Source organism: Mastigoproctus giganteus, chromosome 3 (genome assembly GCF_048544385.1).
Source record: "Mastigoproctus giganteus isolate SK-2022 chromosome 3, ASM4854438v1, whole genome shotgun sequence".
Taxonomy (NCBI): Eukaryota; Metazoa; Arthropoda; class Arachnida; order Uropygi; family Thelyphonidae; genus Mastigoproctus; species Mastigoproctus giganteus.
Window position 1 is genome coordinate 217063833 of NC_143577.1, and position 124834 is coordinate 217188666.

Here is a 124834-nt window from a genome sequence, read left to right on the forward strand (position 1 = left end):
TTTTTTTTTTTTTTTTCATATTCTTAGTTGTACATGTGAAATTTAACAATTCGGTGTCGTTATCTTTTAGGTTATATTTGTAATAAATCACTGAAAAAATCTACAATTGTTTTAATAACCACTCTCTTTCTTTTAAGGTAATTGAACGTGTTGTCGGTGATGTTTCAAAAATCTGTATGATTATCGACATGGACGACTTTATGTTGAAATGTGGGACCACCTCAACGTCAACTGACCACAGACAGTTCCAGGAAATGGGTGAAAACCTTGTGACTCTAAATATGCCTCTTTGTCTAATGTTGCTTCATAGAGAGCACCCATTGTAATATTTTGGTGTGACTGTTGTGTGTAGGGCTTATAACATTTTGGACACCCGTGATAATAGCGTCCGTTAAATTCGTACACTGTTTGTTTATACAAACCATCCACAAAGTATGGGCCAATTTTAACCTCTCCACCTACTCTGCGTGCGTGCTGAATTGTAACATTGTGCTTTTTTTCTAAATAAGTGAGCCATATTAAAGCTTTACGACTCTGTGTGTTTTTTCCCTTGTAACCTGTAGGTGGTAAGATGGCCATTGTGTTACGAGGAAGAAATTTTTGAAGGAATACCCTATTGCAATAACACCTGCAATAGTAATGTCCTGGTAGAAAGGGTCAACACCTCTAGTTTCTAAAAAAAGAGAGCGGAACTTATCACAGGCACCTTTCAGGACCCTTAAGTCATCTTGACAGTAGCAAAGCAGTTCAGATTTCAGATTGTAGGTGTCGTGTGTCCGCTGTTCGTACCATGTTTCAAACTCAGCTAGGATCTCTTCCCCCATATATTCAGGTTGAAAATACTCTTCAGCAGGTAATGGGCCCTGGTAATCACCTGTCTGTTCGGTGTGAAATTTGTAGGGGAAGAAACCCTTTCTGACCTCTGGAAGTTCAAACATGGCAGGTAATTTGCGAAGTGGGAATGCCAAATAAGAAAAACTGTCGAGAAAGACGATATTCAACTGGTCGTGATAAATACCAAGGATTTTGGAACCGTCGTACACCACTCGGGGTTCATAAGCCTGGCCGTAAAGATACTCAAGGATGAAATAGCCATCGACCCCTTAAAGTTGTGGGCTAGAACCCTGACATTAGTATATTTTGGTCTGATGGTGCGAATATTCCTACCATCACGTGCACGCTTAACTGTTTCCTTGACAGCAAATAATTCGTTCATAAATTGTGTGACACAATCTTCTCCCCAGAAGACATGTTCCTTGTCCCCAAATGCAGCCACGTGCTGCCCTGCTTTAGAATAGTCTCTGTGTCAAAGTATATAACTGAGATTTTGTCTTTTGGTGGTTCTGGTTTCAGGACAAAACAGTGTTCGGGTTCGTGTTCAACCTTACAGCAGTGACAATAATCCTGTGATCTGCAAACGTTCTCTTTGTTTGATGAAAAGGAGAGCATACATTTGCTGCAGCGACGGAACCGAGAACATATATTGTTTGTCCTATGTGTTTCCAAACATTCGCGGCCACGAAAATATCTATTGCAGGACTCACATAAGAGAGAGCGCTCTCCACTATGATAGGCTTTCACCCTACAGCGAGTACAGACCTTAGGACATATGTGTGAGGTTAACTTCACAGCATTTTTAAAAGTTTTCAAACAGTCTGGACAATAGTATGCACCACCGAATAATGCTTTAGGGGATCGCACCAAATCATAGTGACTACTGTGAATTCCGGCAAATGCATTTCCACCTCCTGCTTGTACCATGTAATAATCATTTCAGTTCTCTCTCTAGCCATGGCGTCTTAAGTTTTGCTATTACAGTTTCTATCGCTCTGTGTCTTCAAAATGGCTTGTCCGGGTTGGATTTGTAAATTTTAAACCCTGTGTCCAGTTGGAGTCCGATTCTAATGTAATTGTTATTAAGTGTGAAGAATGGATGCTGCTTCAAAAGAAACTTCCGGAATTTACAAAATATTTGAACCAAAAAGAAGACACCGAATGCAGAATAAGTGAAAATCTGGCAACAGTGTGTGGGAATGGTTTTTTGACTATTCGTTGTATAGAGAACAACGATAGTCACGATGTTAAACTCGATGATTTCGAGGTGGAAACTTTATCAATTAAAACCATATCCATTCAAAAACGACTGCAGTTTTTACAGGAGGAAGTGGCTATCTTCAAACTTATGGGTGATATTATAGTTTCACGTTTATATCAATCTCGTGAGGTGTTCCTAAAAAGGAAACTCTTCCAAACCAATACTTTCTTGAACGGTGCTGAGGATGAAAATTTCATCAATATATATGAAATATACTGTATTTAAAGACTGTTTATCCTTATGATGTTCGTGAATTTGACGGGGAAAAGAAAGGTAAAGGACTCTTCTCACAATTCGATTCTTATCAAATATTCAATGCTGTAAATTCAATGTTATCTGAACTGAGATCCATGTTGTTAGACCAAGCACGTGCTCATTTTTATTATTAGTTTCCCTTGTGCGTATTGAAGAGAGAGCGGTGGGTAAAGATTTTATCAGAATAATGATTCCTTTGTAAATAATTTTGTTAACAGTGTTCAATAAAAGACAACGTTCATTATAATTCTGTGTCTTCCTTAAAAGTTATATTTAAAATCACTTTCAACTGACAAAATACCATTGGTTAAAAATATTGGTCATGAATACTTTAATTACGTTCAAATAATACCATTTATTTCTTCATGAATACTTTAAAAAATACCATTGGTTAAACTACTTTAATTATGTTCAAATAATACCATTGATTGTTCATGAATAGCACTAATTAATTTATTGCCTAAAAATAACATGTTTAAAATAGTCTTCTCATTTAAAATTCTTTTAAAAATATACCAACTAGCAGTAAAATTAAAAAAACACCTTCATATGCATGGGGGAACAAAAACCCTCTGTTTGAATTCCAAGAATTACTACAAAGGATTATGACGTCATAAGACATGTTACACCATGCATGTTTTAACATTGTGCGGCGGTGCCGCCGTCTAGCGGCGAGGTGAAGAGAGGGAGGGGTGGAATACAATCCCCGGTCAGTTTTGTTCAAAGTGTTTCGATGACAGCGCCACCTGGTCGCAAAGATGTGGAGGGATCTTCATGAATACTTTAATTATGTTCCAATAATACCATTGCTTTGTTCATGAATAGTACTAATTAATTTATTGCCTAAAAATAACATGTTATTTAAAATAGCCTCGCCATTTAAAATTCTTTTTAAAAATATACCAACCAGCAGCAAAATTTAAAAAACACCTTCAAATGCATGGGGGAACAAAACCCTCTCTTTGAATTACTACAAAGGGTTATGACGTCATAAGACATGTTACACCATACGTTTTAACACGGTACCATCGCCTAGTGGCGGGGGGTGTGGATGGGGGAGGGTGGAATACTTCCCTGGTCAATTCTGTTCAAAGGGTTTCGATGGCAGCGCCACCTGGCGGCGTATGTGGGGAGTGGGAGGGTGGAAACCACCCGCTGACAAAATCGGTTCAAAATGTTTCAGGGGGGTAGGGGAGGGGGAAAGGCAGACCGCTGCGCGGAGAGGGGAGGGGTGGGGAAAGTGAGAGTTGATAGACCGCCCCCTGGTCAGTTTGGTTCAAAGTGCCTCCCCTCCTACTAATGGACACTGCTCTTTGTGGACTAATGTTATTAGTGGAGTCCCACAGGGTTCGGTGTTGGGTCCACTGTTGTTTTGTATATTTATCAATGATATTGATGAAAGTATATCAAGCTTAGTGTCGAAGTTTGCAGATGATACAAAGGTTGGCAGGGTTGTTAATGACAGTAATGGCAATGTGCTACTGCAACAGGATCTAAAAAATTTGGGCAGATGTGCTGAGAAGTGGCAACTAAAGTTTAACATTGACAAATGCAAAGTACTGTATATGGGTAGAAATAACCCCAAACGTACCAACTCTGTGGTTCTACACTTACGGTGGTAGAAAATGAAAAACACCTGGGAGTAATTGTGCAGTCAGATATGAAGTTTTCCGAGCAATGCAGACAGGCTGCCAGGGCAGATCATGGGGTTTTGTCAATGATATATAGGAATTTTGCTAGCAAGGAAAATAAGGTGATTGTCCCTCTGTATAAGGCAATGGTCAGGCCACGCCTTGAGTACTGCGTACAGGTTTGGAGGCCTCATTTTAGGAAGGATGTAGATTTGCTTGCGCGTGTACAGAGAAGGGCAACAAGATTGGTGAGGGGAATGAACGGATGCTCTTACCAAGAGTGGCTTAAGTTCTGCAAATTGCAGCGGCTGGCGACTAGTCACCTGCGAGGTGATCTGATTGAGGTGTATAAGGCCTTGAATGTGTTGAGCACGCTAAATTCTGATGGGATTCTTCCACTTGTTCAGACTACGAACCTAAGAAGGCATAAATTCAAATTGAGGAAAGACAGATGTAGAATAGATGTGCGGAAATCTGCCTTTAGCCAGCGGGTGGTTAATTGCTGAAACAAATTTCCATCTGTCGTTGTGGAAGTTGATAGGTTAAATAAATTTAAGGAGGAACTGGACAAATATTTAGAGGGAATTGCTTTTTAATTATTATTTTTTTTGGCTGATTCTGCATAAGATCATACACTTGCTTTCTTGCATCACATGCCACTACTACTACATATAAAGTACGTACTCCACTTATTATTTTCAAGGAAACCCGGATTTTTCCTGCGTTAAGCAGCAAACTGACCTAAGTATTCATGCTATTAGGGGCTCACATCCGGTGAGTATGGGCTTGGCACACCCAGGGGTCCTGAGCTGGATATCGTCATTCTTTTCTTTCTTGGTGATTCCCTTCTACTTTTGTTTCTCTCTCTCTCTCTCTCTCTCTCTCTCTCTCTCTCTCTCTCTCTCTCTCTCTCTCTCTCTCTCTCTCTCTCTCTCTCTCTGTCTTTGCAGCATAAGCCTCAGGCTTCCTTGCACCATATAGCTAATAATAATAATAATAATATTACAGACACAATATACTGCTGCTGTTGTAGGGTTTTAGGCGCGTCAGCAACTTAGGTCATAATGCGCCGTATATAATATGTCTGCCCTCGTTAGGTCATATTGTGCCGTCCTCCCACACCTGGTGGAAAAAACGTGAGTTCGAATCCCGTTGATGATGGGAGGAATTTTTATGGGAATTTTTCACAACGTGGCTGAGTTAGTCGGCCTTAGACGAGTGTAGCATGGTTTTATCTCCCGGAAACTCAGGTTTTTCATCCAGTAAACAGAAAATCGACCTTTAGAACACACGTAATTTACAGACAATATACACGGAGCAACATGGCCCTAGTTTCCGATGCTCCTAAATTCCATAACACGACAACACAATATCTCTGTTAATTACATGTGTTCTGTGGTCAATTTGCTATTTGCTGGAAGAAAAAACCCGCGTTTACGGGCGTTTAAACCATGCTACCCTCGCCTGAGACTGACTAATTCAGCCATTGTGAAAAATTACCCATAAAAAATCCTTGCGTCATTGACGGGATTTGAACTCGGGTCTTTTCCACCCGGTGTGGTGAAGACTTAATATCCTTAGCTGTTTTGGCAATTTGGCAGTTTTCACATTACACCCGAAACTTTTATGGATAAGGGGATGGTTGAGTGGCAGAAGACAGAGAGTGGTAATCAATGGACACTGCTCAACGTGGACTAATGTTATTAGTGGAGTTCCTCAAGGTTCAGTGTTGGGTCCGTTGTTGTTTTCGGTGTTTATGAATGATATTGATGATGGGATATCAAGTTTAATGTCCAAGTTTGCAGATGATACAAAGGTTGGCAGGGTCATTAAGGACACTGCTGACGCTATGCTGCTGCAACAGGATCTGGAAAGGTTGAACAGATGGGCTGAGAGGTGGCAAATGAAGTTTAACATTGAAAAATGTAAAGTACTACATATGGGAAACAGTAACCCCAGAGCAACGTATCAACTCTGCGGTACTACACTGACAGTGATGGAGAATGAAAAGGACCTGGGGGTAATTGTGCAGGCAGATATGAAGTTCTCTGAGCAGTGCAGACGAGCTGCAAGAGTAGCTCATGGTGTCTTGTCAATGATATACAGGAATTTTTCTAGCAGGGATAAGGAGGTGATTATTCCCTTGTATAAGGCAATGGTTAGGCCACATCTTGAGTACTGTATACAGGTCTGGAGGCCTCATTTCAAGAAGGATGTAGAACTGCTGGAACGGGTACAGAGAAGGGCAACAAGATTAGTGAATGGAACAAAGGGTTGCTCTTACGAAGAAAGGCTTAAGTTTTGCAAATTACAGAGTCTGGAGACTAGGCACCGGCGAGGTGATCTGATAGAGGTGTATAAGGCTTTGAATGGTTTGAGCATGCTCAATGCCAATGGGATTCTTCATCTTGCTCAGAATAATCACCTCAGAGGGCATAAATTCAAATTGAGGAAGGACGGATGTCGGATAGATGTGCGGAAATTTGCCTTTGGCCAGCGGGTGGTTGGTTGGTGGAACCGACTTCCATCACTTGTTGTTGAAGTTGATAGCCTGAACAAATTTAAAGCTCAACTGGACAGGTATTTCGAACGAACAGAGGGGTGAAATGGGAGTGAGGTTTTTTTTTTTTTTTTTTTTTTTGGCTGATGCTGAATAAGCTTGCTTTCTTGCATCATATGCCTCTACTAATGCTAATGCTAATGCTAAACTTACCTAGCCTCTTTGTATTAACGAATATAATGGAAATGTGAAGCATGTGTTAGAAAACATCAAGCATGATTTGTGGCTCGTGGACAAAGCCACAAAACCCACAAATAAGGTGGGGGGGGGAATTGGGGGGAGAAGAATATTTTTTCATGGTAATACACTAGTTTTTTTACACTGTCCTTTTTTTTAATTATTGATACGTAATGAAGTTATGGCGTATGACCACATTACATAATTGCTGGAGCATTTAGGTTTTAAGTGCTCTTCTTCCCCCCCCCCCCCACACAAATGCTCTGGTATAAATATTTCTTTGAAGTAATGAAACAGCTACCAAGCGGAAAGAATTCTTTATGAAGTTCGCTTTCTGTCCTCATCTGCTTTATTCATGTCTCCTGAAACAAATCGACCTGTAATACTGTAACGGTATTCGCCCATGCCCTTTGTATTAATGTCCTTGAGGTTGAAATCCTAGAAAAGTTAAGCTTACCTTCAAAAAAAAAAAAAAACAACCGTAATTCAACTTAAAATTTCTTTAAAAATATTCTTTTGGCCACAGAAATTATTTATTAAAATAACGATAACATAAATCGAAGAAAATTTTAGTAAAATATGCAACACAAACCAAGTTTGCGAAGTACACTATAATAAAGAATTGTGGAGAAATAAGAATATGCATCTGACTGCAACGATTACTGAGTCCGATTCTCAAGAATATTTCGTGTTAGAACAACATAAAACGCCTGTGAAGCATACTGTATATAAATGTACAGTATTGATATGTGTATATATATATATATATATATTTTTTTTTTTTTTTAAGAAGAACTTTTTAATGACAGAAAATTTTTCAAGAGACTACTTCCGATAAACAATTATTATTATTATTTTATTTTATTTGCAGGTGCATTGGTAAATTGACCCGAAATGATAAGTTTCAATGTGTTAATGTTAGAGCTGCCACCGAACAAGAATTGAAATACCTGGATTCCCTTGCTTCTTTTAGCTTGAAGATTATTGCTGCCAAATTCCGTTTATCTAGGGAGCCCTAAATATATATATCCTTATTATGTTATATTTTTAATGTAACACTTTCTGTATATGTGAAATATATAGATCTCAAGATTTACATCAAACATTAGTATTTTTGTAAAGCTATTTATTTTTATTTTATGTTATTTGATTATTTTTTGTAATAATTTCATCAGAACATAAAGCGTATTTATTTCAAATGTACGTGAGATGCATTTATGTTTTTGCATGACCATTGTAGCTGCAGAAATTGGTATCGTTTAAACACGCCATATGTTAAATTCTGATCTTAAGGGAGGTAGCCAGATTAAATGGCTGTCTGGAGTATATCTAGGATCTAGGATTAATGTAAACTACGAAATATCAATGAACATCTCCACAGAAACGCTAAGTTGATATAATAGGCGCGTAGCGTGTGATGTAAAGTGCCTGTTGTTTTCACCATGTCCGTCATCCTTCCGTCCATCCTCATGTGATAGCTCGACTCCTAGTGGATGGATTTCAATAAAATTTTATATTTATCTCTTTAAGAAAGATTTGGCGAGCTATTCCATATTTCGTTCAAATTGGACAAATATAAATCTGCAGTTGTTTTATTTTATTTTTTCATACACGTATATCCATGTACCGTATATTGTAGTTGAAGCACTGGATACTGTTTATTGTCATGCGCTAATTGCAGAAATAAATAAGCAAATAAGGATGCTCAGAAACGAAATGTTCTCGGTTCGCGCATAAAAGTCTTTGCTGCTTCCCTTTTTTTTTTTTTTTTTCCATAAATCGTGAATTTTTACTATTTGCTAACGCAATGAAATGTAGCACCGCGTACATTAACTAACTTATTTTTAAAATAAATTAATTCACATTTTGCGTATGATGACAATGGGCCAGCGGCATAAATAGCTATTTGTGCATCTAGGAAAATGGAACCTGTGGTTGCACACATTATGTAAGGCTGCTTGTCGTGGTTTGGACTACAACCGTTGATTTTTACTGCCAAAAACCACTGGCTAGTCGTACACTGACATCTTGACAACTTCATGGTACTTACACTCCGCAAACCGTATGGAAATGAACTCTCCATGTTTCAACAAGGCGCCTCCGTAGCCAGGTGGGAAGGAGCAGCAGTGTGTACCACACGCTTCTTGATTAGACCGGGGTTCGAGCCCGTCACCACCAAATACGGAGGATGCGGAAAGGTCAGGGAATGACCACCGCATATCCTGGAGCAATATGACCATAGTTGCTAATGCTCCTAAAAACCAAATAACTAACAAACAAACAATGTTTCAACACGACAATGCCCTATCTCATATAGCGAGTAGTGCAAAAACCTGTCTTAAGTTAAACGTAGTTCGACAATTGGCCTGGCCGGCCCAGAGCTTAGAACTGAATCAAATGGAAAATCTTTGGAATTAACTGTTTTTTGGAATTAATGGTGACTGCGTTGAAGGAGGAATGGGCACGAATTCCTGATGCCTGCTACAAGGAACTATTCAAAAGTGTTCCTCGGGTTGATCGATACTATCATTGGGACCAAAAGTGGGCACCTTATTACTTTTTTCATTAAAACCGGGGTTTTTTTTATTTATTTTTTTTTTTCAAATGTGATGGTATTCGAGTACTTTTTGCAGGGTAGTGTATGGAACTATGACTCACACACCCACACCTACACAAACTGTAGTTGTATAGCGATGTTTCTTCATATCTATCAGAGTGAAACTATGCGAAACAGATGCAGCCTTTGAAATGATGTTTCCTCTTCCGAAATGTGCGTTACGCTACCCAAGCACCAATAGACAGCGTGTTACCCGCTTCTGTCTTGCCGCCGCTATTTTCGCTGTAAAAACGTTTTCATTTTTTTGAATTAAGTGAGTTGAAGCGACATGGATTATGGTTTTTGTTGTAGTTATACATAAATTTGGGAGATAGATTAATATGTGCCACTTAATACAGCTCTCTTATAACTGATGAGACTTACACAATAAATAACGCATATCCAAAAGGTAAGGTCTCGTGAAACGAAGTGTTTTTTGTTAATAATTTGTCTCAAAAGCAGGGGCCATCCCAGATAGGGGCTAAAGGTGCTGTTTCCCCTCACCTTGTAGTCAAAATAATGTGAATTTTGTTACTGGTACACGATGATTAAAACTTAATGATTCCCCAGAATAGTGCTTTAGCCTCTTTAGAAAATTCTAGGACTGCTCCTGTCAGAAAGCATCAGTGAAAGGTTCTATACCTTGTATACAAGGTACGGAGGATATTAGGCAAGTATAACCCCAGGGGCTCACATCTGATGAGTATGGGGTTGGCACACCCAGGGTCCTGAGTTGGATATCGTCATTCTTCTCTTTCTTGGTGATTCCTTTCTACTTCTCTCTCTCTCTCTCTCTCTCTCTCTCTCTCTCTCTCTCTCTCTCTCTCTCTCTCTCTCTCTCTCTCTCTCTCAGGGTAACTCAGAATTTTTTTTTTTTTCGTTGGTGCAGCAAAAGCCTCAGGCTTCCTTGCACCATATGGCTAATTATAATAATAATATACCACGAGCTGCACAAGCCTGTGGGAAACAGTGGTTTCAACGCCTACTATCTATATGTTTGAAAAAAGTATGAAGTCTGTTGCAGTCAGCGCACTGTTAATTGAGTGGTAGCAAACGTCTGCTAACCATTTATATAACTACGCATTTTTAAAATTCCTATTAACTTATTAAAATTCCTTTTCGCTATATTTAATTACAAGTTTGAGTCTTTTTATATTTTTTTTCGTTTTATCATTTTGTGATGTTTTGTGGTGAGTTAGAAATAGGGCGAGAATAGGGCTTGGAAGCGAATTTTCCCGCCCTCAGGTTTTTGCAAACTGTATTTTATTTGGTTTTTGTTCAAGGATTTGCAAGGATTACTCTAAATATGAAGTGCACACAGGGGCGTTCCTAGGATATGTGGTGCCCGGGTGCCATCGCAATTTGACACTCAGGTGCCAATTAAAATTTGGCGCCCCTTTAAAATTTTCTTTATACGTGTATGTAAGTTTCAGGTTTTCAGGCGCCCCTTGAACGACGCCCGGGTGCAGTGCACCCCTTTCACCATCGGGACGTTCCGCCCCTGAGTGCACAACGTTAAACAAGTCTGTTCCAGCGAGCATTTAGCAATTTATTTTGTTTCTAATTTAGTATTAGTATTAATAGTGGCATATGATGCAAAAAAGCAAGCTTATAAAGCATCAGCCAAAAAAAAAAAAAAAATTCCCTTATCATCTGCTCATCCCCTCCAATTTGTCTAGTTCTTGAATTTTTTCAAACTACTGACTTCCACAACAACAGATCGAAGTTTTTTTTTTTTTCATTCAACCAGCCAGCGGATGGTTGAATGTTGGACCTCCACACATTTGTCCTGCAACCAACGTTCTTCAATTTGAATTTATAGCCCTTGGTGTGTAGTCTAAGAAATAAGATGAATACCATCAGCACTGGGATTGTTCAATCCAATTTGCGTCTAGATCAATTTTCATCTAGTAGTGTCACACGGAATCGGCCTGGCAGAACCGATAGTTAAAATTTTAGAAAAAGGCTGTTCCTTTTATATTGCACTGTCTGTAAAAGAATAGTCGAAGCGAATCGGCTGTTAAAAAGTACGATGACACCCCATTGTTTTTATTCATTAAAGAAACAGTTCAATCATTTCAGAAATGAGAATAAGCTTCGTTTCACCAACCAAGTGCAGATAGCAAGCACCTGGTAGCTTGATAAAAACATCAAATTTACACGTAAAATTTCCAGTTGTTAAGGTTCCTGAAACGTCACATTGACCTGTCGGAATTTAGTTATTAACTGAATAAACTATCAGAATACACAAACCGAACTATTATATTAGGGTCACCCGGTAATTTCTTACATATACCCATGTATATTTTGTCTGTAAATTGCGTGTGTTCTCTGGTTGATTTGTCTGTTTTGTTGGACGAAAAAATCCCAGTTTCTGGGGGAAAAACCCTGCTATATACGCCTGAGACGGACTAACTCAGCCACGAAGTGAAAAAAAAACCCATTAAAGTTCCTCGCGTCATCGACAGGATTCGAACCAAGGCCTTTTCCACCCGGTTTGGGGAGGACGGTGACGATACCACCGTGCTAGCCGCGGAGACTGTCAGAATACACATCATCATCATATGTTAATGTTTATATGGTGGCACCCGGGCAAGCGCCCATCTCTACCCAATATCATGCTAAAAAAGAACCACCACTAATAGGCCAATAGTGCAATGTGTGTGGTATTGTGTGTAAAATAATGTTAAAAAAAAGGGCCTCATCCCCATAATTACACACAAGTGTGACTGCCCCTGGTGCCCGTCCCTTGGCACCTGTAGCCAAACCTGGATCTGCTCTATCGGTATAAATACCTTCTCCTCGCCCATTGGATGTAGTGAAATTCCAATGGGCATCATCTTCCCCCACCTCCTAGGGACCTTACCCAGGAGGTCCTAAAAAAAAAAAAAAATCAACAGCAATATTAACAATATTAAAAGTAGAACAACAATCAACATGTAGGCTCCATGTAGGCAACACACATAAACATAAACTTGATAATAAATAAAAAAAAACTTAAACCGTCACACCACATGATGTGGCAACAATCATCAACCAGTATACAGAATTCCTAAAAAAACATCCACCAACACTTGTTGGTGGATGTTTTTCTCTTCCGAAATACTAACAAAAGTTACTAAATTTATTAAAATTAGACTTAGACTATATAATGAGGCTCAAACCCTCCTACAATGAACAGTCGTACAATACATGGTCCCAACTTTCCTTATTATGACACAATTACAATTTGGCTGGGTTTCCAGACCAAGATCATTATAACACTCCTTTAGGACCCATGTCCAGTTAATATATAAGACGTCAACATAATAGCAAAAATCCAATTATTCTGCTTATTCTGGTATGTAAAATGAACTCTTGGAATAATTAATCTGGTAGATAAACAATTCTGTGTCAGAAACACAAACCAAACTATTATATTTAGGCCACCCGAATAATTAAATTCATCTGCCGTGCCGTGTCTTATGTCTGTTAACTGCGTGTGTGCTTTGGTTTATTTGTCTGTTTGCTGGACGAAAAACCCCAGTTTCTGGGAAAAAAAACCTTGCTATCTACGCCTGAGACCGACTAACTCAGCCACGGAGTGAAGTCAGAATGCAGAGTAGGGATCAAGACATTCGGTAAGCAGGGGGGGGATGACAACAGCTAATATATGGTCTGGTGATGGGTACTAGCAAGGTTCTCGAACTGCCACCTTAATGTATAGGATGTTACTGTGTATATCGTATGTAAATTGCGTGTGTTCTGAAGACGATTTTCTGTTTGTTGGACGAAAAACTCGAATTTCAGGTAAAAAAAAATCATGCTACCGTCGCCTGAGACCTGCTAACTCAGCCACTTTGTGAAAAAAGGCTGGTAAAAATTCCTCAAATCATCGACGAGACTCGAGCTCGAGTCTTTTGCACCCGGTGTTGGGAGGAGGGCGATCCTAACAACTGTGCTACCCACGTGGTCGTTCGCTGCTGAGTTTCGGCTAGTACAATGTGCAATCACCAAGAATCGACCCTTTCCTCTCGTTCCATCAACACGCTACGGCCATAATTCTTGCTTTTCGGACTGAAACGGATCCATAATATGATCACAGTGAAGCTTGCACCATGAAATTACTTTTGGTTAAATTCTCTTCCCTATATACAATATTAACCCCAAGGACTCTGGTGAGTATGGGCTTGGCACACTCAGGGTCCAGAGCTGAATATCATCATTCTTTTTCTTGGCAATTCCCCCCCCCCCCTCTCTCTCTCTCTGTCTCTCTCTCTCTCTTATGGTAACTTGGGAATTTTTTTTGGCTGGTGCAGCATAAGCCTTAGGCTTCCTTGCACCATATAGCTAATAATAATAATAATAATTTCGAAAATTTTGTATGGCTTGGATCCGATCCCGCAATGTACACCAAGAAAACTCTCTAGAATACTTAACACAATTTTAAATTCATTTCTTTAAATTTTACTGTTCGTTTGTTTCTTCATTACTATGTGATTCCTTGGTTAAATATCCCATAATAATCACAAATATGCTTTTAGAGAATCTAAAAGAACATCTGTAAATTCCCTCTCCATTGTGTGAAGTTAGGATAAATATGTCCAAGTTCGACTGTCGATGATGTTATTATGAAACAATATACTATCACCGTGCAGCAATGTACACAAATAACATGGAAGCGCCCTCGTGGGTAGCACAGTTGGGCTAACCACCGCACGTCACACACCAGGTGGAGAAGACCTGATTTCGAATCCCGTCAATGACGACGAATTTTTATGGGCCTTTTTCGCAACGTGGCCATGTCTTGGCGCATAATAGCTGTTATTGCTAATGCGCCAGAAAAATCTTATATCAAACTATACCAATCACAACGTGGCTGAGTTAATCGGTCTGAACGGAGTAGCATGATTTTTCTCCTGGAAACTTGGAATTTTCTTCCATCAAACAGCAAATCGACTACAGAACACACGCAACTTAATGACAATGTATACGGAGCAATATGGCCTCAGTTGCTGAAGCTCCTAAAATACTACAAAAACAATCAGGGAAGCTCACTCTGTATGAAAATTCCGTCAGACGTTGATTCAAAATATCAATGAGGATTTTAAGCGGTTAGGGGATAAAAAAAAAAAAAAATCAAATTATTATTTTTATGCCACCCGAATAAATAAATTCATCTGCCGTGCATTGTGTATTATGTCCGTAAATTGCCTGTTTCACTTGACGATAAACCCGAGTTGCCGGGGGAAAATGCCTTACTACGCCTGAGACCGACTAACGCAGCCACGGAGAGAAAAATGCCCATTAAAGTTCCTTGCGTCATTGACGGGATTCGAACCCGGCCTTTTCCACCCGGTGTGGGGAGGACGGTGATGATACCACTGTGCTACCCGCGCAGAGAAGGGTTAGGGGCTGAGATTTCTACGATCACACTACATACGGTGTCCCTTGCCTTCAATGGAAAAGGCGAGTGTAAGCCAAACATTATCAACCGCAATCAAATTATTATTATATTAGGGTTGCCCGTAATTGATTACATAAACCCGTATTTATGTCTAAATAGCGTATGTTCTCTGGTCGATTAGCCTGTTTTGCTGAACAACCCCCGCCATCAGTTTCTTGGGGGTAAAAAACCTTGCTATCTACGTCCTGAGACTGACTAACTCAGCCATGGAGTGAAAAGCAACCGCAATCTGTCTTATCGCCTTTCACTGTGCAAATGAAAATCGGGGTTTTATAGGGTGGCAAATCTCGCTGCACCCAATTCGATCATCGAGCAGGGGCAGCAGTGGATGCCTGAAGGACGTTTGCTACCAGAATGCATTGTGCCAACAATGAAGTTCGGAGGAAGTGGGGCCTATCTTAACATTTTGGACCATTTCATGTTCTCTATGACATGTTTGTTTCAACGGTTTAATGCTTCATGATATACCGTTCGTACTGTCCGAGAATAGTTCATGTACAAAATTGAAATTCATGTACAAAATAGCCGACGCGAATTCCGATATATTTCCGTTTAGATGAAAGAAAGCTTCATCAGACTTCCATAGATGTCAATAAAATCAGATCCGTTTGAACTAACATTTCTCGAATAAAATTTTTGCGGGTAACGAGATGGAGAAATTTTAATTCTTGCTTACCTGTACCTTGTAAGATATGCAAAGATGTATAGTACTGTATCTTATGAACAGCGGTTCTGGAATGTTAGTTCAACTCCACCTTGGTGCACTGTGATGATACAGAATTCTGTGTGGCCAGAAATGTTTATATTATGTTTTTGCAGTGTATGTGTGTTGTATTGTTTTTGGCTGCTTTGCCACCCGGAAAGCGTGCCCAGTGACCATTACACAACTATGAGGCGGATCATAGCTAAGTCCTGAGGCATGAGTCGTGGTGTACCTCAGGCAGCACAATCATTGCCTGTAATAAAAGGGAGAAATTCCCTACTTATCGTATGCAGTGCTATACCAGTAGTGGCGTAGCCAGGATTTTTTGTCAGCAGGTACACTCACAAAAAAAAAAAAAAAAAAAAAAACGGCTCCAATTGCCTAATGCTAAAAAGCGCCACAATACCAGATTTCGCCGTCAGCGGTTCAATATACCCGCTGACCCTACCCTGGTTACGCCGCTGTATATCAGTGGATACTAGCAAAAATCCCGTATCCACATCTGCTCAGACTAAGGATGGGCAGACATGGGTATGGGATTTGGATTTCGCATAAGAGCAGCCATGACAGTTGCGATGTTTTCTGATGTATGGGCGCTACTTATTCAACCCGATCGCTTCTTTTTGACAGCAGAACCAATTTCTTCAAAATTATGTATTCATGTTTTTAATGCATGAGCAGACGGTACAAGATCCTGACTCTTAAGCTTAAAGTGAACACGAAATAAACGTTGAATGGCCTTGTAACATTCTTGTTTTTGTAAAATGCCTTGATGGTGAAGGCACTTTGTGTACTACTCCAGTGTTTCATGATTACTAAATCGCATAATGTGAAAAAAAGAATGTCGAGTGACGCAATCCTTCCCACCACATCGATAACTAGAAAACCGGTTTTTAAAATCGCTATTTTCCTGTTCCACCCTGTACTTGCGGAGCTAGTCCTTAAGAGTGTGCAGCAGGTGCAATGCATCACGTCCCCCGAGTTAAAAGGGCCCTTACTCAAATCATATTGGGTACCTTACTCGTAGCAGGAAGATCGAGTAGCCTTAACATTAATTCTTGTATCTGAGCTCCCAACTTTAACATCAGCCCTGAGTACTTGTCACAGTGCATGATTTCAAACGCCTTCAACTCGTCAAGTATTGATAATTAATAAAAAAAAAAAAAAAAATCTTCGAAATCGTTCACTGAAATCCTCTTGCCGCCACTACTTTGAAGGAACCGTAAAACTAAAAAAATAGACTGCTGGAAGTTTTCCAACACAAAATAAAAGAGTGCGAAATAGAAATGAAAGTTTAGTTCATTAAAAGACAACACGTGTTACTTCATAAGCAACCAGAATGGAAGGAATATAATTTAGAAGTCATGCAAGTTGATGTATCAATAATCCGCAAATCAGATAATCTGCACAAAGATAATTACGAATTTATTGCATTTTCGTACTCAGTGTCAGGAAAATTTCACTTTTGATTAAATTTTTAAGAAGAGCCGAAAAAGAGTAATGAAATAAACAACGGTTTCTGCTTGGTTTTGGGGTCTGACTTATTTTCCTTTTCTATTTCACTCTGACAAAAAATATCCGGTGTTTTATTTTTATTTATTTATTTTTTTTTGGTTCAGTATTTTCGGTTGGGTTCCGGTTCAATGCCCTGATTAGAAACGATTACTGTTGAACTTTCTGTAATATGGTAAAAGAGAAAATTAAATAGAAAAAATAGAAATTGATTTGTTGGTGTCGGAATTTTGAAGTTCCTATTAATACAAAATCCAGTGACGACACTATCATACTATCAAGTTCGGCACGCCAAAGAGACAGAAAGCTGGCTGTTGGTTTGGCATGGTTTCCAAACCAACAGCCAGTAATTCGTTGGAGTATCTCGAAATTTGTAATTTTCAGATCAGAATTTGTACTTTTGCCTCGACAAAGTCAATTTTATTTCCAATTTTAGCGCCTTAGTTTGATATCATTTCCTCGTTCTTGTATTTAGCTCCCTAGATGTTATGTTATGTGAAATATGGCAAGTAAAAACTCATCCACACATGTACTTTGCCTATTTATTTTTTATTATTTGCAATTGTATTAATATTGGCAAATGATGCTAGGAAGCAAGTTTATAAAGTATCAGCTAATAAATAAATTAATTAAATAAAATTAAAAAACAAAATGAACAAAAAACACTTTCCACATCATCTGTCCATCCTCCCTAATAATTTGTCTAATTTCTCAGTAAATTTATTCAAAAAACACCCTTCCACAACCAGATGGGAGTTTATTCCAATGTTGTTGTTGTTGTTGTTATTGGATTCTAGGAGCATAGGCGACTAAGGCCATGTTGCTCCGTGTGTATATTGTCTGTAAATTGTGTGTGTTCTGAGGTCAATTTTCTGTTTTGCTGGACAAAAAATCCGAGTTTCCGAGAGAAAAAACCTTATTATCCTCGCCCTACTAACTCAGCCACAGTTTATTCCAACAATCACTCTTTGGCTGAAAGCAAAAATCTATTTTCTATATTGCAATCCTTCCTCAATTTAAATTTATCCGCTCCTTATGTGCATTGTCTGAGCAAGAGTAAGAATGCCATCAATATTTAGTTGACTCACGAAACCCCAGTTGATATTATTATGCAGGGTACAGTATATTGCTGGGTCACAGTATATTATATTTATTTCGTGAGCTGGCTTTACATATTGATTGTAGAAACAGGTGTTTTATCTTTGTTTTTTAATGCTAATTTTTACATTTTATTTTATTTTGTTAATATATCTAATTATTTCTCTTAATCAGTGGTATATATATTCTCAGAGGCTCATATCTGGTGAGTATGGGCTTGGCACACCCAGGGTTCTGAGCTCTGGATATCATCATTCTTCTTTTTCTTGGTGATTCCTTTCTACTTCTGACTTTTGTTTTCTCTCTCTCTCTCTCTCTCAGGGTAAATCAGAATTTTTTTTTGCACCATATGGCTAATAATAACAATAATTCTATGATGCAGTAATACATTCGAACAAGTGCCCTGGGACGGGGGGGATAAGGTGACAAAAGGAACGAGAAAAATGAAAAAGCGTCATTTAAAAAAATAACGTTATATCAGCGTCTAGCTCATGATGATGCGCCACTGCTTAGTATATTTTTGATCTCTCGTTTCATATTACCAAATTTTGGTAATTAAAAAAAAATACTAAAAAAAAAGGAAATGAAACGTGGGTAGTATTGTTTTCTTTAGGTAGTTTCATTTTTTTAAAATTTTTTTTGGCGTATGCAGTTAACAGTTCTTCAGTAGTACTTGTTGCAGCTTGGAACAATTCATACACGTGGACCAACAGCCTTTAATTTATCTAAATTATAATTTTAAAGAAATTAAATAAATAAAGCATTGCTGTTTTGTCAAGAACGTTGGCCATTTCAAACTAAAGAGGGGACTGAATAAATAAAATGTAATAAAACATGAAACTGTTATTAATGACTGTTAATGATATTTCCATTTAGAAAATGGCATATAAGAGAATTTATCCTAATTTCGTTTAAATATTTACAACATGCACCTGTGCGCAGCTTTTCATTTGTAATGCTTTATTGATTTTCTGATTGTTGTTGTAGTAGGGTTTTTGGAGCATCAGAGACTAAAGCCATATTGCTCGATGTATATTGTCTATAAATTGTGTGTTTCTGTGGTCTATTTGCTGGACGAAAAACCCTAGTTTCCGGGAGAAAATACCGCGCTACCTCACCGAGTCCGACTAACTCAGGCAACTTGTGAAAAATTAGCCATATGGTACAAGGAAGCCTGAGGTTTATGCTGCACCAGCCAAAAAAAAAATAATTTCCAATTACCCCGAGAGAGAGAGAGAAGTAGACGGGAATTACCAAGAAAAAGAAGAATGATGATATCCAGCTGAGGACCCTGGGTCCTCAGCTGAGGACTCTGGGTGTGCCAAGTCCATACTCACCAGATGTGAGCCCCTAAAAAGGGCCATAAAAATTTCTCACATTATCGACAGGACTCAAATTCAGATCTTTTCCACCCGTTGTGCTGAGGACGGCGATTCTACCAACAGTGCTACCCACGAGGGAGATTTTCTGGTAACCGAAAAAAGAAAAATTTAATAAATTAAAAAGCTGCAGAGAAAATACTGGAAAAAAGAAACTGAGGAATGTAACTTTTGGGGATAGGGGATATTTCTCCCATACGCTCTTGTTTAAAAATCGGAAAAAAGAACGAATTGTTACTGCAGAACATTTTTTTTCTCTTCATCTTTTTTTTTTTTTGCCGTGTTTCGATTTTTTTCATTATGTTGACTTTAGCTGAATTGTGTAATAACAGTCATGAACGGAATAATGAAAGGTGGCGCTAATATTTGAAACAACATAGTATTAGCGTCAAAGTTTTTCGAGGAAGTTTACAGTCCGAAAATGATAAATTTTATCACTTGGAAATCATATATTCGGTGTTTTAAGCAAATTGCTGTGTAGGATATACAGGTAAGAAACTTTTTAGGTGATTTCAAGTTGAAATTAAGCTATTTAACACGTTGACTACTTACAGGAAACAATTTCGAATGTGAAAGTTCTGCAGTTATGGTACGACACGATGGTGAATCTTGCCGAGTTAGAAAAAAATAAAATACACAACAAAAAAGTGTCACAGAGTTATAAAAAAAAAAGCCGGCAAAGTCTTGTGTGCTGCTTTGAATACTCGTGGCATATGTTCATTATGCTCTAGTTGGCTATATGTAAAACTAGTTTTATGATTATGTGTATGTTATATAATTTTTTTCTCCCTTCCGTTTAGCGCATTTTTATTCTACATGTCATAAAGTATTTTCATCATTTGGTTATCATCATAAAACGTTTATGATGTAGAATTTTTTGACACCAGGAATTTATCTATTATGAAAACAGATCAAGAAATAGCCCAGCCTCTCAACAGACTTATCATTCAATTTAAAATTTAAGTACAGTATATTTAGAATGATGAAATTGTACTGTTTCGTTATATCGGCTAGTTTACCAACAAAAAAATAATAATGACAGAAGTATTAACATGATGCTATGTTATTGTTCATTGAAAATAAAATTAAAGTTAGCTGAGACGCTACTAAAACTGTCAGTGTGAGTTAAGGTACTATCATAAAGAGGTTATAAAGATGATGTGACTGATACTGTTGACAAAAACTATAGTTTATTTTTGACATTTCTGGTCACACCATTTGCTGACTCTTTCAGACCCCATGGTGAGATTAAACATGAACATTGATACTATTGACTGATACTATTGACAAAAACTATAGTTTATTTTTGACATTTCTGGTCACACCATTTGCTGACTCTTTCAGACCCCATGGTGAGATTAAACATGAACCTTGAAACATTGCTACTTAGTTAAAATAGTGTATTGTGGTGATTTCAGACTTGCCTTTGTAATATTTTAAAGGTTATGACCTAACCCCCCTGGCTTTTTCTTAACTGCATAGCTTTATTAGTGTTTGTTAATAAATAGGAATTGGCCCATTGGAAGATAAGAAAAATGATGTTAGATGCACTGAGAAGGAATAATGGATATTGGGAGATGAAGACGAGGGATGTGATAGGGAGATATAGAGAAGTGGTTATTAGGTTGCATGCTTAACCTTGCCTTTGGCAGAACATTGATGATGATCATGTTCTGAAGCAGTTGTCAGGAGATAATTATTCAGTCTTCACTCCTATTTACTCATTGCAAAACTTTATGCAAAACCAGGCTAAATTAGAAAGGGGATAACCATATCAAAGAATACAATCGTAAAGAAAGGAGGAACAGAAATTTACATGGCTTGCTTTTAGCAAGCCATAACAGAAATGTGTGTGTTTGGGAATTTCCATAGGGTCAACACCCCTTGAAAATATGGTCACACAGGTTCCCCTAAACTTTTTTTTTAGATTTTTCTTCTTTAGCATTAGCAAAGGCACATGATGCAAGAAAGCAAGCTTATATAATATCATCAGCCAAAAAAAAAAAAAAACCTTATTTCACCCATCCACTCACTCCAAATGTTTGTCTAGTTCTGCCTTGAATCTATTTAAGCTATCAATTTCTACAACGATAGATGGAAGTTTGTTCCAGCAATCAACCACCTGCTGGCTAAAGGCAAACTTCCGCACATCTACCTCTTTCCTCAATTTGAATTTATGCCCTCACAGTTAATTATTCTGAGCAAGAGGAAGAATCCCATCAGCATTGATGATGATGATGGGATTCTTCCATCATCAGCATTGAGCATGCTCAAACAAGGCTTTATACACCTCGATCAGATCACCTCGCAGGTGCCTAGTCTCCAGACACTGTAATTTGCAAAACTTAAGCCTTTCTTCGTAAGAGCAACCCTTTGTTCCATTCACTAATCTTGTCGCCCTTCTCTGTACTCATTCCAACAGCTCTACATCCTTCTTAATATGAGGCCTCCAGACCTGTATATAGTACTCAAGGTGTGGCCTGACCATTGCCTTATACAAGGGGATAATCACCTCCTTATCCCTGCTGGAAAAATTCCTGTATATCATTGACAAGACACCATGAACTACTCTTGCAGACTGTCTGCACTGCTCAGAAAACTTCATATCTGCCTGCACCAGTGGGTGTTTGCATTTGCATGTTGGATTTCCTGGCTTGTTTCCATAGTGCCATATTAAGCAGAAGACTGACCATACTGCTGTGCTTCCCTTGGTGAATGTAGACTTCTGCTTATTTATTTATTTCTGAAATATTTTAATTTTTACTTGTATGCAGGTGGCAATGGATGCCTCATCAGTATTAGTGTTTACAGTTTGCAGCTGTCTCACCAATGTGGTGTAATAGTGTTTTTATTTCGTGTAAATATTATTTCATGTAATAAAATATTACTTTGAAAATTGGGGTACATGTGCTTAAATGTTTGTAAAGTAATATTTTATATTGAAATAATGAAATGTATGGCTGGTTTTCAAATACTCCTTGTACATTATTTCTCTGAAATAATTCTGACATGCATAATTCATGTATAATTAATAGGGTAACATGTATTAATTTTCAATACCAGATAGGTTATCAGTGATGCTTCTTTATTAAATAAAATAAAGAATTAATACATAAATATGCATATATATTTGTTCCATTTTTGTATGAAAGCTGTGGCTTATATTGTTTGTAGAGAATCCGGTTATCCAGAGAATCAAGTTATCCTACTGCAACAAGACTTACATAAAGCAAGACTTCTACAAGATATACACACAGTTGGGGTGGCCACCGAAATGCATACTTTACATTGTTAAATGAAAGTTGCTACATTTGGGTAGTAACAATCCTGGGTTAGTCTGTCTTGAAGTTCTCAGGCAGACTACAATACAGATAGTGCAGAGAGGCTATTAGGGCAGCTCATGGGATTCTCTTAATTCCTGAGGGGAATGCACCCTGGCCCCAGATCCTAACAAAGGAGCCTCCTCAATTCAAGTGAGGAGGACTCCTCCTTTCCATCTTTTAGCCCAACATTAATTTTTGTATTCTGGCCCCCCCGAACTCTAGGATCAACCCTGGCCAGCAATATACAGAAACTTTTCCACTAGGGATAAAGAGGTGATTATGCCATTGTGTTATTCTGATCTGGAATAACACATTCAAGTGTGGATACCTCATTTTAGGAAGAATATAGATATGTTGGAAAGAGTGCAGGGAAGAACAACAAGATTGGTTGGGGGACACAAAACAATATTCCTACCAAGAAATACTTAGTGCCATAAATAGTAGTGTCTGCAGTGCAAAGATTTAGTTGAATTTAAAAAAGGGTTTAGTGAACTAAATGCTGATACTAATTTTACATTTTCTCTAGTAGCATACTCAAGGGACCATAAATTTAAATTGAAAAAGGATGGTAGTGGAATGGATGTATGGAAATTTACCTTCAGCCAGAGAGGTTTATTGGAATAAATTTCAGAATGGTGTTATGGAAGCTAGATGAAATACATTTAAAGAGGAATTGGACAAATTCCTCTTTAAATGTATTTAATTAAAAAATTATTTGGTTAAGCAAATGAAGTGCATTTTTTTCCCTTTGTCAAGTGCTACATACAATGAGTGATCACTGAATTATGGCCACCTACCTAATACTTTGTAGGTCTTCCTTTTGCCCTCAGTACAGCAACTAACTGACGTGGCATTGATTCAACAAGTTGTCAGAAGCTTTTGGGAGGTATGGCCAACCAAACTGTGTTTAATGCAGTCAGAAATGCAGGTATGGAGGTGATTGGTGTATCCAGACACCTGATGTGCCTTTCCATAATGTCCACAAGTGCTCTATGAGATTGATATTGGGGAGTTCGGAGGCCATTCGATATGCTGGAAGTCAGAACTGTGTTCCTCAAACCATTCCTGCACAACAAGTGCCCGATGGCTCGATGAATTGTCATCTTGGAAGACACCATTGCCATTCGGAAAAAAAATGGAACATAGCAGGGTGTACACAGTCAGGAAGTAGTTGACGATAGCAGAGACCACTGGTACGTTGTTCCACATGCACCAGGGGTCCAAGTTCCTGCCAATGAAACATGCCCCACACCATACAACTGCCTCCACCTGCCTGCACTTTTAATACCATGCATGGTGGATCAAGATCATGGTGGATTTAATTAAAAAATTATTTGGTTAAGCAAATGAAGTGCATTTTTTTTACTTTGTCAAGTGCTACATACAATGAGTGATCACTGAATTATGGCCACCTACCTAATACTTTGTAGGTCTTCCTTTTGCCCTCAGTACAGCAACTATCTGACGTGGCATTGATTCAACAAGTTGTCAGAAGCTTTTGGGAGGTATGGCCAACCAAACTGTGTTTAATGCAGTCAGAAATGCAGGTATGGAGGTGATTGGTGTATCCAGACGCCTGATGTGCCTTTCCATAATGTCCACAAGTGCTCTATGAGATTGATATTGGGGAGTTCGGAGGCCATTCGATATGCTGGAAGTCAGAACTGTGTTCCTCAAACCATTCCTGCACATCAAGTGCCCGATGAATTGTCATCTTGGAAGACACCATTGCCATTCGGAAAAAAATGGATCAAGAGCCTCATGTTGTTGATGCCAAATCCATACACGACCATCCATGGTGTGGAGTAAATAACGTGACTCATCCGACCAGCACACCTTCTTCCAGTCTTCTAACATCCAACTTGCATGTTCTTTGCACCAGGCGAGTCTTTTACGCCAATGAACCTTGGTTAGGACAGGATGCCATAGGGGTCATTGTAGCCCATACGTGCGGGCATGCGACGCATGGTCATGCCAGATATTGTTCCGGGTTAGCCCATATTGTATTGGGTAGTCAACTCTGTGCTAAGCCTGTTCACCTGTAAAAGTCATCAGACCTGGTGCTCACCTCTAACATCAACCCTTTTGCTGACCTTTGCAGTTTTGCCATCAGGTCGTTTGACCCTTTTGGTGCCAGTCCTGGTACACTTTAACAACGGCAGCTCTCGAACACCCCACCAGTTCAGCCGGTTGGGAAATTGAGGCACCAGCTTGTTGACACCCACAATCTGTCCTTTATCAAAGTCTGATTAATCCTTCCTTTTACCCATCACACTCTGAATTTTACTACCTACTGAACCACTGACACCTTATCTATGCTACGTAGGTCGACTAACTCCGCACTCTCGTACCTCACATGGTTAACGGGTCACATTCAGTTTTCGTAGGGATGGTCATAATTCAGTGATTACATAGTGTATGTTTTCTTCCTTTCATCATTATACCAGTACTATTTGCAGCTGTATCTTCATCCTACTGCAACAAGATTCTATTTCGGTCTTCATCATTAGACCAAAATAGAATTTTAAATTGACCGTAAGAAGTTCTACGAATAAATTCATCATATCAAAGGAGCATTAGTATTACTTAAAATAATTAGATTTAATGTAGGATGATCATATGCTGATGGCCACAACTATTACAAAATGAGTTTCAAAATCTGAAATCTGTGACAATTTTTCTTAAAATAGGGAAAATGAAAACTTCACCATTTTTGGGTATTATAGGCTCTAAAAATAAAACAAAAATATTTATAAAAGAGAAAATGTGGTTTAATTATAAGTATATTTTAAAATAATTACATTAGTACTGGTTAATTAAGCAGTATTGCAATAAAATAAATTAGGAGCCTAAGGCTCTACTCAATGATATTTTGATTAATAAAAATCTTTACATATTACATCATAACATATTAGCATTAATAATTTTTACATCCAGTATGGTTTCATCCATCTGACCAATAAATGTTAACAGGAGGAAGTAGCATTCTAAACAGCTACCTCAGCTACTGTGATATGTTAAAACTATATTGAGAAAAATAAATTTTCCAAGAAAAAATATAATTTTTAGTGTAATTGATAGTTGATTATATATTTTAAAATCTTTTCAATGAATAATAGCTTCTCATATATAATTTTGGAACTCAATACCAGTGTGTTAATGCTGAGATGTGACCAGTTATAATAATTCTTAATAATGATTAATGAATTTCCATTATGTGCTAGATTAGCAAACAAAAGCCAGGATAACTTTTTTTAATTTCCAAGGTCTGCTATTGAATTAGAAACTTTGGAATAAACAGTGATCACTGACCATAATGAGATAATAATAATAATATTCTTTAATAAGTTAAATGGTATACAGTTGTGATTTCATGCACAGATAACCAGTGGAATCTTACAAAATTGTTAACTATACATGTGACCAAGCACAGAAATACAAAGTTCAGCTACAAAATGACCATTAGAAACAAAATATGAGATCTCTTAAGCAAGTACATTTCTTCCTTTCAACTCTTCTAAAATGAAATTTTTTAACAAAGAACTGAACTTTTTGTCAATTTGAAATTCCATGTCAGTAATATTTTACATATACTCAGTACTTCCTCCTAAACTTTCTAAAAGCATCCATTTCACAAATTTGAATATACTGAAGAATTCAGCCCATTTTTCTAGTTATGTCGTTTTAAACATATTGAATATTCCATCTTTAAGTGGTATCATTTCTTTGCCCTCAATTTGGGATCGAATTAAAATTTTGCAAGCACTAAAAGGAACAAACTTTCTTCTTTGCATAATTTATGCATTTCAGTTGTAAGATCCACATAAATCATGACCTCTATTATGTAGTTTTTGGAACATTCAATTTTAATAATTTCTTATTGAATATGCCAGGGGCTCACATCTGGTGAGTATGGGCTTGGTACACCCATGGTCCTGAGCTGGATATCATATCATTCATTGAATATTTCTTCTATATTTCATCTTTATTCATCTTTAAGTGGTATCATTTCTTTGCCCTGAATTTGGGATCAATTATAATTTTGCAAGCACTGAAGGGAACAAACTTTTTTCTTTGCATAATTTATGCATTTCAGTTGTAAGATCCATAAAAATCATGACCTCTATTATGTAGTTTTTGGAACATTCAATTTTAATAATTGCTTATTGAATATGCCAAGGGATCACATCTGGTGAGTATGGGCTTGGCACACCCATTGACCTGAGCTGAATATCATTCTTCTCTTTCTTGGTGATTCCCTTTTACTTCTGACTCTCTCTCTCGGAGTAATTCAGAAATTTTTTTTTTGGCTGGTGCAGCATAAACCTCAGGCTTCCTTGCCCCACATGGCTAATAATAATAATACCAAGTATACTGTGCATAACGTGGAAGTAAAGTTTATTTAATGATGATTGAAAAAATTAATTTCAGCAACATTTCTTCTACAAGAAAAAAATTGAATACCCAGTAAATCACCTGGTATAAACTTAACCAGCAAGTGTCTGAATGTGTCAATAATTTGTATGTTACATCTAAAGAGCACAATTCTCAAAATTACAAAGTTCAATGAACTAGTAGTTATTTGCATTCTTGAGCAAGATCAATGGAGATTATGAGGAAATTTGTCCCACCACACCACAAAGATTGTTTGCTCTAAGTCGATGTGGAATTCTATCCTTCAACCAACAGGAGGGTGCTCTGCAGGTTAGCACAGTGGCTACACTCAAAATCTGCATCACTAAGGCCACTTATAGATAGAAGAGAAGGAAGGAAATTACATGCCCAGCAGTCATCCTTATTTTTCTTAGAATCAGCTCTTGGTGAACTGACATGCATAAGTGGTTTTTCCAGCACTAGAAATGTGAATGACTTTTATAAAGTTTTATTTGGTAGATCTAGTTTGAGAGGGAAAATAAATTCCTACAAAGCTCACAAAGGAGATGAAAACTTCTGGGTAAACCATTACATTCATTCGAAATTTTGAAAAACCGACATTTATACATCCCAAAAGAAACAGGATAAATCCTGAAAAATACATATCAGGTCACCCTAATTATCATGTGGCATCAGGTCACCTTAATTATCATGTGGCTATTTTGAATATTTTGTTTCTTTTATAGTAAAGAAAAGATATAAAGAGTATAGCTTGCTCTAAAACGAAGATTTATGTAATGTGCTGGTAAGTGTATCGGGTTTTTAATTCAGAATAATTGCCCATGTAGCATGATGTTTTGAAGAATTGATCGTTTAAAAAGTCTCATTTTGTTTATGATTTATTATTATTTTAAAAATAAGACATGTGAGTATAACTGTAAACACTAAAAATGTTCACTTTATTTTAATTATTTTTTTTTTATAATGCAGGACAAATATCAAAATGAGAGAAACACCATGCAGAAAATTGTTAAAGGAGAAAGCTGCTGAGGATCGAAAAATATTTAGCTATCCCCGTGTAGGTATCTTATTTAAATTATGTGTTATTTAAAATGCCCTATATGGATTTAAAATCCATATATGTAATATGTATAAGGTGTGGTTTCTACTGGTTTTAACTTGTACACACAAAAAAAATTCTTTCGAGTCCAGTACTATATGAGGAACCACATGAAAATGAGACAGTCATTTAAAAATTTGAAAATTTTTAATTCCTGAATAACTGTGACCCCTTTAACCTTATACTAAGGAAACATGATTTTTTAAAAATAAAATATAGAAAATTGTCCCATCTGCTCAATCTGGTTTCCCTCGTTTATCACACAAGTTGAGGAATACAATTTTCTTCCGAAAAAGGGCTTTGCTAAGTGAATGCATACTGTAAATTTTTTTTTATACTCATAAGGTTGACAGCTTGTAAAAGTTTAAGGTAAGATATATTTCTGTACACAGTATTTTCAAGGTAAGAATCTGAAGATGGTATGTGCAAAATACATAGGCATTATAGCTTTCTAAAAGAAACTAAATTTTTTACTCTTTTGGTGGCCACTTAAATCAAATGCTAAACTTATAATACATTTCTTTTTACAATCATTTTGAAAGTCACTTAAACATTTTTCTTTTTAATCAAGTTCCAGAAAAATAGAGTTAATATCCTATTTAAATAGGTCTTTTATATGCCACAATAGTTCTGTTGCTATATTTGCAGTTTCTGTTCAATTAAAAAGTCAGTTTCTCTCCTACCTGCTCTTTCTTCAGTGAATCTTCATGAAATTTTATTATCTCCAATACTAATTTTCACCAATAATTACTTTTTGGATGTTTTCATATTTTGTTTTGATGGCATTAAAGAGACTTCAATTCACGTTTGAAAAGGACACCAATTCTTTTTCAGTTTGTCTTAACAATATGCAGGGCTTTTGTGTCAGTGTACCAAACGGTACGGCGTACTGCCGGCACGGGTGACACACCTGGCACACAGTGGGTGTCAGCCATGCCAGCTGCTTCCGTCTGTTAAGGAGATCACGTGACAATGGGCGGAGTCAGCACCCGTCAATCATGGCCGTATCGCTAGCAGTCTGGAAGGGGTACCCGTTTCTGAATCTCAACCAAAACTTCGTTATGAAATTATTTTTACTTATTTTTTTACTTGGTACTTACCGTATTTTTACATTTTACTTATTATTTTTTATTTATTAAATAAGACTCACCTTTGACTTATTTTTAATATAGCTGTATAATAAATTTATGCTTAATAAAATGTGTGTTAATAAAATTAATGGTCGAGATTCAGTATCAGATATAGTGTACCGACTGCTAGCGATACGGCCGTGATTGACGGGTGCTGACTCCGCCCAGTGTCACGTGATCCTTAACAGATGGAAGCAGCTATCATGGCTGACACCCACTGCGTGCCAGCCGTGTCACCCGTGCCGGCACGGAATTTTTCTTGATAGCAAAAAATGAGTACTGGCACCTATTTTTTTACAAAAAAAGCACTGACAATACGTATTCATCTTTCTTGGAATCTATCCATGTTAATATAGGAAATGTGTTGAACAAATCCTTATCTAATATACCGATTACTTCCTTTTTGTTGTTTTTTTTTCTCTGCTCCTTCACTCCTCTCTCATACCTTGTGATTCATATACAGGTAGGCCCTGCTTTACAACACTTAATTTTATGCCATTTCACATTAATGCCTTTTTAAAATAATAATGAACAAATAAAAAAAAAAAGCAAATATAAAAAGAAAATTTGAAATGCAAGTGTAAAGGCTGTACAGGAAGTGGGTACCTATCTCATAATTATAAAATAACCACAAATATTTAATATAAAAAACACTTATATTAATTCTTATGGTTCAGTTTTCGTAGTGAAGGAATCTATCTCATTTAAATAATTATAACTGTTCCTCTATTTGCACCACTTCAGGCTAATGACCCTGAGGGGTTGGAATGTAACCCTGATGTAAATCAGGGCCTACCTGTATATGTGTTACATATGCGAAAGCACGAAAGAAGTTGTTTGCGACAACAACAATGTTTAAGCATAAAATCCTAAAACATGTGAATGAGTTAAAATAAATAAAATAGTACCATAAAAGGATAACAGCAATGCATTTTAGTTATTAACAGTTTCAAATAAAGATTAACATTTTCTGAAAGCAGTGAATTTTTAGTTTTTCTGTTAGAGTCTGTGTATATATATATATACAAAATTGAAAGTTGAATAAATAAAATATCTCAAAAGTTCCAATATACATCAGGTTTCTTTAAGGTGATATTCTTTGAAACTAATTCTAATTCCTTTAAAGCAAATTAATTATGGATAATATTTCTTTGATAAATATTGGTTTTCCTCACATCATCACTAGCTGAAGTAACTGAATTTGTCCAGGTTATTGATTACAGGTAGGCCCGATTTACACCAGGGTTATCTTCCACCTCCTCACAGTCATTAGCTGAAGCGCCGTAAATTGAGGAAGAGTTATAATGTATTTAAATGAGATCGGTTCCTTCACTACGAAAATTGAACCATAAGAGTTAATATAAGTGTTTTTTATATTAAATAATTGTGATTATTTTATAAGTATGAGATATAAATAACATTTATGGATAAAATATAAATAATAAAATAAAAATTTAACTTAGTACTTTGTTCCTGTAGAGCCATCTTTGGAATATATAGTAATGCCACTGTTTGCCCCCCCCCCCCTTATTGATGTTCTTTGACAGTGGTGTAATGGGGCAGCATTAATGGGATGGGCCTGATGGAGTGCCGACCGGCTCTGCAGCTTCTTTGGCCTTAGAAAAGACCTGCAGCAATGATGTGTGGTGAGCCTTTCTCTTTCTCTCTTCTAACATATTATAGTAGGGCTTCAATATGTTAGTAACAGCTCTTTGGATGGAAGAGCTGCATTCCCAGTCTGGGTCATTATCACATAGAGTTTCACAGCCTGTTTGTATTTGCGCCAAAACTGATTGAAGTGTCTTTGTGGTGAGGGTCCTAATTGGCACAATCTCCTGCTCTTCCTCCTCAGAATCCTGTTTAGCCAGTTTTGCAACCCTCTCCTCTAAGCCCTCCTTTGAAAGAGGCTCACCATGGCTTTCCAACAACTCACTGACATCATCAATGTCAACCTTGTCAAGGCCAACATTGTCAGCCATTTGAGTGACATCTTCAGCCACTGCTTAAACTGGCTCAAACTCAAGAAAGCAAGACACACTTTCCTCCAAATGCCATTCATGCATGATTACGACACTTCTTTCCAGTCTGCAGCAATGTTACTTATGGCCTTATGAATGTTGTAGGACCTCCAGTAGTCCCTCACAGTCACTGAGTTAGATGCCTACACTACCTTGACAATCCCTTTGAAGGTTGTACGTAAATAGTACACCTTGAAGGTCACAATACTGCCCTGATCCATTGGCTGCAACAGTGAAGTGCCGTTGAGTGGCAAATAAATGACCTTCACATTTAGAATGTCATTAGGGATATCTTCAAGGTTGGCTGGATGTTCTGGAGCATTGTTAAGGACTAAAATGTTTTTGGCTAAGTTGTTTACTGCACAAAATTGGGCCACTTCTGGACAAAAATATGAAGTGTACCATTCAGGTTCTGAGTCTTCACAATGCCCTTCATAACATGTGCATTCTCTGAATGGTACACCAACATTGGCTTTAATTTAAAAGTGTCTAATGCATTACCACCCAAAAGTAATGTAAGCCCATCTTTTTCAGCCTAAAAAACCAGGGACAGACCTCTCTTCACAGGCTATGTATGTCCTGCCAGGCATTTTCTTTCCATACTGTCTTGTTTCAGGGGTGTAGCAGCCTTCATCCATTAATTTTTGGAATATGGGAGAATCCTCAGCACCTGCAGTGTCTGCGCTAGCCGCCTCACCAGTAATTTTTCATTGTGAATTCTGGTCCAGTTTTTGAACCAGGAAAACCACCCCCTGCTAGCCAAAAATGATTTAGTCCCTCCCAATTCCTCATTAATTTCATTGAACAAGTTCTTAGTCTTGTCCATAATCGCTGCCTGTGTTACGGGAATGTTAGTTTGGTTCATATTGTCTGTCCACATCATTGATAACTTCTCCACCTTCTCCGTTACCTCACTTGTTGAATAAGTTGTTCTAGAAACACTTACATTAACAATTCCTGTATGTGACTGCTTGATCTTCTCAGCATTATTCATAATGGTCGTAACAATAGAAGGTGCTAAGTTTAAGGTCTTGAACACCTCCGAACGCCATTCACCAGATTCCTTATATAGAATAATGTCCAGTTTCACTTCAATCATTAGAGGATTGCGGCTTTTTTTAGCATATGCAGGCAGAGATTCACCACTATGCTTAGAAGACATGGTTGCACAATTTATTTAAATAATAAGACACTAATGAACACAGGAAATTATTAAAATTTAAGGCACAGCTCACAACATGTGCACACTGGTGGACGAGGAGAAAGCAACTGACGTCAATGGTAGTGCCGCCTAGGTACTTACTTCCTGTGCTGCGTTTTCAAATTTTTTTTTATATATATATATTTTTTATTTTATTTTTTCATTATTATTTTAAAAGTGCGTTAATGTGAAACGGCATAAAATAAGCATTGTAAAGCTGGGCCTAACTGTATTGTTATTGAAGCATAATTTTGTAAAATATACTAAGAATTGATATGTTTGTCTTCAGCGACATTATTTTATTTAGTGGGGCGGGGGAAGTCATTTCAGAAGCTTCCTATATGTAATTCCATAAAATTACAGTATCCGTTTCTTAGTTTTTCTTAATTTTGTTCTGCTATATTTTCTTTTTTATAAAGATTACATGAACAATTCTAAACAATGGAACAAAATGAGCAGTTAAACTGTTAACTGCAGATACAAGCAATCAATGAAAACAATATCCTTTACCTAAAGTAATCATAACTTCTATTATCAAGGCAGACAGTTCACCACTGATGAGAAAAGTGATGATTACTTTTGTGCTGTGATCAGTCGTGATCAGATGGTATAATGATTCTCTGACAGCTGTGTTGATGGTACTTGTTTAATGAAACTGATGTCTCCAAAGTGTCTCCTTCACTTGAGCAAACAGAAAGAACTCACATAGTCTGGAGAATAAGAATGTTGTGCCAGCACCTCCTAGTTTGAAGTTTGCAACATTTGTTGAACATCCCATCCCAAGTTAGTTGCTGCATCATTTTGAGAGTAGATAATGTCACATTCCAAGAATTCAAGTTGCTTCTGGTGCAGTGCATATTGCAGCTGATCCTAACAACATCCTTGCATGATGTATATAATTGGTGGTAGCATGATAGAGTCAAAGTACCAGTTTTAAACGAATGTGTCATATATTATTTTTGGAGCATCTTCACTGAATCTTGTGATCTTCTTCCATGGTAAGATGGAAGATCAGTCAGTCAGTCAGTCACTCATGCATGCATTCTCACTCAGTTTTAAATTAATGTGTCATATATTAGTTTTGGATCATCTTCACTGAATCTTGTGATCTTCTTCCATGGTAAGATGGAAGATCAGTCAGTCAGTCACTCATGCATGCATTCTCACTCAGTCAGTTTTGGGGGTGCCAATGTATGAGACATCCCATCCAGAGTTAATGGTAACAACAGTTTTATTATATAAATGAGGCATAAATCCTGAAACTTTGCTTCAAAAAGTTATGTTTATGTATAGTTTTCCTAACAACACTTAGAACTTCAATCACATATTTATACTTCCATATGTAATGGCTGTATAATGGCAGTACTTGCCCCCTTATATATATATATATTTTTTTTTTTTTTTTTGAAAAGAAACTCTTAGTATCTTTTTCAGAACTGTCATACAGAATTTAAATGAAACAAGATCAGATTGTTGAACCATGATGTGTTTTTAACACATCATGGTTCAACAATCTGATCTATGTTTCTCTTTTTTGACATGTATTAATTGTTTGATTATATGTGAATAAAGTAATTTTTGTTAAATGTAGACATAAGTTAAGAGAAGTGATTTAAAATAGTTATCTTAACTTATTTTAGCATAAAAAGGTAATTTTTCATTGTCATAAATCCACTTGCAGCTTATAAAACATATTTTTACTATCATAATGTTAAATCAATGAAACTGCTGTTTTCGATTTTCACCGCTACTATCATTATTGTAGCTATACAAAGGAAGTGTGAGTTTTAGATAGCAACAACATGAGAGTTAGAGAAATGGAGGAGTAGATTTTATGGAGTGAAGTAACATTTAACAGTAAATGACAAGCATTTTCACTGTTGTGTTAATGCATTATTTGGTTCCAGTTTCTTCTACTGTTAACATGATTGATTTAATTAGACAAGAATTTAATTTTCTTTCCATCAAATTACAGTATCCGTTTCTTAGTTTTTCTTAATTTTGTTCTGCTATATTTTCTTTTTTATTAAGATTACATGAACAATTCTAAACAATGGAACAAAATGAGCAGTTAAACTGTTAACTGCAGCTGTCATTTTAATAAAGACATTTTCGTTTGTCTTTTTTTTTTTTTTTTTTTTTTTTTTTTTTTTTTGACTAAAACTATATTTGTTTAATAAAAATGAAAATATTATTGGATATGGCAATAAGTTTTTCTTTTGTGTTAACATTAAATGCTTATGTGATTTTTAGTTTTAATCTGCTGGCCACCGTCATTTAGTCTTGTTTGGCTTTTGTCATCTTGTTTTTAGAGTAAAAGTTATGATAATCTGTTAACTAGCATGTTCCAAATTTGGTACACACCAGAAAACTTTTACTAAATGACATTCATTAATCTTTAAAGGTTGTAATGTGTAATTTATTGAACCCAAATTTGATGTCACTTGTTAGTAAGTTGAAACCTAACTTTTCACACCTGTGACATATAGAAACCCCTTTCTGGTCACTCTAGAACAGTTGCAATGGTAAATAATTTTAAGATCTAAGTTTTTGTGGTGCAGTTGTTTTCAGAGAACCTGTTTGTTTCAAACTGTTCTATGCAAATAGGCTGTCACTCTCTCCTAGTTTTTACTAATAGTTTTATTTCAGTTGAAGATGGCAACAGAACAGCATTTTTATGTTGTCATGAGTAAGTATTCAGAAATAAAGATTGTAAGTCAAAGAGGATACTTAACAGGAACACATCCTTGTTTACTTGATATTTTTTCTTGCATACTTTCTCTGTCATTGTTTATATGAGGAATTTACTGTGCGTAATGCACAAAATTTGTGTATTACACACAGGCACTACCTTTTAGAAAACTTATGAAGTGCCCTTGTAAATATAAAGGTAACTGTTATATTCAATTTGCTATTTGAATTATGGTAAAAGCCCTCTTATTGGACATAATCAGAACCAGCTATTTATTATTTTTATTATATTACTTTATTTTGAATTTCATTTAAACATATACGTTAATTTACATAAAATGAGTAATTTTCATCCATTCAGTTGATAAAATGCGTTATTTCAGAGTGTAGTACATCCAATTTTTTTATAAATGTCATTTGTTGACCGTTGAAACTGAGTGTTGTTCAATATAATGTAAAGCTGCATCTAAAGCATTTTAACTCTGGATATGATCAAATTTCTTCTTCATAATTAGATGCATCTGTTTCTGTCACAGCCTTTATGATTTCTGTATTATCCATAATTTCATTTTTCAACAAATTGTCCCAATGAATCCACTGTTGTGTCTTGCTGTAAATCTTTGGCATCTTTAGTTTGCTTGAAATCTTTTAATAAACCTGTGTTCTTCATTAGCTTTATGTAATTCAGGACTTTCCTTAGATTGTCAACCTCAGGCCAAAGATTTCTTCAAATATAAATGTTGTACTCAGAATTTTATTCCATGCCAGTGCTAATAGTAAACATCATCTTTGATGTTGATAACTTTTACTGATTTTATAAGATCTATACAGGTGACCCCCGCTTAACACTGATAATTCACTCTGGAAAAACAGAGCGCTAAGTGAATCCGCGCTAAGCGAGTGCCGCATTCCCATATGGTAACATATGTATTTGTGAGTTGCGGTCAGTGCCATAGGATATTTCCTAATCAATAATAAACAGTAGTGAAAAGAGGCACAAATGTTGGTCCAAATATTTAATATTCAAATATTTGTACATATAAAATATTCTGCATTACATACGTATATAATTATGTGGTAACCACTTACGTATCAAAATTAAACTTAAAATTCCAATTAAAATCATGAATTTAATTGATCTAAATTGATTTAATTTAATTGATGAATTTAATCAGAAAAATGTGTCGATTTTGGGTTGAACTTTGGCTCTCTTCCAAATAAACTAAAAGGGGTATTAATTTTAAATCCCCCGCAGCATTATCACCCAACGATAAAGTCAACTGATCCTTCGCCGCTTTGAAACCTGGCATGTTTTTTTATTCTTTCAATATGAAACTTCTTTTAGGCATTCGTTTCCACAAAAGTCCCGCTTCATCTATGTTAAAAACTTGTTGAGAAGTATAACATATAATATCCCTCTTCAATAATTTTAACAAGTTCTTTTTGAAAGTTTCAGCTCCTTAATCTGCACTTGCTGCTTCTCCCTGGATTTTAAATCTATTCTAGTTTTAAATGGTTCCACTTTTTTTTTTTTAGATGAGTTTTCTTCAGATCATCATATTGGCTAATCTCTCTCTCTCTCCCTCTCTCTCTTTTTTTTTTTTTTTTTTTATAATATTTAACTTAACTGAATTCTACATTGGATATTATCTTCACTAAAATCCTAATAGCCAGCCTAGCCCTAGTTGCTTGCAATAGAACCGCTGCTAAAATTAATCCTTTATTTTTTTTATAATTGTTCTTACAGTTAAACTTGCAAGTCCAAAATTATGGCACACATCCGCTTGTCTTTGACCGGAATCGATTCGCTTCAAAACGTCTAATTTAATTTTCAAATTCAGTCGTTTTCTTACATTTGTAGTCTTCGTACTGTGCCCAGACGTTGTTGCCTTTTCATTCTTATCTGCCATTATTAACTCTTCAAAAATGTAACTGCGTTGGTTGCATTAATTATGATACAATGTTCAAGTAAACTGTCCGTTACGCACAATGTCTAATACTGTACTGAGTGATGACTAGACTTCGGATAAATGCATATAACGCAAATATTACAAGCAGTATACTTGATCATTTTTTAAAATATTGATCTCGGAACTACGTAACAAATCACTGTACTGCAATTAAATTAGCGTGCGAGAAAATTTCACTGAGCGTGAAAAACTTCTTAAGTCGGCGTGGGAAACATTTTAATGCTGTTTTGATATTCATTTTCAAGCTATTGACTCAATCAAATGAAACGATTTCATTAAATATGCCAAAAATGCAATCTGTAAAAGAGCGTTATAGTCAGATACGGGTTATAATATAAGAACAGCGTTATAGCGAATCAGCGTAAAGCAAACCGCGTTATAACGGGGCCTGCTGTATTCATATCTTCATTTTTTTTCCAAAATTGAACTCAAAAACTTGCCTATATCATCTTTTTAACATTCTAGAACTCCTTATTCCATAGACATGGAACAAGGATATCACATTTGGTAGTAAAAACATGGCCTTTATGTTCCCTTTAAGTTCCTAACAACTGGGATTTGAAGGAGCACTATCCAGAAAGAGAATAGCCTTTTCAGGTAGGGTTTTTTTTTTTAAGTACTTTTTTACAAAAAAAATCCCCTTTGAATAATATAGAGTCCATTCATGCTGATTTTTATGAGCAGTAGTAAACTGGTAAAGATAAATGGCTTATATTGTTAAAAGCTCAAGGATTAGGTGATTTACCAACAGCAGAAGTGGCAAATATTTTTATTTTGCAGGCACCACATTTTTTTCCATCATTTTTGTATATAACATAATTTAGACCTCTTTTGTCCATACTGTAGAGATAGTCTTTACAATATTAACCTGGCAACATTCACAACATTCATGCAGGACCTGACAGGTCCCTCTCCAAAATAACTGCTGTACATTAATTGTTGGTGCAATGCTAATTGGCTGAAACTTTTCTGTCAAACTTTTATATGAGCAATTTTGGAAATGAACAGTTATTATTTACGTGGAATTATAGATGCAGAGAACTTATCTGGTGTCATGCAAGTGTTCACTATTTTTTAGTTTCAACATGCCAGCTTTGGTTTCAGCATACAGAACAATATATTATTGAAAACAAAACTAGCTTGATGGTTGACATGCCTGACTTCAGTTAAGCCAAGGTTAATTAAGAGGGCTTCTACTTTACTCTGAATACAAACAGGTGGCTTGTTTTTGCGACTTATATAAACAAGTTTAATTCAAGATTAAAAATAACTACCAAAATTTCATTATTATATATAATGTCCTTAACCTGGTTCTTTCTAGCCTTATTTGGCCTCTGCTACACCTTACAGAGAAGATGATTTTAGTCCAAAAGTTCGAGAAGTTTGTGAAGCTGACAGAACTATTAAATTAGGGTAAGCTTGTAGAAAATTATGTTTAGTGTAATTTATTCAAAGAAAATCGTGATTTAGTTAGAATTTTGTAATAGTTTAGATACTGGCATTTAGATATAGTGAGATTTTAAATCACTTGAAACAGAAATTTTTAAAAATTTCTCTCTCAAGTGATGAGGGATATATGGTTTTTCATCCAGCAAACAGGAAAACTGAACATGGAATGCATGCAAGTTACACACACACACAGTGTGCATTGATGTCTCATGGCCTTCACACAAAATCAGAAACAACAGCAAGATTATGAAATAGTATTTTTAATTTGGTGGGAACCTTGAGTAATAAAAGATTAAAAACCCACATCAGAAGAATTGAAGTAACCACATATTTTCTCCAAATGAGAACACGTGTGCAGTTAGTTTCAAGATTGAATCTCTTCTCATCTGTAAAGAGAACATTGGACCAAGCAGGACCTCCTTTGGGAGAATGTGAGAAACACAAACTGTTGGCTGTCTCACATAGAGTTCCCTTTCCTGAAGCATTCTGTATTTACTTTTTTCTGAAACCATCATTGTGTATCCATTAAGAGCTTGAGAGAGCTGTCATCTCACTGTTAGTGGCAGATAGTGGTCCTCCTGGGATGCTAAACCATGTTAGGAGACAAAGCAGAAAAGGAAATTATGAGAGTATCACTTTCTGACAATACAATTAGCAGGCAAATTCTACATATGTCCGAGGATATCGAACAACAGGTTATAGATCATATTGCATCCAGACCAATTTTTGTGTTACAAGTGTTACAAGTCAATAGGCATTAGTGGTAAAACTTAACTAATAGCATTCATTAGATTTATTGTGAATAGAAATATGATTAATAAATTTTTTTGCTGCAAAGTGACAGGAAATCATAAATTACATCAAAAACATTCCTTAGAAAATCTGTTTGTTTTCTAAATTATGTGAAGTTATAGGGTCTACTCATTTCACTTTGGTAATTCACACCGAGATACAATAGCTCTCTAAAGGATGAGTCCTATCACTTTTTTTTGAAATTGTGGTAAGAGCTTGCATATTATTTGATAGAAGAAATGAAATTTTTTGATTATTTGAGTGATCACATTTGGTGCTCTAAACTACATTTCTGGATGATATTTTTGATATCATCTCAATCACTTAAATTTGATCATGCACGATCAACAAGAAAATACTTTGAATTCAACTGATAAGTTGTGTGCATTTAAGGACAATATTACTATGTGGAAAAGACAAATCATTGAAAACAAATTTTGATAACGAATTTAACAACAGTGGGCCGCATCAGAATTAATAACTCACACATTGACACTTTTTGATTAAAAAAAAAAAAAAATCCAGTAATATTTTCCATCAGTCAGTGTTAAATATTTTAATTGGGTGAGAGTGCCTTTTTCTAAAAGTCACTTAAAAATGTCACATTGTCTTTGAAAGATGATGCTGATGCTATCGAGGCAGTGTTAGGTGGGTCAGAAAACTGCTAGCTTGCGGGGATACACAGACTAAAAGGTTAACAGTGGCTGCAGGCACATGCAAAAGTGATTCTTGCACTGCTTCTATTATAATGAGCAGCAACATGGAAAGCAAGGCAATGGAGATTTCCAGGACTGTTGGGAGTCAGTGGAACAAATAAATACATGGGCTGTGTTAGGGAAACTAAGAGTAGAAACAGGTGCAGGTATACTTTCATGTACACCAATGCTAGGAGTATAGTTAATAAATTTGATGAGCTTGAAGTGCTAGTCAAGACATCAAAGGCAGATATTGTTGGGATATCAGAGACATGGTGTCACACAGATAGAAGCAGTGCAGAATTGGAATTTGGGGAGTACAATGTGTACAGGAAGGGAGGAGAGGTTATGCTGTTAGTTAAGAAACACAAAATCTAAGGAAGTGCACCTAATTGATGGTGCCTCCGTAGCCAGGTGGGCAGGAGCAGCAGTGCGTAGCACACGCTTCTTGATTAGACTGGCGTTCGAGCCCGTGCCCACCAAATATGGAGGATGCGGAAAGGTCAGAGAATGACCCTCGCATATCCCCGGAGCAATATGGCCTTAGTTGCTAATGCTCCTAAAAACCAAATAACGAACAAACAAACAGCACCTAATTGATGTTGGTGGACAATGCAATGTTGAGTCTGTTTGGTGTGACATAAGCACTGGGAAAGGAAAAATGAGAGTAGGTGTGTGTGTGTGTTATAGGCCTAATGAATCTGATGAGTATAATGAGCAATTGTGCACAGAAATAGAGTGGACCAGTAAATCAGAATATCTTATAATGGAGGATTTTAACTTTCCAGATATTGGCTAGAACTTGTGGGTTGGTCACTCGCACGCTAGCAAGACTTTTTTGGATTTATTGGATGACTGTTTTCTACAGCAACATGTTCGAGAGGCAACCAGAGGGAGTAATACTCTTGATCTGATTATCAGCAGTGATTATTCATGCATTAAGAATTTGCAGATAAAGGAACCACTGAGTGACAATGATCACAATGTACTGATATGGGAATTACTTAAAGATGTTACTACCATCAAGGCTAAAGGGAAGGGCTTTTGCTTTCGTAAAGGTGACTACAGGGGTCTCAGACAGTTTTTATATTCTGTACAGTGGGATTGACTGATGCTGTTATCAATGTTGAATTCTAAATGGGAATCCTTCAGGGACTTAATCTTGGAAGCTACTAGGCTTTTCAATCCAACTAAGAAATACTGTTCAAGGTTCAGGCCTAAATAGATGTCAGATGAATTAATTAGGCTTGTGGCAGAGAAGAAAATGTATGAGATGCATATAAATTATGAGGTGACACAGAAGCCTATGGCAGATATAAGCTTGTCTGTAATCAAGTCGCCAAGGAGGTTAGGCAGATTATGAGAAATCTTTGGCAGAGGATGCAAAGGAAAACAGCAAAGAGTTCTTTACTTATTTAAACTCTAGAAGGAAAGGGACGAATCAGATTGGACCACTTAACTTAGATGGGTTTACTATTGATGATCATGCTCAGGTAGCTGATAAACTGAATGAATATTTTGCATCTATATTCACACACGAGGAGTTATTCAATGAGGGGAATGCCAGAAGTTTATCAAACTGACAGGGAGCTAAGTGATTTTGTAATCACTGAGAGCAAAATGGAGGAGAAATTGTTGAAGTTAAACATAAGGAAGGTACCTGGAGTGGATGGGATCTATCCAGTTATATTAAAGAAAGTAAGCAAACCCTTAGCCATAATTACGAGAGCTTTCTTGGACTCAGGGGAGGTCCCCATGGACTGGAGGTGTGCAAATGTATCACCAATTCACAAAGGTGGTTCAAAAGGTGACACAAGTAACTAAAGATCTGTTAGTTTAACTTGTGTTCCGGAGAAAATAATGGAGTCACTGGTTAAAGAAGCATTGCAAGATCATCTAGACAAGACTGCAGTAATAGTTAAGACACAGCATGGGTCTGTTAAAAGGAGGTCTTTTCTGACCAATTTGATTGGAAACTATGATGTGGTCACAAAGGAACTAAATGTCAAAAATAATTTTGATATCATATACAGGTAACCCTCGTATAATATGGTAGTTAGGTTCCTATAAAATGTTGTATTGTGTGAAACCATGTTATACAGGACTAAGAAAAAGTACAAAAGCTAACAAAAATGCACTATTTCGTTAAGAAAACTAACAAAAAATGCACTATTTCGTTAACAAAACTAACAAAAATACACCATTCTAGATTTTGTGTATTTTCTACTCTCTTTAAAAAATCAGCAATCTGGGTTTGTTTGCTTTTGCTTGATCAAGAATTCGCATTCAAAAAATAATATTCTAATTTCTCGGCTAATTTTATGCCTTCCCATATGCTTTTTACTGTAAAATTTGTAAGTTTAGAATTTTCATCTGTGCTATCATCCTCTGAATTGATTTGGTTTTACCTCTGATGCCATTTCCACCAAATCCGCTTCACCAGCCTCGTTTTCTACCAGTAATTCTTCAGCGTCTTTAGTAATCATATCTTTTTTTAATTTTTTTAGGAACATAGGCCATGTTACTCTGTGTATATTGTCTATAAATTGCGTGTCCTGAGGTCTATTTTCTGTTTTGATGGAAGAAAAACTCCAGTTTCCAGGATGAAAAACCGTGGTACCCTTGCCTGAGCCCGACTTACTCAGCCACGTTGTGAAAAAGACCGATAAAATTTCCTTCCCCCATCATCAGCGGGATTCAAACTCAGGTCTTTTCCACTCGGTGTGGGGGATGACGGCGATTCTATCAACTGTGCTACCCACGAGGGCTTCAGTAGTCATATCATTAAAACCTTCCCCTCCTACCGACATAGCAAGTTCTACTATCGCACCGATTCCGTTTTCTGCCGGTTTGACCATATTTCCGGAATGAACTTATCATGGATGGCCATACATTTTTCCACATGCATTTAATGTTAGACTGCCTCCATAGCCGAGTGGTCAGGAGTGGGAGTGAAATAGCACACGCTCTTTGAGTAGACCGGGGTTCAAGCCCCTGACTGCTGAATACAGTTGATCTGCCAACCCGCACTGGACCAGCGTGGCAGATTATGGTCCATTTCCCTCAGCATGAATTGTTGAGGAGGCTTCCATCCTGCAGTGGGTTGATAATGGCTGCACTTTACTTTTTTACTTTTTTTTTACTTCTTTCAGCGATAAAGCTATGATTCCAATACAGTCCACAATTGAGAAATGTTTCCATGCCTCCATCACTTCAATAGATTCGGAATCAATTTTTTCCAAAATCCTTTGTAACAATTTTCTGATGGAATGAGTTTTAAAGGTGGATTAATGCCTTGATCTAACAGCTGAATGAAAGAAGTTGTAGTAACCTAGTACAACTGTGGTGGTAGCAACATAACTTCAACGTTTGGATGACTTAAATCTTTTGGATGGCCTGGTGTGCTATCCAATAGTAAATAAAACTTTGAAATCTAGATTTTTCCTCAAGTTCAATAGCACAGAATGTAACACGGGGATTTCCCAACAAAATAAAATACAGGGATTTCACAATATTTATTTATTTATTTTTTTGACTAGCCAGTCAACATCGGGGATTCAAAAAAGAGTAGAAATGTTGAAAAATTACGTCCAATGTAATAGCAGTGTTCCCCCCGCACAAAAGTTCAAAAATACCGTGTTATACGAGGTTTGCCGAAATAGAGCGAAACCATGTTATATAAGTACTGTGTTGTGCGAGGATTGCTGCAATTTATCAATCATGTTAGAGCGAAACCGTGTTGTAGAAGTACCGTGTTATACGGGGGTTGCCTGTACTTGGATTTCAGGAAAGCTTTTGATACTGTTGCACATGGAAGACTGCTGTACAGATTGGAGAGGTATGGCATTAAGGGTAAGTTGCTGCAATGGATAAAGGGATGGTTGAGTGGGAGATGACAGAGAGTGGTAATCATTGGACACTGCTCTTCGTGGACAAATGTAATTAGTGGAGTTCCCCAGGGTTCGGTGCTGGACCCATTGTTGTTTTGTGTATTCATCAATGATATCGATAAAGGTATATCAGAATTAATGTCCAAGTTGAGAGATGATACAAAGGTTGGCAGGATTGTTAACGACAGTAAAAACAGTATGCTACTCCAACTGGATCTAGATAAGTTGGGCAAATTGGCTGAGAAGTGGCAACTGAAGTTTAACATTGACAGATGCAAACTACTGCATATGGGTAGCAATAACCCAAGAGAAAGGTACCAACTGTGTGGTACTACACTCGGGGAAGTGGAAAGGGAAAAAGACCTGGGGGTAATTGTGCAATGAAATATGAAGTTTGCTGAGCAGTGCAGACAGGCTGCCAGTGCAGGTCATGGAGTCTTGTCAATGATATATAGGAATTTTGCTAGCAGAGAAAGGGAGGTGATTATCCAGTTATACAAGGCAATGGTCAGGCCACGTCTGGAGTACTGTGTACATGTCTGGAGGCCTCGATTCAGGAAGGATGTAGAGTTTCTAGAATGAGTACAAAGAAGGGCAACAAGATTGGTGAGTGGAACAAAGGGGTGCTCTTACCAAGAAAGGCTTAAGTTCTACAAATTGCAGTGCCTGGAGAGTAGGCACCTGCAAGGTGATCTGATGAGGTGTATAAGGACTTGAATGGGTTGAGTAAGCTGAATGCTGATGGGATTCTTCCTCTTGTTCAGTTGTTGTTGTTATTTGGTTTTTAGAAGCATTAGCAACTAAGGCCATTTTTCTCCAGGGATATGCAGTGGTCATTCCCTGCTCTTTCCGCATCCTCCATATTTGGTGGTCACGGGCTCGAACCCCGGTCTGATCATGAAGCATGTGCTACGCACCGCTGCTCCTGCCCAGCTGGCTACAGAGGCGCCCCTCTTGCTCAGATTAAGAATCTGAGGGGACATAGATTCAAATCAAGGAAAGACAGTTGTAGAATAGATGTGTGGGAATTTGGCTTTAGCCAGCGGGTGGTTGATTGGTGGAACAAACTTCCATCTTTTGTTGTGGAAGTTGATAGCCTAAATAAATTTAAGGCTGAGCTGGACAGGTGTATTTGGAACGCATGGAGGGGTGAAATGGACGGTTTTTTTTTTTTTTTTTTTTGGTTGAGGCTGCTTGCTTTCTTGCATCATAGGCACCTCCGTAACCAGGTGGGCAGGAGCAGCAGTGTGCAGCACATGCTTCTTGATTAGACTGGGGTTCGAGCCCGTGACCCCCAAATACGGAAGATGTGGAAAGATCAGGGAATGACCACAGCATATTCCCGGAGCAGTATGGCCTTAGTTGCTAATGCTCCTAAAAAAAAAAAAAAAAATCTTGCATCATATGCCTCTACTAATGCTAATGCTAAACAGGAGAAAGAATTCATCAAATTGAGGAATGATTACACTCCTCAAATTAAGTTCAATAATGGTCATTTTAAGCAATTTTTGGATAATCATATCGAAATAGTTTCCAGCTTGATCAAGAAAAAGGCTGATTGTAATAACACCTTTCTTCATGTTTTGTTATCTTTGCAAATTGGCATTTTGAGCATTCATCAAAATAAAAAGTAGGAAAAGAAAATGTAATTCTTTCTGTAGAAGATTAGCTGAGGATGGCTCTGTTAAAAAAATTCCCTGCAAATTACAATGCTGTGTAGTCATTACCAGGCTCAAATTTCACATTAATGTTTTTTAAATGCTGTTTAATAGACTGTCTTTCATAAAAATTATTTTATTAAGCAATTAATTATTTATACATAGAGTTATTTGGGCTGGAATGCAGTTATGCTGCAATCACAGCATGAATTTGTTAAGAGGTAGTCTTGTGTAACCAGTCTGATTGGATACTGTGATGCAGTGACCAAGAAACTGGATGCAAAAAGTAATTTTGATATCATATGTGTGGTGACACAAGGCAACAAGTTTTCTGATATTAGCATTAGTAGAAGCATATGATGCAAAAAAAGCAAGCTTACATAGCATCAGCCAAAAAAAAGCAACCACTCTTCCCATTCCACCCATGAATTCACTCCAAATGTTTGTCTAGTTCTGCCTTACAACTTACAACAGATGAAAGTTTGTTCCAACTATCAACCACCCACTAACTAAAGGCAAATTTCCACACATCATTTACTCTACAATTGTCTTTCCTCAATTTGAATTTATGTTCCCTTGGGTGAGTAATTCAAGCAAGAGGAAGAATCCCATCAGCATCTGCCATTGAGCTTGCTTAAACTATTCAAGGCCTTATACACCTCAGTTAGATCACTTTGCAGGTGCCTATTCTCCAGATGCTGCAATTTGCAGAAAATACTTGGATTTCAAGGTTTTTGATACTGTTGTACATAAAAGACTGCTGTACAAACTGGAGCGATGTGTCATTAAGGGCAAGTGACTGGATGAAGGGATGATTAAGTGGAAGAAGACAGGAGAATGGTTATCAATGGGCACTGCTCCTTGTGGACTAATGTTATTAGTGGAGTCCCCCAGGGTCTGGCTGGGCCCATTGTTGTTTTTAATATTTATTGATGAAAATATATCATGCTTAATGTCTAAGTTTGCAGATGACACAAAGGTTGGCAGGGTGATGAGCTACTGCAATAAGATCTAGGAAAATTAAGTCAATGGGCTGAGAAATGGCAGTTGAAGTTTAATATTGACAAAGAAGGTACTGCATATGGGTAGCAGTAATCCCAGATTAACTTATCAACTGTGTGGTACCACACTCAGTGTAGTGTAAAATGAAAAAAGCGGGAGTTGATTATGCAGTCAGATATGAAATTCTCTGAGCAGTGCAGGCATGCTGCCAGGACAGCTCATGGGATTTTGTCAGTGATATACAGAAACTTTGCTAGCAGGGATAAGGCAATGATTATCCCTTTCTACAAGGCCGTTGGTTTAGGCCTTGTACAAAGGCTGCATCTTGGGTACTGTATACAGGTGTGGAGGCCTCACTTTAGGATGAATGTAGATCTGCTGGAACACGTGTAGAGAATTACAGTCAGATTTGTGAAGGAAACAAAAGGGTGCATAGAATGGCTTCAGTTCTGCAAATTGTAGCACCTTGGAGACTAATCATATGTTGGGAGATCTGATTGAGGTTTAAAGCCTTGAATGGATTGAGTAAGCTAAATGTTAATGGCCTTCTTCCTCTTTCTCAGACTATGCACAAATTCAAGTTGAGGAAGGATGGTACTAAGTACCATAGGTTTTGATACCTTTCGTGTTTGGGGTTTTCTTAAAAAAAAAAAAAAAAAAAAAAAAAAAAGACAAATACTTGGAGGGTATGGATGGTGGAAGTGTGTAGTTTGTTTTTTTTTTTTTTTTTTTTTTGACTGATGCTATATAAGTAGCTTGCTTTCTTGCATCATTTGCCACTGCTACTACTTATTCTGAAATCACCTTGGTTGTACCTCTGTTAATTTGATGTTAATAAACAAAAAGTTTTGTTATATATTTTGCCATACTTAAAGTATTATTGTTAAATAAAGAATTTTAGGTATTTTTATTACATTTTAACTAAAAATTTGGCTTTATTTCACAGTGTGTTATGGGAACTGGATCATTTAAAAAGTGTGTTGCCAAAGTATTTCTGCTTTGATTGGATGAATCCACTGACCTAAGTGATCGTATTTTCTTAAATTTATTTAGGTGTTTTTGAGTAGATATTAAGCATGACTTATGTTACTTTTCATTTTGTAGATTAAAACTCTCAAAAGTTATTTTTGTTGGAGATGTGGCAGTTGGCAAGACCTGTCTTGTGAACAGGTAAGTTATATTACTTTTTTTATTCTTTTTATGAATTTAAAGATTCAGAATACCATTGTACTTAATAAATTTATCTTGTGAATAATTGATATAAATTGTTGTTTTATTGTGTGTTGTAGTTTGTGAGCTCTTTTGTAATAGCTGAATGTTATATCATTTATAGAGATCATAACATCAAAGGTAAATGCTGTTTTATTATCTTAAAAATAGTGTTAACACCAATTTACTAAAAGAAGAACTGAGAAAAGACCTCCACATCTTCTGAGCTTGGCTTGTGGGAAACTGACTGGTGCTCTAGACCCAGTGTCCACTCCTCACCTTTTCCTTCTGTCTGTTAACAGCAAACCAGCTGTATGGCTACTCAGCAAACAAAAGTGGGCTGCCGGTATGGAACTAAGCCAACAAGATTGGATGAATTGTATACCAAAATCTTATTGCTGTAGTAACACAAAACAGTTGAGACTGACACTATCTGGGTTGCCATTCTATTTAATGAGATCCCTGCTGTATTTTCCAGGGGTAGGTTGCTGATACATTTAAAATCCAACAATAACAACAGCTATGACAAACGCAGTCAAAGAACTTTAAAAAAATAAAGACCTTTGCAGACGTTTTTTGCAATTATACAAATATAATTATGTATACTTCTTGGGTGACAATTATTTGTAGTTTAATTAGCAGCAATCAAGTTTTATATGTTGCTTGTATAGATATTAAGACAAACATCTAAAATAAAAGTTTCTGTCTGTTACAGATCTGAAATTTTGAACAGTCAAACTGATGTCCATTTTCACCAATGATTGGTTAAGAAGTTCCTTTTCAATTCAGGAGAAAGCTCAGCTGCCCAGATTCATGAAAAACAGAGGCCAGTATACCAACAAGACAATATTGATATAAGAAATGTTGTTAGGTGGTCTGCAAAAAAGTGTTCCTAGATAGCTTGCATGTTTAAAAGGAGTCATTGATATTTGTGACCAGCCAAGGCACAGAAGACCAAAGTCCTGTGTGCATTGAAGAAAACATAAAGATTCTGGATGAAATGATTCAGAAAGACAGGACAGTACATTAGATTATAGGAAAATGTGCTGCAAATGGATACCCAAACTGTTAACCAGAGAAATTAAATTCTCCAGGCCTTTTCTGCCAAGATATGTTGTAGAAGTGTAATAACTTTCAAGGAGATTTTTTTAAAGGTCTGATAACAGGTGACAGACCTGAATCTTCCATTAGTTCCCCTATTTTAAATTGTAGTCTGTGGAATGGATACATCCTTTATCTCTAGTGAAGAAAAAAATCTCAAATTGTCATATCAAAGAAAATTATGGCCATACTGTTTTGGGTCAGACTATAAATAAGCAAAAACATTGCCAAATATTTGATAAGCTTAATAGGGCTTATAAAACAATAAAGGAAGCCTCTAGCATGACACCAAATTGCATTCTGCCATGATAATGCCAAGCTACACATTACCTGTGTGAGTCAGATGTAAATTGCAGATCTAGGGCAGAGAGTGTTGATTTATCCTACATTTAGCCTGGATTTGGTTTGATTTTTTTTCCCCTATTTAGATATATCAAAAGAGGTCTTTGTAGAAAACACTTTTTGAATGATGAGGAGTTGAAGACGGTGACAGGATGGCTTCAACAGCAGAGTCTATTCTTGTACCACAATGCATATATGAGGTCGAAACGATGATGAAAATGTACTAATAATCAAGGTGGATACGTAGAATGACATATACACTCTTTCCAGTGTTTGCTTAATAAATTATTTCAACTTTGTATCTGTTGTCTTTATAATTTTTTGGAAAAAGAGCATTACTTATGGCACAATCTTTATATAACCAATAACCGACATATCAACAGGTTACAAATCTTTCCTCGTGTACACTGGTGCCGCCGTAGCCAGGTGGGAAGGAGCAGCAGTGCGTAGCACACACTTCTTGATTAGACCGCGGTTCGAGCCCGTCACCACCAAATACGGAGGATGCGGAAAGGTCAGGGAATGACCACCGCATATTCCCGGAGCAATATGGCCTTAGTTGCTAATGCTCCAAATAACAAATAACAACAAATCGTGTACACTATCTCAGGACCAGATTTCGCTTTTATCCAAAGGACTAAATTATAATTTACCACTTTGAAAACTGCCTAAAAAACAATGCGTAATTGATATTGAATTTGGACTTCGTAATGTTCCACAAAAAGATGTATTTATTCAACAAGTTAACCAAGTAGTGAATAACATAAAAGAAACGCGACTTCCTAAATTGAATACACGTGACAGTTCAGCTTTACGAGGACTTCGGGGAAATAAGGACATTATTATACAGAGGGCAGATAAAGGAGATACAGCGGTAATACTAGATAAACATGATTATATTAATAAGTTAGATTCAGTTGTGTCAGATACCTCCACTTATCGTGAAGTAGACCCGACACTGTTTACCAATTTGGTCAATCAATACAATAAAACGTTAACCACGTATTGAAAAAACGACTACATTACTATGGTTCAGTTAAAGGAATTGAAGTCCAGAACATACAATATTCCTGCACTTTTCGGTCAGGTAAAATTACACAAGACTGGGTTTCCTATTCGACCTATTGTTTCCTACAGGAACTCGGCATTTTCATCCTTAGCCACACATGTATATAACATTATAAAACCCTTTAGACAGGTAATACAATGTGGGATTAAGAACTACGATGCATTATTTAATAAGCTTAAAGACTGTAGACTCGGCAACAATGACAATTTATTCTCACTAGATGTTACCTCATTATATACGAATAAATGTTGAATACACATTAGATATTATTTGGGATATGTTAAATAAAAACTCGACACCGATTAATTATACGAAGCTACCTATTAAGGAAATTTTTCACTTAATTAAACTGTTAGTTGAGGCTAACTACATCACCTTTCGAGACAAGGTATACAAACAAATTTTTGGATTACCAATGGGTTTGAGCCTGAGTGGCTTAATGTCAGAGATCTATCTCTCAACGATTGAGCAGGTACATTTGACACCTTTTCGAACCCGTATCACATATTATGGGAGGTATTTAGATGATGTTCTGGTTATTACCGATAGTAATACTATCCAAGACATTTTACATTCGTTTAATAATATTCATTCTAGACTCAAATTTACATTGGAAAGGGAGGATACGGATACTAAGTCATTAAACTTTCTAAATTTCACGCTTACCCGGGACTCGAATAAAATACAATTTAGCATCTATCGAAAACCTACAAACACCGGTATGCTTCTACATTATAATAGCTATCACCCGTTCACCTACAAAAGATCGATTATCTTTAATCAATTTCTTAATGCCTATAAATATTCAACGACGGAATCTGCTTTAGACTCAGAAATACAAATATTAACTAGCAGATTCTTAAACAGGGGTTATTCCATTACCACAATAAACTGAATTAGGGTACAAGCTAAGGATAGGATACAAAATACTACACCAATCAACAATAGTAATATCAAAAAATACTTTATTTCTGTCTTTATTTCCATATGTTGAACAGTGGCACAAACAGCGTAACACATTCTTTAAAGATACCGAATTTAAAATTGTAGCTAGGCCAATACGGAAGTTACACACTATACTGAACAATCGCTCAGTTCTTTCAGCGTTCAAATTAATGATCTGGTATACAACATTTCTTGCGGTGATTGCGACTCGTCTTATCAGGGTTCGACCCGATTTTCTCTTAATATTCGTGTAAATCAACACGAAGCCTCAGTTCGTGCTTCTCGTTCAGCAGCGTCAGAATTAGCCTTTCATGCCATTAACGAAAAACATACTTTTTTATTTAACGAAGCCAAAATACTTAATGTTCAACGTAATTATACACGACTATTAATTGCAGAAACCATTGAAATGAAATTACACGAGAATTCTGTTAATGTTCAGCGGCCATATTTGATCTCCGATTCGTGGACCTTTACGCGCATGCGCGAAGGCAAATAATCTCTATTTAAGTATCAGGTTTAACCCGATTCGGTAATTTTCATTCCTGTGATCACGACATACGATCGAAAAGCGTTGTCAGCTTCAGGAAGGAAAATCGTTTTGAATATTTTCGTTAGATTCTTTTAATTGCGTTAATTTGATTTTTAATTGTTTTAAATTGATTTGTATTGTGTTAAATTGATTATTTAATTATTTATATTTTACTGTAATGTACCGGTAAGTTGTCGATTTTTTTCGTTTTTTCCGTTTTAATTTCTGGAGGGTATCATATGGAAGTGTTCTACGCACTATATTGAGGTAAACTCCTCTTATTATTTTACTAATTATATAACCAATGGAAATTAAGTTAAAACCAAATAAAAAAAATAATAAAAATAAATTATAAATTGCCAAGAGAGTTATTTTGAAAAATTTAATGCGTAATTATCTCTAAATATTGTATTTATCATTGTACATATTTGGCATAGCCTCTTTCTGTACATAGCTCTGAGCAAACTTTGTTTGCTACTTAGTGCATCAATCTTGTATTGTAGAGGCACTTTACCACAAGTTGCCTCAATATTGCATTACCCTAAATAAAAGTCAATGGAGAAGTATATTTCTTTTTAATTAAAGTGTATGCTACTACCCACACCCAAATCCTTTTTGGGATTTCATCATAAGCTTAATAGGACTATTAAATTTATTTATTTTTTGGTGGATTCAATAAATGCATAAAATTATTTTAACAATGTAAAGAGAACTGAATAATTGATTTTCTATGCTGAGAAAGCATGGAAAATGCATAACTGCATAATTACTTACCCAACTCTTCAATTTGAATAACTGATCATTTGATTAACCGGCATTCTACTGTAAAAGAATATAATAGAAATACCATAATTCCCTTGCTTATTGAAATTAAAAGAATCGTTTTAGGTGTGTGATAAATACACCCAAAACAATATACACCTAAATAATGGGGGCCTACATCGCCCTGCCCAAGTTATGGTACTGTTTAAAAGGATGCTGCAAGTTGTGAATAATTTTAGGTTCAGCTTAAAAAGTTTGAGAACCACTGCTCTAGTGCAGTAGCTTGAAGCTTTTGCCCTAATTCATTCTTGGAAGTGTTTAACCGTGCCTAAATCTAAAGTAGATATGTGAGTTTCTTTCAAAAAGTTCTAGTAGTGGATTTATTCCAGCAGTCATGGGCAGTGGAATCGGGCACTAATAATGGTTTTATGAAAATCATTGGGAAATGTCTGGTATGCTGGACATGATTTGCATTTTACAAGTTTATCTGCTAGATGGTATTGAAATGCAGCATGTTAAACTCATTTTCCAAGATGTTGACACTGGAGTGATGTCTTAACATGAAGTCCTCTCCGAAACTGGGTAAAACTTCCGCTGAGACTTCACATTAAGATTGAAGAAGTTCAATGGCATGTATATGCCGATCATTTGCAGGGTGTTTGGGAAATAACATAGTGGAATTGTGCCCATACCATTCTCAGGAATGATTTAGATTTCAGATAAACAAAGCTTATTCCAGTGGTAAAGCTATGAGCGTTTTATAAATTTTTATCATGAATGGAACATTGTTAGAATCTGAGAAAGTCCTTAAAAAAAACCCCATTTTCTTGAAAATTGAGTGACTAATCTGAAATACAAGGAGTAGCAGTGTCATTGGTAAAAGTAATACCCCAGTCTTCAATCAAAGACGATCTCATAATGATAATTAATAATACCAGATTTGTTCAAATTAAAAAAATAATAAAATGAATATATTTTTTTATGAATATTAGCAAAAGGATTAACCATTCTGTATCTAGCTTATATACACCAATGAGCCAAAACATTATGACCAGTGAGTTGTTATGCAAATCGAAGCAATTGCAGGTGAACTACGGTGCATGCGTGGGTCAAGACACGGATAAAAAAATACCTGATACTGAGCTCTGTTAATCAGTGTTACTCTTGTTCTTCATATGGGAAAGGCAGCAGACTTAAGCGAGTTTGACAAAGGCCAAATTGTAATGGCCAGACGACTGGATCAGAGCATATCCGAAACAGCACGGCTGGTGGGATGCTCACAGTCAGCCATGGTGAATACCTGCCGAAAGTGGTCCGAGGAGGGGGATCCCATGAACCGCCGGTGAGATGTTGGACAACCACGGCTCATTGATGCTCGAGGTGAGCGAAGGCTCTCCCGGATGGTATGTGGTAACAGAAGGGTGACTGTGGTGCAACTCGCCAGTAATTGCAATGCTGGTGACTAGGAGTAATGTGTCACAACACACACACACACACACAGTACATCGAACCCTGCTGAAAGTGGGGCTGTGCAGCCACAGGCTGCTCAGAGTGCCCATGCTAACCATGGTTCACCAGTGACAGCACCAACTTTGGGCATGCGAGCATCAAAACTGGACCTTGAGTGATTGGAAGAAGGTCGTCTGGTCCGATGAATCACGTTTCCTGTTGCACCATGTGGACAGCCGGGTACACATGCATTGTTAACCTGGAGAAGTGATGGTGCCTGGATGCACTTTGAGACGAAAACAAGCCGGTGGCGGCGGTGTCATGCTTTGGGCGATGTTCTGCTGGAATACCTTGGATCCAGTCATCCATGTGCCGGGCACTCTGACGTCTACCAACTACCTAAACATCATTGCTGACTAGGTATACCCTTTCGTGGAAATGGCCTTCCCCTCTGATGGTGCCATCTTTCAGCAGGATAATGCGCCATGCCATACCACCCGGATTGTTTGATACTGGTTCACGGAACATGAGAAATACTTCCATGGCCTCCACATTCCCCTGGTATCAATGCCATCGAGCATCTGTGGTTTGTGTTGGAATAGCAACTCCGATCTCAACCACGGACCTTACAGGAGTTAAAGGATCTGCTGGCTGTGTGATGGTACCAGATACCACAAAACACATTTAGAAATGTATCGTCCATGCCTCACCGGGTACAAGCTGTTTTGGCTGCAAGTGGAGGAACAACATCATATTAGGCTGGTGGTCATAATGTTTTGGCTCATCGGTGTATAACTATTTGAGTTTTTCAGTGATATTTTAATACTTTGTTTATTTTATTACAGAATACTGCTGTGAATATAATTTCTAAAATTAAAATTGTAGGTTTTGTCATAAAGTGTTTGATGCTAACTACAAAGCTACAATAGGAGTGGATTTTGAAGTTGAGAAGTTTGATATTTTAAATACAAATTTTAACCTTCAAATGTAAGTGCTTTTTTTTTTTTTTTTATCTCATAATTGACAATACAACAGTATATAGGTTCTCAAATAATTGATCCATTTTAAAAATTCCTGTACTATTGTGTATTGATTCTATGAGTATTTTATTCAAACCAGTTGGTTTGAATAAAATATTGGTAATTTCTACATTTATTTGTAATTTAGAATAATTTGGAAAGTAATTTTAATAGTAATTCATGTATACGTATTGACAGAATATGAACTGAACATTTTTTGTTTCAAATGCTAACACTTCTTTGCTTGTCCTCTGTGACAGTATAGGGGTTTCACAAATTGTTACTCATTTAGAGAGTTCTGGGTTCAGTTCCCGTCTATGACTGGAGGAATTTCTAAAATTCTCTCCACTCGAGCCCATAGTTCAATTGAGGCTTTTCCCATGAATTATTCTGGGTTTTTCAGCTAACAGAATATGAAAATCAGCCCATGAACATACACTTGTACAGAAATGATACATAATGGCATAATATAGCCTAAGCTGTTGATATACTTAATACCCAACAACTTCTCTGCATGCAAAATAATTAGATTATACTACAAATTACACCCTCCACAGAGGTATTTATATGATGTGGCACTTAAAGGTTAATTATATCCACCAGAAAATATGTCAAACCCTCAATCGAGCTTGCCTGCTGTTTTTGTAAAGCAGTTGGAAATGGAGACCATATTTTATAATCTTTAAAAATTGGCAAGAAGTAATTCAGAATTGTTCAGTTTTAGATGCCACCTTCATTTTCAACCTGTTATGAATACAACTGTGAAAAATTAAATTTTTTTAATTTTTTTTATTTAAAATATCTAGTTTAGTATTAGCCACGTAGTGCAAGAAAGCCTTTTGTTGCACTGGCCCAAAAATAAGTAAAAAGTAGATAAGAAAATACACAAATTATGCACTCCCCTCCTTATGTAGGTAAGTATCCAGTTGACCTTTGAATGTCAGTATACCTTTAATTAATTTTTTTAAAATACCCCTTCCCTCTGGTGCACTTTAGATATGCATCTCTGTTTGTTTTGTTTTGTTTACCACAGCCTGCATTTTAGACTTTATCTTCATTGTTGCTATGTGAATAAGTGTGCATTGCTATGACTAGCATTGCTCCTATCAGCTGAGAATATAAACAGTGAAAGGAAAAGTCTACTTGCTTCATTAGCTGGATCCCAGCCAGACATTCAGCAAAACGTAAATTCAGCTCACATAAACAATTGGAGAACACTGCTAAAAAATGTGAAACCAACATGCTTCGATAATTGGACACAAAAGGTTCTGCTAATTTAAAATTCTCAATACTTGTATACAAATATCAAGAATAGGCTGAAGAAAATGTTTTAATTTTTTATTGCCAAACTTCTTCAATAACAAAAATAACTAATGATGCAGATTGAAAGGAAGCAGAGTCAATGAGGAAAAATAAAATTTGAAACCAGTCACTCCTATAGAGATATATATGTTTTATTTTATTTATTTATTTAAACAGCTCAGGTGTACTTCTTTTTTTTTGGTTTTTTTTTAAGGAGCATTAGCAACTAAGGCCATATTGCTCCCGGAATATGCAGTGGTCATTCCCTGACCTTTCTGTATCCTCTGTATTTGGTGGTGACGAGCTGGAACCCTGGTATAATCAAGCGTGTGCTACGCACTGCTGTTCCTTCCCACCTGGCTACGGAGGCGCCACTCTCAGGTGTACACCATAGGTAAAAGGTAAACTGCAGCCATTTTCAACCCACTGCAGGATGGAAGCCTCCTCAACAATTCATGCTGAGGGAAATGGACCATAATCTGCCACGCTGGTCCAGTGCGGGTTGGCAGATTGACAGCATTTAGCAGTCAGGGGCTTGAACCCCAGTCTATTCAAAGAGCATGTACTACTGCACTCCCGCTCCTGACCACTTGGCTACAGAAGCCGATGAGGATTAAAATAAGACTAGCAGTATCCATTGCGAAAATTTTGCAATTGGTTGCAGAGTCTTTCTCTAACTATCCTAAAGAAATGTAGGCCGTGGTTTGTCATTTTTATTGTCTGATATTTTCCCGAAATATTTTTGGACAATTCATTGTCATCTCTATAAAATTCTACTGAAAAGGGCAGAATATTAAAAAGTACACTAAAAACTCACCTTTCAGTTTAAAAACTGTCAAAATTTCATTATTAGTGTTTCATTTTCTTGCAGATGCTTCTACTGTACAGTACGTCTACAGTATCCAGCAAATATCAGCCCTGATGTTGACATTTCAACTCCCCTGGTACCTCATCTCCATGTGTTTAATGTCCTGTTTAAATCTCTCATCCTGTTCTTCACTTACACTTCCAAATGTGGAAGTGTAAAAATGTACTGTGACGATCATGTTGCTACCCAACTTCTTGAAGTTCGCCAATATATTTTCAACTGTAGTCTGGATCTTTATTGTTCTCTAAAAAATTCTCAACCACAGGCCTGAAACTAATGCATACCTGAATTTCTCTTTAAAATTTTGTTCCCGCATTAGTATGCAAATTTAAAGTTTTCTCTAGCTGTTCTAAAGAAATGTAGTGCGTGTTTTGTCGTAAGCAAGTAAGCCAGTATGCGTTGAATCCTTTTGTCGTAAGCAGTTAAGCCAGTATGCATCGAATCCTTTGTCATTTCTTGTATCTGAGAAAACTTATAAATTTTCTTTGATTTCACCATTTCAGACCAATCCTGAATACATTTACAGACACCTGAAAAGGCGTGTATCTTCTTCACCTCAAGGTAGTTATTATGTTATTTGGTTTTTAGGAGCATTAGCAACTAAGGCCATATTTCTCCGAGGATATGCGGTGGTCATTCCCTGACCTTTCCGCATCCTCTGTATTTGGTGGTCACGGCTCGAACCCTGGTCTACATCAAGAAGCGTGTGCTATGCACTGCCGCTCCTGCCCACCTGACTACGGAGGCGCCTCACCTCAAGGTACAGTCAGCACAAGCGATCATAGTAGTATGGTGGCAGACACGTCTTCCGGACTGTGACATAATTCTAAATCCTTAAATTATTACTCACCTTAAAAAACAAAAAAACAAATAAACTCGAAGTTGATAACGATAAAATGATGACTTCTGAGTGTTTTAAATGTAACAAATGGCAATGAATATATGAGCTCACGTGTACAACGGGGGACATATAGTGAGCCAGCAGTGCAATGGAATCCTAGTGATTAGTTCTTTCTTTTAAGGTAGGCAATTTCACAATTGGTAGCAGAGTTTTATTATTATTATTTATTTATTTATTTTTTTTGGAACAAAGGATATGATTGTGTGAAAGTTCAAATCGTTAATCATTTAAATAGTTCAAGTCCAAATTCTTAATCGGAAAAAAATGCCCTATCAACTTAGTCAACTGTTTCTTTAACAGTTAACATCTTCCTGTGGCTCCATTTATGAAGTGAATGTTGAACTATTCTCATTTGTTCTACAAAACTGGCCCATTCCGTAAAATAAAGCTATTCGGAATTTTTAAATTTTAACAAATTTGTGCACACCTAGGAAGAAATAGCTTCAATTTGAGACCACTTCCCGATCGATCGGTTAAGCTTATCATTTGTATTGACTGTCGAAAGAAAATGCCTTCCATATTAAATATATAGATAAGAATTTTTCATGTAAATTAAACTTGAAACCAATAGTTACTGTGGAATTTTACTTAAACTTGTAAAGTCCTAACAGTGTAGTTCTACTAGCTTACTTAATTTGGAGTGATTCATTCAGTTGAATACCCCAGTCTTTGTCCAATGCTTCGTCCATACCTTAGAAAACAAACCAAAACAGAGCAGTGCAAGAAGTTGGAAGGAGAGAAATCTTTGTGTCTACACTAATTAACTTAAACTCATATTATGATGGAGTTGGAGGCAGGTGAATAACATGATGCTTGATATCTTGAACTGATGACCTCTCCATCAAACTTTCATAGGAATAATGTTTTAAAATTCTTGTTGACTCGCACACCGCATTTAATGTGGTTCTTAATAACTGTGTTTTTGCAGTTGTCTCATAAAAGTATAGGTAAATGTAAAATTAAATCCAAGCTTGAGTGGGCAAAGAAAGTATGTCTGCAGACACTTCATTTGTGTCAGTTCGTGTGATTCTCTCCCCCCCCCCCCCCCAATTTCCTCGATTTCTTGATCTTTTGCAACTCTCAAGTTATGAAGGTCCTGTAACTTTGTCAGGTTTCAAAGCTATAGAAAAGGGTGACTAACAAGAAAAGGTCTGTACTTACCAAATTCCTAATACAGTCTTAGTTATTTAGCAAATAATGATGTAATTTATAAGTAGTCAGATTGTACCCAATCCCTTATTATCAGTAGACCAGTATACAGGCTGGCCTCGATTAATGCGATTAATTCGTCCTGCGAGCGCAAAACGGAAACGCGTTAATCGAATATAATAATCAATAGGAAAAATTATAATTGGTCCTTGACCTTCTGGAATGTCCATAAAGAATTTTAAAAATAACTTTTAAATAACTTTTTAACTGTATAAAATGTAAATGAAAATAATTATGGAATTAAATGTTTATTGCATAAAACAGCGGTTCCCAAACTGCACCGCGGAATATTTTAAATTTTCGAGCTAAACACAGTGATACTCGACATCTGTCGAACACTGCGCAAACTACTAGCTCGAGGTAGTTCACAGTTTCAACATTTCTTATTAAGTTTTTGGACCTAACTACTAAACAGAACTGTTAGGCATTTCTTTTGGTCTGGGTGTGCCTTGAAAAAATTACTGAGACGCTAAGGGCGCCGTGAACTGAGAAAGTTTGGGAACCTCTGAGACATAAAATACACAATGAAGAAATGACTGTTTTGGAAATATTTGAACAGTGTTGACTTTCTCTCTTCATCAATCAATTTCCGATAGCCAACAACAGTCTTCTCTGGGCCCTGGCGAAATAAATATTGCAGAGAACCTTACCACCTTTTGTTTGAGGTTCTCTGCGATACGAAAGATTTCATCTAGTTCTTTTACTGTTATCTCCTTCGCGGTAACATTTTCATCTGGCTCATTTAAAAGTTTGAATTTTTAAATGAGCCAGATGAATTTAAATTTCTAAAATAATTTTTCTAAATATTTTTTAAAATTTGAATTTAAAAATGCAAATTTTAAAAATTTGAATTTTTAAATGCAAGTGTGCATTGACTTGATTAGCGGAGACAAACAAGTAACACATCTTCCGATGGTTAATGGAACACACCAAGGCGGGCAGCAGGCAAGCGTTTGTTTAATGCCTGTCCGACTTGCGGTAAGCTTATAACACGCTATTCAAATCATTTTCAACTATCACATAAAAAAAAAATTGTGTTAACTGGAAATTTGCATTGTGTAAAGTGAAAAATGGTATAATTTTTTCTAATAGCGGTAACTGAAAAATGCGTTAATTGAACTCGCGTTATGCAAGGCCTGGCTGTATATTCAAATGTGTTTTTTTTCCAATGCCAAGAGAACATTAATTAAGTAAGACACTTATTTGTGTAAAGGTTGGACAGTTTGTTAATAGCCTTAAATGATGAATTATTTGAGGCAAGTAGTAGGTAGGTAATAAATAAAAGACAAAATTGTTGTTTTTTTTTTTTTTTTTTTTTCTTCAAAACATTTGTGGAGAATGTTAGTGATGAGGTAATTAATGAAATGATAAAAATATATCTGAAATTATAAAAACGATTATGTCCTAATAATATATTCAAAAGAAGCAAGGCAGGGTTGTTATTTTGTTATTTTTTGTTGTTGTTTTTTTGGTTTTTAGGAGCATTAGCAACTAAGGCCATATTGCTCCGGGAATATGCGGTGGTCATTCCCTGACCTTTCCTCATCCTCCGTATTTGGTGGTAACGGGCTCGAACCCCAGTCTAATCAAGAAGCGTGTGCTACGTACTGCTGCTCCTTCCCACCTGGCTACGGAGGCGGGCCGGGTTGTAATGGCCCCAGGTGCCAAGTGAATTCGAGGTGAAGCGTTCCTATTGCAACTTAAATAGCAATCTTTCTCAGAGATAAAAGTTCCTCTTAAGTTATATCGTTTTCTATCAGCAGTTTCATTTATAAATCATTTCTACACTTGGAAGATCTCAAGTAAGAACAGAGGAAGGAAATTCACCTTTCTTTTTTGTTATATATATTACATTCTTTACTAACCCTTATAACCGCTTGGCCTCCTTGCAACTTGGCACTGCCACAAGGAGGCCAAGATGGTGGGGCCAGAAACCTTGGCAGAAAAATCCTCTTTCCAAGGGCGAAAAGGAGCAAACATGGCAAATACAGACCATGTTCACATGGAAAATGACAACCCAAAGAGACTGAAGACTGATTGGATGGAGCAACCTTTCCCATCTTTCTTAATCTTCCACGCTCTTAGTAACCAGCCTATGAGTAAATTGTCTCCCTTTGTTATACAGAAACATCTGGAGGGTATTGCAGGATCTCCCAAGATGGTGAAGAGACTGCAATCAGGAGACTTACTTATAGAAACCAAGAATCAAAGACATTCTGAAAAGCTTTTATAACTAACAAGTTTTGCTGGCATTCCTGAAAAAATATCTCCTCATGCAACCCTAAATTCATTCAAGGGTGTCATATCTAGTTGGGATTTATTAAATGTCACCAAGGAGGAAATAACCAAAAAACTGCAGGAACAGAATGTAATTGAAGCAAAAAGAATAATAATTAAAAAAGATAATCAACTGGCACCTACCAGAAATATTATTCTTACCTTCAATACACCCAACTTACCCTCCGCTGTAAAAGCAGGTTATTTATTTTGTCGCATTCGCCCCTACATTCCGAACCCTTTAAGATGCTGTAAATGCCAAAAGTATGGCCATTCTTAAAATATATGTAGAGGAATGGGGATCCTTAGACCACATAAAAAATGACTTCACAGCTACAAAAATGACCTGTCCAAATTGCAAAGGTGACCATCCTGCATGTTCCAAGACATGTGAAAAGTGGGAAACTGAAAAAAAAATAGTAAAACACAAGGTTGAGAACAAAGTCAGTTACCAAGAAGTGAGAAAACTAGTTGCACCAACTATAAACCAAAATATTACCTATGCAAATTCTGTAAAAAAATATCAAGCAGTTGCCGTTCAAACTGACGTCACAGTTCCTACTAATAAATCAATTTCTGATTGGGCTAGAAATGTCCTATCTGAGCTACAACCAACTCTACACAAGCAACAATCTAAGACCACAGACCAAGCAAATAATACTCCTCTGACAATACCACCTCCTCCTCTAGAGATTGATTGTGGGGTGCCTCCGTAGCCAGGTGGGCAGGAGCAGCAGTGCGTAGCACATGCTTCTTGATTAGACCGGGGTTTCGAGCCCGTCACCACCAAATACGGAGGATGCGTAAAGGTCAGGGAATGACCACCGCATATCCCAGAGCAATATGGCCTTAGTTGCTAATGCTCCTAAAAAACCAAAACAACAACAAAACAACATCTAGAGATTGCTACCATATCTTGTATTACAAACTCAAATGCTGTGAAAAATATTCAGGACACAGATGGCACATCTGTATAAATATCCATGCCGAAGAAGAAGAAATGGACGCTGGTTGACCAGTTTTCCTAAAAAAAGACAAACAAAAATTGGAACGTCATAAACCTTCAAAAAGCAGTCAGAATCAGCTCCATCAACTAAACACAAATAATGCCTTGTATTTTACAATGGAACTGCAGAGGCTTTCGTTGCAATACAGATGATATCCAAGATCTAATTAATCGTTATTCTCCAGTTGCCCTTTGTCTTCAGGAAACGTACCTAACCTTGCAAATTTCTCCTTCGATAAAGAACTATTGCCTTTATCGAAGAGATCGAAATACAGCTAATGCTGTCCATGGTGGTGTAGCAATCCTAGTAAATTCAAAGATCACAACTAAACATATACCACTTCAAGCGGAAATAGAAGCTGTTGCTGTTCGTGTAACTCTCCATATTGCAATAACACTTGTCTCAATCTACCTACCGCCGAACGATATTTACTATTAAAAAGATCTTGAAGACCTCTTCATACAGATACCTCCACCTCTCTCTATATTAGGGGATTTTAATGGCATTGCTGACCCTGTCCGTCTAATTTAGTATCACCCCTTATGGGGTGCTACTAAATTAGATGGATGGGGTCAACTAATTGAAAGCTTTTTAGATGCACTAAATCTCACCATATTTAATACTGGTGCACCCACGCATGTACAGCTCCCAACTGGATACAACTCAACAATGGATCTCTCAATTTGTTCTCCAGTACTGGTTCTGACCATAGAGTGGTATGTTATTAATGATCCTATGGGTAGTGATCACTTCCCACTTGTATGCTACCTATTAATAGCACAAACTCCTCTAGCTCAACCCTGCAGAAAATGGAAATTTGCCCGAGCAAACTGGGCAAAATTCCAGTTATTAATATCTTTCAATGAGGAAAAAAATCCGCCTCGATCCTATTGATGATGTGACAGACATTAATATCTTTCGATGAGGAAAAAATCCGTCTCCATCCTATTGATGATGTGGTTTCAATACATCACGTCGCATCTCCTAAATATGGCTAAAGACACAATACCATTATCAAATCCCCCAGGCCGAAAGCATTATAATTATTGGTGGAATGAGGAATGCACAAAAACAAAAAATAAAGCCTGGAATTTGTTTCGACGATACCCAACGACAGCCAATCTGATAAATTATAAGAAGTCAAAGTCTTTCTTGGCTTGCCTTTGGGCAAGCCAAGAAAGAATCCTGGACCCATTTTGCATAAAGCATTAACAAAAACACTGACACCAAAATAATATGGAAAAAAATTTAAGACAACTTTCTGGTAAGTTTCCTACCATACCTCTTCCAGTCCTTTTCCTGGAATGGAGAGATCTATCTATTCCTTTAGATATTGCTGTTCTGAAGTGCTTTGGGCAACACTTTTGCTGAAGTCTCAGCTCATTCAGCTTATATTCCATCATTCCAAAGAATTAAAAATACTTCAGAACAGCATTCTATTAACTTTCAAACTGCTCTCCTTCTGCCATATAATAAACTTCTGCAATACTCTGAACTCTTGCCTGCCATTGGAACAGCTCACAATGGTGCTGCCGGACCAGATGGAATCTTATGTCATGCTGCAACATCTTGATGACAAAGCTTTGCGCCTCCTCCTGGTCTTTTACAACCGAATTTTTCTAGAAATGTTTATCCAGCTTCTTGGCATCATTCTACTGTTTTGGCATTCCTAAAGCCTGGAAAAAGATCCAACCAATCCCCATAACTATAGACCAACATCTCTCTCAAGCTGCCTCAGCAAAGTACTAGAAAAAATTGTCCACAGTAGACTCGTCTGGATCATTGAGTCCAAATAGTTAATGAGCCATAGTCAATATGGCTTTCGTCAAAACAGGTCATGCTTGGATCTTATGGTTAAGGCTGAATTTGCCATTCGTAATGCCTTTGTTAAACACGAATATCTAGTAATAGTTTCAATAGATATAGAGAAGCCTTTTGACACCAACTGGCAGCATGGTATACTTATACTTAGAGATCTTTACTCTCTTGGTCTGCGGGGCAACCTTCCTATATTTGTGAAGAATTTTCTACATACTAGATCGTTTCAAGTTCGATACCAACATGCCTTTTCTGCAACTTTCATTCAGGAAGGTGTTCTGCGGGGATCAGTACTGAGTGCCACTCTTTTTGCTCTTAGAATAGATTCCATCTCTAAACAACTTCCAAATACTATAGACTTATCTTTATGCAGATGACCTTTCCATCTCCTGTCATTACCAAAACATGAGATCTATTGAACGACAGCTGCAGATATCACTAAATAAAATATAGCAATGGGCTAGCATCAGTGGCTATCGACTTTCGCAGCAGAAAACAGTTGATATCCATTTTTGTAGACAGTACAAATTTCATCCGGATCCCGAACTTCAAATGTCTAATATCTCTATCCCAGAAAAAAGTACGTACTGCCTGTTTTTACATTATACAGGGCATTAATCAGATCCCATCTTGATTGTGGCGCTCCCGTCTATGATTCTACCAGAATGAGTGCGTTACGCTGGCTTGATCCAGTTTAACACAGTGCATTGAGGATTGCACTTGGTGTATTCAGAACATTGCCAGCACATAGCCCTTACATTGATGCTCATGAGCCCCCACTATCTTTATGTATGAAATCAGTATTGCTAACGTACGCTGTCAAGATACAAAGTTGTACCTCACACCCCGTTCAGTCGTACCTTTTCAATCCACCATTAGAAACCCTCTACAGAAATAAACATAGCCTAGTAAAACCAGCTGGTCTGCGCCTTCCTGAACTGATGCAGGTTTGGAATGCTTCCATCCATTCCGTACAACAGGTAGCAACTTGTACTCAACCACCATGGGTTCCACCTCCTATACTGACCTGTGACACTTACCTCTGTCAATGGGGAAAGAATATGTTGCAGGCTTCAAATGTCAGACAACTTCATGCTGTTCACAATCAAAGATATATTGATTTTTCTCCAATATAAACAGATGGCTCTAAATCTAATTCAAATGTTGGAGCAGCCGCAGTGTTTCCGAATACCACAATTTCAGCATCCCTTCCATCTGAATTCGGTATCTTCTCAGCTGAACTATATGTAATTAAATTAGCTTTAGAAAATCTCTGTTCTGACTATTCTTTAAAATCTGTTATTTACACTGATTCCCCCAGCTCAATCTTAGCATTATGTAATTCTTCAGATAAAGTTCATCCTGTTCTTGATGAAATTAGAAACTTGTTACTACAGATTGAAAAATGCCACCAACAAGTCACCTTCCGTTGGATTCCAGCACATTCTGGTATTTTGGGCAATGAACTTGCCGACAAAGCTGCAAAAAATCCAATCACCTTAGATTTAACTAATATCCCTGTTCCAGCATCAGACTATATACAAATCGTTCATGATGCATGCCTATCAGAATGGACAACAATCTGGCACTCTCAAACTAATAATAAACTCTGGCAGTTTAAACAGGATTTGAAAATTTGGCACTCCAGTGTCCGTACATCAAGACAAGAAGAAGTAGTCCTTTCAAGGGCAAGAATAGGTCATGCTCATCTAACCCACTTTTATTTACTCACAAGAGATGATCCACCACAGTGTTCACATTGTTCTATAAATCTGACTGTTAAACACACTCTCATTGACTGCCTCTATTATAGACAAGACAGAACATCAACCCTGCTATCACTGGTAAATCTTGATAAACCAATAACGTTAGAGAATGTCATTGGTGACAAGGCAAATATTTTTGAATTTTTCAAGTACCTCAAGCAAACTGGACTTATTAATCATTTCTGATTTTTCATATGAAAAATTTCTCATATCCTTATATTATAAATGAATAGGTGCATTATAGCCACAGCAGCTTATGCACCATCAAACCCCCATAACAACAACAACAGCAGGGTTGTAATGATTTTGAAAGGCAATTCCTATTGTGGCTGTAAGCTTAGAAGAATATTTAACTATTCTTTTTGATAGCATTGTGGATGGAACAGAGAAACTACCCTCCAGTTAAATCTTTATAGCCATGATATTTTTCTGGTGTCTCCCCTCCCCCATACAGTGTTGTAAATTGTAAGGACTGGAATGACAGCTAAATTTTTTTCTTAAATGGCTACTGAAGTTTATTTATTGATTATTGTGTAGCTCACAGTATTATTCCAACAATAACCACTATTACAAATTACAAAAATTATTTGAATTTCAGCACTCGGACCAAGACTTATTCAGAATTTTAAAGAAAAAATATCATAAATATTGAAGTGCATCCAGGACAGAGGAGATGCTCTTAGAATCGGTTTCATGCAGGCTATGAGAATAGCCAGAAAAGCATGTCATGCTGTTACTGAAAACACAATTGCAAATTGTTTGAGGAGGATGTAAATGTTCCAGGTAATAACTGCCATATTGTCATTTCGGATTTGGGTGTAAATGAAGCAGTTTCATTTGGCAATTCATTAAATGTTGACTGCGATTCTGAAATTTTTAATACAATATAATATAGTGCTGTAGCTGCATAACTATTTACATAATATGCTTTCAAAAAGTAGTTTACCCAAAAGAGTTTAAAGTAGTCACCTAAGATTTAGATTTTTTTTTTTTTAGTTAAAATTTTTGAGGGTTTTTTTTTTTTTTTAATGAAAACCCCAAACACGAGACGTATTAGAACCTATAGTACTTAGTACAATGCTTGGGTTGTAGGTTGAGAATACAAAAGAAGATATTTGTTGACATATGGCGCCTCCGTAGCCAGGTGAGAAGGAGCAGCAGTGCGTAGCACACGCTTCTTGATTAGACCGGGGTTCAAGCCCGTCACCACCAAATACGGAGGATGCGGAAAGGTCAGGGAATGACCACCGCATATCCCGGAGCAATATGGCCTTAGTTGCTAATGCTCCTAAAAACCAAATAAACAAACAAACATTTGTTGACATTAAACATGAACATCTGTAGACTGTCATTTTCAGGAAATACGTATGAAGGAAGGTTGTTCCAGAAAACAGCAGTTGAATGAATAAACGAGAAAGATGAAAAGTTGGTTCTGTGAGTTTGAAGTTGGACAGTAAATGGATGTTGGCTGGTGGCAGCATGTGTTCAGACTGCTTTGAAAGAGAGAGAGTGGGAATTAAAGAAGCCAGAAGAACAGTGCCCATGGAAGTATCTGTAGAAAAGGCATGCAGCAGAATGTACATCTATGAGACAAAGAATAGAGAGAGACTGTTAGAGATGAGTCATTAATTAATCTAACTGCCCTCTTCCGAATGAAATTTAGAAACCTGAGAAAGGTTTTGGAGGCACAGTCCCAGATGTGGGAACAATATTCCATGGTAGGGCAGATTTGCGATTTGAACAGCTGTTAAGAAGAAAAGTAATGCCAAGAGTAATAGAGAAAACCAAGTTTTTTAGATGCAGATGAAGCAATATTTGTAATGTGCTTGTTCCAAGAGAGATTAGAAGTCAGGGTAATCCCCAAAAGAGAGATATTATCTTGCATAGAAATCGGAGTGTCATCATAGCATCATGACCTGGAGCTTTCAAAGATAAGCATAGGAGCAGAAGAATTCTCTTTGCAAGATATAAGACAAGACTGAGTTTTAGAAGGATTGAAATCAACTAAGTTGTCTTTGCCCCACTGGAGAATTACCTGGAGATCAGCATTTAAGGAATTGGTAGCAGATTTTCGAGAAGTTGAAGCTGATTGAGCAGGGCAAGGTTTCTCAAACTGGAAAGTGGAATGCAATGTGCTATCATCAGGAAAACTATGGATAAGATTTCCGATCAGTGGAAGAAGGTCATTAATATACAAGAAGAAAAGAGTGGGGGAAAGAACTGAACCTTGGGGGACACCAGCATTAGTGGAGAAGTTAGAAGACAGAGAGCCATTTACCATCACCCTCAGTGAGCACTCAGAGAGAAAACTGGATAACCAATTACAAAAAACAGTTGGGAAACCATAAGATGGAAGCTTGTTTAGAAGACCTTTATGCCAAACACGATCGAAATCTTTTGAGATGTCAAGAGCAACTGCTTGTGTTTCATCGAACTTTTCCATTGAATTTGTCCATAAATGGGTAACATGAGCCAGAATATCACCAGTGGATCGACACTGATGGAATTCATACTGGCGATCATTGATCAGACGGAAGGTTTCTAGGTAGTTTAAGAGATGGTGGTTAATTGATTTTTCCATTACTTTAGAAAGAGTAGAAGTAATTGCAATGGGATGATAATTGGATGGGAGGGACTTGTCACCCTTTTTAGGAACTGGCTGGATATGAGCAAATTTCCAAGCAGAAGGAAAAACACCTTTTGAATAAGAAAGTAAAAAAAGGTGGCATAGAACAGGAGTAAGTTCAGGTGCACAGTTCTTGAGAACAAGTGGAAAAATACCATCAGGACCTGGAGCTTTCTTAGCATCAAAATTCATCAAAATCATTCTGACATCCTTTTGATGGAAGTCCACAGGAGGCATTAAATGGAGAGTGTTGAGAATGGTGGGAGGTGTTTCACCAAGGTCATTAATACATGAGTTGGAAGAAAAATGGGATGCTAGCAGTGCAGCTTTATCCTTGTCTGAAGTGACAATGGTACCATCTGGTTTTGACAGAGGTGGGCAAAAGTTGTGGCCAATAGCTTTGGCAAGAGACCAGAATGCTCGGCTACCATTAGGGCAAGAAGCAAGTTTTCTACTCTTAGCTTGTTCAAAATCTAGTTTGGACTGATTAATAACTGCTTTACAATTGCGAGCTTTGGTGTAGGCAGAAAATGAAACTGAAGAATTGGAAACAAGCCAATTATGATATGCAACATTCTTCTCATGAACAGCCTTAGCACATTTATTGGAAAACCAAGGTTTAGATAAAGGACGAGATTTTAAAGTGGAGTATGAAATGAAAGATTCCATTCCTACAAGAATAATTTTCCGACCAAGGAAAAGAAGAAAAGAAATCTTGCAGGTCATCCCATTTTTGCATTCTTGTAATGCCAAACAATATGAGGTTGGAAATAGCCAAGAGATAAAGGCTCCATTGAAGAAGAGACAATCACCAAGTTGTGATCTGAGGTGCCTAAAGGACCACTCACTTCAACTGTGTGCTTAGAAGGGTTGTTTGTGAGAAAAAGATCAAGCATGTTGGCTGTATGGTTAGGATTGTCTGGTATTCTGGTAGGTAAATGAAAAATCTGTTCGAGGTCATTAGTAATAGCAAAAGTCTCAGCATCTCGACCAGCTGTGTCTGTGTGACTAGAAAACAGAAGCCAGCTGGAGTTGTGAACATTAAAATTACCAAGGAAAATGACCTCACTGTTAGGAAAGTTGGACTGGAAAAAGTCAAGTTGCAAAGAGAGGAAGTCAAAGAGTTCCAAGTGATTAGTGGAGTTGGGACAACGGTAGAGACAAAAGATGAATTTGACAGAACGAGGTAGAGAGATTTTAAGCCAGAGAAGATCGAAAAGAAGAGATTCCAAATTACCAAGTCTCTGACAGGGAATATTGGAACGGTCATAGGCACAAGTACCACCTTTAAGGCGAAAGGACTCATACGGTGAATAGTCTCGGCGACTGAGATTCTGTCAGAAAAGTACAGGGGGTTTGGCAGACTGTAAGTGGAAATGAATATCATTGAGATTAGAACTGAGACCACCTATATTTGCGAAATAATAGTGAAATGTGTGAAATATTGTGGTAAAAAGATGTGTTAATAAGGACTACTGTATTTTTTTTTTTATGCAGTAACTTCATTTTTAATGGAAATCAGTAAAATGTTATAAGTCAAATTTTTGTCAAATTAACTCAGTGGTTTTCATTTACCTCCCTCAAATTATTGGGACCTTATCTTAGAACGAACTACATCAAATGATAATGATTCCTGTGTTATGTTGAAATTATAAGCAAAAAAAGCAAAGTTTGATGACAAGAAAGTCTTCGTTGTCCCTAAAGAATTCATTATTCTAAATGTCATAAGAAATGCAGATAATTTCTGTTATTTGTACTTTTTCTGTTTTCAAAATAATTGGATTATCCTATGGATTACTGTCTGTTGTGACTCCTCACTAAGGTATACACCAAAAGGACAGAATTCATGGTGTACCTGGTTCCTGGGCAATGCGACTGCATCACTTCATTCACATAGATCGTAATTCGATGTCAGTATGAATAAACATCGTGTGTTAACCAACTTTGAAAGAGGGATGATAATGGGTGCCCATCGCATTGGTCACTCTATTGCAAGGTGGTACAGAAATTGCACAATCCCATTTAAAATATCATATTCTTGACAATATCAGGAATATGCTATTTCTGGAATAACATCTCATCGTGGACAGTGCTGTGGAGGGAGAAAGGTGGTAGATGAATGTGGCTGTTGACATCTTTCTCACATTGTTTCAGCCAACCAGAGAGGGACAGTGGCACAAATCACTGCCGACTTCAACGAGAGAGTGCCAAAAACGTCTCCACCAAGACCATCAGGCAATCATTGGCCACAATAGGTTATGAGAGCTGCCACCAGAGTCCTATTGCTAACAACAAGACACAGGACTCTACGCCTCAACTTGGATGATTGGAGATAGGTCTCTTGGTCCAATGAATCACGTTTCCAGTTATTTCAAGCAGACGGAGGGTGCATATCTGGCAGAAACTGCACAAAGCTGTGCACCTGTCATGTCAACAAGGAACTGTTCAGGCAGGTGGATGGTCAGTAATGGTCTGGGGAATATTCAACTGGCACATGTTAGGAACTCTGGTATGTTTGGACGCATCTCTGAACTGTCCAGGTTACGTGTCCATCCTTGCAGACCATCTGCATCCCTTCATGGTCATCGTGCACCCACAGGGCAATGGACTCTTCCAGCAGGACACTGTGCCTCCCCACAGAGCCATGGTGACTAGAAGCATTCCGCAGCGTCTTTGGGATGCTGTGGAACGGTTCATTTGAGTTTTGAATCCTCTACCCAAGAATGTGACAGAAATATGTACAGTGGTGCAGCAAGCATGGATGGAAATACCTGTGGAACACTTTCGTGAACTAGTGTACTCAGTGCCTTGCTGCATGACTGCTCTTATCCGTGCGAAAGGTGGGCCTGCGTGTTACCAGGTAGGTATTCCATGATTTCTGTCCACTCAGTGTACTATACCAGTGGAAGGAACCGAGACATTAGAACTTAAGCTATAATCTGGCGGGGAGAAAGTGGGTGGGGATGTAATATAGTAAATTTAGAATTGAAACAAAAAACTTTGTTCTAATTCATTCCAAATTTTCTCTCTTGCCCTTCTTGGGGAATTGGACTAATTTTAACCATTAATAACAGGGTAATGGGTTTTTGACTGCTGATGTTGTTTCCTAATTATGATTTTATGGATTGTTTTGTATTGTAAAAGTGTGTGAATGTGTAAAATATATAGGATGCTCCAAAAAAAAAAGTTAATACATTTTGACATGCTTCCACTAAGTCCAGGTGCTATAGTGTGAGTTTTCATTAACCCTCCAAATGGTGTTTTTTTTTTTTGTTATATCAGATGGTAACAGGCGATATTGCTATACCTATTTACAAGGAACTGTATGAATGAAGACTTGTTTTTTTTAAGTATGACTGCTCCCCCAGATTTTTATGGCATTTCTGGTTGACTCACTAGTTTAGTAATGATTTTTTGCTTTTTTAGATGGGATACAGCTGGTCAAGATAGATTCCGATGTATAGCAGCTGCTTACTACAGAGGAGCTCATGGTAAGTAATTTTATTTCACTTTTTATGTGTTGAGATATGTTAATTTATATTAGAAGTTATTCACCAAGAATCTTTGCATATGATCTGTTATATGCAATGGGTGTAGGCATTGTTATACAGATCCTTCCGAACTATCAGCCTTCCATTCGTTACGTATCTCAGTGCTGTCCCATTTCCTATTAGTTCTTTTGACCTAGAAAGTAAGCTCTGTTTCTTCTAATGCTTGCTTGACACAATTAACCAACCAACCTGCTGCCTCTAGGCCTGTTAGCATTTATTTCTGCTTCAATCTATTTAGCTAATTTCTCTTCTCCCATCCTTTCTACATGCCCATATTTAAGTTTGCTCCTCCTGCATCTGATTGTATATTTGTTACACCAATATTTTCTCTTATTGTTTGTGATATAGTTTTGCCGTTTTCCATTTATTTTCTTTAAAACTCATTTCTGAAGGCTCTAATTTCTGATGAATTCCTTTGATCATTACCCAGCTCTCTAGGTATTTTCTAGAACAGTGCTTCTCAAACTTTTTTGGATCACCGCTCCCCTAAAAAAAGCCCTCGCCAAGGCTTTTTTTTAGCCAACCAATATAAAGTGAAGCTAAATAACTGAAATGAATATTTGTCTGTTTGCCTCCAAAAACGTAAATGCAGCCCTCTGAATTATAAAGAAAACTATTTACTGCACTTTATTCCTTCTTCATAAAAAATTACAACTACATAAATAAAGTCAGTTATAGTCACTTAAATTAAGTCATAAAAATTAAAGTTAATTACATAAATAAGTCATGATATTAATGGAAATAGTTAATTATATTTTAATATTTAATGCGATGGATGAGCTTGGTGGAGATTTATTAGCTTATCAATATTAGGTTTAATATCTGTAAGTAGAAATCGTAAATCGCCACGTTTAACAACATCCAGACAATTTCTTTTGTCAGCAATTGAGATACAGCACTGAAACCGGTTTCAACTAGATATGATGTTGGAAAAGAAATAAGTAATTTTTTTTACAATTCCCCACAATGCAGGATAATGGTCAGGGATTTTCTTTTGTAACCAAAATTCCTGATATGAATTTTGAAATTTTGGTTCAGTTCAACTTCATTTTGTAACTCAATCAATTCTTCTTCTACAAAACGTTCACCATCGTCATTATTTAAAAAAGGATTTATAACCCAATCTGGAATTTTCAAATTAAGATCTTCGAACCTTTCCTGCATATCTCTGCACAACATTTCTAGATGATTACAAAAAGTTAAGAGTTTCATCGGCTATTTTTTTCTTTTTTCTCTATTTCCAAAAGATTTGGAAATATGCGCAACGTTTGGAAATAGCTTTTTATGCGCAATGCATAAAAAGCTCTAATTTTGAAATAAATGCTGAAATTTGAGTTTTCGCCTTAATGAGAGTTACATCTTGTCGTTGTAAATGTAAATTCATTGAGTTGACCCTAGTAAATAAATCTGCAAGATAAGCAATATCAGTTTTCATTTTCTTGTGGTCATTACTAAGGTCGTTGTTCCTATCTTCAAAAAACTCGACAACAGTATCAAAGGGTTCATAAAATCTGTGAGACAGTTGCCTTTTGACAGCCACTGAACCTCGGAGTGAAGTTGCAATCGTTCACAGTCTTCACTGTTTTGATCGCAAAACTTTCGAAATATACGATCATTCAAAGAATGTGCTTTAATTTTGTTTATAGCAGTAATAACAGTTCGTAGAGAATTGTGCAGTTGATCACCAAGTTTTTTCGCAACTAAATGCTGACGGTGAATGGCGTAATGAACAGTAATAATATTTGGCACAGCATTTTTTAAATAAGCCATAAAACCCTTGTAACGGCCAATCACTGATGGTGCTCCATCTGTTGCACAAGCAAGTACATTTGTAAGTGGAATTTCCCTGTCTTTAAAAAAAAACTTTTCATTAACCTGAAATAGATTCTCCTTTGGTATACGTTTCTAGATATCTTGCAAATAATAATTCTTCATTCAACTTTTCATCTTTTATAAAACGTACGTATGCTAGTACTAAAGATTCGTTACCTGGCAGAGTTGATTCGTCTATTTGTAAGGCAAATTCCGTTGTTCGTAAAATATTGCATAGGGTATTTTCTGTGTCTTTGGCCATTTTGTCTATCCGTCTCTGAACTGTATCATTGCTAAGTGGAATAGATTTTATTATATATTGCGTGGTGATTTGGTCAAAGCAATTAAAGGCACGAATTATTGCAAGCTGCCTGTTACACACAATCATACCTATCACCCCCCTGTCGCCCCCTTTCATGCCTAATGCCCCCGTGTCTGGGCAGAATTGCAAACACTTTCAAATTCAACCCTAATTCACGGCTTTTTTTCAACAGTGACCTGTACTTGTTAAGTAATTCTGCCGATCTCCTACTCTTAATATCATTAGTGCCAATGTGTACAACTATATCACCTTTTGTGCCCTTAAAAGATGATATCTGCTCTACGTCATCAACCTTTGCCCCTGGCAGACATACCCTGGTCCTGTTCCACATATCCTTTTTACAAAGCATGTTCCCCGTTTTCCTGACAATAGTCACCAGCAACTACTAGTTCCTGTGGGACCAACGCATTCTGCCTTGGGGGTTGCTGCTGTGTTGCGTGATGACCACGTGCAAGCTCTGGCATTGATGAGGGAAGCATGGAACCACTAGTGGTTCCATGTTATATGTATTAAGAGGAAATGCAGACTTATGTGATTCAATGCACTGAATAAGTTCAGATTTCAGTTTATGTATGGGAAAAAATATAGTTATACAAAAAACTGTCCCTTTCAGTCATTTCAGCAGGTTTATTATTTTTTTTTTTTTGTTGCTTATACGTCACAGGAATAGTTTTATTTTCTGAACCATATAAGAAATGTACTACTAAAAGTTGCTAAATGGACTAATTTTTTAAGTTTGGCCTGATTTTGGTAACCATGCAAGCATGCATTTTGTGCAACTGCATGCTTGCATGGGCTCTGGAGATGGCTCTGATTGTAAACAACTGGATTGCCCACTTAAAACTTTTTAAAGAAATAAATATTGTCATTTATGGATATATTTTATTTTACAATATTTATCATAGTATTGATCAGAAGGAAGAAATATTATTCTAAAAGAAATGTATGAATATTAATGCTACAAAGTTAAATATGTTAAATATTATTGACAATAGTGAAATTATAGTAACCTTATAATACCGTGATAAATCTGACTAAAAAATGAATTAGCAAATGCTTATAAAACGGTACTTACCTTGTATAAATCTGCAATAATTTTTTTGGTAGATGGTGGTTAAATTTAGGTTGGAAGAAGCATTAAAAAGAACTAAGGCGGGGAATGGGGTGAAAATATTTTAAAATGAGCACAAGGAAGTAGAAATGCAGATCTCCAATCTTTGGTTTGTTGTTTGGTTTTTAGGAGCATTAGCAACTAAGGCCATATTGCTCCGGGATATGCGGTGGTCATTCCCTGACCTTTCCGCATCCTCCATATTTGGTGGTGACGGGCTCGAACCCCGGTCTAATCAAGAAGCGTGTGCTATGCACTGCTGCTCCTTCCCACCTGGCTACGGAGGCGCCTCTTTGGTTGTCATAAAGAGGTTAAAAGACGTAAATGAAAAAAAAAAAAAGAGAGAAGACTGGTGGTGCCAATAGTCATTACGAGGGACTTTCGTAAGTAAACCGTCATCAGTTGGCAAATGGAAGAGAAGTGAGTGCGTGTTATATTTAAAAGTTTATCTAAACTCCCATGATGCTCTTTTTTACATGTGGGAACTTTAGCCGCGAGAGGTTCCAAGCCGGTGAAAGGTTGAAGGGAAGTTTAGCGTTAATAATGTTGAGATCGGAATGGTGTCGGTACCATTCGATGGTGAGGGCTTCATATTGAAGAATTCTGTAGCTCAATCTAAGTTTAATAATAGTGATGGCAGAGTCAAAAAGGGGGGTGTGGTTGTGGGTTTGAGCATGGGTTGTTAACTCAGTGCAGGATTGACTTGTCTTGAAACTGTTGAAGTTGTGGAGGAACCGAATTTGGTGGTAGTGCTGCCGATGTAACAGGTGTCGCAGTTCGGTTGGCATTTTATGAGATATATTATATTATTGAGATCATTGATGGGATATTTGTGTGTATCTTTATAAGAATTAAATAGTGAACCTAGTTTATTGTAAGTGGAGAAGGTGAGGGAGATGTCGGTATCTTTGAATGTACGTCGGAATTGTGCTGCGGGTTCACTATGGTAAGGGAGAACTATGCGAGTATTTGTCTTGTGACTGTGTCTGGTGGGGTTATTAATACTGTTTTAAACGGTGGATATTGTGTGTTGGATGAGTTGAGGGGGGTAGCTCCTGGCTATGAATTTATCAGTAAGGTATTGAAGTTCATTGTGTAGATCGTTTTGTGAAGAGGTGAATTTGATAGCATTGTAGATTTGGTTGTGTAGGACGGCTTTTTTGGTACTAAGGGGATGATGTGAAGTGAAATGTAGATATTTACCGGTGTGCGTGTTTTTTCTGAAAATCTTGGTATTTAAATTTGTGTCTGTTGTATAAATAGTGAGATTAAGAAAATTAATCTGGTTGTCCGTTGCGATTTCGAGGGTAAGGTTTAGCCTGTCATGTATTGTATTGAATTTTAAAAAAAGATTGTCTATGGTTGTTCTGTTGCCTATTATTAGGATATCATCGGCGTAGCAGATGTATAATTTAATTTCAGGGGGGAAAGGTTGTAAAATTTGGTTTTCAATAGTGGCGAGATAAATTTCAGAAAGGGGGGCAGAAATGCCTAAACCCATTGTAAACCAAATGTTTGTCGATAAATTTTATTGTTGAATCTAAAATATCTAGCGTCTAGTAAAAGAGTGGTAAGTTCAAGGATGTGGTCAACTGAAAGAGAGGTACGTTTCGTTAAAGTGTCATCAGCTGTTAGAAGTACACATAATGCTTGTAGGGTGAAAGGGATGTGCACATTAGTGTATAGGGATATGACGTCAAAAGAAGCTAATACGTCTTCGTTGGTATTATTAATTTTGAATGTAGAGAATCGAGTGAGTGGAGATATAATTTTGACAAGGAAGGTGGATAAATTAGCAAAAGCTGATCTACTAAAAGAAATGATAGGTCTTAGTGGGTGGCCAGGTTTGTGTAACTTGGTTATTCCGAACATGTGGGGCAGAATGTTGTTGCGAATACCTATCTGTTGTAATGTAAAGAGGTTGATTTCTTTGTTCTGTCTGAGTTTTCTGAGAATTGTGTCAAGTTTATTTTTAAGTTTTGTAATGTTGTGGTTGCTTCATTTGTATATGTATCTTGGTCGGCTAAAATTAACTCCATTTTTTCTGTGTAGGTGTTCTTGTCCGGGATGACGATTGTGTCTCCTTTGTCAGCTTTTTTTGGATGATGATATTTGGGGTTTTGCTTAGTCTTTGTAAATCCGAGAGTTGTTGTTTTTTTATGTTAGGGAGAGATGTGAGTTTAGAATTTATTATCCTATTAGACTGGTGTATAAGTCGCCACTTATCGGGATGTTGATCGAGTTTAGACTGGAGTTCGATTATACAATCTTTTATTGGATACTGTTGTTCTTTAATGGCAAAATTGAAGCCAAATTCTAGGCCGGAGAGTTCGGAAGGGGTGAAGGATTTTGAGGAGAGGTTAAGGGTGGAGATTTTTGGGGGAGTTATGGATGTGAGTGTGTTCCATTTTTTGGTGTGTTTTTGTGCTATGTTTTGGATGGTGGTGTTGATATGTATATTGTTGTGGTTAATATATTCAATCCAGGCATCTGGTGGCATGTCTCTTTTGAGAAAGAATCGTAATTGGTGTATACAGTTTAAGAGTTGGTGTTTTTTGTTAAATATTTTCTTAAGTTCTTCACGTATGATCGTACCTCTCTTTCAGTTGACCACATCCTTGAACTTACCACTCTTTTACTAGACGCTAGATATTTTAGATTCAACAATAAAATTTATCGACAAACATTTGGTTTACCAATGGGTTTAGGCATTTCTGTCCCCCTTTCTGAAATTTATCTCACCACTATTGAAAACCAAATTTTACAAGCTTTCCCCTCTGAAATTAAATTATACATCCGCTACGCCGATGATATCCTAATAATAGGCAACAGAACAACCATAGACAATCTTTTTTTAAAATTCAATACAATACATGACAGGCTAAACCTTACCCTCGAAATCGCAACGGACAACCAGATTAATTTTCTTAATCTCACTATTTATACAACAGACACAAATTTAAATACAAAGATTTTCAGAAAAAACACGCACACCGGTAAATATCTACATTTCACTTCACATCATCCCCTTAGTACCAAAAAAGCCATCCTACACAACGAAATCTACAATGCTATCAAATTCACCTCTTCACAAAACGATCTACACAATGAACTTCAATACCTTACTGATAAATTCACAGCCAGGAGCTACCCCCCTCAACTCATCCAACACACAATATCCACCGTTTAAAACAGTATTAATAACCCCACCAGACACAGTCACAAGACAAATACTCGCATAGTTCTCCCTTACCATAGTGAACTCGCAGCACAATTCCGACGTACATTCAAAGATACCGACATCTCCCTCACCTTCTCCACTTACAATAAACTAGGTTCCCTATTTAATTCTTATAAAGATACACACAAATATCCCATCAATGATCTCAATAACATAATATATCTCATAAAATGCCAACCAAACTGCGACACCTGTTACATCCGCAGCACTACCACCAAATTTGGTTCCTCCACAACTTCTAATACCCGCGCATACTACCACTTCGACAGTTTCAAGACAAGTCAATCCTGCACTGAGTTAACTACCCAAGCTCAAACCCACAACCACACCCCCCTTGTTGACTCTGCCATCACTATTATTAAACTTAGATCGAGCTACAGAATTCTTCAATATGAAGCCCTCACCATCGAATGGTACCAACACCATTCCAATCTCAACATTATTAACGCTAAACTTCCCTTCAACCTTTCACTGGCTTGGAACCTCTCGCGGCTAAAGTTCCCACATGTCAAAAAGAGCATCATGGGAGTTTAGATAAACTTTTAAATACAACACGCGCTCTTCTCTTCCATTTGCCAACTGATGACGGTTTACTTACGAAAGTCCCTCGTAACGACTATTGGCACCACCAGTCTTCTCTCTTTTTTTTCATTTACGTCTTTTAACCTCTTTATGACAACCAAGGATTGGAGATCTGCATTTCTACTTCCTTGCGCTCCTTTTAAAATCTGTTTAAAATATTTTCACCCCATTCCCTGCCTTAGTTCTTTTTAATGCTTCTTCCAACCTAAATTTAACCACCATCTACCAAAAAAAATTATTGCAGATTTATACAAGGTGAGTACCGTTTTTTAAGCATTTGCTATTCATTTTTTAGTTAAATGTTATTTTAAGAAAATAAATAATAAATAAAAAAAATACTTATGATGTAAATGTTTTCTTTTAGTGGTCATAGTGGTTTTTGATTTGTGCAACCTCTTCTCCTTACACAACACACCAAGATGGTTGGAAGAAACATTAGCAGGCAACCAAATGAAACCGTTAGTTTTTCTTGTTGGGAATAAACTAGATCTGCTTGTAAGTTACATGTAGAGAATTGTCCCTGTCCCTTTTTTTATTAAGAATAAACAGTGCTTTCAGTTTTCAATATATGAAAATTTGAATGTAATGGTTCCATGTATATTGCCTTACTATAGTTGTTATAATGTTGCTCTTATTAAATAGATAAATCTTCATGTTGATTGTCCTGCACTTGCACTGAATAGCCAATTTATTAGATATACTTAAGTAATAGTGAGTAGTGCTTCCTCAAGTCATTGGGATACAGACTCCAAGAAGTGCCAAGAGCTTTCAGGATGCTGGTCCATTGTAGATTCAATTATATCTTGTAGGTGGAATTTTGTTCTGCCATAAACAGCTCATCCTACTTCATTCTATAAATGCTCAATTAGGTTGAAATCCAGTGACCGAACAGGCCAGTGAAGTATGGTGAAGTTGCCTTTGTTCTCCCGGAACAATGAACAATTCCTAATGATCCATGTCTTGTGATTTGGCATGTTTATCCTACCAGTAGTAACTGTTATGAGATGGATAAACTGTGAGCATGAAGAGATACACCTGTGTCAGCAATAGTGTTTATGTAACCTGTGGTATTCAGACATTGAAGGTCAGGGATACTTGATATGTGCCACAAAAGCACTCCTTACACAATCTCATGTTTACCATCAGCTTGCAGTGTTGACACCTGGCATGATGGGTCCATTGATTTATGCTACTGTCACCATATGCTGTTCTTGCTGTCAGCCTGGAATATCTGGAATCTGCATGTGATTGCCCAGGCAATTTCTTTCCACTCTTTGTGTGTATAGGGTGTGTTCATGTGGCCACTATCCAGGGCTGCTTGTTTTTAGCTGACAAGAGTGGACTTTGACCTGTGACAGTATACAATGTATTGTGCATTTAGCTGAACCTCATCCATGACAGGGTACAATGCATTGTGGGTCCAGATATACCACTTTGCACACTAGTGTTGTACAGTGCTGCCATTTGACTGATTGTGGCCTGTGTTAACCTATATGATTCTTTTTGCCCTCTCACATCAACAAGCTGTCTACTGCCACAGGACTACCATTGACTGGATGTTTCTAGTTATTGGATGATCCTTGGTACACTCTAGACCAGGGGTGGCCAACTTAATTTGTGATGCGATTGACTTTGTTTCTTCAAAATGTGCCGCGATCTACCATCTCAAGAATTTCATTGCACATGGTTAATTAAAAAGGTTAATCAACACATATTGAAAAATGTTGTTTATAAATTTTAAAATTAAATATAATTCAGAATTCTTATTTTAAATTCATGCATATTTAAATTTTTAATTTATGTGAAGTTTGTGTCTTAATGTCATCTGCCAAGCTTTCAAAATTGGGGATATATTATGATAAGTCTAACCGTAAAGAAGCTTCTTTATGCAAGTCCGTAAGAGTAGAGTGATTCTTCATAATTTTTTGTTTCAAGTACAAAAATGCCGATTCACATAGATATGTGGAACCAAAACAGGAATTTAAAAGTTCACTGCATTTTTTACAGTATTTTTCTCGGCAAACATATTTCCAAAAGTCTTTTCCTGATGACCTGGCTTTTTCGGAAAATATCGTTTCGCAACGTTTTAATTTCATTTTCAAGTAATATTTTCTCCGTGTGAAAAATCTCTGCGTTTTTTTTTTTTTTTTTTTTTCCAGTTTTTGTATCTAAATCGACATTAAATGGATAAGAAATATATTGAACAATTTCAATTGTTTTAAAACCACTGAATCTGGTTTCAAAATCATCCACAACTTTCTCAATTTCAGAAGCATATTTCTCACTATTAAATTCAAAAACAAGATATTTTTGCAAACGATCTTGCATATTTGCAAAATGATTGAATTTTCTTTCTTTGAGATCCTTAGCCATTGCCAAAAATTGATATTCGTATGCAGAAATACTACTAATCATGTCACCCATATTTTTATTTTTTCATTGTAATTCCAAATTCAGATCACTTAATTTACTGGTAAAATCTGCCAAAAAAGCCAGATCACACAACCACTCTGTATCTTGTAGCTGCTCATAATCATCTCCCCTTTGATCAACAAATTTTTTAATTTCATTCAGAAAATTTTGAAATCTCTGTAGAAACTTACTCCGACTCAGCCACCTCACATCTGTGTGTAATATCAGATCTGGTTCTTTTTCATCGAGTTGCAATTTGAAAAGTCTCCTTTGAAGAGATTGTCCTCTGATAGAATTCATGATTTTGAAAGCGATGTCCATAACACTTTTAGTATTTAATCACTTGTTGGTGGATGATACGGTCATAACTCAAAAAATTTGGGAATTTGTCATCCTTCTAGCACAATGCGATGAATCCGTTAAGATGCCCTGTCATTGCTTTAGCTCCATCTGTAGTTTTTGATACAAGCTTAAATAGTGGTAATTTAATTTTTTTCAATAAAATTTTTGAATACATTAAATATATCAAGACCTCTAGTTCTTTCTTTTAATGAAATGATACCCAGCAGTTCTTCTCTAGTGGCAGAATCATCGAAAACCATATGAATAAAAACGAGCAATAGAGCTGTATCATTGACATCTGTAGATTCATCCAGTATTAAAGAAAAAGACACACAATTAGTAATACAAGCACGCGATTGTTCGCTCTCATTTTTTCGATGCGTTGCATCAGAGTATTTCAAGATAATTGCAGATCTTGAAGAACGCTTCTAATTTCATTTTTGTTCTTAAAATTTTCAAAAAGAGAATCTGTTATTTCTAAAAATGCATCTTTGATGAATTGGCCATCAGAAATGGTTTGCATTTTTTTGCAAGAAACGACTCACTTTAAATGATGCTACAGTTACTGCTTTAGATTGTAAATTAGGTGTCACGAATAAATTTTGTTGTGCAAATAATCTGGATTTAAGTTCTTTTAATTTATTTTTTTCTAAGGCTTTTTCTATTAGGTGGAAAATCTGATTGGTATTTACCATGGAGTGCATTGAAGTGCCTTTCTAAATTTCCTTTTTTGGGTATAGCCACGGAAGCATTGCAAATCAGACGACGACATTTTTCTTTTATCATTACAAAAAAGTATTCTAGTTACCACCCTTGATGAAAATTATACATTTTACTCTTTTTCATAGTACTCATTTTAAATCAAAGGGTATTAAATTAACATATAAGTACTGTCCAGTTATTAATATTAAGTAAGCTAAATAAGAATTTGACACATACACTATGCTCTCCACAACGTAACCGCATGAATTTTCACTAGACCAGCCTAGTGGCTGTGCAACGACATGGTGGTCATGTGGTTCAACGGATTTGTAATAAGCATATGCAGTGGGGCACATAATAATTATAACATTTAGATTTTGACTAATCTATTTTTTATATATATTTAAAATTCATCGTGATCGACCGAAATTAAAGCCACGATCGACTGGTAGATCGCGATCGACTTGTTGGCCACCCCTGCTCTAGACTATGTTGTGCTTGAACATCCCAGCAGGATGTCACTGTCTGTGATTCTTGCAAAAGCATACCTGGTGTTGACCATCATACCATTATAGGGTACTTAGTTCATTCTTTTAGTGTTACAATTCAGCATTCTCAAGCTGAATTGTAACTACATGTTGCCCTTTATTATCTGTGTATTTGGTATGGACAAGTAACACTTTCTGATGGAGTTGTAGATTCTTTGAATGATGAGACATGTTTAATAAACTTGCCACTCAGTGTATATGAAAGCTTAATGACTTCTTTTGCCATCCAGTAGACAGAATAACTGTGTACATTATGACTAAATGTCATTTCTTGTTTTTGGCCATGATCTAAACAAGGTGCAGTATTTATGTGCAACATTTACATTTATTCAAGAGACTCTAAACCATCCTGCTACCATATTACAGACTCAAAGCTATTCCAAATTGTTTACATTTGCCAAGTATTATGTCATAAGTCTTGCCCTTTTCATCTCTTTCCTTTTATACCAATTTAAATGGGAGGATGCAACATAAATTGGTATTTCAAGCAATGCAATACACAACATTTTTTCCATAATAATGTTTATGTAACCTGTGGCATTCAGACATTGAAGGTCAGGGAGATTATATGTGCCACAAAAACACTCCTTACACAATCCCATGTCTACCGTCAGTTTGCAGTGTTGACACCCAGCATGATGAGTCCATTGATTCATGCTACTGTCACCATGCACTGTTCTTGCTGTCAGCCTGGAATATCTGGAACCTGCATTTGGTTGCCCAGGCTACTTCTTTCCACTCCTTAATGGTCTTATTTGCAAATCTGTTGCTCTTAATTGTGGCAGAAGTAATAATGCTTCTGGGTTATTGACGATACCAAGGAAATAGATATTTAGTGCTCAAAACTGATGTGTGTAAGTTGCACGTGTTTACAGACAAGTTTGTATTTTTTGCTGTTTTAGTTTTGGCTAGTATGGAAACAACAGTATTATGTTATTTGTAAACTTTCAATCAGTGTCACATTACAACATTATATCGTTGCATTTCTGCCCTAAAAGTCTGAGAAGAGGATAATAAGATTTAACATGAGATTAGATGCAAATTTATAATCATCTCAGAAAACAACAGTCTTCCAGAAATTAGTTCCTCAATATCCATGACCAAGCTCGCGCACACGCACAGAGCCAAATCAGCAGATTATTGCATTTTTTCACAGCATAGTAATGATGTGGATTCTTCCTACTCTCAAGATAGACTTGGGTGGAGTAAGAATGAACTCCTCCCAGGCTTTTGCTATACCAGCCAAAATAAATTTAAAAAAATAAATAAATAAATAAAAATTGTTTCCCTCCTTACATAGGTATCCATCCAGTTGATCGTTTAAATTTCCTCAAGTTATCAGCTTCACCTACCCACAGGGTTAACTTATTTCAGTAATTAGCAACTTACCATCTAAAACAGTCCTGGGCAAACTTTTGGGCTGAAGGGCCACAATAAGAATTAAAAAAGAAGGCAGGCTGCACGTAAAATACTATTTTTAGATATATATTTGTTATCATGAAGAAGAAATATGACATAAAAAAATTATTCTCTAACAACTAAGAATTTAATGAGATGAATGGAACTGTTTTACATCTTTTAACATTTTTTTAATTTTGGGTGTTAATTTTGTAGTTGAGATTCTTAAAATTGCTTGTAAATGTTCATCGGTGATGCTTGATTGTAAAGAATTTTTATTTAGATTCATGATGGAAAATGTTTGTTCACATATGTAGGTTGATCCAAAAATAACCAACATTTTTCGGGCAAAATCTTTAAGTTTGTCGAATTTGTCCGAATTAAGAGTATTGTAAAATTTACAGATTTCCTCACGACGGTGCAATTTCCTTAAATCGGTATCACACTGCAGTTCTGTAATCTGAAGCTGCAGTTCACTCGGTGCACTATCAATTTCTATTGAAAATGGGTCGCGCACTATTGCCAAACTTGTCTCAATTTTTCGGAAGTCGCCAAATCTTCGTGAAAAGTCGTCATTCAAAGCGTTGATGATTTCACAATATTTTTCAAATTTATTTTCTGGAATCTTCAGCAACTTCATGGTTGGAAAGTGGTCTACCTTGTTAATCAATAAATGTCGAAGGAACAACTGGAGTTTTAATTGAAATCCATTCAAACTTTTTACCATATCATGGGCGTATAAATTCTTCCCTTGTAACACGGTGTTGAAAGTATTTAAGTGTGTCACGATGTCCAGGGTAAATGCAAAATCACAAATCCAGTTATTATCAGTTAATTCGGGAAAGTCCATAATATTTTTCAGTTTTAAAAATAGAACGATGTCATCTTTAAGATCCCATACTCGCCGAAGAACTTTTCCTAAGCTAAGCCATCGAATTTGGCTATGATAAGGGATATCTGTGTACTCGGATTCAATATCTTGAAGAAAATTAACGAATTATCTGTGTTTCAGGCCCCCTCGATCGTATTAAATTTACTAGTTTAATAATACAAGATGTGACATGTTCAACTTTTAACACATTTTTACATAATACTTGTTGATGTATAATACAATGAATTGTAATTAAATTATAATCAGGATAATTTTCACAAATTTTATCCTGAATTTTCTTTAACGCTCCAACATTTTTACCTGTCAAACTTGGTGCTCCATCAGTTGTTATGCTTACCATTTTGTTCCATTGTAAATTATATCTTGTTAAGCATTTTTCAACTTTTCCAAATATATCAGCTCCCGTTGTTTGGTCTTTAAGAGGTTCCATTGAAAGAAGCTCTTCAATAATTTCAAAATTAGAGGTACATCCATGCATGAAAATTAATAACTGCTCAGTATTCTTTTGGTCGTTACTTTCGTCGAGAGCTATCGAGTACCATGTTATGGATTCTAATACTGATAATAATTGCTCATTCAAATTTGTATTGATACATTCAATTCTTCTTACTATGGTTCACCGAGATAAACTTATATTCTCAAATTTGTGTTTAATGTCAGGACATATAATTCCACAAGCTTCAGTTATATATTCTTTAATATAGTCTCCATCAGAAAAAGGCTTGTTGCTTTTTTTGCAATTATATGAGAAATAACAAAACTTGCCTCTACAGTAGCTCCTTGTTCCTTAGTTAGCCACGTAAACACATTTTGTTGTCTAGATAAATTTTGAATCAATCCATCAGCAGTTTTCTTTCTTGCTTCCGGAGTTAAATTGGCACCGTATTCGGAATGTTTAGTAGTGAAATGTCTTTTAATATTGTACTCTTTCAACACTGAGACACTCTCCCAGCAGATGAGACAAATAGTCTCGTTATTTATGTTAGCAAAAAAATATTTTGTGTTCCACTCTTCATTGAAGACACAATGCTCTTGTTGAATTTTTCATTTTTTATTCATTTTTAAAAGGGCGTAAATATTATTTTTATCGCTACTGGCACCAAGATGATAACCGAAGATAACACAAAAAAACTAACTGTGGGATGACTGTCAGAGAAAACAGATTGGAACTGCGGTCGGTCAACAGTCCTATCCTATTACTCTGCTACTACAGCAAAGCCGTTGTCGTCATCACCAGTTGTCTGTTACCGTAGTTTCGCGCGGTTAGTTTATAATCGCAAATTATACCGTTATAAAAAAAGCCCATTGGCTCACTCCATTTTGCGCACAATTTCAAATTCTATCTCAATTTGAATAATATAGAGATGATAAAACAATTTACAAGTCGACAAATTCTATAATGTATTACATATACAAATTTGTTTTTCAAAAAGACATTGCAAAAGGCATAAAATAAGTAAACTTTTTTCGAAAATACAATTAAAGCTCGCGGGCCGCACGCGGCCTGCTGGTCATAGTTTGCCCGGGCATAAAATAAGTAAACTTTTTTCGAAAATACAATTAAAGCTCGCGGGCCGCATGCGGCCTGCTGGCCATAGTTTGCCCGGGCCTGATCTAAAAGAAAACTTCCTACAATCCAATCTTAACATTCTCAACTCCCCATTTGAATTTTTGTGCCCCTTAGTTGTAGTTTCATTTATAACTGAAAATTCTACTTTCATTCATTTTACTATCCCCTCTGAGGCATCCATTTACCAAGCTTTGTGGTCCACATACTCCAGTCTTTCCTCATATGGACACCCTTTTGCTAATCGTGCCAGACATATTCTGCCTTTAGACCTATCTTCAAGAAGTTCACTGCCTTTTTTCAGGTGTGGTCTGTACTTGGACAAAATATTTCAAGTGCTGCCTTATACAGGAGAATTGTACGACTTCTTACATTGTGGTAATATATATTACTGACATTTTGTGATGTTTATGGCAAGAATTAAGTGTGTTTGGCATCAGCTTTTAGTCTCACACTTTGGCTCTAAAATTTTCTTTCCTCTTTTCATATACAAACATTGAAGTGGTTGATTCCAATCCAAAGCATTAGAGATATAGTATCAGAAAACTGCATGAAAGGTGGCTTCTATTCTATTTTTGAGAAATGACTAATACTAAATTGGTAAGATTAAATAATTCTGTACCCCATTTTTTGTATTTTAAAATGAACTAACATTAAAAGTGCTATTTTTTTTTCTGTTGACTTTGCTTGACTTTAATTCTAAATTTAGTTTTATAAAATTACTTTTAAAAATTATTTATTTAAAATATACTATATTGCCAAAAGTAATTGGACACCTGTATGTTTCAAAGAACCCTTTATTAATACAGTATTTAATAATATGCCAGCCTATCTTTGGCCTTAATTATTCATTCTTTTCTCATCGGTAGACTAAACCAATTTTTGATAACAGGAAGGCAGTGTTTCCTCCCATTTCTCCTTCAGCACAGCAATCAATTCAGCTAGTGATTGTTGGCATATTGGCCTGACATGAGGCCAGGAATCTGAAAAGACCAATGAAACCATTTATGCCCATGTCTTCAAAGAGTGGAATGGTTTAGAACAAAACGTCAGTGTATTACATGTCATTCATTAATCCAGGAACAGCAACCAATGGTCCAAGCCTGAGCTGCAAAAAAAAAAAAAAAAAAAAACCCAATTCCACTCAGTAACAGTATCTCTGGGTATCTGCCATACCTAAATGTGGCCACCAGATCAGGGAAACTATGAATGTTGATTCTTCATTCCATAACACAGTTTTCCAACATTCCAATGACCAATTATGATAGGTTATTCAATGGATAGATCGATTCTGTGCACTTCATGCTGTTATGTTTGGTTTGCTGCAGCTCCCTATGTGTTGTACCTATACTAATATCTGTTTCTACAACCACTTCTCATCACCTTCTAGTCTCCTTCTGTCAATTTGTGTAGTCTTCCTGAATGATTTCTAGCTGTAGTAGTACAATGATGTTTTCATTTGGTGATTATGTCAACCATCGTTGATTTGGGATGCTATAGTTTTGTTACAAATGGCACAAAGAGATTGATTGCTAACACGGTATCCTATGGTACTCTCAGTTGGAGGTTACTAAGCTCACTGCTTTGGTCCATCTACTGTATTTCTGTTTATTTGTAGTGCAATTGCTTTTATACCTGTCCTTGAAACATGGACACTAGGGATATTTCACCCTAGTTTTCCAGATTGATGGCTGGTGAGTGAGTGGCTCAAGCCATCTAGTTGAGTTACTGATTTATCAGTAAACAATCTAATGACTCAAGTCACTGAGTAGAGAAATAGCCACTTAACTGTCTTTGATCTGATAGCAGTGCTCTAGTTACAACAAAACAATCAGATACAACAATATACATCGTCCCAAGCTCTAAAATTCGTGAACAAATCCAATCCTATGAACAAATTGATTTGGCAGGAGCTTAATTCTCCTTTGTTACATTTTGTTCAAGTAGAAAATCGTAGAGCATCTAGCATTGCTGAAGCAGAACTATGAAGTGTGGCAATAAAGTTCTCAGACTGGTGCAGTAAAAAGAACACAAAGTGTGAAGGAGCTCAAAAATGGTTTTATTTTTATTCAAAGTAATCACCACCTGATTGAATGCACTTATTACACCATTATAAAAATTTCTGAAAAGAGTCAGCGAGGTGTCCAAAGAGATGATGTTCAGTTCGGCAGTTATGTGTTTCTTTGGGATTTCAGGATATCCTCGACATCCTAAAATCTCTTTCCTGTGAGGCCAGTTTTCACCTTGGGCAAAAAGAAGAAGCTGGTGCTAGATTAAGAGAGTAGAGTTTGTTTGTTCCTTACAGTACCATGTTTTTCCAGAAATGTCTTCACAACAAGTGCAGAATGGGTGGGGTTCTTGGTTCTTGTCATGCAACAAGAACCAGTTGCCTTTCTCTCAAAATTGCAGCCTCACCCAGGAAATGCACTTCAGTAGTCTTTGAAACATCTGTACATATAATGTTGCATTGACTCTCTCCCTTCATGTACAAATTCCTTGTAAATTACACCCTGTTCATCAAAAAACATGATCAGTGCATTGTCTCAATTTCTGTAAACAAAACTTTTTGGGGCCTTGGTGATAATTTTGAAGTCCACTGCATGTTCTAAAGCTTTGTCTCTGGGTTGTATTGAAACACCCAACACTCAACTCCAGTAACAATACAGCAGAGGAAATTAGGATTGTCTTGACAACTCTGGATGAAATCTTCACATGATGACACTCTTCATTGCTTCTACTCATTTGTGGGGCACAAATTTTTCACAGACCTTCCTTTTCCCTAAATCTTCACACAGAATTTGACAAATCATCTTCTCTTTCATATCCAACCCATCAGCCATCATTCTAAGGGTCAAACGATGATCTCTTGCCACAATTTCCCAAACTTTTGCAGCTCTGTCTTCATTTTAAGAGGTTGGCAGAATGCTCACTTCATTCATCATTGCAAACACCCTCACATTTGTCTTTGAACCACTTATACCACTCAGACACACTAGTACGACTTAACGATTCATCACCGTAAACCGTTTTTAACATTCAGTACATTTCTGTTGCAATTTCCAAGTTTAAAGCAAAATCTGATATTCATTTATCAAAGCTGTTGCTCCATTGCAAAATCATGACACAGAACATTAGTGCTACTAACGAAACTGGTTATTACTTGCAACTTGTCAGCCTACTGGACAATCTCTGTACCACCATCGGTTGGAGGAAGTTTGAACTACAATATATAACTTGTTTATTTTTGAACTCGTTGAACACGATCTCAAAATTGTCAGTCTGGGGAACTTTATTGCCAGACCTTATGACATATTTAACAACTTGACCTAACCCAACATACCACTAGGTAAGATATAAATTCTGTACTAACTTTTAACATTTACCAGTGCACATTCTCATATATCTTTTAATGTATTCAAATTTTCAAAAATATTTTATTACCAAATTAAAGCATTAGTAGAGGCATATGATGCGAGAAAGCAAGTTTTTCAGCATTCGCCAAAAAAAAAAAAATAATAATAATAATAACAACACTTCCCATTTCACTCATCCATTTGCTCCAAATGTTTGTGTAGTTCTGCCTTGAATTTATTTAAGCTGTCAACTTCTACTACGACAGATGGAAGTTTATTCCAACAATCAACCACCCACTGGCTAAAGGCAAATTTCTGCACATCTATTCTACAACTGTCTTTCCTCTGTTTGAATTTATGTCCCCTCAGGCGATTAATCTGGGAAACATTGAGCATTGAGCTTGCTCAACCATTCAAGGCCTTATACGTATCTCAATCAGATCATCTCACAGGTGCCTAGTCTCCTGAAACTAATTTTCAGAACTTAAACCATTCTTCTTAAGTGAAACCCTTTGTTCCATTCACTAATCTTGTTGTACTTCTCTGTACTCGTTCCAGAATCTCTACATCCTTCTTAAAATGAGGTTTACAGACCCCTGTACATTACTCAAGGTGTGGCCTAACCATTGCCTTATACAAGAGGATAAGCACCTCCTTATCCCTGCTAGAAAAATTCCTGTATATCATTGACAAGACACTATGAGCTACTCTTGCAGATTGTCTGTACTGTTCAGAAAAATCATATCTGACTGCACAATTACCCCCAGGTTCTTTTCATTCTCTACCACCCTGAGTGACTGTAGTACGTCACTTTGGGATTACTGCTACCCAAAATCTAAATCCATTAACAACCCCGCCAGCCTTCATACTGTCTGCAAACTTAGACATTAAGTCTGATATACCTTCATCAGTATCATTAATAAATACAGAAAACAACAATGGACCCAACACTGAACCCTGGAGAACTCCATTAATAACATTAGTCCACAAAGATCAGTGTCCATTGATTATCACTCTCTGTCCTCTCCCACTCAACCATCCCTTTATCCATAACAGCAATTTTCCGTTTATCCAGAACAGCAATTTTCCTTTAATGCCATACTGCTCCAATTTGTACAGTAGTCTTCCATGTGCAACAGTATCAAAAGCTTTCCTAAGATCCAAGTATATGATATCAAAATTATATTTTTCATCCAGTTCCTTTGTGACCATATCATACATAGTATTCAATCAAATTGGTCATACAAGACTTCCCTTAACGAACCCATGCTGTGTCCGAACTACAGCTGAAGTCTTGTCTAATGATCCTGCAGTGTTTCCATTAATTTCCCCAGAACAGAAGTTAAACTAACAGGTCTATAATTACTTTTGTCTCCATTGATCCTCCTTTGTGGATTGGAGTTATTCGCACATCTCCAATCCATGAGAACCTCTCCTGAGTCCAAGGAAGCTCTCATAATTACGGCTAAGGGTTTGCTTACTTCCTTTGCTGCCTCCTTTAATATAACTGGATAGATCCCATCCACCCCAGGTGCCACTGTTATGTTTAACTTCAACAATTTCTCCTCCACTTTGCTCTCAGTTATTACAAAATCATTTAGCTCACTGAGTTCAATAAACCTCTAGCATTCCTCTGCCTGAATAACTCCTCATGTGTGAATGTGGATGAAAAATTCTCATTCAGTTTGTCAGCTACCTGAGCAGGATCATCAACAGTTGAACCATCAATATCAAGTGGACCAATCTGATTCATTCCCTTCCTTCTAGAGTTTACATAAATAAAGAACCATGCATTTTTCTTCTCCGCCACCTGTCTCATTAGTTCATATGACATCCATTTTGGGCAGGCTAGATCTTGAACAATATTTCTTTAGTTAGCTTCAAAGATTAATTCTTTGTATGTCTCCCGTTTAGAATTTGCTGTTGGTAACATCATTAGTTGGTCCCACTCTATACAATTTAAAAACTGTCTCAGACCACTGTAGTCACCTTTACGAAAACAAAAACCCATTCCTTTACCCCCAATGGTAGTTACATCTTTGAGTAAATCTCACATTAGCACACTGTGATCACTGCCACGTAGTGGTTCCTTTATCTGCAGATTCTTAATGCATGAAGAATCACTACTGATAATCAGATCAAGAGTATTACTCCCTCTGGTTGCCTCTTGATGAACAATGCTGCTGTAGAAAACAATCATCAAATAAATCCACAAAAGCCTTGCTGGTGTGCGAGTGACTAAGCACAAATTCCAACCAATATCTGGAAGTTAAAATCCCCCATTATAAGACAATCTGATTTACTGGCCCATTCTGTTTCTCTATACAGTTGTTCATTATACTCACCAGAGTCATTAGGCCTATAGCACACTCCTACTCTCAATTTTGCTTTCCCAGTGCTTATGTCACACTAAACTGTCTCAACATTGTGCTGTCCACCCATGTCAACTGGATGTACTTCGTTAGATTTTGTGTGTTTCTTGACTCACAGCGTAACCCCTCCTCCCTTCCTATCCTGCGTATCCTTTCTGTACACATTGTACTCCCCAAATTCCAATTCTACATTCCTTATATCTGTGTGACACTGATATCTGATATCCCAACAATATCTGTCTTTGATGTTTTAACCAGCACATCAAATTTATTTACTAAACTCCTAGCATTGGTGTTCACGCAAGTATACATGCACCTGTGCTCCTTCTTAGTTACCATAACATAGCCTATGTATTTACTTGTTCCTCGATGACTCCCGGTAGTCTCTGAATTCCACAGCACCTTGTTTTCCAGGCTGCTGCTCATTCCAATAGAAGCAGTACAAGAATCACTTTCACCTCTGCCAGTGGCTACTGTTAATCAATTAGTCCCTGTAGCACCGCTATCTAGCAGTTTTCCGACCCCCCTAACACTGCCTCAATAATATGAATAATATGGATGTCAAAAATAAGGTTCCAGTGTAATGTTCTGTGTTTAGTTTATTATTTAATCAGTAAATTTCCTTCCCCAATAGCATGCTTCTTTATACATCTTTCTCTCTCTCATATCACTTTTGTTCAATTTTTCCATGAAAAGAATTGATAGTTGGAAGGGAAGGGAAGGAAGCCATCTCTTTTACTATCTGTACCTGAAATAATGATTATTTCATCCCTTGTTATTGTTCTGCTTAATAATATCCTGATTTTCATTGTTAGTAATTTTTGCAAATACATCAGTTACTCAATTTCATATTTAAAAATTAACACATTAAATTCTGGTTAATATTATAAACCCGATCCTTAGTTGAGACTTTTTGAATGATATATGATTTATCTTGTTGAAGCAAAACTCAAAGCAAATATTAGGAATAGTTTTGATAATGTATAATAGATTATCAGCCTCATTTATTGGCGGAAAGAAAACAAAATCATTTATCCCAGGCTTTTGAAATTGGGCCAAAGCAAATTTTGTTCATAATTACAAGTTCAGTTCCAATTGAAAATTTTCTAGAAAGAGATACATACAGATGATTTGTATCTCTGTAATGAAAAGCATAACAGGTTGATGAGTGTCAAAGTCATTTATTTATTATTATTATTAGCCATATGGTGCAAGGAAGCCTGAGGCTTATGCTGCACCAGCCAAAAAAAAAAAAAAATACTGAGTTACACTGAGAGAGAGAGAGAGAGAGAGAGAGAGTAGAAGGGAATCACCAAGAAAGAAAGAGAAGATATCCGGCTAAGGACCCTGGGTGTGCCAAGCCCATACTCACCAGATGTGAGGTGCCATGGTGCATTATCCTGCTGAAAGACAGCACCGCCAGAGGATAAGACTGTTGCTATGAAAGGGTGTACCTGGTCAGCAATGGTGTTTAGGTAGGTGGTAGACATGAAAGTGTCCAGCACACGGATGACTGGACCCAGGGTATCCCAGCAGAACATCGCCCAAAGCATGACACCGCCACCACCACCACCTTGTGTTCGTCTCATGGTGCATCCAGGCACCATCACTTCCCCAGGTAAACGATGCTTATGTACCCGACCATCCACATGATGCAATAGAAAACGTGATTCATCGGACCAAACGACCTTCTTCGAATCACTTAAGGTCCAGTTTCGATGCTTGCATGCCCATTGCAGGCTCTTTCACCTGTGAACCGTGGTTAGCATGGGTACTCAGAGTGGCCTGCGGCTACGCAGCCCCATTTTCAACAGTGTTTGATGTACTGTGTGTGTTGTGACACATTACTCCCATCACCAGCATTCCAATTACCGACAAGTTGCACCACAGTCGCCCTTCTGTTGCCACATGCCATCCAGGAGTCTTTGCTCACCTCAAGCATCAATGAGCCATGGTCGTACAACACCACACTGGCAGTTCATGGGTTTTCTCTTCTCGGACCACTTTCGATAGGTACTAACCATGGCTGACCATGAGCATCACACCAGCCGTGCTGTTTCGGATATGCTCTGACCCAGTCGTCTGGCCATTACAATTTCGCCTTTGTCAAACTTGCTTAAGTCCACTGTCTTTTCCATCTGAGGAACAAAAGTAACACTGATTAACAGAGCTCAGTATCAGGTGTTTTTTATACCGTGTCCGACCCATGCATGTGCTTATAGTTCACCTGCAGTTGCTTCGATTTGCATAACAACTCGCTGGTCATAATGTTTTGGCTCATCAGTGGGTGCGTGTATATGGGTAATCCTTGCATAACATGAATTCAAATGACAATTCAAGTTTTGTTTTAACATTTAGATAAGGTTGGGAGGCCCTTCTGCTTCAAAATTTAGTATATTTGTATGTATATTTCAACTTTTTGGAGTCTCTAGGTGTGTGCCTATACATAAATACACTAACTGTTAATCTGAATAAAAAAAAATTTAAATCTTTTTTTTTTTTTTCTAATTTTTGTAGTTTTCTTTAGTTTCAATATTGCATTATATGTTTGACTTTTTCATGATTTTATGTGTAATTTTATCATAATGTTTTGTTTTTTATTTCTTATTTTTGACATTTTATTTCTCCATGCATTACATACTTGAAGAAATACAGTATGAAACATTGTGATTTTTTTTCTGTAAAAAAATGTAATGTATTTTTTTTCCGTAAATGTGCAGTCAAATCGTAGGTTGAAAGAGTGATCATGATTCTTGATTCAACTGTTAAATATATAATGAAATAAAATGTGATATTAATACATGGAATATGTATGGGATGATCCATGTTGGGGGATACATGCAATAATAAAATAATATTAAATTGTAATAATATTAAAATTAATTAACTCTAATATTAAAAATGTTTGTGAAGAATTTGTATGTTTTATTTTTCTATACTCTTACCCCCACCCAAAAGAAAAAATAAAATACTAAAATAAATGCACACACACAAAGACTGTCTTTGGAAATACCACACTGAATTTTCAAGGACAGCAAACAGTATGCCTGCTCTGAGTGCCAGGATCAAGGAGTCCATAAAGTTGCTTGCAATTTCCCTTGGGTAGGTGTTGATTATTGTATCTCTTCAATCTTCACTGATTATAATCAAATCAGTGATTCAGTTAATTCCTCACTCACAGGTCATGGCTGCTATTTTGAATGACTGACTGACTTATATTGAAGTGGCTTGAATCATATCAGCTGAATGACATTTATGACTCATTAGCTGTATCAGCTAAATGACTATCAGTAGTCCAAATACTTTTGGCAGTCAGTGTATATTTGAGAGAACGTGAAATGACATGGATATTTATATCTTTTTATATTTCCAACTTGAATGTTTTTGTCAACTCAATGTTTTTAATAACTATTATTTTATTATTTTCAGACAGATGCTGCATATAAAGCTGTCGAAAAAGAAGCAATCAAAGTAGCCAAACAAATAAATGCAGAGTTTTGGGCTGTATCATCAAAAACAGGTTTGTTGCTATTTTTGTCTTTCAATAACTTTGTGATAGGCTTATGTTTTTATAGCTTTGAAATAATAATTCTTTATTGGTAGCATCGTGAAGCTAACTATTTAACATACAAAGATATTAAATGGTTGTCATTTAATAAAATATGCTCCTGTAGTCAAGTATTTAGGTGTAATGATGAACAAGAGACTAACTTCCTTGCCACTCTGATTACTGTAACAATATTAAGGCAAGTCTCAACCCTGAATGTCCTCCAGTCACTCTAAAACTGCCAGTGATAATAAATTATTGCTTTCTTAAAATAAATTGTAAATATGAAAATGTCATTGCTTATTAAAGTGCTGAATATGATGGACATTAGTATACTGATCGAATGGCATACAGTATATCTTTTGTTAATTCTGAGTTTAAAGACAAAATTATGTTCATATCATTTTAAACAGGTTCAAAGTATTCACACAAGGTAAGTACATCAGTATCAATTAGCCAAAATTTTTACTCAGATCATCATTAGCCATTTTCAATCCACTGCAGGATGAAGGCCTCTCCAGCAACTTTCCAGTTCCTTTTGTTTTGTGCAATGGCCATCCATTTACTATCCATGAACCCATGAATTTCATTTAGTCAGATAAAAGATCTTATTATACTGTACATAATTTTTGTGGTTCTTTCATTTAAAATGTTGAGTGTTTTCGTTGTGATAGATGCTTCAGAATCTTAATCAGTTTAATCACTGTGAGAGAGATAACAATTGCACTCTGGAGAAATTATTTTTTTACACATAATAACAAAGAGCACTAAGTTTTGGTTTTGCTGCCATTGTAGCCATGCAGCTGTATACTAGCTATACTCGGATGTATACTAGCTATACTTAAAAATAATGCCATCTTATTTATTACTTATAATTGTACATACCTGCTAAAGAGAGCATTCATATTTTTGAATATGAATGCTCTCTGTTCAATACTTATAATCACCAAAAATCAGTGACATTTCTCTTTTAGCACCCTCGCTTATTCATTAGACTTTATCACAGCACAAACTGCTCTTGCAAATTAAAGTTATGTAAGTTGGTTGTACAGTGAATGCACCAACTGGTGACCACATTTATGGAACCAATTTTTTTTTTTGCACATAAATAAGTCACAATATTTGTGCAGAAGACATACAACTATATATTAATATAAATGAAGCATGAAAAAAAAAATTCAAAGTAGAATTAAAAATGAGCAGAAAACATCTTACTTGCCTTCATAGTTAATCTTTAAATAAATAGCAATTTAAATTTACATGCACAAAAAATAGATTTAATTCCTTGCAGTCATATTAAATATTGCCCATATTGTAACTGGGATGTATCAGTGTGCCTTACATCATTGTTGCAATGCCAAGCACTTTTGATATATAACTTTGATTCATGTTATCATTCAGATAATGACATAGCATTATTTAATGTGCTAACTGCATAATGGCTTATATGTGTGTGTGTGAGAGGACGGAATTTATAATATGAATATAAACAATAATGGAACCATACTATAATCACTCCCTGATAATGCTGCTATGTAAGTGATTTACACTTTGTGGTTTTTATAGAGGGGTATACACGGGGAAATACTCCTTCCCATATCTCATTGTTAACAAATCAAAAAGATATAAAAGGATATTTAAAATCATTTAAATGCAAATACAACAACCAAAGAGAATCACAGTTTCTGATTTTTATGCAAGGGTATAAAAAATCAGAACATGGGGTGAATACCCCCCCATATCTCACTCTTAGTGGATTGGAGATAAAAGAAAACAATATATCTTTTAAAATAAATATATCTGTCATAAGCTTGTACACAAACAGTTATTTTCTGCCGGTTACTCATGTATAAAAATATGAAACTGTGATTCACTTAGGTTTTGTCATTTTGGCATTCAAATGATATATCATATCCCCAGGAGCAGCTGTAGACTAGCAGCCTGGACAAACCATGCAGTCGGTGCCTGTTACCCAGGTGGCTGCTAAGTAGGCCTGTATGGACAGGCCATCCCTACATATCCCATTCAAGTTCATTAAGAACAAGTTGAGAGAGAGAGAGAGAGAGAGAGAGAGAGAGAGAATTAAACAGCACAGTGCTTGCTTTAATTTGTAGCTTGTACACATTGTGCTATATGGCTAATATGGCAACAAAAACAAAACTTTGCAATCTCTGTTATGTAAGAAATTGAGAAAGGTTGTATATGCCTCATTGTGAAATCCTTAAGGATAGTTACGCTTTTTTTTTTTTTTTTTTTTTAATCCTCCAATGCTATAGTATTTCTTCTCTGAAGTGCATTTGTTGTCATTCTCACTTATACTAAGTGCATACATTCAGTTACTTAAAGAAAGGTGTGCCACATCTGCATTGGGGAATGATGCATTTCATATCGTTAGAAGTTGCAATGTATTTGTGTTTTCAATGGTACATGTAATTCATTTCGTTCACACAAAATGAATTATATGTACACACTGTAGTTAAGTTAAAGATAAATGAATCCTCAGCAAGTCCACGTGCAGTTCTGGAGGAAGTAAGTAGAAATGTAAAATATAAAGTGGTACATGTAATTCATTTCGTTCACACAAAATGAATTATATGTACACACTGTAGTTAAGTTAAAGATAAATGAATCCTCAGCAAGTCCACGTGCAGTTCTGGAGGAAGTAAGTAGAAATGTAAAATATAAAGTGATATGTGGCAAATTTTCATTATAAAATATCTGATTATAGTTGGTTTTGGCAGTCTTCAAATTAGATAAGTTATTCACAAGTTTCAGGACCAGTGGAGACTTTGAACTTCGTTGTAGGTGTATTTTCAATTGTTCATTTCTAAGATGCATATACCATATAAAACCCCATATCATTAGTTGGAAATGGTAATGACTTTGAAATACATTGCATTTCACATAATGGAATATCAAATTAATAAAGATATATTGTATTTCTTTTTCTTCACTCAGAGTCCACCCAATTAGATGTCAGACTTCATAAGATTAGTTTAATGTTTTCAAGTGATGTGGCATTGTTTATTTTGCTTGATGTGGCATTGTTTATTTTGCTTGATGTGGATTAATAATTATTTGATAATGAAGATGCTAATATCTCAAATTGTGATGATTTATGCCTATTGTAAACCCATCTTGTATAACTGTCTTAGGTTATATCTTTTGTTTGTAAACTTGCGTACAGAATATTTGTAAATAATAATAATTATTATAAAATACAAACTTTGCACATTACATAAGGATGACTGCCTAATTCCATCAGCAAAGTTTGCACATTTCATTTTATTAGTATGACATGCTTAATTAATTTTGTTTAATTAAATATGTATGAGCTTTTTCACATGTTATTGTGCTTTTTTTTCCTATATACATATATTTATATATATATAAATCATATCTGTTTGCATCATGCATACATGTTGACTCTTCTGATTTCAGGAAGTTTTCCAATATGTAGTTTTCCTCAGATTTTTTGTCAGGTACAAGCCTACCAAATTTAATGATATACACTTAAAATGTTAAGTGGTTCCACTTTCTATTTATGTTTAGCCTAAGTATGGCAACCATACAACCAGCATAAGTATGTATTTACCATATTCAGCAAAAAACATATCTGGAATCTGCATATCATTTGGTTTGACAGGTACTGTTTGCATATTTGATTTTTATAATAAAGATTTAGCTTTTAATATATTTTAATTTGGTGCTTTTTTTTTTTTTTTTTAAGTGGCATTAATGCAGGTATTATTTAGCATTGTTACTTGATTATCAGGTAGCATGTGCTGTATTCTGGTTATGTTTCTTATTAAAAGAAGGTTGGGTTAATTTAAATATTTATTTTAGTTTTTAAAGAGAAGTTGTGAAAGATTAGGCACTTTGAATTTGTTAGCGAAATGACTGTGCTCTGGTGGTCAATGCACGTAAGATGATATGGTGTGCATGAAACTATCATGCACACCATGCAGAAATGTGGCGCCTCCATAGGCAGGTGGGCAGGAGCAGCAGTGCGTAGCACACGCTTCTTGATTAGACCAGGGTTCGAGCCCGTGACCACCAAATACGGAGGATGCAGAAAGGTCAGGGAATGACCACCGCATATCTCCGGAGCAATATATGGCCTTAGTTGCTAATGCTCCTAAAAAAAAATGCAGAAATGTCAACAACAACCAGATCATGGAACATAAAGATTTTGGAATAGTCAATACTGTGTAATTGAACAAGACAAAAATAAAATAAATGAAGCAAAGAACTTTAAAATAGTTTATTGCATTTCATGATTATGTGTAATCTACTTTCTGCACCTTATGAAATGAATTAATTAGCCACCATTAATTTGGTAGAAAAGTCTTGAAATGTCATTTGAATATTGCAGTTCCAGAATGTTCTGGCTAAAGCCAGATATCTGTTAAGTCTTCCATTTTTCAGTTTCTAAAACTTTGTAGGTATGGTAATGTCCTTCATGTTATATATCAGGGGTGGGCAACTTAATTTGTGATGCGATCCTTTTTTTCTTCAAAATGTTCCACGATCTACCATCTGAAGAATTTCATTGCACATGGTTAATAAAATTAATCAACACATATTGAAAAATGTTGTTTATAAATTTTAAAATTAAATACAATTCAGAATTCTTATTTTAAATTCATACGTATTTAAATTTTTAATTTATGTGAAGTTTGTGTCTTAATGTCATCTGCCAAGCTTTCAAAATCAGGGATATACTGTGATAAGGCCAACCGTAAAGAATCTTCTGTATGCAAGTCCATAAGAATAGAGCAATTCTTCGTCTTTGTTTGTTTCAAATACAAAAAGGCCGAGTCACATAGATATGTGGAACCAAAACATCAATTTAAAAGTTCACTGCATTTTTTTACATTTGGGTACTTTTCTCAGCAAACATATTTCCAAAAGTCCTTTTCTGATGATCTGGCTTTTAGGAAGATATCGTTTCGCAATGTAATAATTTTATTTTCAAGTAATGTTTTCTCCATGTGAAAAATCTCAACGATTTTTTCTAAAATTTGTTTCGTATCTAAGTCGATATTAAATGGATAAGAAATATATTGAACAATGTCTTCAATTGTTTTAAAATCACTGAATCTGGTTTCAAAATCCTCCACAACTTTCTCAATTTCAGAAACTTATTCTCACTATTAAATTCAAAAACAGGATATTTTTGCAAATGATCTTGCATATTTGCAAAATGATCAAATTCTGTGCAGAAATACTACTAATCATGTCACCCACATTTTTATTTTTTCCTTGTAATTTCAAATTCACACAACCACTCCGTATCTTGTAGCTGCTGATAATCATCTTCCCAAAAAAGTTTGATCAACAAATATTTTAATTTTATTCAGGAAATTTTGAAATCTCTGTAGAGACTTACCCCGACTCAGCCAACTCACATCGGTGTGTAATATCAGATCTGGTTCATTTTCATTGAGTTGCATTTTGACAAGTCTCCTTTGAAGAGATTGTCCTCTGATGGAATTCATAATTTTGAAAGCTATGTCCATAACACTTTTAGTATTTAAGTATTTAATCTTTTGCTGGCTAATACATGTTAGCCAGCAAAATATAATACAGTGGTAACTCAAAAAATCTGAGACTTCATCTTTTGGCACAATGCAATGAATCCATTTAGATGCCCCATCATTGCTTTAGCTCCATCTGTTGTTATTGATACGAGCTTAAATGGTGGTAATTTAATTTTTTCAATAAAATTTTTGAATGTGTTAAATATATCAAGCCCTCTAGTGTTTTTCTTTTAATGAAACCATACCCAGAAGTTCTTCTCTAGTGGTAGAATCATCAAAACCCAGACGAATAAAAATGAGCAATTGAGCTGTATCACTGATGTCTGTAAATTCATCCAGTTGTAAAGAAAAGGAGACACAATTAGCAATATGAGCACGCAATTGTTCGCTCACATTTATATTCATTTTTTCGTCACATCACAGTATTTCGAGATAATTTCAGATCTTGAAGAGCACTTTTAATTAAATTTTTTTTCTTAAAATTTTCAAAAAGAGAATCTGTGATTTCTAAAAATACGTCTTTAATGAATTGACCATCAGAAAATAGTTTGAATTTTTTAGCAAGAAGATGACTCACTTTAAATGATGCAACAGTTACTGTTTTAGATTGTAAATTGGGTGTCATGAAGAAATTTTGTTGTGCATTTAAGTTCTTTTCATTTATTTTTTCTAAGGTCATTATTAGGCAGAAAATTCAATTAGTATTTACCATGGAGTGCGTTGAAGTGTCTTTCTAAATTTCCTTTTTTTTGGGTATGGCCACAGAAGCATTGCAAATCAAACAACAACATTTTTCTTTTATCATTACAAAAAAGTATTCTAGTTCCCATTCTTGAGGAAAATGATACGTTTCATTCTTTTTCATAGTATTTATTTTAAATCAAAGGGTATTAAATTAACAGTACAAGTACTGTCCAGTTATTAATATTAAGTAAGCTAAATAAGAATTCAACGCATACACTAAGACTATGCTCTCCACAATGTAACTGTGAATTTTCACTAGACAAATGTAGCAGCTGTGCGGTGACAAGAGTAGTCACGTAGTTCAACGGATTTGTAATAAGTGTATGCAGCGGGGTGCATAATAATAACATTTAGATTTTGACTAATCTGTTTTTTATATAATTTAAAATTTGTCATGATCGAACGAAATTAAAGCCACAATCGACTTGTTGGCCACCCCTGCTATATATAATAAAAGTGTTATGACATATTGTATCCTATGAAATGCCATTGTATAATAGTAAAATATCACAGTCAAAGCAACACTTCACTGTATAGGATGAAGGCATTTAATCTTTTTATGAATGAGTTTCCTAAATGTGTCCCGCTCTGTGGAATAAGTCTTTATTGTAATTTGGAGGTTTATAAACATGTAAATTTTATATATACATAAGCTATTCTCATGCTGCCATCCATTAAAATCATGTCTACTATTAGTTGGAAACACAGATAAGAGATAGCAGTGGGTACTTGAAATGACCTCAGAAACAGATCATATTCACTCCAGAAAGGGTTAATACAAAAGTTTTCATAGTGGGTATTAAGATATTTTCTCATGTGTGAGTTTTTTTAATTCTTCCTTTTTTGTGTTCTGTTCAGCCACATGCCACTTCAAATATATCCACTTGTAACGTATAAATTTTTACATCTTTTAAATTTTTACTGAAGAAAGCCCTAAGATATGGGTCATACTGTATATCATTTCAAACTATAAAGTATTAAATTTCTATTAAATATCTTTATCCTACAGTGATGTGTGCTTTAATTGAAGTTGTTTGCACCTTGTTGTTAAAAAAGAGCTTTTTTTTCTTGTGAACATATCCAAAAATGCAGATACCTTTAAAATTTCAAGAATCTCTCAACAAAATTGCCTTTCTCTTTAATTATAAATATCCATTTAGCATAGATTATAAAATGATATTTTTGAGATGTGACTGAGAAAAAAAAAATATTTTTTTTCATTGTAACAGCATATATTTTTGCATACTGTATCTGTCATGTTTTTTCTGTTTTTGCTCTTTTATGACCTTGACAAAAGAGAAATTCCTCATTCTTGAAATGAAATCTTCCTTTCTTTCAGATGAGAATGTAAAAGATTTATTTTTTCGTATGGCAGCTCTTGCTTTCAATGAATCCGTCCTTAGAGAATTTCAAGACCCTGCCAAAAAAGAAATTACATCAGACTTTATTAGTAAGTAAGGTTTTATAGAAGAATGTGTGTAAATCTTAAAAACATTTTTCAAATCAAGATTTGTTATATTTTTAGCAAATGGATCTATTAATTAAGGTTAGTAGGCCACTTTGTTGATAGTAAAATTTTAACTTTTCTTGCAAAGATTCATTAGTAGGTCTCCTTAATGGTATTACCTGGTAGGTTTTTTTATGGCTTAAGCTCAGTTAATCTTTTCTTGAATTTTGCTAGTTTATAAGCAGATAAAGATATTCCAACTAAGAATTTTTAATCATTAACTTTTTTTTTAACTCATGACACCTCAAATACACGTAATCAGAACAACAAAATAAGAGATTTACATTAACCTCATAGGCCTTACCTTAAGATTATAGAATTGTGAGTAAAGTTTAAAGTTTAAGGCTTAATGATTTGAGCAGATCTGAATATGGAGGACAGTGCAACTGTTCAGTTGGTAGGCAGCTGAATCATAATTTGGAGTGTGCTTGAGGTAATGACATGTTTGCTAAGATGAGGGATCTCAAGGTTAGCAGCGAGGAAACAGCATTTAAAATTGTAAATGAGTGAATGAATGGTTGATCTTTGTTTGACTACCACAAGATCCAGTGCTTGCTTATTCAAAATTTCTTGAGTGATGAGGATCAAATCATATCCCCAAAAAGTGCTATAAGATAGATGCACCTGTAAGTGTGTGGAAGGTATTTTAAGAAGTATCTTGCTTGCCATCTCTTTCATTATTTGAAAAAAATAAACATGATAATATTAAATTATAAACATTTATATACATATAACCTAGTTTATAGAATAATATCTTAAATAAAATTTTATTTATTATTTTTTAAGTTTAAGAAAGGCATACTGAAACCAATTAATTTCACAAAAGAGCTTTTCAGTAAAGACCTTTTCTGTTAAAGGCTATACAGGAAATTGATTCACAAGAGTATGGTGGAGACATTACATAATGATTGTCCATCACATCTTGCCACCAGTGATGATCCATGACTGTGTCAGCCACAGAACATGCTGATGCTGTTCGTGATTTGATTTTGAAAGGTTGCATTGGGCTACATTACATAGCAAAGACACTAAACATATCTTGTGAATAATTTCAGTGAAATGAGTACTTAAAATATTTGAATACAAACCAGAAGAGGGAAAGGGTAATTCATATAGGCAGGTCTTTTGAAATTTTCCCACAATCAAACAAGTTTGTCATCCAGTTGGTGACAAATGAATTAAAAAAATAATGAATTAAATCATTAATTCATTGATCCAGAGACTAGACAACAGTCTGTAGACTGGTATCGTGAAGGATGCTGGAAAACAACAACCAAAGTGACAGCATCAGTTTTTTGGGGGGGGGGGAGAAAAAGGATATTCATTGCCTTCAATAGGATAAATATTATTCTTCCTTGTTACTGAAATTTAATAAGCAATTAAATGCCAAGCATTATATCAGACTCTCCAGAGGGATCTTTTTACTGCATGAAAAGGCTCAGGTAACAATCAACAATTTAGGCATGAATTACTGTCACACATGCAATCAGTCCAAATTGATATAATTTGGACTAAGGGATCGGGGTACCTGCACTTGTGGAGAGGACGAAACAGCTGAACACATTATGCTGAAAGGCAACTTATATACTGATTTAAGATTTAACTTGGAGTTGTCTGTTGGTACTCTGGAAAAAGAGAGACTTTGGATTATGTTCATCATAATCCAAATTTTATATATAATCCAAATATTTGGATTATATATAAAAGCCTCCTTTCCAACATAGAAAGGAGGCTTTTATATATATTTTTTAATAACTATGTAAGTGCAGTCTTTAGAGGGTGTGCTGTGGTTATTGCTGATAGTAGAAGCCCGTCTCCTAGTGGCAGGGGTGGCAGCTCGTCTTATTAAAATTGATGGACGTATAAGATCAAGACCTGATTCTTCTAAGATGAAGATAAGTGGCTGTTATTTAATATGTTCTTGTTTATTTTGCATTATGTTATATTAACTAACATTTTTGAACTCGAAACTCAGACATTATAAAAACTTAGACCCTATCCACGGATAGGCTTCGGCCTAGGTAGTGGTTTCAGTTAACTCAGTGATAAAAATATGCCATATTTCTGCTGAAATATGGCATATTTAACAGGGTAGAGGAAGCTTGTACAAAATATATAAAAAAAACTGAGGATTGCAATTTTTATACATCAGTGGCCAGTGATTAAAAATACATTCATCTCATATTAAATTTCTGAATAATGTTATTTTATATTTCTCTTGAAATTATGGTATTATATACATTATTTAAATATACTCCTTTTTTTTTTTTTTTTTTTCTTTACTATTTTTGTTTGAAGAACTGGAAGACACATTTGAAATAAGAAGGAAAAAGCCTAAATGTGCAGGTCGTTGCTAGAAATCGCCACCAATTTGTTAACTAGACAGCCGACATATCTGATGCAACTTTTATATTCAAAATTTGGAGTTGAATATATTTACAAATGTGTATTTTCTCATGTTAATGTTTTTAAAATATGTGATTGTTCCTTATATATGTATACATGCATGTATATATATTTATATACTTTTTTGCTTACTTACTATTTTTAAAATGTTAATTTTAAAAAATATTGAATCTCTTTTGTTATTAGTTTTAAATATATAATACTCATAACTGGCAGGTATTTCAGACATCAAAAGACATATATCTTTATATTGAGGTGTTAACACAAATTGTTAAGCTTGCACTAGTTTTGCACTGTTTCTAGTGTAAGAAAAAATTATCTATTATTATAATGTTATGCAAAATATGCATTAATAAACTTCTGTAACTTAAACATTGAGCATTTGCAGTAAGAGGTGTTGACATGTCCACAATTAAGAAGATAATAATCTAATTAAAAATTACTTTGTTGAGTGCTACTTAAATTCTGTTTGTATATAGAAATACTGCAGCTTGCTTTTCCATTATGTATGTTGTTTTTTTTATTTGTCAGGGTTTTTTTTGTTTGTTTTTTGCTGTACTGTTTTACACATCTTAATGTGTAGATTAGTGCAGTAATAAATGTTAAGGAAAAATACATTTTATTAAGAAATGATTTCCATATCTATTTTATGAAGATAAAAAAAATGTGCCTTAACTAGACAACTTTTTTTTTTTTTTTGGCTTCAAGTACTATGGATTTTACTTTTAGTTTATTCCCAAACAGAGTGATTATATATAAAAAAAAAATAGGAAAAAAAATGTACAAGCCCTTTAATCTGCTTCACCATAAAATACCATACATTTGGGGTGATGCTCCAAATTTTACAAATCCTTGATTCTGTTCAAAAAGACAACATATAAGTAAATATCGATAGTTTCATTAGGGCCATAGTCTACTCCAGGGCTTTAAAATATATTTTATATATATATATTTTTTTTTTCTTTCTTTCTTTCTTTTTAATCCCCCTTTGGAAAAACTTTTTTCTAGTAAAAGTTCAATTACAGAAACAGTAAAGAATTTTTGGTAAGCAGTAAAATCTGTTTACATGCAGTCAATTTATGTAAATAGTTCACACAGTGAGGAACAAAGGTTGGGTGATATTTCTGTTTCAAAGAAAGTGTTCTCTCAATTCATAAGCTAAAGTCAAAAAGACTGTGTTTATGTCATCTAATTCACTTGCCCCTTTCATAGCTTCCCTCATGAGCTGAAATAAGTTGATGAATTGAATTATTTTTAATTGCACATAGGATACAACTCAATACAGTAAATTCAGTAGTTTTGATTTTTGCTCCAGGGTTAGCAGCTATTGCTTGGCTGTTTTGAGGAAGTGGGAGAAGAACCAATAGGATCTGATGTTTTGAGTTCCAGGAAGATGAACCCCAGCACATTCTTTTTGAAAAAGGCATCTGAAGTTGACTGTAAGGCTTCTCTGTAATCTTTTAAAGTATTCTTGATAATAAGTGTGTTGTCAAATGTGACTGAAGTGCTCAGTTCAAAATTGGGATCCACGTTGGCAAATCTTTTCTGTAACAACGTAGATTGCATTTATTTCCTGACACAGATCCTTTGTCTTCATCTTAAAACTGCAGAATCGTATTTAGGGATTCCTTTGGAGGGTAGGGCAGCAGTTGTAACATATGGCACTGGTGCTAAAGTTGACTGCTAAGACTGCTATGATCAATAAAAAATCTTTGCTTAATCCCTTATATATATATATATTTATGATATACTTATATATATTTTGTGATATGCTTAATCCTTATATGAGTACACTGTCCTTATAATGTAAATGGTTTTTATAGTATATTTAAACACACACCCATCATGGAAAGCTTTTTTATAACAAGAAAGGGCTACTTTTTTATGGTATTTTATGCCATAATCTTATTTATGATTATAATGTATGATTAAATTTGTTCATCATTATGTTAAAATCACTGTTTATGACCATGTATTACCACAACAGACTCCTTTTTAGTTTCACATAAATGAAAAATTAATAAGAAATGAGTATATACAGCTTGAGAAATTTTAACAGCCCAAGGGAATACTTTGCATCCTTATTATACCACCTCTTGAGCTTTTGGCAAAATTTTCCAACTTTATTGAATACTATTCCAGTTATTCTCTGAGTGCTTTGTCATTCTGCATCAGAAATAAAATATGTGGCCACAGCTCTGCAAACATTTCCACCAAGAGAAAATGGTGACAGATGAAAAATCTAGACCAACAGTCTATATTTTCTGTCAGTCAAAACAACGATTGTGAGTTGTTGTACGAAACTCATTTCATTTATTTCAGTTGTTAACTCATTCCACTAAATGAGTATAAAAATGTAAATTCAAAATGAACATTCTAATAAACAGGTATGGTGTTGTTTGTTCCTGACTGACTGACAGGTGATTCCATCCAGTGAGCAAATTGTGAGAAAGCAGACTGGCAGTAGTTTTCACACTTGCTTTGCCAACCATTCCTAAATTCCCATACAAGACAGTGAGAAAAACTAGGTGTGCAGCATATGTAGTTCTATGTAAAGAGGGTGCAAAATAACATTTATGTAGGTAGTATGTGAATCTCACTACATTCAATATTATTTAAATACAAAAGTAATTTTTAACCCTCTGGCAGTCATGCTAGTTGGTCCAATGCCACTAAATGAAATTTAAAAAATTAAATTGTCTATTTGAATTATGTAGTGTGCCTGACTGTCATCTAAGTATAACCCCAGTTTCAATTTGCATCATTTATTATTTTTTTGAATTGGAGAAGTATAGATGGGGGGAGGGAGAAGGCTCTCTCCATACAAGTGCAATGTATGCCCACTCGTGTCTTTGATTTTTACATGGATTTTTTGGTTTTAGCTTTCTTTTACATTACTACTTGATTTTGTAAGTAAAAGTAATCAGATTTTTTTTTTTTGAATAATTCTGTTACTAAACATACTTTTCATTTTTTGCATCCAATAAACGCCAAAATAAAGAACAGCATTATACAAGTTCTGTAATGCATGCTGTGCATTACATTTCAGACACATTCAATTTTTATTTCTTAAATTAACTGCATATTTTCTATTTCTGTGATTACTAGGAGTGAAAAGTAAATAATCTATCTGTTACCAATGAATTAGTAATTAACTTATATATAAAAGCAATTGTTTTTCATATCACTCCACAACATATATAAAAGCAATTGTTTTCATATCACTCCACAACCTCACAACATAATATTCACTCAATGTTTTTGTATTACTTTACTTATATTACTTTCCTTCTTGATTTTTTAAATAAAATTTAACTTATTTACATATCTGTGATTTAATGAATAAAATGACATAGCAACATGTACCTCAGATTTTTATATGCAGTCAACACTTTTGTAATGTACTTATTTCACCTGGATTTTAATAACAATTGAAATATGATAACACATTTCATATTTCTTATTGTGCTTATTTATAATAAGCAAATTTATAATTTGCTTATTATAAATAAGCACAATAGAAATAAATTTATAATAAGCAAAATTTATAATTTGCTTATTAATATAATAAGCAAATTGTAAATTTCATAAATTTATGACAAAAAAGTTCATCAAAAAGCAACCACTTCATGTGTGCAAACTGAGGAACATTTTTTGCATATCTATATTTTCCAGTCATTGCTCTAATTTAGCACAACAAACAATATCTAGTGCTTCATCTACAATATATGGCATATGGATAGCCTGTGTGTTATACAGGGTCCATCGAAAAAGGTGTCCGTGATTCCCTCTTAATTATCTTTGAAAATATTTGATCAATTGCTGTGATCGCAGCAGCAAACAGTAGTAACTCACTAAGTTTTATTTGACACCTCAAATAAATACCAAAGTATGTTGGTATTGATGTTGCACTATTTATGACAGATTTTAATCCAAATTGCTGTGATCATAGCAGCCAAACAGTGTGGTAACTCTGTTTGCTGTCCATAACAGTGTGGCAACATCAATACCGACATACATCGGTATTGACATTGCACTGTTATGACAGATTTAAATTCAGTGTACCACAACACACACACTGTCTTCTGTTGCACCGGTGGCCATCTTACTGACACTGTTACTGACACTGATGAGGTGGTGCACATAGGAGTCATTCTGCGCACACTCACAGTACAGCCAAGGTCATTGTTGAGGTATCAAATAAAACTTAGTGAGATAAAATAAATCGTAGTAGCGTGGTAACTACTACTGATCGTAGTAGTTACCACGCTACTACGATCACAGCAATCAATCAAATATTTCCGAAGATAATTAAAAGGGAAATCACAGACACCTTTTTCGGTGACCCTGTTCATGAAAAAAAAAATAATAATAATAAATAATGATTGCCAGATTTCTATTGTTCTGATTTTAATGAAGTTTGGGATGTCTTCACAAATCTTTCTGAAAAGCCAACTATAAAATATGAAAATGTGCCCAGTGGGAGTTATGTGCAGACAGCATGGTGAAAACAATTGGTGCTGTACACGTGTGAACATGCTAAAGGTACTCAATTTCGAAACTTTATGGCCCAAAAAAAAGCACACCACCAGAGAAAAATCTTTTTCCCCAAAAAAAGCACACTAGCTTATGACTTCTTTTGGTGTACTAAGCACAAGCTTAACTGAGACCATCTGAAATAGACTATGTCAGCTATTAGTTTTCAAAGAGAAAGAACATGTCCAGAACTCACCAGCTGCTGAGTATGAAGCATGTGAAGAAATAAATGTAAAATTTTAATGTATTATTCAATTTATATATATTATAATCAATATGGAGTAAAACAAATCAGTGTGTAAATAATGCTGATGTGATGCCAAAATTTGGTGACATCTTTTGGAACACAATATGACACCCACATTGGAAAACTCTATGCTAGAAGTTTAAACAAAGCATTAAAGAATATATGGATTTAGTTACATACATACGTGAAAGTGGTTATCAGCCAAAACTGTGAATAATAATAATATATTCTGGTGTTTATAACCAGTTCACAAAATTTTGGTTAGAACAGAATGAAGGTTTAGTCATATGAATAGTTTGCCTTTAATATACATTGCACTCCCACCAGTGTAGGAAATAGGATCTACACATAAATAGCAAACTATTTCCTTCTTTCTTATTCTAATTGCTTCATTTTTGCCAAAAAAATAATGATGGAATTTTTAATTAGTTGAAGAGAGGCATTACATGGTTATTCAGCTTATGGATAACCATAAGGGTCACTAATCTAAAGTAAGGGACACTAATCTCTACCATATGTAAAGATTAAGCTTTTTTATTGAAATGTTAGAATCAATTAAACAAACCTCAATAGAAACACAAAACTGTTTGGTGACACTTCTAGAAATCACTGTTTCTTGTTGTCATGACTATTAAGACCACCTAAACTAATAAGGAATGAAACTACTCTAACTCATGGAATTTCATTCTACTGTACTATTGGGATTCCAGTAGTTTTCATTCCTCAGTAGTCCAGGTGCCAACCTAACAGGCCTAACAATGAAAAACTCACTTCTGTAAATATTTCCAAACTGTATAAGTGTTTCTATTGGAGTGTGTTCAGTTAACATTGTAACATTTTCAGTAAAACAGCTTAACCTTTTTGCAGGTGTGAAATTTATTTTTTTTTAAATTTTTTAAAATTTTGAAATGTCAAAAAATTTGAAAACTTTGTACATGAATGTTTTAAATATTAATTTGTTCTTGCTTTGGCTCTCAGTTGCTCATTATTAGAGTGAAATTATTTTGAAAGAAAATCATTACTATTTTGATGTAATATTCTACATTTATATATCATTTGATTCAATTTTGTCAACTCCTGGAGCTGAATTCCACTGAATTTCAGCTTTTGCAAATGAAAATTGGACAAGAGTGGCTGACAGGTATAATCTACTGCTCTTATGATAATGTTATTAATGGAGTGCCTCAGGGTTCAGTGTTGAGCACCTTACTGTCTAAAATATTTATTAACATTATTGATGAAGGCATAAAGCTTATTATCTAAGTTTGTAGATGATACAAAGGTTGGCAGGGTGGTTAATTACAGGCATACTGCTTCAGCAAGACCTAAAAAAATTAGGTAGATAGGCTGAGAAAGAGCAGCTGAGGTTTAACATTGGTCACTGAATATGGGCAAAAGTAATCCCAGAATAACATACTGATTAGGTGGCATCACATTCAAGATGGTGGCAAACAAAAGAGATCTAGAGATAACTGTACAGTCTGACATCAAGTTCTCTGAGCAGTCCAGAGAGGCTGCTAGAATAGCTTGTGGCGTTCTGTCAATGATGTATAGGAACTTTGCCAGTAGGGACAGTATACAGCCTCATAGTCTTAGTTGCTTCGACACTTAACACACACCTAACACAGAACAACCTTTCTAACTTCTAAGTTGGAAAGGTTAAGTGTAGTGCTAAAAGTGCTCCACAGACGTGATTTGTTTGAGCCAGAAATGCTGGCCCATACAGACTTGATGCTTTCTGCAGTTCTTAGGTTGGATGGCAGTGATCCATTCAGATGTTCACTCACAGGAATGCCTGGTGGATCATGTCTGGATTAAATGCTATTTACATAAGGTGCTCTAAAAAAAAAACACTGGTGAGGTTCACACAGTGTTGGTTTTGAAGATAAATTCCTCCCTTTTTGGTTTGTACTTAAAAGTATTCTGTTCATACGGTAATTCACGCTGCTTATTTACACAAATTTACAAGTTTGTGTAAGTAATTTTAAATTCATATTTAAATTTGAATTTAATTAAAATTAATATGTTGATCTGTACCCGTAGTTGAGTGATCAGGAGCGAGAGTGCAGTAGCACACGCTGTGTTAGTAGATGTGAGTTCAAGCCACTGACTGCTAAATATAGACGATCTGCCAACTCGCACTGGATCAGTGGCAGATTATGGTCCATTTTCCTCAACATGAGGAGGCTTCCATTCTGCAGTTAATGGAAGCACTGGTTAAAGAAGCACTGCAGGATCATCTAGACAACACTTCAGTTTGGACAGAGCATGGGTTTGTTAAGGGAAGGCTTGTCTGACCAATTTGATTGGATACTATGATGTGGTCACAAAGGAACTGGATGCAAAAAATAATTTTGATATATACTTGGATCTCAGGAAAGCGTTTGATACTGTTGCATATTGAAGACTACTATATAAAGTGGAGCAGTATGTCATTAAGGGCAAAATGCTGCTATGGATCAAGGGATGGTTGAGTGGGAGAAGACAGAGAGTAGTAATCAATGGACACTGCTCTTTGTGGACTAATGTTATTAGTGTTGGGTCCATTGTTGTTTTCTGTATTTATTAATGATATTGATCAAAGTATATTGGGCATAATGTCGAAGTTTGCAGATGATACAAAGGTTGGCAGGGTTGTTAATGACACTAGTAACAGTTTGCTACTGCAAGCAGATCTAGAAACGAGCAGATGGGCTGAGAGGTGGCATTGGCAAATGTAAAGTACTGCATATGGGTAGCAGTAACCCAAGAGTAATATATCAACTCTGTGGTACTACACTCAAGGTGGTAGAGAATGAAAAGGACCTGGGGGTAATTTTTCAGTAAGATATGAAGTTTTCTGAGCAGTGCAGACAGTCTGCAAGAGTAGTTCATGGTGTCAATGATATACAGGAATTTTTCTAGCAGGGATAAGGAGGTGATTATCCCCTTGTATATGCTGAGGCTTTTGCAATTACTAATGACTAGCACAGATTGTTCATTTACCTACAAGAATACCGGACAATCCTAATCATACAGCCAATACGCTTGACCTTTTTCTCACAAACAACCCTTCTAAATACACGGTTGAAGTGAGAGGTCCTCTAGGCACTTCAGATCACAACTTGGTGATTGTCTCTTCTCCAATGGAACCTTTATCTCATGACTATTCCCAACCTCGTGTTGTTTGGCATTACAAGAATGCAAAATGGGATGACTTGCGAGATTTCTTCTTTTCCTTGGTCGGATTACTGTTTCAAAACTTCTGATGTCAACGTTTGCTCAGATCATGTCAGTGAAATTATTCTTGCAGGAATGGAATCCTTTATCCCAAACTCCACTTTAAAATCTCGTCCTTTATCTAAACCTTGGTTTTCCAATAAATGTGCTAAGGCTGTCCAAGAGAAGAATGTTGCATATCGTAATTGGCTTGTTTCTAATTCTTCAGTTTCATTTTCTGCCTACACCAAAGCTCGCAACAATTGTAAAGCAGTTATTAATCAGTCCAAACTAGAGTTTGAACAGGCTAAGAGTAGAAAACTTGCTTCTTGCCTTAATGGTAGCCGAGCATTTTGGTCTCTTGCCAAGGCTATTGGCCGCAACTTTTGCCCATCTCTGCTCCCACCTCTGTCCAAACCAGATGGTTCTGTTGTCACTTCAGCCAAGGATAAAGCTGACCTGCTAGCATACCATTTTTCTTCCAGCTCATGTATTAATGATCTTGGTAAAACACCTCCCACCATTCCCAACACGCTCCATTCAATGCCTCTTGTGGTCTTCCATCAAAAGGATATCAGAAGGATTTTGATGAATCTTGATGCTAAGAAAGCTCCAGGTCCTTATGGTATTTCTCCACTTGTTCTCAAAACCTGTGCTCCTGAACTTACTCCTATTCTTTGCCGCCTTTTTTCACTTTCTTATTGCAAAGGTGTTTTTCCTTCTGCTTGGAAATTTGCTCATATCCAGCCAGTTCCTAAAAAAGGGTGACAAATCCCTCCCATCCAATTATCGTCCCATTGCAATTACTTCTACTCTTTCTAAAATAATGGAGAAATCAATTAACCGCCAACTCTTAAACTACCTAGAAACCTTTCGTCTGATCAACGATCGCCATTATGGATTCCGCCAGTGTCGATCCACTGCTGATATTCTGGCTTATGTTACCCATTTATGGACTAATTCAATGCAAAGGTTCAGTGAAACACAAGTAGTTGCTCTTGACATCTCAAAGGCTTTTAACGTGTTTGGCATAAAGGTCTTCTAAACAAGCTTCCATCTTATGGTTTGCCAACTGTTTTTAGTAATTGGTTATCCAGTTTTCTCTCTGATCGCTCACTGAGGGTGATGGTAGATGGCTCTCTGTCTTCTAACTTCTCCACTAATGCCGGTGTCCCCCAAGGTTCAGTTCTTTCCCCCACTCTTTTCCTCTTGTATATCAATGACCTTCTTCCATTGACTGTAAATCCTATCCATAGTTTTGCCGATGATAGCACATTGCATTCAACTTTCCATTTTGAGAAACCTTGTCCTGCTCAATCAGCTTCAACTTCTCGAAAGTCTGCTACCAATTCCTTAAATGCCGATCTTCAGTAATTCTCCAGTGGGGCAAAGACAACTTAGTTGATTTCAACCCTTCTAAAACTCAGTCTTGTCTTATATATCACGAAAAGGATTCTTCTGCTCCTATGCTTATCTTTAGTGACACTCTGATTTCTAGGCAAAATGATATATCTCTTTTGGGGATTACCCTGACTTCTAAGCTGTCTTGGCACAAGCACATTACAAATATTGCTTCCTCTGCATCTAAAAAACTTGGTTTTCTCTTTTGCTCTCGGCGTTACTTTTCTTCCAAACAGCTGCTCACTCTGTATAAATCACAAATCCGCCCTGCCACGGAATATTGTTCCCACATCTGTGGTGGTGCCTCCAAAACTTCTCTCAGGCTCCTTGATTCCATTAAGAAGAGGGCAATTAGGTTAATTAATGATTCATCTCTAACAGAGTCTCCACTCGCTTTCTCATAGATACACTGTTTCTGCTGCATGCCTCTTCTACATACTTCCATGGGCACTGTTCTTCTGAATTGGCTTCTATAATTCCCGCTCGCTCTTTCAAAGCAGTCCGAACACGTGCTGCCACCAGCCAACATCCATTTACTGTCCAACTTCAAACCCACAGAACCAACTTTTCATCCTCCTCATTTATTCATTCAACTGCCGTTTTCTGGAACAACCTTCCTTCATACGTATTTCCTGAAAACTACAATCTACAGAAGTTCAAGTCCAATGTCAACAAATATCTTCTTTCGTCTTCTCAACCACCAACCCAAGCACGGTACTAAGTACTATAGGTTCCAATACCTCTCGTGTTTGGGGTTCACATAAAAAAAAAAAAAAAAAAAATGGCAATGGTCAGGCCACACCTTGAGTACTGTCAGGTCTGGAGGCCCCATTTTACGAAGGATGTAGAGCTGCTGGAACGAGTACAGAGAAGGGCAACAAGATTAGTGAATGGAACAAAGGGTTTCTCTTACAAATAAATGCTTAAGATTTGAAAATTACAGTGTCTGATGACTAGACACCTGCGAGGTGATCTAATTGAGGTGTATAAGGCCTTGCATTGTTTGAGCAAGCTCAGTGCTGATGGAATTCTTCCTCTTGCCCAGATTAATCGCCTGAGAATATAGATTCAAATTGAGGAAAGACAGTTGTAGAATAGGTGCTGAAATTAGCCTTTTGCCAGCGGGTAGTTGATTGGTGGAACAGACTTTTTTTTGGTGACTGATTCATTATGGACAACTTATTCTATTTTAAATAGTGGAGTAGCGGTACTGCAGCCAGATGTTCTCGATATTGCCATTAATACTATACAGGCCCAAAAAGTACATACATGGAATTAAGAACAGGTAACTAGATTAATTTAAAACAAAATTTAAAATTAACCTATGCTACCAGGAATGGGCACTTTGAAGAACATTGATTAGAAAGAAATATTGTCAATTGCAAGCTAAATAAGCAACAATGTGTATGAAACAATGGTAGGAGACCCGTTTTGATCAGAACCAGTCGTATGCATAGTCCAATCTATGCTTCGATATATTTTTGCACTGGGCATATGGCAGGCTCAGTGTCTCTGATTATCATATAGCTACAGCTGATGCAATTGTAGGTACAAGAAAAGGAATTCTGAGCACAAAAAAGCACTAACTATGGGTACTATTGCTTTCCTGTGCGTCCTTATAGGTTTAATCACAATAAATTTTTGTAATCTGCAAGCACTTTTAAAATTACTATGCATGGTTTAAAATGTGTTAAATGCTGTATCTTTTGACTTCGCAAGAGCACATGCCCTTGTGAGAAGAAATTACAGCATAGGCTACATACACTGGTGTGCAAAACAGACTAGTCAGGTTTTTACTTGTAGCTTCTCATAGGAGTGGCCTGGATATGGGAAAAGCATAACAAAGGAACCTCGTGAGGTACAGAAATGGTGAAGAAAACAATGGAAACAAAACGGTACAGAGGGACTTTATTCAAAATTGGCAATATAGCACTGGCTGCGATGATACAGGTGCATCACTACCAAAGATGGAACAAAGGGAATAGGTGGTCCTGAGGAGGAGATATGGCCTCTCCTAATGTCGATGCAGGCTTTGCACCGCCTGTCCATACTTAGAACAATGCTGTTGATAAGTTCTTGCGGTAACATCGTCCATTCCTTTGTCAGAGCCGTCTTCAGCTGGTGAACATTTTCTGGTGGTGTGGACGTGCCGCTAGGCGTCTCCCCAGAGCGTCCCATATGTGTTCGATGGGATTTATATCAGGGAAAACTGGCAGGCCAATCCAAACGAACAATGTATTCACTTTCCAAAAGCATATCAACAGCTGCAATGCAATGCAATGGGGTGTGGTGTTATCATCCATAAACACGAACTTGGGGCCAATTGCATCTTGGAACAGATGCACATGGGGAAGGATTACCTCAGTACAGTAGTGTGTGCTGCCTTCCAGTACCTACAGTTGTGTACGTCAATCCAAGATAACGCCTCCCCAGACGAGAACACCTCGACCGCCATATCGATCCCTTTCAGTGATGTTTGCGGGGTGATACTGTGTGCCAACTTCTCGCCAGATAAGCTGATGTCCAGAATCGCTGCTAAGACAATCTACTCTCATCAGTAAAGAATACCTTAAGTAAAGATTTTGTGGTTGTAACCTTTAGAAATAGTGTTGGTCCTTAAGTTTTGCACACCAGTTTATAAAAGAAGACAGGCAGTTATAGAGCAACTGCAGTTTCGTAAGTCTACGCAGAGGTGGAACTTGGAAATTCAACCCCCCTTCCCCCACCACTGCCCCCCGTGATAGTATAGTGGTTTTGCCAATTGCGACTTGTTTGGAGAGGTTAGGGTTCAATGACCGTTGGAAGCTATAAAGTCCTCTTCAATCGAGGCTGTAGTTAGCTGTAGGCAGATTGAGTAACTTTTTTTTTTTCCGTGAATTATTCCGAGTTTTTTTGGCTGCGCAACAAACAAATTGACTCGTGAAAATACACTTATACAGACAAAATAGTCTTTCATAGACATAAACTATGCGAGCCATTAACATTATTGTTATTTTTTAAAAAATCAATCCCCACCATTCCATTGCTCTTTAAAAACAAAATGTGAGAAAATTTTATGACAATAGAATCCACTTTAAATAAACTATGTATAAATATTTAAATAATGTTCATTGTAAAAAGGCGCCTCCGTAGCCAGGTGGGAAGGAGCAGCAGCGCGTAGCACACGCTTCTTGATTAGACCGGGGTTCGAGCCCGTCACCACCAAATACGGAAAGGTCAAGGAATGACCACCACATATCCTGGAGCAATATGGCTTTAGTTGCTAATGCTCCTAAAAAAAAAAAATCATTGTAAAAAATATACACCACTGAGAGAGGGCAAGTATAAGTGCCTACAGAAAAGTTTCACTGGATGGTCAGGTGGAAGGTCTGAAATATGTGAAGTGAAATCGGCACCTTTTGATAAAGACCAAAGCCGCACAAGGGGATTAAATGCAAAAGACTGTTTCAATGATTTGCAAGCTGATGGCATGAGGCACTTTGCTCAAGTGTAAAATAATTTCTGTGCGGACCAGCATGGAACACTTCAGGATATGGTGACAATCAAGGGACGAGGGCAAACAAACGGCCAAAATGAAAGTCAGGTTTGTTTGTCTTCCTCATCGGATGGGACAGGAGGACATGTTCTAATAGTGAAAACAGCTGATGGTTGAAGATTGAAAAATAGTGATGCGGTGCAGTTAGCAGTAACCAAAGAGCTAAAAAGCAGTTTAAAAGACTATTAAGATTAAGAGGCTTCAGAAAATTAGAGATAATTGTGTGGTAACAGATGGAAATGGAAAAGGAGGAAGATGAGAATTAAATGTTTGTGTGTGATCCTCATGACTTCAATAGATCCAGGGCGTAAAATAATATTGTATGATGTGAAAAACGACCAACAAGGAAAAACAGTTAGAGGACTTGCATAACAAAAACTTACGAAGTATGAACATCTCCAGGGTGTAGTGGAGAAGGAGATATTTGTCCTTTTTTGTAGTTTTAATAATGCTAAAACAGGAAACATGTGGGTCCTTCAGGTGTCAGGGCATATTAAGAGTAGTTGTTACTGCAGGGTAGGATTTTCATTGGCTTCATGTCATATAAGTGTAATGCCTTTCATTTAGTTACCTTTTACTATAATTGTCAGGGATTTGGTCATACAGCCAGAACATGTTACTGGAGAGACCCAATTTGCAGTCGCTGCAGGTATAGGACACTTCTACATGTTCTGTATCCAACAACGAGAACAACCGATCTGCTCAAATTGTAATGCAAAAAATCAAATTGTAATGCAAATCGTTCTGCAAGGAGTAAAGAGTGTCCAGAATACTTGAATGTACTTATGTTGGTGAAAGAAAGAGCACAGCAATTTGATAACGTTAATGGCAGATATCAATAATCACTTAATTCTTAATCAGTACAATGCACAATCGAATGATAACCTACATATACTACAGATTAATGCTCAAAGATCAAGGTTGAGAGTTGATGAAGTTAGACTAGTGTGCAATGGGGAGAATATTGATATAGCCTGCATACAGGAATCATATTCAGTGAATGGCCGGCCTGTAGGATATCACTTTCAGCATGCGTATTTTGTGCAGATGAACCAGATTTACGAGCTGCGATTATAGTGTTTAATAAGAACGTAGTTTTCACTTATAAATTTTGTGCTCTTCACAGATAGTATGCATAGGGATATGACTTACTCTGTTGGAAGTGTTCATGAGGAAAGTAGGAGTTGCAGGGATAGAATGTCTGCAATTTTGGATCATCTTATTGAGGATGGTGCCTCTGAGCAGGATGATGAGGAACATGTATTGAAGAGGCTTAATCATGCCTACACTGGGGTACATGATGAAGATCCCTTTAGTCTGATTGAACTCTGTGATGCAGTACAGCGCATAAGGAACAATAAATGCCCGGGGATGGACCTCATTAAAGGAGAAGTCATTAAACGGGCTCATCAGTTGATACCAGGTCTTCTCATTGGTTTTTAATAGTGCCTGCATGACGAGGTCTTTCCATCACCATGGAATGATGCCTTATTGAAGCTGATATTGAAGGGACCATCAAGGCCAAAAAATTATCCACGATCTTATCGACCTATTGTCCTCCTCCCTGGTTTACGAAACGAAAGGTGTTTGAAATAATGCTGGTGAGACGGAATACGGATTATACTGAAAAAACTTACACTGGTCTGGCAGGCAATATGAGTTTACTCCAGGTCGTGGAACAGAAGATGCACTTCAGACAGTGCGGAACTAAATTTTAGGCTCGAACAGTATGTCCTCGGAGTCTTTATTGATTTTGATGGAGCTTTTGACTTCATTCAATGGGACAGCATTCTTATGATGTTGCCACTTGCAGGCTGCTCAACTAAGATCTTTAGGGCGGTAAAGGATTACTTTGTGCACCGTATGATAACTGTTAAATCATCAGTTGTTTCCACTGTATGAGAGGTGGCTAGGGGCTGCCCACAAGGATCGGTTTTTGAACCACTAATGTGGAACCTAGTTTGGAGGACTGATTGCATAAGGACTTCTAGCATACAGAGCTAGTGTATGCTGAAGATCTTCTGCTGCTTATCGAAAGAAATTCGCGGATATACTATAAACCAGGTCACAACAGGTTTTGCATGAACTTAATAAGTGGTGTAGGATACATAAACTGACTATCATCATCAGCCATTTTCAATCCACTGCAGGATGAAGGCCTCTCCAGAAACTTTACAGTTCCTTCTGTTTTGTGCAATGGTCATCCATTTCCTACCCACAAACTCATGAATTTCATCTATCCATCTCCGTCGTTGTCTTCCAGGTTTTCTTCTAGCTCCTCTTGGGTACCATTTTGTTATTTTCTTAGTCTATCTGTCATCATGTCTTAAAGCTATGTGTCCTGCCCAAGACCATTTTAGTTCTTTAGTTTTGATAAGAATGTCCTTTACTTGAGTTTGCTGCTGCCCAATCCATGTGTTTCTCTTTCTATCAAACAGTCTGATTCCCAATATAATTCGTTCCATTCTTCGCTGTGTAGTTCTTTCTTTTGTTGAGTGCAAAAGTTTCACATCCATAAGTCATAGTGGGGAGTATACATTGGTTCATTATTTTCGTTTCAGACAAATTGGGATATTGTTCTTCAGTATGTGACTATACAAAACCTTTGTATATCTTGAATGCTATCCATCCAAAATTTATTCATCTTTTGACTTCCAGCCATTTATCATTCTTACAGCTAATGACTTGTCCCAGATAAGTATATGACTCCACCTTTTCAATTACTACTCCTTCAATAATTATATCGCTTTCTGCGACATACTTGTTCATCATTACTTTTGTTTTAGCCATATTCATGTTTAGTCTAAAATTCTTACTAATTGTGCATAACTGATTAAGATTTTCCTCTAATTCTTTGGGATCGTGGCTTATGACCACAATGTCATCTGCAAATCGTAAATGGTTTAGGTACTCTCCATTCACACTGACTCCTTCTGCGAACAGTCTAATCTTCAGAAAGTTTCCTCAAGGGCCGCAGTAAAGAACTTCGGAGATATTGTGTCTCCTTGTCGAACTCCTTTCTCGATTTTAATTTTACTACTGTCTTTGTCTAGTCTAATAAAGGAGGTAGCATTCTCATATATTTTCTTCAAAATCATAATATATGGTGTATCTATGCCTTGTCTTTCCAGTGCCCGAAACATGCCTTATGCTGCATGGAGTCAAATGCCTTTTCATAATCCACAAATGCCAGGCATAATGGTGTTTTATATTCATTTGCTTTCTCCATTAGCTGTGATATTACGTGAAGGTGATCCATAGTTGAGAATCCTGTCCGAAAGCCAGCTTGCTCTTTTGGTTGATTCCCATCAAGTATTCTTTCTAATCTGTTAGTAATGACCCTTGTGGACAACTTGTAGATGTGGGATAACAAACTAATTGGTCTATAATTTCCAATTTCTGATTTATCTCCTTTCTTATGCAGCAAAAGTATGATTGCTGCATTATTCCACTCCTTAGGCGTCACACCTTTTCTAATGCATTTTGTGAAGGGCCTTGCCAGTTTTTGTGTTATGTCTCTTCCTCCCAATTTTAACAACTCTACAGTAACTTTATCTTTTCCCGGGGCTTTCTGCTTCTTCATTTTCTTCAACGCATGTTCTACCTCATTATCATCATTAGCCATATGGTACAAGGAAGCCTGAGGCTCATGCTGCACCAGGCTAAAAAAAAAAAAAAAATTTCCAAATTATCCCAAGAGAGAGAGAGAGAGAAGTAGAAGGGAATCACCAAGAAAAAGAAGAATGATGATATCCAGCTCAGGACCCTGGGTGTGCCAAGCCCATACTCACCAGATGTGAGCTCCTGGGTCATCAGGAAGGATATCAGGTATGTTGTATGTGTTACTAATTTGCGACCCATCTTCCCCACTGCTGGCAACATTCCCTTACTCCTTCTGCTATTTGAATTATGCCTTCTCTGCTGTTTATAAGTACACCATCGCTATTCTTCAGTTTCAGTATCATTTGTCTTTCTGTATTTCTGCTCATGCTGCTGGTTTAAATCCTTTGTTTTCCCTTAATGCTTGTTCTACTTTTCTTGTGTTAAATTTTCTTATGTCCTCTCTGAGTCTCTTTCTAATGGCTTTGCATAACTCGGTATATTCAATTTTCTTCCTGCCAGTGTTTTTCTTTCTCTTCATTTGTCGTCTTCGGTTCATCATGACAAGTGTTTCTTGACTGATTTTTTCTTCTTTGGATTTCTTTTTACTTATAGATTTCTTGGGCTTTATCACTTTCAGAAAGTTGTAATATTCCTCGTCAATATATTGGTCCTGAACAGTCTTCAGAAGCTCAAACTTGTTCTTAAGTTCCAGTACATACTGCTTTTTCTCCTCTCCTATTATCTCAAAGATCTTTGTATTATTTACTCCAGTCAGTTTTTTCCTTTTGCTTGTTTTAGCAGAGGCATGAGTTCATGTGCTGGAATCTATGATGTGGATTCACATGCTCTAGTAGTGGAATCTATATAGCGGGGAAGTAAATAATCCACTCCGTTCAGTCCTGAACAACCTTAGTAGCCTGCAAAGATTCTTCCCATCAAATACAGCGAAAATATTTAACTCACTACACATAGATGCTGAAAAACTGTGTGAGGATGCAGCATACCGGAAAGAGATCTTCCAGAATTCGTACAGATTTACCGAAATATGAATCGGCTGCAAAGTACCAAAGAATTGAGAGTAAAAGAGAAACTTTCTGCTTTAAGAACAATAATAATTGTTGACCGGAAAAATACACCTTCTGTAACAGTTATGTAAATAGGTGTTATATGTGGAATTATTAATGAATTGTAAATATATGAGCTGTATAATGTTTGTACACAATCATAAATGTGTAAATACTGTATGTATTAAACATAAAATGTGTACAAAATATTTTGGGACGAGACTACGTGTACAGTATATGTAACTAATTGCACGTAGTATCTCGTACCCTGATATGTACTTAGCACCCTCCTGGCACTTTGCCGTCCCGGGGTGGTTCCTTATGGAAATAA

The 124834-nt window shown here is 36.3% G+C and overlaps 1 protein-coding gene across 1 annotated transcript; it reads left to right on the forward strand.

Annotated features, from left to right (window-relative positions):
- The first annotated feature begins 19832 nt into the window (after positions 1–19832).
- On the forward strand, positions 19833–106918 carry RabX5 (RAS oncogene family member RabX5). The gene is made up of 10 exons (XM_090370869.1): positions 19833–19942; positions 28140–28227; positions 38601–38692; positions 47870–47935; positions 55060–55161; positions 72394–72458; positions 79951–80081; positions 96602–96692; positions 104346–104456; positions 106812–106918. Exons 2-10 carry the CDS (start codon positions 28153–28155, stop codon positions 106868–106870), a joined length of 792 nt encoding a protein of 263 aa, XP_090226995.1. The 5' UTR covers positions 19833–19942; positions 28140–28152; the 3' UTR covers positions 106871–106918.
- Positions 106919–124834: the final 17916 nt, after the last annotated feature.

Excerpts from the sequence above, each read along its gene's own strand:
- RabX5 (XM_090370869.1), top strand. The coding sequence starts at position 28,153 with ATGAGAGAAACACCATGCAGAAAATTGTTAAAGGAGAAAGCTGCTGAG. Across the intron at positions 72,459-79,950 it reads TTACTACAGAGGAGCTCATG|TGGTCATAGTGGTTTTTGAT; the intron begins GTAAGTAATTTT and ends GTTTTCTTTTAG. Across the intron at positions 104,457-106,811 it reads AATTACATCAGACTTTATTA|AACTGGAAGACACATTTGAA; the intron begins GTAAGTAAGGTT and ends TTTTGTTTGAAG.